Below are 138,797 nucleotides of genomic sequence, written 5' to 3'. Positions count from 1 at the left end.
CCCCTCCCAGGGCCCATTGGCCACCACTTCCTGCCCTTCTTCCTCATGAGTTCCTCCCTGGCTAAGCCCTGGCTCCCAGGGACCAGATCCAAACTCGCCTTCCCCTCCTCTAAGCCGTCCCGTAGCTCCCACTGCCAGCCTGGAAGGCTTGGCCTGAGGGTCCACGAAGTCTGTCCCACTGAGAGTCTAGCCACACCCCAACCAGCCTTCCCTGCTCTGCCTCACGCTAGCACAGCTACCACCCCACCTGGATTTGTCCTCCTGCCCGAGTTCTGTCTGTACCCAACCTGCCTGCTAAACCCCTCCTCATCCTCCAAGCCCCCATCCCCACCCGCTCCGGCAGCATCTCCCCAGCACCCCTAGCCCTGGGGCTCCTTGGGCTGTGTCTGGTCCTGTTCCCTCCAGCCCAGAACTGGGGGGCTTCCTGGGGGGCTTGATGTCACCCTCCTGGGCACTGGGCTTGCGGGGTGTCAGCTCTGAGTTGTGAAGGGTAAACCAGGAAAGGTAGAAGGATGAGGCCTTTATAGCAGAGACGGGGGGGTTGGGGGGGGGCGCTTTGCAGACACGGAACCTTCCTCCAACTGCTGGGGAGACTGAGGCCCAGCTGGGGGGTCCTGCCGCCCTCAGGTCCCCCTTGCCTTTGAGCCCAGCCCCCAACCCACACCCAGCATGACTCTCCCCCCCTCAGCAGTTCCCACGAGGAAGAGAGAAAAGGAAAAAAAGGAGAGAACAGGGAATGAGGCCAGTGGCTCCCCTCCCCCACCATCATTCTTTTCACCAGACCCCCCCCCCCCCATGCAGGCTCTTCTGAGGGAATCCTCCCCCTCGCAGGTCCAAACCCCACACCCCCACCTGACCTCTGCCAGCAGGGCTGCCCCTCCCACCCCCGTGTCCTTCTCCCCAAAGGTCAGGGAGCTAATTTCATTCCTGTGTATCTCTCACACCTCAATGATGAATAATTGAAGGAAAATGTATTTTTTCAGGGGCCCAGGGTAAGTCAGGAAGAACTGCAGCATCCACGTGCGGCCACAGGGCTGGGAACGCGGTGAGGAAGGAGGCCCAGGCGGGGAGTGTGGACCTGAGGGTCCAGCACCTCATACTAGTCAAACCCATTTCAAAGTCACTCTAATGGCAGCAACGGCAAGAACCTTTACTGGGCACCTGCTCGCTTCACGGGGACGCCGTACTTGTGAAGTAAAGGGTCTTGCTGCCCCCAACTTACCGATGAAGAAACTAAGGCCTAAATCAGGGTAAGTGACTTGCTCAAGTTCACACAGCTGGGATTCAGGCTCCGGGGTCCTAGCCCGCACGTGGGACTCTGTCCAGGACCCCTCTGACATCTTTTCTCTGGGATCTCGAAGCACAGTCCCACGTGGGGTAGGATGGGGGATGTTTGATCCCATGTAGGGTCTGCTCACTGCCCCAGACCTGCTTCATGGAAACTGATGAGGTCAGAGTCACTGAGGTACACCCATGTTCACAACAGCGTGATTCACAATGGCCAAGGGGCGGACACAACCCAAGTGTCCACGCGAGGATGAATGGATCAACACAATGTGGTCCATCCACACACTGGAATATGACTCAGCCACGAAAAGGAGTGCAGCACTGACAGTCACTACACTGTGGATGGACCCTGAACACACGGTGCTCAGTGAGAGAAGCCAGACACCAGAGGACAAATACTGTGTGAGTCCGCTCACATGAGGTCACTAGAGGAGTCAGGGTCACAGAGACAGAAGCAGATGGGAGGTGCCAGGGACCAGGGAGCTAGTGTTTAACAGGGACAGAATGTCAGTTGGAGAAGATGAGAAAGTTCTGGAGACGGGTGGTAGGAGTGAGTACACAACGGTGTGAATGTACTTAGTGCCACAGAACTGTACACTTAGAAATGGTTATGATGGTCAATATTATGTTATGTATATTTTACCACAATGTAAAAAAATATTTAAAAAAGGAGTGAAGCGCTGACACTCGCTACAACATGGATGAGGTTTAAAAACATGATGCTCAGTGAGAGAAGCCAGACACCAAAGACCACACAGTGTGCGACTCCATTTATGTGAAACTAGAGGCCCAGTGCATGACATTCGTGCACTGGGGGGAGGGGGGGGAGGTCCCTCAGCCCAGCCTGCACCCTTTAGCAGTCTGGGAGCCCTCGGGGGCTGTCCCACAGGGAGCAGGCCTAAGCCACAGTCAGACATCCTTAGCACTGCTGCGGAGGCGGGAGAGGCTCCACCACCGCCATTGCGCTTGCCAGCCATCAGCCAGGCTTGTGGCTGAGCAGCATGCCCGCTGTGGGAGCACACTGACCACCAGGGGCAGCTCCTACATTGAGCATCTGCCCCCTGATGGTCAGTGCATGTCATAGCGACCGGTTGTTCCGCTGTTTGGTCAATTCGCATATTAGCCTTTTATTGTATAGGATGCCCAGAACAGGCAGATCCACAGAGATACCAAATGGATTCGGGATTGCCAGGGACTGGAGGAGGGAGGTGGGGGTAACTGCTAATGGAGATGGGGCTTTGTTTTGGGGGTGATGAAAACGTTTAGAAACTAGATAATAGCAATGATTGTACAACATTGTGAATGGACTCAACACAACTGAATTGTACACTTTAAAGTGGTGAGTTTTATGTTATGTGAATTTTACCTCAATTAAAAAGAAAGATGTACAATGAGAGTGAAGCAGATCATCCCATCACTGTGTTTTGCTGATCTTGGCTCCCTGTGGGTGGGTAACACACTTTAATGCTTCTAACACAGTGCAGAGGTGCAGGGTGGGGTCCATGTCATCTGCGTTCTCATCCCCAGTGGATTTAGGGCCGGTTATGCTTACCCTACGCTATTTTGCCATTTGCCGGAACAAAGTAGGCTGGGACTACTAGCCTTGCTGCCCCAGCAAGGGGGATTAATAAATAGTCGATGTCTTTTCCGTGGTGGGGGATGCTGGGTGGCTATTAAAGGTGATGGAGGCAGAGAAATTGTAGTGACATGGAAGGATGCCTGTGTGATAAAATCAAAGACACAGGCCACATGACAGCCAGAGATTACATGAGCCCACTTGGGTAAAGCCCTGTGCTCTGTCAGCATTTCCCAGGGGTCCTAGCCAGAGCCAGTCACACCCAGAAATTCCTGGGACCCTGTAGAAGACCACCCTACATCCCCCCCTCCCTCTATGTCCACCTATAGCAAGTCAAATGGTGCCCTCCAAAACTCGGTCCACCCAGAACCTCAGAATGTGGCCATATTTGGAAATACAGTCTTTGCAGATGTCATTAGTTAAGGTTGTACTGAATCAGGGTGGCAGGTGTCCTTCTAAGAAGAAGAGAGACACACAGACACGGAGAGAAGAAGGCCATGGGTCCACAGAAGTAGAGGATGAAGGGATGCAGCCACAAGCCAAGGAACGCCACCAGAGGCTGGGCCGGGCAGGAAGGATGACCGCCCTGTCGACACCTTGATCTCAGACTCCTGGCCTCCAGAACTGTGCAAGAATAAATCCGTTGTTTAAGCCTCCCAATGTGTGGTACTTTGTTACAGCAACCCCAGGAAAATACTACGTACACCCCCAGTCTTGGAAAAATGAAGAGAAGCGAAGGAAAGTACAGGAGGAAGTGCTATAGAAAAACTCTGGGCTTTAAACCCGAACAAATGAAAGGAATGAGGAGGAAAGAGGGGAGATTGAGGGAGGAGGGGCAAAGTAGGAGAAAGTGTGGTGAGGAGAAGAAAACAAAGAAGAAGGTGGAGGAGGAGAAGGGGAGGTGCTGGGAAACGGCGGAGGTAACTTACCAATGCACTGAAGTTTTGAAGAACCAATGGGTTAAATATGTGCAACGCACCTAGCTCAGTGCCTGGCTCACTGTAAATGCTCCATGAATATTATGAAGGTAAGTGGAGGCCGAGCACAGCGAGGGGTAACAGGATGAGTGGGGACCAGCCTGGTTCTGTAACAGCTGCAGTCTTTGCGCCGGGTGACTGCCCCTCTGGGCCTCAGCGTCCCCACCTGAGAACAAAATATGGCCGATGGCCACTGAGAAACAAAGCACTTTACGGGACCCCTCACAGAGACCTTCGGAAGGTGCCGTCTTTCTCCCACTTTACAGGCAAGAATCCTGAGGCTCAGAGAGACTAGTCAGTTGCCCAAGACCACTAAGCTGGGGGCTGGGGGGGCCAGGATGCTAACCTGGGGAATCTGACCCCTGAGTCCACCTCTGGGATGAAGCCGGACCCTCACTGACTACCTTGGCTGGATGTTGGGAGATTTTAAGTGCAACTGTCCAGCAGGCAGGAAGCGCTGCGTGAAGGTGAGCTGCTGTCATTGTTATTATTCTTATGGAAGGGAGCAGCAGGGGAGGAGGTGGTGGGTGGCGGGGCGCCCCAGCCCCTCCCTTAAACCCTTCTCCGAGCTTATTAAGCGCCTCTGGCCGAGGCGATCGATGGCCACTGGGCGCCGGCTGCAGCATCCCTCCCGGCCTTGGACCACGCATGCGCACAGGAGCCGGATTGATCGCTGCAATCTCTGCTCCATCACCGCGCGGGCCCCGCCCCTCCTTCCCGGTCCGCGTTGCCCGGCAACCACGGCTCGGCGCACTCTCATTGGCCCGCGGCAAGCTAGGCTCCCGGGCAGCGCGTGGTCAGTTGGTCAGCGCGGCCGCAGCGTGGCCAGGGGCCTGGCTCCGGGCGCGGGTCGATGCCACCTCCCATCTGACCTTTCCCGGCGAGGGGAGGGAGCTGCAGGCGGGAAGGAGGCCCGGGAGAATGAAGCAACTCAGTAGGTCTTGGAAGAAAGTTTATTGACCCATTTCTTATCTCCGGGTCACAAGGCTTCCTGCGGTGGGGGCGCCTGAACGGCGGCGGGGTGGGGAGTGGGGAGGCGGCGAGGACCCCTTCCCCGCTTGCCCTGGTCCCCTGCACGCACGGGCTGCATCTGCGAGCTCTACCTGGCCGCTTCCTGGGCTTATGGAGTCACAGGATGTATAGGGCGGAGGGGGGCCTGCTAACCACAAGGTGTGGCCCAGGGCCTTCAGATTCTCTCTGCCACACCAGGCTGACACTAGGGACCCCCCCCCCCGCGAAAAAAAAGAGGACAAAACATGTATCCAGTGCTCACTGAGACCCACACTCTCGCTGCCTATGGCCCACAAGTCAGTAAGGAAGGACAATGATTGTGGTTGTCGTTAATCCCCATAGGATATTTTTTCCCCATTGATTTTTAGAGAGTGGAAGGGAGGGGGGAGGGAGAGAGAAACATTGATGTGTCTTCATGGATTGGTCACCTCCCGCACCTGCCCGGACCTGAGGCGTGGGATGGAACCTGCAACCCAGGTACCTGCCTTTCCCTGGGAATAGAACCCTGGACCCTTTGGTGCAGGGACGGATGCTCTAACCACTGATCACCACCGGCCAGAGCAGGAAAGACAATGATTGAAACTAAAATATCAGGTTGACATGAAAGGGCTTGGGAAGCTGTGGGATCTTCTTGCCTGCACAGCTCCTCCTCTCACAGACATCCAGGAAGGGGCAGGTCCGGGCCCAAAGTGTCAGACTTTCAAAAAAAGACAAGTTTATTTGGAAGGGATGGTTTGTGGTGCCCTAAACTTTCCAGCGTAGCAAAAACACAAAATTCCAAAGGCCCCAGCAACCACTTGACTGTATTAAAAGGAAAAAACTGGGTTTTGTCAAAGGAAGGTTTATTGTAACAATTAAAATGCTGTTGATAATAAAATGGTAGGGTTCCCTCTGTGGGGCCAAAAACATTTCCTCGTTCGGGGGTGAAAAACAGGATTGAATCATTTGATGCAAATGGATGAGTGTTGTAAAAACGTAGTGTCCATGACAGTTTTAATATGTGTTCTGTGCCAAGTCCAGTGCTAGGACATTTATTTAAATGATCTCAGTTAACCCCCTCCACACCCCCCGAAACATCAGCATGGTTTCACAGAGGAGGAAAGTCTCAATGCAATCCTATGACCTAATTCCAATGAAACAGAAAAGGACAATCCCTCCGCTGCAGCCTCCCCCGGCTAAAATCAGCTGTGGTCATTTTGTTCAGGGTCCCTGGCCTCTGTGTTACTCACAGACATGCTCTACAGAGCTGCAGCCTTCCTGTCACCCTCCCCAAATGTTTGCATTTATTTTATTTTCCACATAATGCTGCCCCCAATGAGACTCTAGTCTCTCCACCGATTTTGCATTTCCAATTCTTAACAGCTGAGGAAGGCAGCACTGACTGGTGGGTGGGGGGTGGAGTGAGAGTGGGGATATTTTTGAAAGCAGATGCTAGAATTCAATTTTCATTTTAACCTCATTATTGAGTGGGGAGGGGGAAGGAGGCGGAGGTGGGCCGATTTGTTTGCAAGATTAAAAAGCTGGATTTTATCAAAAGATAAGCTATTTTTAACATGGCTGGTTAGGTTTGTAATGTACAAATGGTCCTATGAGTGTGAGTGAGCATTCAACTGTGCATTTTAGTGTGTGAATAAATGTACGAGTGTGTGTGGATGTGTACATGTCTGTGAGTATGTGCTTGAGTGGGAGCATGTGAGTGACTGTATATTTGTGTGCACATGTGTGACATGTACATAGGTATGAGTATGTGTGAACGTGAGGAGAGGGAGGGAGGCTGAGGCTGGTCAGTGTATGTGACTGTGTATTTTTAGCATGCATGTGCATGTGTATGTAAGAGTGCATGTGCCATGTGTGTATGTGCATATATGTGCATGGAAATGTAGGGTAGATACGAGGGTGTTTGTCCATGAGTGTGTGAGTATATGTGAATACATATGGGTACATATTTGTGTGCATGTGTGTGTTTGTACACTTGTATGTTTGTACACATGCGTGAGCATGTGAAGTATGTCAGTGGTTACTGGTCACATGAGTATATGTGCATGTACCTGTGTTTGTGCACATGTATGGGGGTTTTGAGTGTGTTTTTGCACATGTGTGGGTGTATGAAGGTGTGCACAGTGTTTCTGCTTTTCCACCCCTACCGCCTTTCTTTCTCCTCCAAGCTCCCAATTTTCTGCAGCCACTCTGTCCCTGCCTGGCCTCCTGCTGTTCCTGCCACGGGAACATCTGTATCTCTCTCCCCTGCTGGCCCTGCTCATCTCAGGTCCCCTTCAAGTGCCACCTTCTCAGGAGCCACCCTGGGTCTGGCAGGCCCAGGTGCCCCACCTGGGAGAACACTGGCGATTCTAAGTAAGCATTCATTTCATAAAAGTTGGCCATCCTTGGGCACCCTCTGAGAGCAGGGGCCTGTGGTCTTGAGCATTGCTTGGTCCCCAGAGCCAGAACAGGATGGATGGATGAGAGAATGACAATCATGGGTGAGCCTCAAGACAGCTGGTCTGAATCGTGCCTGGCACAAGGTACCATTGCCAAGGTGGATGCCCCCTTAATAGATGGAGAGCTGAGTTCAAGACAACAGGTCCCTCCACCCCAGGATGTGTCCCCCTCCCAACCAAGTGCCTGCCCTGGTGGGTATCAGCTGCCCTGGACCGCTGCCCCAGGTGGATGGGTCAGTGCATGGATTTCCGAAGCCATCTCTCCATCTGGCAGCTTTATTAACCCAATTCGACTGATCAAGTGATTGACGTGTTTGTTTATCAGCCACTCCTGCCCCTCCAGGGACCTGTGTCAGGTGCCCCCCACCTCCATCTTCATCAGCCCAGGAGGAGAAGGGCACCAGAAGCCCCTCTCAGCCCCATCTCTCACCCACACAATTACACACTTTTGAGGACTGGGCCAATTTGAGTAAATCTTTCCAGAAGGCCATGTGCCAGAGTCTGACAAAATTTAAAAGCCAAATTTAAAATGAGAGGTTGGTGAGGACAAGAACTTTTATCTGTTATCTTCCCCACTCAGTCCTGAGCCGCTTAAAACCATGCTCAACACATGGTAGGTGCTCAGTAAGTGGTAAACGAATTCTCTAGGCTCCTATGTTCCCACTGTTGGGAATTTAACCCAGGGGTACACCTGCAGAAGTGTGGCAATACTTACATAGGAGCGTGTTCCCAGGAGCCTTAATTCTGGAAACAACCTAAACAGGCAACAATAGGACGCTGGTTAAATAAGTTACAGACCATCCACACCCCAGAGCACTGCACAGCTGCGCCAGGCAGCAGCGCTGAAGATTCCTACCATAGATTTGGTGACAGGCTCGCTGCCCCAAAGGAGTTAACAACCACATCCACACAGAAACCCACACAAAGGTGTTTACAACAGCTTTCAATGTAACTGCCCAAATCTGGGAGCCACCAAGATGCCCTTCAAAGGGTGAATGGATGAATCTACCCAGACAATGGAATATTATTCAGCACTAAAAAGAATGAACTATCGAACCACAGAGAGACATGGAGGAACCTTAAATGCATATTACTGAGTGGGGGGAAAAAGCCAGCTTGAAAGGCTACACACTGTATAATTCCAACTCTAGGACATTCTGGAACAGGCAACGCTGTGGAGACAAGAAAAAGATCCGCGGTGCTGGGACCTCAGAATGGGGGGCTGGAGCACGGAGGTGTGTGCTCCCCCAGCTCCGAAGGCCTGGACGTCTGAGATCAAGTGTCAGCAGAGGCCATGATGGAGGCCAACATGCTCCATGTTCTCTCTCCTGACTTTTGGTGGCTACAGCCAAGCTTGGTGTTCCTTAGCTTGTAGACCTATCACCCCACCTCCGCCTCTGTTGTCACATGGCCTTCTCCTCCCTGTGTGCGTATCCGTGCCCTAATGTCACCTTTTTTATGAGGACACCAGTCATATTGGATCAGAACCACCCTAATGGCTTCCTCTTAACTTGGTCATCTGCAAAGATCTTATTTACAAACCAGAGGCACGGAGCACGAAATTCGTGTACGGGTACAGTCCCTAGGCCTGGCCTGCAATCAGGGCCATCTTCCCTGCTGCCCGCAGCTGGCCCGCCACCCACTGCCACCCCTCCTCCCCCGTTCCCCATTCCCCATCCCAGCAGGCGATCGGAGCCTGACAGCTGGGGGATGGGCCGCCTACTCGCTGGCTCCTCCCGCCACAGGTTGCCCTCTGTGTGTGGGGCAACTGGTGGGGTGGGGGCCTTGGCCTGGCGCCGCCTGCATCCCCTGCTACCCACCCCCGGTTCCCCATTCACCATCAGGTGACTGGAATCTGCTGGCCAGGGAAAGGGACCGAGAGGTGGTCAGTGAGCCTCAGAGTGACTGGTCAAGAGGTGGTCTGGTCGTTCCACCTTTAGGGTCATTTTGCATGCTACCCTTTTATTATCTAGGATAAGATCCTATTCACAGGTACTGGAGTGAGGACTTCATCTTTTGGGGGAGGGACACAATTCAACTCCTAACACAATAACAATGTATTAACATTGGTTCATTAATTGTAACAAACGCACCACACTGATGTTACAATAGAGGAAACTGTGTGTGTTGTGGGAATGTATATACCAATTCCCCATACATTGCTCAGTTTTGTTTTTTGTTTTTTTTGTAAATCTAAAAATATCCTAAAAAGCAAAGTCTTTTATTTAAAAAAATGAAAAAGAAAAAGCTAGGTGCCAAACAGTGAGTAGAGAACGCTCACAGCTGCATAAAGAAATGGGCGTATATCTATATGTGATGCTCACATTCTTTACACATATGAGACCCAGGCACAGAGGCTGCTGTGCAGACGGGGCTGGTGAGCAGGGCAGGTGAAATGGAAAGGAGGCTTAAGGTTCCCTGTATGTTTCTTGTTGCTTTAAAAAAAAATTGTCTCCTACGCATATATTCCTTGCTCAGAAACACTTGGAAAATATAACAAAGACTACAGAACTTCCTATTTGTGCCTCAGCTTTTCTGAAAGTAACTGGGACAGGGGAACCCTGGCCCTCCCATTGTCCCCTATTCAGATGAGTCTGTCTGATGTTCTCTCTCCCCTGGGACCTGGGGTCTGTCTCCCGTGACCCCTGCCCACGGCCTCCAGTCTTCCCAGCTCATCAGCTCTGAGCAGGAAGGAGGTGTTGGGGACTCACATCTACATAACTCAGTCTCCCCTCGACACAGTGAAATTAACATCACCAGCTCATCTTAAAAACTGCTTGTTTTTAAATATATTTTTGTTTATTACAGAGAGGAAGTGTGAGGGGGAGAGAGATAGAAATATCAATGATGAGAGAGAATCAGTGATTGGCTGCCTCCTGCACGCCCCACACTGGGGATCAAGCCTACAACAACCTGGGCATGTGCCCTGACTGGGAATCGAACTGCAACCTCCTGGTTCATAAGTCGACACTCAACCCCTGAGCCATGCCAGCCGGGCACAGTGCTTGTTTTTATTAAAATAATAATAATAACTCAACCATATTCCCCCTACTTTAGCCCCTCCCCTATCCTTTGCATATGCTGTACCCACTGCCTGGAGTGCTGTTCCCACTTCTCGATTAACTCCTGCCCCACTTATGGTTATCAGGGCAAATGTCCCTTTCTCAGGGAAGCCACCAGTCCCCCTTTCAGCCCCTTTCATCTGGGTCATACTTTAGGGTTTGCAACAAGCCCCCTCCTGTGCCCAGCTCTAGGCTTGGCACACAGTAGGCGCGATAAAGATTCTATGGGCAACTGCAGAGATGAAAATACATGGAGAGTTCACAGCTGCATGAGCAGGAACTCAGCAAAGGGGATCAGCGATTGGAGAATTATTAACAGGCCTCTGGAGCCCCCTCACTGAGCCCCCCAAGATGGGTAGGGGTGGGGAGATGAGGCAGAGGCCCCTTTAAGGGTCCAGCATCACCTTCTTTTCTCAGCAGCCCGGCACCCACCCACCTGAGTGAGACTCAAGCTGCCCATTAAGCGATTTTTTCCCTCCACTTACAGCTAGCGGCATCGACAGGGATGCTCAATATCTGAAGGGCTGTTGGCCTTGGAAGAGAGATTGCAGCCGCCTGGATAAAATATTCCTTCTCGCCCACGCCTCCCCCAACCCCGGAGAAGCTGCGTGTCTGATCCCCTCCCCTAATGAGCTCGGTTCTCTGCCTCCAGGTGGATGAGGCACTGCCCGCCCCCCTTGGCCTTTTAAGCTCAGCTCAAGATTTGGGGGGAGGGGCTGGAAGGAGAACTATGACACCTTCCCCCTGTCTGGGTTCTGCTGTGGTCACCGCCCCCAGGAAGTCCCTTCAGACCTCTAGAGCCCAGGCTCCATATTCCTGCAGCCCTGATGATCTCGTGCTTTGAGGTGGTGGTGGTGGGGGGGGGGTTCATAGAGGGACTGGAGCCCCTGTGGAGCCACACCACAGTGTCTAGGTGCCAAGATTCTTGTTTGCTCATTTGTTCCGCACAAGGGGAGGCAGAGCTGGGCTCCTGTACTCCCATCCCTGTGGGGCCAATGTGAGAGGCTGGACAGGATGGGGTAGGAGCACAGGGGATGAAATGGGGGAAGGAGATAAGACAGGGTATACAGGGTTGGGGGAGGCCCCACTGAATGAAATAATGGCAACTTGGAGGAGAAACGGTCCCAAAGTGACTGGATCAGGCTTATCCAGCCTGCCTGAGAGTGGGGACACAGGGTCTGGCCTCTGGGGCAGGAGAGGGGATCCAGACGGCTGGGCTGGGAGGGAAGGCCCATGCCCAGAGCCATGACCTCCATTCCTGGCTTCAGGACCAAGGACAGCTCCCTGCTCCTCTGGAACTGGGGAGGGGTTCTGACCAGTCTGGGCATCCAGAGCCTGGAGCCTCCCTAGAGATTCCCCCACAAAGACCCAAGTGCTTCCTTGGATAATGCCTCACCCTGGGGGGTGGAGGGGGGGTGGGGGAGCGCCAGGCCTGAGAGCTGCAGACAGCAACGTTGTTTCCAAACTATGAGTCCTAATGCCGTCGGCTATTGTTCTGTGTCTAGAACATCACAAACTCTTCATACAGAAGGGGTTCAGAAAATGTTGGGGGGGGGGTGTGAGTAAATAGGTGATTCCAACATTTAACATCCAAACTCCTTGCTTTATAAAAAGGGGAACAGAAACCTGAGAAGAATATGGCTTCGCTTCCCCTCTTCAGGCAGAATCCAGATCTTCTCTCCAGGCCTAAGGGAGGTGTGTGTGTGAGCCCTGCTCATTGTCCAAATACCGGCCCATCCTTTGGGGGTGAAGCTGAGGTCCTGAAGGGATCAGCTCTGACCCAGTTCTCAGGAGCCCCCAGGCTGTGGATGAGACATGAGGACACTGGGTGGGCACAGAGAGAGGCACCTAGGGCTGGGGAGTCCCTGGGGGTAGTAAGGGTACTATATTTGGGGCTGGGGGAGGGCAGCAAGCGTTCTATCTGGGAAGGGAGAGGAAATCGTATAAAGGAGAGGGCATTTGAGCTGGGCTTTGCAGGTAGAGTAGGAGTTTCCTAGGGAGAGCTGAGGGACAAAGGAACAGCGGAAACACAGGCAGAAAGATTGGAGGACATGACCCATTTGGGGAGAGCTAGAAGGAGCTCGGCTGGGGAGGATGACTCCCTACAGGGGAGGATAGAGGTGGATTGGGGGGCAAGCTTGTGGCTGGAGGCCTGCAGGAGGCTCTATCAGTATGAGGAATGGGTGGGGGTGAATCAGAGGTAGGACAAGTGGGGAAGCTGCTCAGAGGGACCCAGGCACCCACTAGGGCAGAGCATAGCCTCCCCTCTCCTCGCTCACTAGACATCAAACCTGGACTTCGCCCCTTCCCAGGTTATTAATTTTTCAGAGAAGAAAATGCTTTTTGTATTTTTTTCCAGGCAAAATATTGATAATGGGCTTAATGTGCCTTCCCAGCTTTTGTGTGTTGAAAGGGCTTTTCCGTCCTGGTTGCTGCAGAGGCTGCACATTGCACACAGGCACACGTGCGCGTGCGTGCACACACACACCACAGTCCCCCACCGGCAGATCACACTTGTCTTCAGAGACATGACTGGGGAGGGGGTGGGGGTGTTTTGATTGTTGCCCAGCAGGTTGGCACAGCCTCCTCCCCGCCTGGAGCCCCCACCGCTGCTCACAAAGCCAGACACTCGTCAGCAAGGGAGCTGGTGTTTCTGGCAGCTCTGGCCGAGATACAGCTTTGAGCGGTTTAAAATGTGCCTTTCCTTCTCTTGGCAAAGTGGAAACAGAAAGGTAGGGACCTCTGTTCGTTCGTTCATTCATTCATTCATCCATCCATCCATCCATCCATCCATCCATCCATCCATCCATCCATTCATTCATCCATCCATCCATCCATCTGTCCATCCATCCATCCATTCCTTCATCCATCCATTCATCCATCCATCCATCCATCCATCCATTCATTCATCCATCCATCCATCCATCCATCCATCCATCTGTCCATCCATCCATCCATTCCTTCATCCATCCATTCATCCATCCATCCATCCATCCATCCATCCATCCATCCATTCATTCATCCATCCATCCATCCATCCATCTGTCCATCCATCCATCCATTCATTCATCCATCCATCCATCCATCCATCCATCCATCCATCCATCCATCCATCCATCAATCCATCCATCCATCCATTCCTTCATCCATCCATTCATCCATCCATTCATTCATCCATCCATCCATCCATCCATCCATCTGTCCATCCATCCATCCATCCATCCATCCATCCATCCATCCATTCCTTCATCCATCCATTCATCCATCCATTCATTCATTCATTCATTCATCCATCCATTCATTCACTCACTTGTCAGCCAGTTACTGTGCACCTGTTGTGCACAGGGCCCTGCCTCCTGGAAGTGCACAGTCTGGTGGGAGAGAAGGGGACTAAGCAAAGATTCCAGGGAGGAAAATATCACTATATCATGTCCGGTGTGGCTCAGTGGTTGAGCATCAAGCCATGCACCAAGAGATCACGGGTTCTATTCTCAGGCAGGGCACATGCCCCGGCTGTGGGCTCTCCTGAGCAGGGGACATGCAGGAGGCAGCCCATCGATCAATGTTGGTGTTTCTCTTTCATCGATGTTTTTATTTCTCTATTTATTTTTTTTTAATATTTTACTGATTTTTTACAGAGAAGAAGGGAGAGGGATAGAGAGTTAGAAACATTGATGAGAGAGACACATCAACCAGCTGCCTCCTGCACGCCCCCCACTGGGGGATGTGCCCGCAACCAGGGTACATGCCCTTGACTGGAATCGAACCCGGGATCCTTGAGTCCGCAGGCCGACGCTCTATCCACTGAGCCAAACCGGTTTGGCTTTATTTCTCCCTTTAAAAAAATTTTTTAAAAAAAAACACACAGCCCTGACTGGTGTGTTCAGTGGTTAGAGCATTGGCCTGTGCACCATAGGAACAAGGGTTCAAATCCCAGTCAAGGGCACCTACCTGGGTTGCAGGTTCGATCCCAACTCGGTCAGTCGAGGCTCCTGTGGAAGGCAACCAATCAATGTGTCTCTCTCACATTGATGTTTCTCTCTCTCTGCCCCTCCCTCCCTTCCACTCTCTAAAAATCAATGGGGAAAAAATATTCTCAGGTGAGGATTGACACACACACACACAAAAAGATGATAGATAGATAGATAGATAGATAGATAGGGAGCTGGAGCCTCAGTTGTTTACCCATAAAATGGGTGACTGCCCTGGCCTTACCCACCTGCCAGGATGTGGGGGAGTAGAACTGAGGTTGACACACTGACGATGCCTAAGGATGCCGAATCCAGGCCTCCCTGCTCTGCCCCCAGTGCCATCGTATCTGCCACCGTGAAAGGAACCAGAAAAAGGCCCAGGCCTGGGAAGGCCCAAGGAACAAAAAATCAGGGGGTTGGTATGCAGAGGCTAACCCAGGGCTACCTAAATCCCCGTCATGGGCCCATGCTGCCCCCTCCCAGAACCCCCTGTGTAGTGGGGTCCACACTGTCCAACTCGGAGGGTCCGGGAAGGCAGCAGCATGGACCTGCAGAGCCTGGGGCGGGGAGGAGGAGCCTCCCTCTGCCTCTGCCCACACCTCACCCTTCTCTCCTGCCTTCTCCCAGCCAGGGAGCTCCAGTTCTCCCAGGATCAATAGGAGAATCAATCCCGGCTCCGGCCCTCTCAGTCCCGCCTCAGGGGCCCTCTGCCCAGCCACCCCCACCTGTTGGCTCTCATGCAGTGCAGTGTGAGGATCAGGCTTGGTGGCTGAACTCATCACGAGCACTTGCTCAACATCTATTGGGTGCCCCGGAGGGTGCAGTGTATGGGTGCTTCTGCCCACTTCACAGAGGAACAAACAGGCTCTGAAAGAGGCAGGGAAGTGAATAAGGGGGCCCCGGGGCTCGAATCCAGAACCCACTCTTAATATTGTGGGGGCGAAGCTGGTGGCACCTAGGAGGCGCTCAGAGGATGGTCGCCTTCGACCCTGGGCGCCCCAGGGAGATGTCAGCCCAGAGGGTGGGTCAGCTACCCCCCTGAGCAGCCAGCACTGGCTCAGTCTCCCCACCTGTGAGATGAGCAAATGAATCTGCCACAGTGGCCCTGAGCCAGCCCTCCCCCCCCCCCCCCCCCCCCGCCACACACACACACACATCCACCTGAGCCTCACCTTTTATTCTGCTTCCATTGTCCCAGGCAGCTGAGAGGTGCCTGCTCTGGCAGGTGGAAGGGTTCCACCTCAGTTTTCTCCCCTGGACAAAAAGCAAGGAGTCATCGATGACCCTTAACTGCCCCCCAACCTCTCCCCAGCCCCTCCCCCCCCTGCTGGGGCTATGACCCCGGGGGGCCTGCCCAACCAGGCCTGGAGGCCCACCAGGGCCTGTGAGGGAAGGACTCCTCCCTGGTTTCTCACTCTGCCTGGGCCCCAGCCTCCTGGTTCTCTCTGAGTGGAGGGCTGAGAGGGTGCGGAGGGGCTGGAGGAGGTACTCCTCCCCCCACATTCCCAGGAGACACTGCCTATGGGGGCCTGTCTTCTTACCTCCAGACCATAGGAGTCAATAATAACAGAAACTGATGCTGTGCTTGTCTGTTTGTGTGTTTTTCTAAGGGGGAAGAGAGGGAACTGCAGCAGTTCCTACACAGCCAAAGTGTGGAGATTCATTATAGGACAATCACAGAGGGAAGCCAGGGGCACTGCTTGGAGGGTGGAGGCGTGTGGGTGCTCATTAAGTGGACTAACCAACATCATAGCTTTTAGCCCGGGAGGGGAGAGGAGGGGAGAAGAGAAGGGGGAAGGACTTCTGAACAGGGGAGCATCAAGAATCCCCTTTCTACCCTGGTCAGGTGGCTCAGTTGGTTGGAGCATCATCCTAACCAAAAGATTTCAGGGGGTCAATTCCCAGTCAGGGCACATAACTAGGTTTCGGGTTCGATCCCTGGTCACAGTGTGTAAGGAAGGCAACCAATTGATGTTTCTCTTTCTCTTCCCCCAAGTCTCTCTCTCTCTAAAAATCAATTAAAAAGAAAAACATTAAAATAAAGAACCCCCTTTTCTTACCAGCAGGAGAAACTGAGGCCACCCTCACCCGCAGCCCCTACAGACCTCACCAGGCTCTGCTTCCCCCACCCCACCCCTGGCCTGAGGGCTCCCCAAGGGGTCAAGTTCAGGAGAGTTGGGGTGCAGACAGCAGGGGTCTTTTTTAGGAGGAGCCCAGTTGGCGCTTCCCCTCTGGATTCCTTTAATGATTAGCTGGCTGGGCTGAGCCATGGCAGGCAGGCACTGCAGACTACAACTGTGTCCCCACCACCCGCCCGCTGGTCACAGGCCCCAGAATAGGGGACCCTCCCCGAGTGCAGACTGGACTGTCCCTCCTGGTCTCCTCACCATTGCCCCCCAGTGCCACAGTCTGGGAGGCCCTAGGCTCCCTGGAATTTTCTGAAGGGCTGGGAGTGGAGGGAAGGACCCTAGTTGGGGACACTCTGTAAGCCGGAACCCCTGCCCCACAAATTCAGCCGGGACGTCATTCAGTGTTGCCTCTGAGAAGAACTCAATTGCCAGCCGGACACTCCAGTGTGTCCACATAATTCACACAAACTGGATGCACGTTGGGGTTGGGGTCGGGATATTGTGGGGGTGAAGGAGGCACTCAGGGGCCCAGTCCTGTAGACTGGAGGTCAGCTCACCTGCTGGGGATGTGGGCAGATCCTGGGACCTCTTTGTGCTTCAGTTTCCTCGCCTGAAAAATGGGGATAATTAGCCGCTCTCTAAATCTCAGCTCAAAGCAGGCAGAGTGGGGGGACAAATAGAACGGGGTTCTGCTGTGAGCATCCTGTCCCCAGGTTACCAGGATCCCCACCCCCACTCTCTGGGGAGGGAGGAAGGGAGGAAGGAGAGCCTGATGATTGAAGGAAAGCCTGTTCTTTCTGCACATAGTGACTCACCTACTGGGCTCAGGAACAAACAGCTCTCCCTCCCCCCTCACACAGCACTATGTGTGTGGGGGGGTGTGTGTGTCAGTCATTCTACACCCACCATGTCTCTGATGACCCCCTGACGCAGGAGGGAGTGCTAGAGGCCACTGAGACCCTTTCCCGCTGGCCTCCCAAACAGCCGGAGAAAGCGTGACCTCCTGGCACCCAGGCCTGGCTTTGACCCACCCCCTCCCGTCCTCCCAGCTTTATCTCATTGACTCATTCAACAAATGTGTCCTTAATGAAGGCCTGCAAGGTGTGGAGCTAACGCCAGCCATCTGCCGGCTCCACTTCCTACCCGCCCCCCCAAATTATAAGGGTCTTTTCATCCCTTCACTCTCATCTACCTGAGGGAACACCTACACATCCTACAAAACCCAGTCTCATGGTCCTCTCCCCCCGGAAGACTTCTCTCCCTGCCTCCCCAAGCCTAGGCGCTAACGTGGAAAGCAGGGCTGCGGCCTCAGCGCTAAGGTGGGGGCTACGCAGACAGGTTTGTCAAACCAAGGGAATGGCCCAGCTCCCTTTCTCCATGCTCGACTTGTAGATTCCTGCACGCCTTTGCCGCAGCCTCACATCCTCAGGGTCCCTCACAGGGGGCCTTTGGCCTCTCACCCCCAGCGGCCCCGGCAGGAGACAGGCTGGAGGGCCGCAGGGGAAGGAGGAGGGCGGCCGTGCTGTCAAGTGGGGCAACAGCCTTCTCCACCTCCCTCCCCCGCCCCGGCTGAGCGGAAAGGGCGCGGGTGTATTCAGATAAATAGCGCGTTAATGGGGCGCCAGGCCGGGGCCAGGTTCCCAGCCGGAAGTCACCTGGGGCGGAGGCGCTGGACGCTCCGAGGGCGGGGTCCTCACTCCGGGCTGGAGCCTCGGTCTCCGCGTCTGCAAAGTGGGCGCTTGCCCAAGCCTACGCCGGACACCCGGGGTGTGGAAGCCGGCGCGCTCGGGCTCCATGGAGCCAGCGGCCGGGACCCCGGGCCGGGCGGTTCCTCCAGGGCCCCCCCTCCCGTGGCAGCGCCGCTGCAACCTGGCCGGATCCCCAGCTCGGGGCCTCCGCAAACCGGCCCCAGGCTCCAGGGTCCGCCCGCCGCCTCTCTACCGAGGAGAGCGTTGTGGATGAAATACACACATATTTACGTTTTTAATAGTCAGAGCCTCCTTCCCTGGACGGGCCAGAGGGCGCTCGGGCCGCGAGGGGGCGGGGGTCGCACTCAGCTGCCAGGGGCGGGAGCTTCGCGGTGTGGGTGGCGCGAGGGCCCCTCTGGAGCGCGGCGCCAGATGCGGGTTTCGTTGCGCCCGGGAAGTCCGCGGCCTGCGGTGCCCGAATGGCGCGGTCGGCGGAGTTGTTCCTGGGCGTCCCCGGGCCCCTCCGCGCGCGCCGCCCTCCTCCCCATCCTCAGGGAGGCGCAGCCGCTTCCAGCCCAGCCGAGCGTCGGTGTCCCCAAAGGCAAACTTCGGGACAGACTCCTAGTTTCCTCCTGACCTCAAGGGGGTGGGAGCGATCTTGGCCGGGAGGACGGGTCTGGGCCTGAGGCCGGGGGCTCATTCGTGTCTCCAGCTCTTCCTGGCTGCGCCTCCAGCTGGGTCTCGCCGCGTTTTCACCCTTGGGGACCCGCCCTGGACCCGCGGCGCGGCGCGCAGAGGAGGCGAACGCGGGCAGAGGGAGCGGGAGGAGAGCGAGCAGACTCGAGGACCCTGCGATGCCCCAGCATGAGTGTCCCCCTTCAGATGGGGAAACTGAGGCGTGGGTTGAGCAGTGCGGGCCAAAGCCCGCCGTCCAGGCCCCCAGCACCCGCTCGCCTGCGACCACCCACCCCGCGTAAAGGTGGGGCGCGAGGGGATGGATTTCCTCCGCTGACTGTGTCCCTCCAAGTCCGGCCCTGCGGAGGCCCAGCAGCTGGGGGAGACGACCAAGTACGAGGCCCCCAGACACACAAACCCCGCCCGCGCGGACGGCCAGCCCCGGTGCCCCAGCGCAAACAAACGCCGTGTTTGCCGAGAGCGCGGCGGGCGGCACGGCCCCGGAGCGATGAGGATTCGATGGAGCCGCGCACCGCGGCGGAGGCGACGGAGCCCGGGCGGGCGCGGGGATCGATCCCGCGCAGCTGTTGCCAACAATCCCGCTGGAGCGTCTAACCCGCGGGGCCGCCCGACCCGGCGCCCCCAGACCGCGGGCAGGAAGCTTGGGACGACTGGCCCGCCAGGGGCAAAACCCCAACGTCGCCGAGCCGCAGCTTCGGCGCTGGGAACGTCCCCGCGGCCCGACGTCCAGATGAGGAAACCTTGGGGCGTCAGGCGCGCAGCCTCGCCGGGACGCCCGTCAGGCCGGGAAACCCTAACACCCTCCCCCCGAAATCCCAATAAGTCCTCTGACCCCGCCCGAACGAAGGAGCCAGAGCTGCGCGGAAGAACGTGGCCCCGCCAGGTGTGTGCGGCGCGAGGCTGTGGGGCGTCGCAGGTTTGCGGGGCTGGAGCTGGGCCCGCGGGTCTCGGGCTCAGCCTGGGGGACGTGAGTCGGCACTAGCTATTAAAACCTCGCTCTAATAAAAGAAGGGGTGCGCAGCGGCCGGCGAGTTTCACTTCCATGGGAGACGAATCGAACCAGGTCTGCCAGCCGTGGAGGGGCTTTGGAGAGGCCCAGACAGGAAGGACTTCAGGTGCATTCGCCCGCACCCTGGATGCGGGAACCAGAACAAGGAACGCGGCCTGTCCAAGAAGAGGGGGGGTGGCGGGAACTGAGCAAAGATTCCAGCTGGGGGAGGGTGGGTTTTGACAATAGGAGCTGTGGGGATGACTGAGCCTCCAGGGCGAGGAGGAGGCCTGAACCCCAGTGGGTCCTCCTACTGCTCGCTGGGCGCTCAGAGCCTCGGGGTTCGCAGACTGAGACTGCGCTTTTCAGTTCTGCCAGGGCTGCCGAAACAGAGAGGGTGGGCATTGGCCAGGAGCAGCCCAGCCCTGCGAGGCACCCCTTCTCCCCGCCCTTCTCCCCCAGTGCAGACTCGGGCTCCAGGGGTCAAATTCCAATTTCCCTTGAGGGGATGCTGAGGTGGGAGAGCTTCCCCCCACGGTGACTAAGGTCCCCAGAGAGTCGAGAATGGGGGGGCACCCTGCCCCATCCAGCTCACCCCTCCCTGGCCGTCAATTTGCCTAATGATTCAAAATCGATCAGGCTCCAGCCACCAGTCCGCCCCCTGGCAGGCTCAATTCTATTTTACTAATTACTAAAAGGCCGATGGCGAGGAAGCTGGTCCTCCGGTTCTAGGGGGCCACCTCCCTCTCTCTTTCTGGAGGTTGGAAAATTTTGCTCAGTCTCCCAGTGCGAGCACAGCCTGTTCGGGGAGCCAGACCCCGTCTGCCTGGCGCTGATTCTCAGGGTCCAGACAGACTGTCAAGACTTGGGAGCTCAGGGGGTCCTGAGGCAGCTTGAGGGAGGGGACTCCTTACGGCCACTAGTCCACCTCTCTTCCTTCAAAATGGACGCTTCCTTATTGGACTAGGAAACCCACAATGCTCGTTATAAAAATGAAAATGATCATGGAGCTGGAAGGGCACAAAAAGGGCACAAAAGACTGCGTGACCGTGACCCCCCAGGGAGCACCCCTCTGTTGACATTTGGGGGTTCAGCTTTCACCTTTGCTTTTCCAGCCATGGAGACCCTGATCCCCAGTTTCTGGGCCTGGGATGTGATCATGTTATGAGACTGATGTTTAAGTCCCACGAATATTTTTGATTTCGTATCTGTATCTGTGATGGTTGGAGGGTCAGATGGGGGCGCCCAGGCTGGGGCTCTCAGCAAAACCAGAATCTGCCCCCACCCGCACCCCGACTTGAAATCTGCATGGGAGTCTTCAATTATCCAGACCCACCCATCTCTCCTACCTGTTTTCCCACCTGGAAGATGGGTGCAATGACAAATAACCTGAAGTTGTATCCAAATCATGAATTTAAAATGCCCATGACCTGGGGCCAGTGTCCCACTTGGACATAACATGGGAACCAAGGGGGAACCCTCCCATCCCCCTCCCACCACCAGTTCTGCCTTGGTCCTGAGGCAGGAGAGGATTTGACTCCCCCTCCAGGCTGGGGGAGGAGAGCGTGTGTGCCTGGGAAACAGGCAGCCACTATCTGCTGAGTCCTCAGCACTAAGCAGGAGCGTAGCCCTGCCCCACCCCAGGACTTGGATCTGACCACTCTACTGTCTGGTTTCTCGCCCCCCACCCCCAACACCTCCCCTTCCCCGCAGGGGCCCCTCACCTGGCCTCCTGACTCCCTGGACCACAGAGAAGGTCCTCATTTTGGTGCCCTGCTCTCGACTGGGGCAAGCAGGGAAAGGAAACAGACACAGAAAGGGCCCTGCACAGACGTGCAGTGCCAACCATCAAGTCCCCAAGGTGTAGCCACAACTACAGGGGTGGGGGATCCCATTGAAGGTGGGGGCGGGGAGCCTGGGGGATTCCAGCAGAGCCATTAATAGCTTTACCATCCCTCCCCTCTTCTCGAAAATGAGCAAAGGTCCCCCTGGGGGCAGATGGAATGGGGAAGTGGGGAGTGGGCTGGTTTGAGGGTTCCCTCCCCACCTAAGACTCTGGCCTTGAGATGGGAGCATCCTTTGGGGTCTGGTCTGGCCCTCCAGACCCCCCTTCTGACCTGCATCTGACCCCACTGGAGGGATCACCTGTGAGTGTCTTTGAGTGTGTGAGGCCCCTGGTTTCGCCCAGTCCCTGGGGGCCCTGGGTGAGGAATAGGAGGGTCTTCCCTCCCGCAACCCAAAAGAGAAACCCCGGGGAAGGGGGTGCTTGAAGCAGGGTGGGTGAGGAAGCAGGAAGGAGATGCATCCTCCACTGGCCTGTGCTGGAGGACAGGGGCTCTTAGGGGTGAGCCCCAAGCCACTCCCACCCTGAGGAAGCAAGTACAGTAGAAGGACCTGGAATCGGGAGGGGACTTTAGCACCCCGAGGCCAGGTTCTCCATTGTACAGCTGAGGAAACTGAGGACCAGGTGCCCACAATCAGGAGCAGATCCATGCATTCCAGCAAACAGGCCTGAACCGATCTGAGGACCCTCCTCTCCTCACCGCTGCTCCCCAGAGAGAGAGTGGGAGGCCGTGGCTCCCTGCGCGCAGGTGTGGATAGAGGGAGCTGAACTTGCGGGGGATCCGCCTCCTGGGGTCGGTGTGCGCGCTGTGGGGGAACAGGGGATCGTAGGCACCTAGTCAGCCACAGCCCCACCACACTCCCTTGCGATGGACTCAGGCGTGCTTGGCAGGAAAGTATTCTTCCGGACCCTCTGGGGAGGGACACGGCATCAGAGACCCGGGGAGGAGGCCCCAGCCCCAACTCGCTAGAGTCTGTCCCCAGCCACCCCCCCCCCGTTGTCCCCGGTAAGTCCGGCCCCCAGGAGGCCGCGCAGAAGCAGGGGACCCCAGAAGGCCCACTCTGGCCGGCCTGACGCTCGAGGGGACCCAGGAGGGCGGAGAGCAAGGTGGCGGGAGGCGGCGGCGAGGGGAGTGGGTGGGCGGGGGCGCTGACGTCAGACCCGGGCCCGGCTGCCGGCCGCCGATCCCCCGCCACATCCTGGTGGCCGCGCTCGCAGCCAGGCCGGGCCCTGCGCCGCGCAGCCAGGCAGCCTCGCGCGCAGCCACCGGGGAGCAGGCGGGGGCCATGCAGCGGTCTTGAGCGCGCCGGGCCGGCGCTGAGGAGAGCGCGCGGCGGGCGGGCGGGCGGCCCAGCATGGAGCTAAGCCTGGAGAGCCTCGGGGGCCTGCACGGCGTGGCCCACGCGCAGGCGGGCGAGCTGCTGAGCCCGGGCCACGCGCGCTCGGCGGCAACGCAGCACCGCGGTCTGGTGGCACCCGGGCGCCCGGGGCTGGTAGCGGGCATGGCGAGCCTGCTGGACGGCGGCGGCGGCGGCGGTGCCGGGGGCGCGGGCGGCGCGGGTAGCGCGAGCGGCGGCGCCGACTTCCGCGGGGAGCTGGCGGGCCCGCTGCACCCGGCCATGGGCATGGCCTGCGAGGCGCCCGGCCTGGGCGGCACCTACACGACGCTCACGCCCCTGCAGCACCTGCCGCCGCTCGCGGCTGTGGCGGACAAGTTCCACCAGCACGCGGCGGCCGCGGCCGTAGCCGGGGCTCACGGCGGCCACCCCCACGCGCATCCGCACCCGGCGGCCGCGCCGCCCCCGCCGCCCCCGCCTCAGCGCTTGGCGGCCAGCGTGAGCGGCAGCTTCACCCTCATGCGCGACGAGCGCGCTGCGCTCGCCTCCGTGGGCCACCTCTACGGGCCCTACGGCAAAGAGCTGCCCGCCATGGGGTCGCCGCTGTCGCCTCTGCCCAACCCGCTGCCGCCCGCTCTGCACGGGGCCCCGCAGCCCCAGCCGCCGCCGCCGCCCCCACCGCTGGCCGCTTACGGCGCTCCGAGTCACCTGGCCGGGGACAAGCTGCTGCCGCCCGCCGCCTTCGAACCGCACGCCGCGCTGCTGGGGCGCGCCGAGGACGCGCTGGCCCGCGGGCTGCCGGGAGGCGGCGGCGGCGGCGGCGCGGGCGGCGGGGGCTCCGCTGGGCTGCTGGCGCCGCTGGGCGGGCTGGCGGCGGCCGGGGCGCACGGTCCGCACGCGGGCGGCGGCGGCCCAGGCGGCGGCGGCGGCCCCGGGGCTGGCGCGGCGGCCGAGGAGATCAACACCAAGGAGGTGGCGCAGCGCATCACGGCGGAGCTGAAACGCTACAGCATCCCGCAAGCCATCTTCGCGCAGCGCATCCTGTGCCGCTCGCAGGGCACGCTCTCCGACCTGCTGCGCAACCCCAAGCCGTGGAGCAAGCTCAAGTCGGGCCGCGAGACCTTCCGCAGGATGTGGAAGTGGCTGCAGGAGCCCGAGTTCCAGCGCATGTCGGCGCTGCGCCTCGCAGGTAGGAGCACGGCGCACACCGCCCGGCCCCGGGACGCTGGCTCGGGGCTCCCCAGAACCAAGCAGCCGCAGCCGCCTCCCTCCCCCACGTCCCGGCCGTACACCCCTCAGGCCAGCTCGGGGCTCCCTGGCAAGAGGTTAGAGCGTGATCTGCGCCCCTGCCCGTCTGCACCGTCGCCAAAAGGGAGAAAGGGGTTGTGCCGCCTCCCCCCGCGCTCCCATAGCCATCCGCCCAGCCCGTCCGGGAAGCGAGGCTCCCTGAAGCATCCTGCAGGGTCGATTATTGTGTGTATGTGGGGATAAGGGTGTTGTGTCCCCGACACGCCGTGGCTGTCAGTTCGGGGTGCCACTCTCCTCTTCCCGAACAGGCCCTGCTGTGCCTCCAGCCCCGGGGCGGAGAGCTCTGGCTGCACGCTGGGTGAGGGCGCGCTGGCAGCCAGGGCCAGGCTGGTGCTCAGCCCCTGGCCCCAGCGCGCGCATCTTTGTGGTTCAGCCTCTGCGATCGATAGCCCCCTCCCCATCTCCGGCCGCTGGCAAAGGTCACAGGAGAACCGGCGGGGGAGGGGAGGCCCGGGGAACCCTCGTCCTGCGGTCCAGAGAGAGGCCTTCACACCCTGCCTGTCGCCCGCTGGAGCATTTGCTCTTGGCCTGGGTGCACACTCCCCTGCCCGCCTTGCTTTCTTGTTTTTGTTTTATGTTTCTCTCATTTCTATCTTCTCTGTCGGCACAACCCGGTATCTATTTATTTTTTGCTTGTTCGCCGTTTCTCTCCCGTCCCTCCTCGTTCTTTCTCCTCTCTGTCACTCTTTTTGTCTCTCAGCCTCTGTGTCTGTCTCACTCAGCCCCCAGCCCCCCTGGGGACCCCACTCCCTCCTCCCTCCCAGCTCACAACAGCTGGGTCCACACCTGTCCCCAGAGAGGTGGCCTGACCAAGCCTCCTTTTCTTGGGTGCATATGGGGGTGCAGGAAAGCACCCCCACTGTCATTTCCAGGGGCCTGGCCTGTGAGCGGTGGTCTTCCCCTGGCCACACTGGGGAGGGGGCTGCAGACGCTCCAGCTACTGGGACAATAGCAGCGAGGCTGCTGGATCGATGGCTTCTCTGAGCACAGGGGCGAGTGGGGCTGGATGGCAGGGGCTAGGGCTGACACTAGGCCCCCCTCAAGCAGGGAGGGAGGCCTTGGCTGTGCCCCTCCCAGACAGGGGGGCTGGGAAGAGGGGGCCCATGTTCATTCCTCCCCCCGCCCCCCCTCCCCCGCCCCAGGCATACTGGGCAACTGGGGAGTCTGCACCCACACCGGAGCCTTCGTTTCCCCCTCTGCAGCGTGAGGTGACTAGCTGAGCCGCCTGTGGGCTCCCTAGATGCTCCACTTTGGGGAGTGGGGAAATCAACCCTCCTATGTGGCTGATGACCGGGTGTGTGGAGAGGTTATTGTGACATGTTAGACGTGGTCTCAGGAACCTGGACAATTTTGTGTAAGGGCAGCACCAGCTCTGCCTTGCTCCCCATGACACATGCAATGAGGGGGGGGGTGTATTTGAAGGGGACGCTCAGTCATATCAGCCCAGCCACAGCCTGCTGTGTACAGAGTAGGTGACATCAGGCAGCAGAGCACACACACATGCACCCTCCACCCCCCCATGCTCTGGCCACAGGTATCTCCCAAATGCATTAGCTACTAAGGGGCACTTGTTAAATGGGCAACACGTGGGGCCTGACATTGCCATACTGGCCACCTTCCACCTCCTCCCCAGCGCTTATATTTTGGGGACATGGTGTTCAACATGGGTGCGTCCCAAGGGACACAGGCCGCTTTCCGTTCGTCTCACTGTCACCTTAGGTAACCACCATGGCCCATTAGCGGCATCTCAGTCTCATATTTCGGGCGGCCCAAAAGACAGCCCAGGGCCTCAGAAGGACAAAGCGCAGGTGGGAAAGTCCTGTAGAGGGTGCCGCTGCTGGGAGGAGTTGGGGAGGGGGGATAGTGGCCGGTGTCCTGACTGAAGTCTGGGCTACCTTCCCGCCGCCCGTGTAATTACAGATGCGGGAACCGAGGCCGCGGGCCGGCCTCCCAGACGAGGCAGCTCCAGCAGCCGCCTCGCTCCTCTGAGCCTGGGTTTCCGCTTTGGGGAAATAAGAGTCAGAATAGGGCGCCCGAGGGAAGCCGACAGGGTGAGCGCTGGGTGGTGGGGATAATGAACCGTCAGCCGGGAGTGCCCCTCACTCCTCCCGCCACGCCCGCGCGGGGACCCCCACCCACCTCCGGGTCCGCACGCCTGGGCCCTCGGGACCTGCCGCACCTCGGGCGCCCTTGGGGCCGCGTCTACACGGCGGCGCGGGCCGGGGTGTTCGCGGTGGCGGAGGGCTTGGGGTAATTAGCACCGGCCCGCACAGAGGCCTTTAGTTCCGGTCGCTGGGCAAATGGAAAGCGGTTAAGTGGCGGCAAACCTGGCACTTAGAGGGAGGGGACGGGGCGCGCGCCCCTCCTGGAGGTGCAGCCCCGCAGGGGGCAGCCCCAGCCGCCTCCAGGGGCCCCCACCCGCTCCTCCTCCGCACATTCAAACCCGGGCAGGGAGAACGCAACGCCCTTCCTCTTCCCGTCCCGGGCCAAGCGAAAGCTGCTCGCCCTCCCCGCGGCCTCCTCGCCCCGAGAATCAAGAGCTTTCCGCCCAGCCTGGCCCGCGCGCCTGCCCGGCTCAGGGCCGTCGCGTCCGGGTGTCCGATTTCGATACTGCGTCCAGGAGGCAAGGAGACCAGACACATGCAGAGACACACACACACACACACAGAGAAAGAGAGGTAGGAGAAGCCGAGTGACAAAAACAAAGAAAGAACATGAAGAGGCAGAACTGGAGAGACCAAAAGAGAAAGACCAAGAGCGGGAGTGGGGCGGAGAGAGAGAGAGGGAGACCCAGAAAAGGGAGATGAGAGTATGAGGGTCCGGGGTTGCGGTCCACAGGGCCTGGGGCTCTGCCCCCACCCTCCCTCCTCTCTCTCTCCCGCATCAGGAGCCGAGGGGGGAGGGTGGTTTCTTTGTTTCTGCAGGCACCCGAGGAATCTGACCAGGTAGACCTCAGGACCCCCACCCCCACCCCCACCCCCGCTACTCCACCCCCTGCCTGCCTTTTCTGCGTGCCTCAGTTTACCCATCTGTAAAGTGTGTGCATTAGGGGAGCCAGGTTCTGGTCTGACATTCTTAGATTCTAGGACCCCCTAGTCCCGGCAAGGCCAGTCCTACAGCACCCCCAAACCCACTGCCATGGGGGCCTCACCCCCCCTCCCATCCCAGGGTCCTACGATTTCCGGCAGTTTCTCAGCTGCCTCCTCTTCGAAGCCCTCCCTGCTCCGTCTCCAACAGTAATTATGGGAGAGGGGCTGGGGGAGGGGCAGCAGGCTCCTGGGCAGGGGCGGGGCGGTCGATGAATTCGAATTACCGTCTCTAATTCATCACCGTTGCCGGGTCGATCGCTTCGGCGGGCTTCAAATATTGTTTAAATTGCAACTCCGGAGAAAAAAATATATTTTTTGTAACCAGAAAAAAAATATGTATAAAATAAAATATCAGATGGAGGCAATTGAAAGAAGGGCTCTCGCTTTCCCCTCCTAGGCCCACTGGTGAATCCAGAGCCCAGAGCCGCTGAGAGATGACAGAGGCCAGCGTGGGAGGAACGGATGTAGGGAGGGAGCCATTTCAGGAACCAAGTTGCTGATGGGGGCCCTGCAGTGATGGTGGATCAGGGTTGGCAGTGGGTGGGCAGAGCAGTGGACGGGGTCTGGAGGTCTGGAGGTCTGGAGCGTCTGGAGCGGGTGGTAAAAATCTAACTTGAACTGCAAGGGGGCCTCCACACCTCTCAGAGCCTGTTCCTGCCCCACCCCACCCCCTGGAAAAGTCATCCCAGCAGAGAGCTTAGATTAGAGACCGGGGACTCACCTGGGCTGCAACACTGACGGATTCTGGGCAGGGTCTGAGCCTCAGTTTCCTCATCTGAGAAATGGACAGAATCAGATACCAGCTAGCAGGTGCTTGTTGAGTTTAATTTAGTCAAACCTTCTCCCATGGAGATCCTCAGGCCATGTTGCATAATCACCCCTCACACCCACTTCTCATCTTGGGGGCGTCCTGGTTTCCTTCAGCAGCCTGGGCTCTGTTGGATCCATGGAGACTAGTCAGGGGCTGCTGGAAAGGGCCTAGAGTCCGAGGGGACACTGTAGGCCCTCACGGGGATGCACTGAGTAGGCGGAATCTGGGTCTGAGGCTGTGTGTGCCAGAGCCATATTGGTTTCCCCCAAACCAGCCCCCTACTTCCAGACCACAGACCTAGGTGCAGAACCCTGCCCAGGGATCGCCCCCTCATACAGAGTGGGAGGGAAGAAGAGGAGCTTACTGGGGTGCTGAAGCCCTCCCCCTGTCTCTCAGTACACCCACCAAGAATGAGAGATGGAATCATCCAGAAGGACCTTTTAAGCCAAATGGGGTTATTGTGCCCACCGAGCAGCCAGGGCTGAGAGGAAGGAAGGGATTTGCCAAAGCCACATGCCCAGTGAGAAGTGGCACCAGTTCTGGCATGAGGGTGAGCAGACCCAGCTCCCAGCAGTAAGGAGGGGCCAGGGGTTGCAGCCCCCCCCCCCCCCCAGTCTGGTGGAGCTGCAAGCCCAGCTTGAGCTGCTCAGGCTCCCATCTCCTGCAGAGATGAGAACATTACAGGCAGGTAGGTAGCCCAGTGGAGACAAAGGCTGGGGGTGATGCTCAGTGAATTGAGGTGAGGACAGTAGCAAGGCTCTTACACTCACAACTCGGGTGACCCTTGGTCGAGTGGACAGTGGGAGCTGGGTGGCCTGTGCTCCTCAGAGCTCTCCTGAGGGTGGCAGGGTTGTGGGCCCTCCTGAGCCCATCCCCCAGGGGCCAACCAGAGGCCCTCAGGGAGTGTGTGGGGACCAGGTTCTATCCCTCCCCTGCCCTGTCCAGCTCCAAGCCACCAGGATCCCTCCCACCCCCATGCTTTTCCTGGTGAACCTCCCCCTCCTCCAGGCCACTCCCTCCCGGATGCCTGACCCTCAGGGTGATCCTGGGCCCAGAGTTGAAAGTGCAGCACTCTCCCAGCCCAGGACCAGTGTTAGTCCCTTCCTTCCTGAGAGAGAAATGGATGGCCACCCCCACTTCACAGATAAGCACACAGACGAGTCTGGGGGCGTCCTCTGTAGGGCAAGGGCCTGGAGCTGGCCTTTGGCTTCTTTATTCTGAAGGAATGAAGTCCTAGAACCAACCAAGGCCTGGTCACTCTCCTCCTTAATCTTTCCCACTCCTGTACTTCCTCCCTATCAGCCACCACCACTCTAGTCTGAATAACCATCTCCTGTCTCTGCCGCCTCCTTGCTGGTCTCCAGGCTCCGCTCTCAGCTCTCACCCCTGGCATCCTCTCCGCCTCCACTGGGCTGGCAGCCGACCTACAGGGGACCTTTTATGATCACGTTGAAGCTCTTTCCTCCTCTGCTTGGCATCCTGGCAGTGGCTCCCAGAGCCCGTAAGCTGTGAAGCAAGCTCCTGCCACAGCCTTCAAAACCCAAATTTCCTACCCCGTGCCATGTGGAAGGGCACTGCGGGCGAGTGGAACCTGGAAGGCAGGCTGGGCGGTGGGGAGCTCAGAGCAGCTGTAAGGATTGAGGCTGAGCCCCCCTGCAGCTGGAGCCTTTGTATGTAGCCATGAACCTGAGGAGCTCAGGCTGTTTGAATCAAGTTTTTAATTAAATATGGCCCATGATCAATAAGGAAGGCAGTGCTGGTGGGGGAGGGGAGAGGGTGGCCTGGGAGACCCACGTGACCTCCTCCAGTCCCAGAACACCTGCAGCCTCAGTTTCCCCTCTTCCTGGTAGGCACCGATGTGGGTGTGGCTAGGAAGCGGGATCCTCCTGCCCTGGAACTCTAGTCCTGTGAGCAGATGTAGGGGAGATGAGGGCGCCCCTCAGACCTACGGAGCCACGCGCAGAAGGCCACAGACTCACAGCAGACAGAAGTAAGGACAAAGAGAGGGGTCCAGGACCGGCGCGGATGGCCAAGGAGAGCGGTGCAGGGACGCAAATGGACACACTAGGACTAGCGTGTCCGGACTCCGCCCGAGGGCCCCCACCCGCCCTCCGGCCGGTCTGGCATATTCGAGGCCGCTCGGGTCTGGGGGCACCAGGAAGAACTCCCCCAAGACCCGCGCTGGTAACTGGGAGTCAGTCATCCCAAGGACCACCGCTACCTTGTGTCTGGGCAGATGCTGTCTGACCCTACTTCCTAGCGCTGAGGGCCTGGGAGGGAGTCGCATGAGCCCACAGGGACGGAAGTGGGTGGATAGGGGACCTGGTCCCAGGTCCTCCGTGCCACAGCGAGGTCCAGGACTCTCCGAGCGCCCTTGCGCACAAGCAGGCGTTGGGGCGATATCTGTGCCTGTATCCCTCACGAGGAGAAAGCTACCCCGAATTGCCTGGGGAAACACCCGCGGAGTCCAGCCAGGGAGGGTCCTAAGGCAAAGGCTGGGGGTGATGCTCGGGCGAATTGAGGTGAGGACACCAAACCCAAAAGAAGCAAGCGTGCACCCGCCCTCCGCAGTCTGGCAGGGCCCTGGGTGCACGCAGCCCGGCTAAGGAGACGGCCCCTTGCCCTGCACATCCGAGGCCTCGGACCTCAGGGTTACCGGTGCACGCGCCACCGGAGACCGCAATCCTCAGCGGGCGTCCGAATCCCGTCGGGGGCGCGGAGGTGCGGGGGAACCACGGCCTGCCCGGTGGGAACCTTGGGCTCGCCTCCTTCCCGGCTGAGCTCCCCAGGGCCCCGGGGCAGCGGTGGTCTGGGTGCGCTGGGCTCTGCACTCCAAGCGTCATCGTCGTCGGGTGAGCAGCGCAGGCGTCCAAGCGAGGGCTGCGGGACGGTGGGGTCCGGGTAGCACTCAGGGAGGGCGGGCGGCGCTGCACGCAGACGACCTTGGACACGTCGCTTCCCATCCCCCATCCCGTGCGCACCCCCTTCCCCCAGATGAAGACTGGACTCCCCAGCCCAGAGCGGGCGGGAAGTGGATAAAGAAAAAGGCTCCCCGCCCCCCAACCCACCCCCGCAGTAAAAGCAACGACAAAGCCTGCGCTCTCTCCCTCCGCCTTTCTTCTGTCCCCACTTCTTTAAAAACGCCTAGTACTTTTTAAAGTTCACACATTCTCCAGGCTCCAGGCTTTTTCTGCTCCTAGAAAGAGGTTACACTGAATCTTTTCCTTCTCCTTTTCTTGAAGAAATACACACACACGCGCACGCACGCACGCAGAGAGTCCACTCTGTTCCCTTCCAGACACCAGAACATCCCACATCAGGAAAGACAGCGCCTCCAGGTCGTTCTTGCCGCCGCCCGGTTCTCTTCTCTTTGTCCGTTTCCTTCTTTCTTCAGCCACCGACCTGCCCAGTGATTCTCTGTCGCCCTGGGGCTGTGGCGAACACCTGCGAGGGGGACCATTCCGCATGTGGGGTGATCCGAGCCTTTGTTTCTCAGTTATTGAAAGGCTGGGTGCCCCTCACCCCTGGTTTCTGTGGTGGCCTCTCTGCTCTTTTTCTTATCACTGGGTTCTTTCCTGTCATCTTTTTCAAATTCATTTCCAACTGTTGGCTGCTGTGACTTCTCAACATTTAAAAAAAAAAAAAAAGCTGTGTGTGGGGGGGCCCCTTTGTGACTGTGCCTGAATGGGGGGAGGAGTCTCCGAGCCCCCCCCCCCCACACCTGGTGGTGCAGCCTCCAGATGAGGCCCAGGAGGGGTGGCCCAGAGTCCAGTGGAAACACTTATTTTCCTGATAAGTCACTGAAAGGCTCAGGACTAATTTGAAAATGTGGCCATTAAAATCTCATCTAGGGGAGAGGAGGGAGGGAGGGAGGCAGGGCCTTTCTGAAGGCTGGGCTCCAGCCCTGCACAGGTACCTGCTGAGGCTGGGCAGGGAGGTGTAGGCCAAGCTAGCAGGGGAGAGGAGGAGACACAGAGTGGAGAGGCAGCAGGAACGCAGTGGGGACAGATGAGGGGCTGCCAAGGCCTCCAGGGGTCCTCATCTGAGGGCAGGGGCCTGGCTCAACGCTGACTTGCCCCCCCCACACACACACTCACGGGAACCCCTTTCCCTCAGGGGTGCAGGGTGTGGATTAAGAGGGTGGGCACATGTTCTCCAGGCCCCCCTCAGAGTGAGCTCTGTGTCACCTTGGGCTAGTCACCCACCTTCCCTGGCCTGGGGAGGCCAGCAGAGGATGCTCAGGGCAGCTCAGCCCAGTGGGACAAGCCACAAGGTGCAGGCATCAATGTTCCCCACATCTGGGGCTGGGCAGCTGGTGGCCCGGGGCGGGACTCGTTGCCAAGGAAACCAGTCATCATCCCAGCCGGAGACTGGGCTCCGTATTGAATTGTCTGCTCCGTGAAGCCAGAGCTGGGCACTGGAGGTGGCCAGAGGGGAGGGGACAGCCAGCTCCAGCTCTTGCTCCCACACCCCCACCCTTTATGCCCCATTTGACAGACACTGGGGCAGGAAGGCTGGGGGTGGGGCGGAGACAAGAATGCTCAGTCGCTGCTTTGAGTACTGCACAGAGCACCACGCAGACGGACAAGAACTGTCACTCAGGTGCTTCATCATCAGTTTCAGGGACACCATCCTGTTGTCCTTCCCTGTCAATCCCAGCCTTGTAGGCTGGGGGGGGGGGGGGGCGGGGGGGCAGCTCATCCTCCTGATGCCACTCTGGCTCATGTCTCTTCTCCTCCCCTTGACTTTACTGTCCCCCCCCACCCCCACCCCACTGTCCCAGACACCCAAGCTCTGTCTCCAGTTCCATCCTCCTTGCCCAGGTCTGTCCCCACATGGAGGTCTCTCAGAACCCAGGCCTGCTCACATCTTCCCCCCACAAATTCCCCACCCGGACCCACTTCCATTCCCCCACCCCCTGCTGCTCTGAGTGAGGCCTGTTCTGGAACCAAGATTGATAAATGTATGAGGAAGGAAGAAAGAGGTTACAGGGTCCCCTCATTCAGCACTTACTGCACAGATCTCATGACCCCTGCACAGTGAGACCGCTGTCACCCCACTTGTAGACAAGGATATCAGGGTCATGGGTCACGGTGTTCACTTGATAAGCCAGAAAACTGATGTCCATAGAGTGTGCGTCAAGGCCACTTTGCCTATGGAGCCCGGGCCTGCCATCCCTGCTGACCATGAATGGCCAGGGGGGGAGTGGGCAGCTGCCTGGAGCCCGGCAGACAGGGCCTGTCCTGGAGGAGGGGATCTAGATGGACACAGCCTGCATCCCATGGACTCAGACATGGAGGGCTTCCACCCACCCGATGTCACAATGTCACACCCCGTTGTATCACATCACACCATTAGCTCTTCACACGCGTCCTCCTGTCTAACATTCACACTGTGTGTCCCAAGGCCAGCTGCGATCACACGTCACACTGAGCACTGCAGCCCCGAGCGCTTTCCCTCTAGCTCTGGGCCTCTTCCCTCCATCATCCCTCACGTCCCCACGCTGCTGCCCTCTGTCCTGCCTAGATGACCCCTGTTACCATCACAGGCTGTCCCGGTCACTCAGAGGCTCACACACGTGTGGACACACAGCCCGTAGCAAAGAACACCACACAGCCATGCCCATACTGCCCTTCAGCCAGCCAGGCCCCCGTGCAGCCCCACATTGCCACGCTCAGAGGACAGGAACAGACAGGTGCTTGCACATTCAGTCCGCTCAGGGCCGGGGATAGAAAGGATGAGCAGGAGACGAAGAGGGAACAAGACCGACCACCAACCTAGGAGAGGGAGGCAGAGGGGGCAGGGGGAGGGGAGCGGGGACAGGACAGGGAAGGGGAAGAGGGAGAAGTAATGGAAGTGGAGCAGGCAGAAGGGGGGGGATGGAGAAGAAGACGGGTGTCTTTCAGGAGATGATGGGGGTGAACAGGGTGGGTCCCAGCTTCCTGAGGTGCAGACCTGATTCTGCTCAACCCACTGAGGAGTGACTGAATCTGGGCTCCCGTTCTCCCCCTGCCTGTGAGCAGGCCCAGCTGCTCCCTCACTGGCTGGGGATAGGGTGCTCCCTGCTGAGGGTGCTCCCAGGGGTCCCACTGGCCCTCCAAGGCAGTGGCCAGCTGGGTCCCCCCTAGCAGGGTCCTGAGTCTGGGCTGAATCCCCTTACCGTCACGCTACCCAAATTGGGGCGTCACCAGGAGCATCGTCATTGGACAAACGCCCAGCCAGCAGCCTCCTGGGACGACTCCATGCTGGGGGTCCCCGAGGCGAGGCGGGAGCAGGAGCTCTGATGGGGAGGCGGAGGGGAAGGTTTTCCTGGGGGAAAGGCCACTGCTGCAGGGCATTGAGGGATGTGTAGGAGTTCTCTGGCTGGGGCTCCTGACCTCAGTTTCTCCATCCCTTCTCCCTCCAGTAAGAGTCCAGAAGAGGTGCTGAGGCTTGAGGCCTGTCCTGAAAGGGGGAGAAACTTCATGTCCTCCCAGAAAGTGGGTCCCAGAGCCGGGATCCTCCCAGGGAATCTCAGATAGGAGCTTGGGGTCTCCTCCCAGCCCCACCAGGGTCTTCAGGACTTTTCTAGCTAAATCCCTTTCCACAGCCCAGCAAGACAGAGGCCATGGGTAAGACCATTTTTCAGCTGAGGAAGCTGCCGCTCAGAGAGCTGACATGGACAACAATCCACCAGCTGGTGGGGCCCGGCTCTTCCTGGGGCCCCTGGGGGGGTCCTGGAGGGTGGGGGTGGTCTGCTGAGCCCAGCAACTTCCTAGAAAGGCTGGAAGCAGGAAGAGAGAGCAGCTGTGGGGGCAAGTCCCAGGGGGTCTGAAACGAAAGGGCTTTCATCTGGAACTGGAGGGCCCCAGGATTCACCTCCTTGGCCCCGGCCTGGACGCGGGCTGCGGCCCGGGCCCCGCCCCTCCTGCCCGAGCTGCTGCAGGGCGGCTGCCCTCTGCCGGTGGCGTCGGGAACCTGGGGCAGGTGCTGCAGAAAGGCCCCAGGGAGCGCCCTGCCTGGGTGGCGGGGCTGGGTGATGGGGTCTCCTTTAATGTCCTCCCAGCAGCCTGCCCCAGACCCTCCGCATGTGCGGCTCTGAAAAGACTCGGAGCAGAGGGGGGCAGGTTGGGGTGGGGCACCGATGTCCTGGGATCTCAGATTCAGCGGTTCTTAGCACCAGGCTCTGAGTCCCTGGGGTCACCCAGGGCGGACGGGAGAGAAAGTTGGGACCCAAACCCTCACCAAGGGGCTCTGGATAGAGTGGGTGGAGCGTTGTAAGTGCTGTGGACAAGTTGCAGTATTAAATTGAGGGTCAGGGAAGAGATGTTTGAGCAAAGCCTAGAAGGAAGTGAGAAAGCCATAAAGAAATGTGGGGGTTGAGATTCAGGCAGGGGTGATGCCAGTGCAAAGGCTCTGAGGTGGGGCCATGCCAGGGATGAGACCGATGTGACATGGAGTGAGGGCAGCAGTCAGAGGTGAGGACAGAAAGGTGACTGAGTCGGGGGGGGGGCGGGGGGGGGAGCTCACTGAAGTGGGGAGAGCTTGGAGCAGCTACGTTCACTGAAAAATGTTTGAAGGAGGCAATGCCCCAATTTTGAAAATGGGGAGACTGAGGCCTGCAAGGGACTGACTTGCCTAGGGTCCCAGAGGGTGTCAGATGCCCCAACTCCCCCAACAAACCCTGCTGGCTCCTCCACCCACTGTCATGGCAACCGCAGTTAGTGGTGAAGTCTGTGTCTGGGGCCACTCCCTGTCCCCCAACCCCAGGCTGTCCCTTTGTGCTGGGCGCATTCCAGGTGGACCCTGTGCTGGTGTGTGGTGATGCAGATGAAGATCATGGAGGAGATGGTGGTGGAGGTGCTGGTGCAGGTGACAGGGACGGAGGTGAAGGAAACACAGCAGCTGGATGGTGGTAATGAAAAGGCGAGAGTGATGTAGGGGAGGGGAGGGCAGCGCAGGTGATGAAAATGGAGGTAATGCTATTGATAGAGGTGATGGTGGTGATGGTGGAGGTGGTGGAGGTGCAGGAGCTGACGGGGTGGAAGGGGTACTGATGGTGAAGGAAGTGATGGTGGTGGAAGGGATGGAGGTGGGAGAGGGATGAAGTACTGATACTGATGGAGGTGATGGTGGAGAGGTGATGGCAGCGATGATAGGAGGCATGATGAGGTAGAAGTGACATTGAAGGTGGAGGAGGTCATGATGGAGGATGCAATGGAGATAGAAGGGGTGCAGGTGGTGGAGGAGGTGATGGTGAAGGAGCTGAGGGTGGAGAAGATGATGGATGGAGGATGGATGCAGGTAGAGGAGGTGATGGTGAAGGAGCTGAGGGTGGAGAAGATGATGGATGGAGAAGGGGTGCAGGTAGAGGAGGTGATGGTGAAGGAGCTGAGGGTGGAGAAGATGATGGATGGAGAAGGGGTGCAGGTAGAGGAGGTGATTGTAGAGGATATGGTGTAGGTGGCGGTCCCCAGTGGAGGTCATTGTGGAAGGGGTGGCCATCACAGTGGCAGCACAGCCAGACTGGTGATTGGTGCCCCGGGTAAGTCCAACACTTCTCATGCTGGATCTCCGCCCCCTGGCCTGCTTCCTGGTCAGTCATTCTCTCCCAGCCTCAGTTTTTACTTCCGTAAAAGGGGTTCATACCCAGGGCCTCGTCCCCTCTTGGGGCTGCCCTGGGCAGCACAGGAACGGCCGTGGCCTTTAGGGCTGGGGAGGATCCTGAGTGCCAGGAAGGATGCCGATGGAGGGGCGTTCGGGGCCACTGGCAGGGGCCTGCAGGCTGGCGAGGGGCCTGTGGGGGATGGAAAGGATGACAAAGCTGCTCGGGTAAACAGCTCCAACTGGAGCCTGGATCGATTGGGGCTGTGAGGAGCTGTAATTAGATTGAACGCTGGGAAGGAAGGGGGCGGGTGAACGGAGCCTCTTTTTGCTGTGATGGACAAAACTCGAAGTTTTTTCTCAACTCTGTTTCCCCCAGGCCCCGCCCCCGGCCTCTGCACCCATTGGGCGCTTGGTTGGACAAAGGGGAGATGGGTGGGAAAGGAGCGACCCACATCTTCACTCCCCTCCTGTCTGGGCAAGTCAACCTGATTCCTGTTCTGTTCTACCCTGCCTGGCTTGCTGGGCAACCTTGGGCAAGTGGTGCGCCTTCTCTGAACACGGAAGGAGAGAAATCCCTGCCTGATGGAATTATTATAGGATTAAAAAATAAGCTACGTGTGTAGAGTTCCTGTGAGCTTTCTGAGGAGCTTTTGCATCTATGTCCCTACTGTGAATGTATGACGAATCTGTGAGTCAAATGCTAAGTGAATGAGTGGGTAAATGAATGGATGGAAGAGACAGGGATTAAAGACCTGGGGCTGTTTTGACTCTTCCCCCTCCCCGGCCTCGCTGTCGAGACCCAGCCTCCCCTTTGAAAGAATGGGAGACCCCCTCCCATGACCCAGGCTCCGAGGAGATGGGAGGTCAAGCCGTTCCTTACACTTCCTTCCAAAAAATGAACATTAAAAAAAAGGACCTAAGTTCTTTCTCCTTTGTTTTATATATAGAAGGCTACGTAGTACCCTGTTCATCCCCTGGGTTTGTCTCACCATCATTCCACATTCATAGCACACCCTCTCCCCCTGTCAGCTTTTCAATATAGTTACAAATGCATTATTTTGCCTAAATCAATATTCAGCATTAACATTATTATGATTTCAGTGAATATCATGACAACTGGAATACGGGGACTGCATTTCCTTTCCCGCACAACTGTTTGTTTTCCACAAGTTAATAATTGTCAGTCACAAATTCTTCCCACACTCTCCAACAAAATGCCAAAATAATTCAATGGGATTTCCCACACATATTGGGTCATCTCCCCTACACACCTCTGGTGGCGCTCCTGCTCTGATCTGGGTGTGGCTTCCCTCCTGCCCTCGGTGCCGTTGTCCTGCTGTCTTCTAGGCCTCCTCTCCTTGTTTGGGGGACCTCTTTTTCCTTTCTCCTAGTTTGAACCACACTTCCCGAATCCCTTCCTCCTTTTTATTTAACTCCTTATTTTGAGGGAACACATCCTGCAGCATCTTTCTCAGAAAGACGTTGGATGTCTGACTGTATCTTTATTCCCACCATCATGCTTGATGGTTGGCAGCCATACAATTTCAAATGAACATAACTGTCCCTCAGAATTCTAAAGGCATCACTCCACTGGCTCTTAGTATTTTAGATGTCCAAAGCCACTCTGAGTCTTAGTCCTTTGTAAGATACCTGCCTTTCCTCTCTCAGGGCTTTTACAATCTCCTCTTTTTTCTGGGTCATACAATGTCACAAGGATGGGCCTTAGGAGTGTCTTCTTTCATTCCTTGAGCTGAGCCCTTCCTGGGCTCTTTTAAACTGGACTCTCGTGTCCCTCAAACCTGCATTCTTTTTTTTCATTATTTATGTGACAATTTCCTCTACTTTTGGATTGCCTCTTGACCAAATGCCAAACCTGCTCAATTCATCACCTAACTTTACTATCTGTCCCTTATTTTCCATCTCTGCGCCTGCTTTGTTCTGTTTCCTGGGATATTTGCTTAACTGTATGTTCCAATCCTTACACTGATTTTATTCCAGGCATTATAGTATATATTGATATCCTAACACACTGTCTGACCCTCCCATGATCTTTTTTTTTTTTTTTTTTAGTATTTCTTTTTAGGGAGAGAGATCTTTTATTTTATTTTATTTTTAAAATTATTTTTATTGATTTCAGAGAGGGAGAGAGAAATAGAAACATCCATGATGAGAGAGAGTCATTGATTGGCCACTTCATGCACACCCCACACTGGGGGTCAGGCCTGCAACCCAGGCATGTGCCCTTGACTGGAATCGAACCTGGGACCCTCCAGTCCGCAGGTCAACGCTCCATCCACTGAGCCAAACCAGCCAGGGCTCCATGATCCTTTTTATGGAAAGCCACCCTGTTCCTGTTTCGTGGATACAGTGTTTTTCTCACACCGCTCCGAGAATATTAATTACAGCTTTCCCTGTTCTGTCTGTTTCTTTTGAGATCATCATCCCCCTCACCTCCTACCATTTCTCTCTCTCTCTCTCTCTCTCTCTCTCTCTCTCTCTCTCTTTCATGTTAGAAACTTTTCTAAAATGTCCAGTAAGCCCCAGCCGTCGCTCTTATTTAATCATACAGCCTGAAGCAGCCAATAAGAAGTGCCATGAGTCCCAGGTCCGACAGGGCGACAAGGCGTGCAGCGGTGTCAGTTCACATGAGGGGACCTGTTGTCCCTGAGAACTGAGCCACAGCACAAGGAACATTCGTCTCCTTTCATGGACGTGTGCGGACATTGACCTGGTTCACACTGTTCTGGAACCAAAACAGTGAGCGCAGTGGGTGGGCCCAGCGGGGCGGGGCAGCAGTGGAGGTCTGCTGGGACAGCCTGCACCACGGCCACTGCTGGGGAAGTGGCTGAGGGTGTGGCCTTCACGTGGAGGCGGAATAGGGCGGACTCTCCGCTGCCTGCTGTCCTGGACTGTGTGTGGCAGGGAAATCAGGGCTCTGATAGCGTTTGCGCTGAAGCTATAAGCCTGCCCAGCCCTGGGTGGAGGTAGCCCACTCAGGCTGACAGAGCCCGTTTTCTCCACCCACTGGCCCGGACGCTACTGCATTTGAGGAAGGAGTCCCCTCAGGAGCTGGAGGGGGGCGGGGCGGGGAGGACCACAGGTGCCAGCTCTGCTCCACACCCGTGAGCTGCTGCTGCTTCACCTTTGCAAGCATCTGCCAGCCAGAGGCAGCCTCCTGCAGCCTCTCCCTGCTCTGCACCAGGTGGCCCAGGAGAGGGAGGGGTGGTCCTGCACCCACCCTACCCCCATCCTCAGATCCTCCCAGCTCCCTTGGGCACTTGAGCAAGGCCAAGCCCGGGTCTCAGCCTGCCGGTGGGGGTGGGGGGGCAGAGGGGGGAGGCAGGACAGAGTGGCAGCTCAGACACTGGAATCAGACTGGACGCCAATGGTAGCCTGATAGCGGGTCCCTCCGGCAGGTCAGGCCTCCGATGACAGCCCAGGGAAGGAGGCATGGACCTTGACAGTGCTGAGAACTGGACTGCCCCTCATCCCAGGGGGAGGTTACTGGGATTTGTGACTCACCCCAAGGACCTATTAATTAACTGCTTCTTTTGCCCACCTACAGTGAGGCAAATAATTCAATTTCCAAGTCATTTTCCCCAACATCCTCCAGGTGTGGGCTGTGGCGGGGGAGGCGGGGGCGGCTGGAGAAGGGGGAGGGAAGCCACCACCACCAATTGTTATACTCTTTGGGGTGGGGAGCCTTTGGCAGGGGTGGGGCAAGAGGTTTGGGGCTATGAGCTGCGGACGGGGCTAGCCCGCAGAAGAGGCATTGGAGGGTGGTGGGCCATGCCTGTAGAGGTGCTCACACTGTGTCCCCTTCTTTGTCTCCCCGCCACCCTATCTACCTGCCCCGTGCCCTTGTCTCCTCACCCATGACTGTCTGCCCCCCTTCTTCTGCTCCTGTATGTCTGCCCCACCTTCTTGCTGCCTCTCGGTCTCTTCCATGTCACCCTACTGACATTTCTGTGTCTCCCATCTCTCTCGGTCCTGCCCCCTGCTGTGTCTCCATCTCTCCGTGCTTCCCACGTGTCCGCTTTCCTGATGTCTCTGCGCTGGGCGGTCTCTCTCCGGTGCTGCCTGTCTCCTCCCACCCGGCCGCGCGGTGGCGCTGTCTCCGCCCGCCCGCCCGCCGGCGCGCCGTGGACCGCAGCCTGCAAGCGCAAGGAGCAGGAGCAGCAGAAGGAGCGCGCTCTGCAGCCCAAGAAGCAGCGCCTGGTGTTCACCGACCTGCAGCGACGCACGCTGATCGCCATCTTTAAGGAGAACAAACGGCCGTCCAAGGAAATGCAGGTCACCATCTCGCAGCAGCTCGGCCTGGAGCTCAACACCGTCAGCAATTTCTTCATGAACGCGCGGCGCCGCTGCATGAACCGCTGGGCCGAGGAGCCCGGCGCGGCCCCCGGGGGTCCCGCCGGCGCCGCCACCTTCTCCAAGGCGTGAGGCGCCCCAGCTCCGCGCCCTCCCTGCGTCCATGGTCTGGGCGCTGCCCTCCCGCACCTCCCACCCCACCCAGACGGCCCGGAGACCCGCCCCTGGGGCCACCTGGAGGGGGTGCAGTCCGGGCCTCCCACACCCAGGGGGGGGACGCAGCACGTCCCTCAGCCCAAGTGCACAAAAGGGCCCCCCTCCTCCCTCCGTCCCACCCCTCCAGGCCAAAGGAAGCCCTCCCCCATCCCCAACCCGAGGGCGGGGGTGACGGAAAGGGGCTCCCCAGCTCCCTCTCCATTTAGGATGCACAGGGGCCTTGGGAAAACCAGGGCTCACCGCGTCCTCCCCGAAAGCGGGTCAAGAAGCACATACTAGAAATATAAACCGGGTATTTAAAAAAAGAAAAGGAATTTTCAGAATAATCCCTTCTTAGCCAGACCCCCCGACCGCCCCCCCCCCCAGATCGCCCCTTCTAAAGTCGCCATGTCCAGCGAGATCCCTACAGTGTCCCCACCCAACACTAAGACCAACCCCATCTGATCGCTGACCTGCCACCACAGCCAAGAACCCAGCTGCCCCTCCTAGCGGCAGCCAGGATTCCTTGTGCCAAGAATTGCTTGCCTTAATGTCTGGGAAGGGGGCCTGCAATGGCGACCGCCCAGCACCAAAAGGCGAGCACCCTCTCCCACCCCATCCCAGACTGGAGGGATGGCACATTCAAACCTGCCGGTCAACTCCAGACGCTTCCCCTCCCCCTGCACCCGTCTGTCAGTTCACTTTAGCTTTAGACACCGTGATGAATGACACCCAGGGAGAGACAGACCACAGGAAACAGAAGAAGACATCCAGATTCCACAGAGAATTCCACGGACACCGAGACAGCACCGGAGCTGGGGTCATGGTGTTCCTGTCTGCTTGGAACCCCTTGGAAATCACTCACCACCTTCCAGCACTTGGGGTGCTGCGCTGGGCCTGTAGGGGCAACAGGGGTGGACCTGTGCTTGCCATGTCTCTCTCCACAGAGAAGAAGGTGGAATCTGCTTGCTCCGTTTTTTGCCAAAAAAAAAAAAAAAAATTGACAAGGGGGTAGGAAGGGTCAGAAATGAAGATGAGCGCCACCCACCTCCCCTGCTCAGCTGGTCGGGGAGACCTCCAAGACTGGCCTGCAGCTAGCTGATCCCAAGAGCCCACCTCCTGGGGGTTCATGATCTAGAGGCTAGAAGGAACCTTCCCCAAACCTGGGCCTCTCTGCTGCCTCGCCTTGAGAATGCAAGAGACACTTCTAGTGAAATGCCCTTCCCCCTTCCCCAGGTAAAGGCTACCTCACTCAAACGTTCATGTCTGTGATTGGAAAAATCACACCTGATACCAAAGATTCCCCCCTCCCCCCAAGGACTTGTGCTGGTTGTTAGAATTCCCTCGAGTCGCCTCTGACTGTGTGCTCCAGGGCCTGCCCTGAGCCTACCCTCTAGGTACCCGCCCCCCCAACCAAAGAGAGTGAAAGAAAGAGAGGGAGAGAGGATAGTGAGGTCGATGAGTGCCTTTTTCTTGAACCAAAGATGTGTGTGAAATGTTCTCTTGTCCTTATCGACTCGCTATTGTCCGGGCCTTTTAAGCAACTGGATCTAAGTGATGCTTCTAAAGCCTTTGGGTGTTGGGCATTATCCTAAGGATGCCCATTCTGGCTCAGCAACCGACTCCTTCCCCCACACACAGGTGGACACAGCCCCTTTCCCCCGCATCCACCTCCATACCCCACACCCACTGACACCTGGGCCCCACTGGCCAGAGCGCCCGATGGCAGGGACACAGCTTCTTGGACACTCCGCTGGGCAAGTCACTTGCTCTTCCCAACATTTGAGGCCCAAGGATAAGGGGCCTGGAGCCTCCGGATTGGTCCCCTGCTGGGAATTTAGAAATTGTCTTAGGACCCTTCTGGTGGTAGAACATTCTAGTAACGGTGAACTGTAGTCAGATCAGGTCAAGCCCCATTGACACGGGTCACAGAAGCATCCTCCCGTTCGTTCCTGGTTCCCTTTCGAACACCTTCACATCACGCACGTGCACACATGCACACGCACACCAGCTCCTGCACCCCCTGCCCCGGTTGGCCAGTCCCCCTCCAGCAGGCCTGCACCCGGCCCCCTCCCTGAGCCCCCTCGGGTCCCAGCCCTCCTGTCGCCAACACCCAGCTGGTCATCACAAACCAAAGACCATCCTCCATGCAGGGAACACCACCTCCAGCACAGCTCCTTCGAGCCTTTGACAATTTTCTCTGAAATACCTCAAAATATTTAATGTATAGTTTATGTGATTTTAAAAAATCCTTAGCTAGTTTTTGGAATACGTGACTTGAAGCTTTATACCGTAAAATTATAATTTTTGCAGACGATGGTATGTCATTTCTTTGACGAGTTCCGTGGGAGACATAATGAATGTTGGGGCAGCGAAAGCTGGGTGGTCAGAAGAGAAAGACAGAGGGAGCGAGAGCGAGAGCCTGAGCTCGAAGGACCGAAGGACCAGGCGTTTACAGATTTCTTATTTAAACGAGTCCTTTAGGAAAGAGGAAGAGAGAGAGAGAGAGGGATACTTTTGTGTTCTCTGGTGTGTTCTGCTTCTTGTTTTTGGAGTCATGTCTTATAAGAGTATTTATTATTCTATGTGGTCTGTGTTCAAATGTAATTTAAGAAAAAAAAAGGAAGAAAATGGAAAAAAAGACAAATGGAACTTGATTTGATGCATGACTAATGTACTCTTTCTTGATAATGTACTAGTGGATGGGCGGGGGGTGGGGACGGGCGCGGGCTGGAGCCCGCAGTCATGTGCATCCGTGTGTTTTGTGCCGCGCCGTCGGGGCCCCTGTGCCCTGCTCTCTGTTGACTCCCCGCTTCCCAGCTGGCGGGAGGTGGGGAGGAAAGAGGAAGGCAGACAGCAGGGCTTCAGCACCCAGACCGGCTCCCACCTCCTGGCACCCACGTGCCGCCCGCCTGTGCTGCGGAGTCTCCCGCTCCAGGCGCGTGGGCGCGGGTGGCTGTCGCTGTCATCCTGGACCCCGTTGGTTTCACGTTCGCATGAGTTCCCAAGTGTCTTGTTCAGAGGAGAGAGACAATCAGTTCGAGTCTTGTCGCCCAGGGCGGTGTGAGGCTGGGGTGTACCCCAACTTCCCGAGGTCCTAACAGCCCTCCTGAGACACCCCCCAGGGACCCAGGACAGGCACCTGGCCAGGCTCCACCCAGACACCCCCAGCCTCCTCAGCTCTGGGCTGGGCTGAGTACACCTCTCTGACTGGCCTGGGAGGTCGGGGGTTGCATTTCCTCCTCCCAGCCTACACTGGGACCCTACACAACAGAGGGGACCCCAAAATCATACAAGAGGACTCCATGCCTGTGACTCCAGTTCTGGCACGAGGCCCCACACGTCCACCTGGATAGCCCACCTTCTAAGACAGGCCCCAGGAAGGGGGTCCCTCATGCCCTGAAGGACAAAAAGCCAGTTTGGAGGGTCAGCCCCCCCAAAATGGGGTGGGGGAGCACATGCCCCAGGGCACTGCCACCCAAAGCAGTTCTCTGCCCAAAGCAGCATAAGCCCATCAGATCTTGGGCTCCTCCTGGCGGCCCTGGCAGACCACCACCGCCCCCCCTACCCCCTCCCCGCCCCATCCCAGGGGCTGCTCTTTGGGTGGGTTTCCTCAGCCGGGGGTGAGGGAGAGCCCTGAGTGTTCAATCGAGACTGGACACTAGGGCTGTTTTCAGGGGAGACACTGCTGGGGTCATCCAGAGTCCCTCCCAATGCTAGAGGGGACAGAGCCCTCTTCACCCCACCCTCAGGCGACAGGCTTAAAAGTTAAAAAAAAAAAAAAAAAAGAATCAGCTTCATTGTTAACCATTGCTGTGCTGGATTTGTTGTTTTGTTTTTCTCCAATAAATTATTTTCTAGTCACTCACCTGGGCGTGTGTGTTGGCCGACAGTGTGGAGGGGGCGGGGTGCAGGAGGGGGAGGGAGGGGGCTCGCCCACCATGAAATGGGGAGGAACAGAGGGGCCCAGGGAGGAGGAAGTCTACCCCCCCAGCCCAGGCCTCTCCGGGGCAAACCCTGCTCCATGGCCACAGCCATCCCTGAGCCCTCAGCCCCACAGGGCGCCACCTTCTTGGGAACCTTAAGGAACCAGAGGCCTTTGAGCCAACCAGGCCTGACAACAAAGATCCTACTGGGACTGGCATCTGAGGCGTCACCGCCCACGGCTTTCTGGAGCCTGAACTGTAAGGTGGCCCATTCGAAGGGAGAAAGCGGGGCAGCCTGGTAAGGGAATGGGCTGGGTTGGTGCCAGGATTGGACCTCATCAACTGCCCTGGGAGGGGCCAGCAGGCAGCAGCAGGGGCCAGGACTGGTAAGCGGAATCTGCTCAGCACATTTCTCCATTTTGAGAGCAATAAAGTTTTATCCACATTACCTACCCCAGGGTGAAAGGGGAAAGTAAACCCATAAAGAAAGCAAGCTTCAGTGCCCTGGCTAGCAGGCTCAGTGGTTAGAACGCTGGCCTGCACACTGGACGGTCACAGGCCTATTCCAGGTCAAGGGCATGTACCCGGGTGGCAGGTTCAATCCCTGCCCAGCCCCCGGGCCAGGGGCAGGGGGCAACCAACCGATGTGTCTCTCTCACAAGGATGTTTCTCTCTCCCTCCCTCCCTCCCTCCACTCCTTCCACTCCTTCCACTCTTTCTAAAAATGAATGAAAAAAACATCCTCAGGTGAGGATTAACAACAGGATTTTCCTGCAAATCCTCCATCTGGCCGCTAGGGGTGAGCGTTTTGATTTTTAAAACCAGGAAAGACTTCCAGGTTGCATCCCAGAAAGAAGCGTAGGAAAAGAGTGACCTCGGGAGCCCTGGGGTCAGACAGACCCTGGTTTGTCAGAAGAAGAAAAGGCTGTGAAGCCCTTGTCATAGTGGGGCGCGGGGTGGAGGGGGAGCGGGGGCTCACGCTTGCCGGCTGACGTTTCCTGAGCCGGGAATTCCTGTCCTCCCGAAGCAGGCGTGGCTGCCCGCCCAGAACAGGTGGCACTTGGCTCCCAGAGGCACTGGCCGGCTCTCCATGGGTGACGGCTGCCTCTCGAGGCCCAGGGCGCCACCTCTGTAGGTCCTTTATTTGTGGATGATTCTCTCTCCTCCTCCACGGATGCTGGCTGGTTCCCTTTTTTAAATGACTGGCCGGGTCCTAGCTGGTTTGGCTCAGTGGGTCCGTGGACTGAAGAGTCCGGGGTGATTCCAGTCAAGGGCATGTACCTTGGTTGCAGCTCGATCCCCAGTCGGGGGGCGTGTGGGAGGCAGCTGATCAATGTTTCTCTCTCATTGATGTCTCCGACTCTATACCTCTCCCTTCCTCTCTGCAAAATCAATAAAAATATATATATTTTAAATGACTGGCCTGGAGGCCACGGCCGGCTCTTAGAAAGTGGCACCTGGCTTCCTCTGGGGGACGGTGGCCTCTCCTTGGTTGCTGGCAGAGTCTCAGGAGAATACGGCCCGGCCGGCTTCCCTGGCAGTTTCTCGGGGAAAGAACCAGACGGCCGTCTGTGGAGGGAGCCTCGTTTTTGGAGAAAGAGCACTGCTCCTCCCCAGTAAAGGGGGAGCTCATCGGGGAGGCGGGCTGCGTGTCCTGGGAGGACACCTTCCCGCAGTGCGGGTGCCTCTTCCTCCCCAAGAATGGCATCTTCTTCTGGTGCGAGGGCGACTCCTCCATGGGATGGTGTGACCGGCTGGAGTGTTGCTGCCGACCCCTGGCGACCTCCGCAAGCTTGTGCCCTGCGTGATGAGGTCTGCGTAGCCTTCCCGGTGGGAGAAGGCATAGCTAGAGCGCCGGGCACGTGACTGCCGGCAAAGGTAGGGCAGAGGCTCCACGGCGATCTCCTCCGCCTTCTCTTCCTCCTGCAGAGCACAGGGCAAGCAGGGTCACCAGGCTCCCATACTCTGTTGGATGCTCTCGGCTCACCTGCTCCCAGTGGGGGCCATTCATAACCCTTGGTCACCATTCACTGGCCAGGCTCTTCCCTACCCTAGTTGACCCAACTACAGTTCTCCCTGGGACAGCCGTGGGCAAACTATGGCCCGCTTGAAATGAATAAAACTAAAAAAAAAAAAAGACCGTACCCTTTTATGTAATGATGTTTACTTTGAATTTATATTAGTTCACACAAACACTCCATCCATGCTTTGGTTCCGGCCCTCCGGTCCAGTTTAAGAACCCATTGTGGCCCTCGAGTCAAAAAGTTTGCCCACCCCTGCCCTAGGACCTAACTTTGGACCAGCCCATCACAGTCCTCCCCCGGGACCGCACTCCAGATCAGCTACCAGGTGCCTGAAGGGCCCTGGTGTGGCAGAGCCGGGGAAGTTAGCCGCGGGGCAGCATGTCTGCAGCCTGTGTGGCAGAACATAGCGGGTTTGTGGCCAGATCTTGGCCCACTGTTTCCGTCAGTCCTCCAGCCCAGCCCAGCTGCAACTGGTCCTTCTAGTTTCTTGTTACCTAAGCCAGTAAGTCCCCCCTCCCCGCCACATACACATTTTTTTCATTTGTGGTAAAATAGACATAAAATGTACCATTTTAACCATTTTTAAGTGTACGTCTCAGTGGCATTAAGCACATTAACATTGTTATGCAACTATCGTTTCCATCTCCAGAACTTCATCTTCCCAAACTGACATTCTGTCCCCATTAAAAACGAGTTCCCCCAGCCCCTGGCTCCCTCCAGCTACTTTCTGTCCATGAATCTAACCCTCTAGGGACCTCTTATGAGTGAAATCACAGTATTTGTCCTTTTGTGACTGGCTTGTCTCACGGAGCATCATGTCCTCCGGGTTCATCTACATTGTAACAGGGTCAGAATTGCCTTGTTTTTAAAGGCTGAATAGTATTCCACTGTGTGGATGGATGAACCACACTGTGTTTATCCATTCATCTATCGATGGACACTTGGGGTGTTTCTAAGTTCCCCTTTTAGCCTAAACCTTTTCCAGGTCATTTCTGTCATCTCAACCCCCAAGTCCTGGACAATTCATGGTGGAAGTCTGACCACGTCACTGCCGGAACCAGGCTGGCCGCCTCCATCCCAGGAAGTATGGTTTCCTTCCTGAGTTCCTGGGGCCTATAATTTGTCCCTCCTGAGAGCACTGGGTGTGCATCTGGGTCTCGAACCCTCTACCCCCAGCTCCGTATCTCCTTGGAGTCCCTGCTCCCAGTACCAGCTCTGGCTGATGGGTCCCAGGAATGTGCAGGGGGGACCCCAGCCGCCCTCACCTTGGAGTGTGGCTTCCGGAGGGCCTGGTAAATGACGGGCAAGGCCAGTCTGGGCAGGGAGTTTAATGACACATTCAGCAGGACCACCAGCAGGGTGGAGGGGTGGGACAGCACGTGGCGGTCAGCATCTGGTGACAGAGCGGAGTCTCAGCCGGGCCCAGGGGGACGCCGCCCCAGAGCCTGCTCCGTGCCCCCTCTTCCAGACCCCCGCCTCCTTCCTCACCTTCACCCCGGAATGCCTCGGTGCAAATTCTCTAAAGACACAGGCCCCACCCATTTCCAGGGCTGCCACCCTAGTCCCTGCTGCGGTGGGGGTGGGGTGGGGCTCACACAGAAAGGGGAAGGTCTTGGGGGAGACGGTGAAGAGCCAGGAGCTCTGGCTTGCCCAGGTCGTCACCGTGTAGAAGCAGATGCTGAGGAAGACGGCCAGCGCAGCCAGGACCGTCCAGTACCTGATGATGAGGACGACCTGAGCGGGAGAGGAGGGTTCAGCCATGGGGGCGGGGCCCCAGCCCCCAGGTTCAAGGGGCACCTGCTAAGGCCTCTCAGGAAGGGTCACCAGGCGATGAGACCTGCATGGTCTGTGTCCAAGTTCCCACCAGGGGTGGGGTGGGCAGCAGCCCTGCCTACCTCCATGGTGATGGACAGCAGGCCCGACAGGGCCACGACCACGGCGAAAGACTGATAGTCACTGAGGGGCCCAGCCGTGTCCCGACCGATGCACAGGGTCATGAAGAAGTTGACCAGGGAGGTGGCCACGCCGTGGGCGATGGCTTGGAGGAAGACCCAGTAGTTGAAGAGCTCGCCCTTCTGGCCGGCAATGTACAGCTGGGGCAGCTCCAGGCTCCGCTCAGCGCTCACATCCTGGCGGGGGTGGGGGGGTTCTAGAGGCGATTCTAGGGGCCGGCTGCACAGCAACAAGCACGCGCCGGGCTGCTCTCGGCAGGCCTGAACCATGCGCGTGAGAACGGTGAGATGGCGAATTTCGTTACTGGTGTTTTACCACAGTTTTAGACTTTTTAAAAAAATGAAATGAAAGCCCTGACCAGTTTGGCTCAGTGGATAGAGCGTCGGCCTGCGGACTAAAGGGTCCCAGGTTCGATTCCGGTCAGGGGCATGTACCTTGGTTGTGGGCACATCCCCAGTGGGGCGTGTGCAGGAGGCAGCTGGTCGATGTTTCTAACTCTCTGTCCCTCTCCCTTCCTCTCTGTAAAAAAATCAATAAAATATATATATATTTTTAAAATGAAATGAAAGTCTCGTTCCTCAGGTCACACCAGGCCAGCCTCAAGTGCCCATCATTAGCCACCTGTGGCTGGTGGTCCCAGCTGGACAGCACAGGCACGAGACACTTCCATCATCCTAAGCATTCGACTGGACCACCTATTCTGGTTCTCTTGGCCAGACCCTCTCGGGAGGAGGGCAGGGCAAACAGGAGGACCATCTTCTCTGGTCCCCTCCCCACTGTGGCACAGATGGGCTGACAGTGGGACTGAGCTTTGGGAGTGTCCCAAAGGGTGAGGGTGGCTGGGCAAAAGGACTTCACCCACCATCAGGTTGAGCTCCAGTGGGAACGGTGACATGGTCGTGGGCTAGGAGCCCTGCCCCCATCCCGCCCCAGCTCCCCAGGGGAGAAGGTGTGGCAGAGACAGGAGTATCTACAGGGAAGGGGGAGGCACGTCCTCAGCCTGCTCACCTGCTCGAAGAGCCCAATGTACAGAACTGGGAGGCTGGTGTACAGCAGATTGAAAAGCACCAGGAACCAGCCTTCGTACAGAGGCTAGGGAGAGGGAGGGGGGAGAATGTAGTCAGTGGCCAGCCTTCAGGTGCCAAATGTCCAGAAGCAGATATGCTCTTCACCTGAGGAACCCACCCCCCAAAGGCAGCGCAGCACCTGTGGAGGGTTCCGGGTGAGTGAGAAAATTCGTTACAATCAAGGGTTGGGTTAAGTCAGTGGCTCTCAACCTTGGCTGCACGTTAGAATCACCTGGGAATCTTTTTAAAATCCTGATTTCTGGGCCTCATGCTCCAGAAATTCTGTTTCTGTGTTATGGGGTGGGGCCACAACATTAGTAACAAAGAAACAGAATTTCCGGAGGATGAGGCCCAGAAATCAGGATTTTAAAAAGATTCCCAGGTGATTCTAACATGCAGCCAAGGTTGAGAACCACTGCGTTAAGTGATGCTGGAAGGTAAAGGGCAAAGAGGAAAAGCCGGGTCGAATTCTTTTAAAACAGCACTTTGGAGTATTTGTTGTCATTGGAGGGCTTTCAAAAGAGCTACAGGAGGGAAAGTGGCTAAAGAATGTGGTTTTTGGTCATTTTAGATTTATGGAGTCACGGATGGATGGATGGTGAAAGACTTGGAAGAGACCCCACAGACAATGGGCCCAGCTCCTTTCCCAATGCAAGAATCTAGTTCAGTTAAAGGATATGGGTTTCAGCCCTTGCTGGTTTGGCTCAGTGGATAGCACATCCGCCTGTGGACTGAAGGGTCCTGGGTTCTATTCTGGTCAAGGGCACATGTCTGGGTTGTGGGTTCAACCCCCAGTAGGGGGTGTGCAGGACGCAGCTGATCAATGATTCTCTCATCATTGCTGTTTCTATCTCTCTCTACCTCTCTGAAATCAATAAAAAAAATATTTTTAAGAAAGGATATGGGTTTCCGTTCCAAAAACCATTTTATGTGCATTCTTCGAGTGAGCAAATAAGTAATGATCAATCATTTTACAAGACTCAAGTTTTTCGCAGCTGGACAAGAGTCATTAATGAGTACCTGGAAAAGGCCAAGCTGAGCCTTGTTCTGTGGGCCTGGAATCAGAGATATCAGTGGGAGCTCATAGTGGTTTTTAAAAAATATATTTTATTGATTTTTTTTACAGAGAGGAAGGGAGAGGGATAGAGAGTTAGAAACATCAATGAGAGAGAAACATCCATCAGCTGCCTCCTGCACACACACACACACCCCCCCCCCCAGGGGGGATGTGCCGGCAACCAAGGTACATGCCCTTGACCGGAATGGAACCTGGGACTCTTCAGTCCACAGGCTGACGCTCTAACCACTGAGCCAAACTGGTCAGGGCAACTCATAGGGTTTTAATACACACAGGATAGATGATAGATAGACAGACATAGCTCAAGCTGGTTTGGCTCAGTGAATGGAGCATCGGCCTGCGGACCAAAGGATCCCAGGTTAGATTCTGGTCAAGGACACATACCTCGGATGCAAGTTCCTCCCAGCCTAGGGCCCTGGTCAGGGTGCATGCAGGAGGCAACCAATCGATGTGTTTCTCTCACATCAATATTTCTCTCTGTCTTTCCCTCTCTCTTCTACTCTATAAAAATCAATGGAAAAATATCCTCTGGTGAGGATTTTTTTAAAAATAGACAGACATAGAAATAGAGAAAGACATAGAGATGTGCATCTATCCATGGGTTAGTATGTGTACATTTCCTAGCTCTGTCTGCTGAGAGAGGAATAGGACCCCAGCAGCAATGAGACACCAAGAACGAACTACCATTCTCTAATGAAAAGGACCAGGGCTCCTTATGGGAGTGCCTGATTCCAGGGTTGGGGCAAAGAAAAAACAGAATGAGCCTGGAACCTCTTATAGTGCCAGAAAGTGAAGATATGCTCAGAGAGAAGCAGGCCATGTCAAAAAGACACATCGGGGATAAATGGAGCAATAAAACATACAATCAAATAAATGTCCATGGGTCCATACTGATAAAAATGAATAATTTCAGCCCTGGCCAGTTTGGCTCAGTGGATAGAGCATCGGCCTGTGGACTGAAGGGTCCCAGGTTTGATTCTGGTCAAGGGTTGTGGGCTCAATCCCAATTGGGGGCCTGCAGAAGGCACCTGATCAATGATTCTCTGTTATCATTGATGTTTCTATCTCTCTCTCCCTCTCCCTTCCCCTCTGAAATCAATAAAAATATATCTAAAGCCCTAACCGGTTTGGCTCAGTGGATAGAGCGTCAGCCTGCAGACTGAAAGGTCCCAGGTTCGATTCCGGCCAAGGGCATGTACCTTGGTTGCGGGCACATCCCCAGTGGGAGGTGTGCAGGAGGCAGCTGATCGATGTTCCTTTCTCATCTATGTTTCTAACTCTATCTCTCTCCCTTCCTCTCTGTGAAAAATCAATAAAATATATTTAAGATATATATATCTAAAAAAATAATAAAAATAAATAATTTCATAAATAAATGAGGGAGAAGGAATGGTTGGTTCTTCCTACAGAAGAATTCTAGTTAACAAATGTAGGAAGACGGAACACTGTCCTCACTAAGCTCAGGAACAAGATAAGGATGCCAGCCCTCTCAATGTCACTGGGCGTTGCAGCCAGAGCAAGTAGTAAGGAAGGGAAATAAAAGGCGTCCACATGGAGAGGAAGAAGGAAAACGATCTCTATTTTCAGGTGACGTGCAGAAAACCCAAAGGACCCGCCAGAAATCTCCTGGAGCCAATAAAGAGATTCAGCAAATGCCCAGGGCACAGATCAACATACAAAAATCATCTGTGTTTCTCACACCAGCAATGAGCCACCCCCAGAGGGCATTAAGAAAGCAATTCCGTGTACAGCAGCAGCTAAAAGAATAAAATATCTAGAGACAAAACAGTAAAACAAACAGCATGTAGTTATCCAGGTGCCTCTGTAAAGCTCCCTCTCAAAGCCTTGGTATCAGTGACGGAGCTACTCCCTATCACGGCCATCTGTCTTCAGACGACGTCCTTACACACAGGAAATCATCTCTCTATGACCCTTCCGAGACTCCGGGCACATCCGCTCCTCACCGTGCTACTGCTGAGAGTCTTGAAGCCAGGGACCCAGCTCCCGCAGTCTTCTCTTCTCTGGGGCTCAAGCGTATCCTGTCTCCCCTAGAAAGATCTACCTTTAGAGTAGCTGCCCTGCCTGGCTTCCCAGCTCAGATCTGTCAAATGTCCCTGGGACTGCTGGGCACTCAGCTGGGCAGGAAGATCCCTCCCTCTATCTAGACTCTATACTTGGACGAATGCAGCCAGGGAGAAGGTCGCATTGCCCTGCGACCTCAGGCCAGCCCTGCCCCAGAGGACCCCAGAGGACCCCAGAGGACCCCAGAGGACCCCAGAGGACCCTGGAGAGTGTGTGTGAGCCTGCCGCCCTCCTGGAAGCCAGGAGAAGGGCCCAGCGTCCCAGAGAATCCCCAAAGGGCTGTTCCCCCCAGCGCACCTGGGCAGAGAAGCCGCTGTAGAAAGCGAACCAGATCTGGACCATCATGCTGGCCAGCGTCTTGTAGATGAAGTAGCGCAGGAACTTGCACACTCGCACGTAGGACCAGTGCCCGTGCACCAGCAGCAGCCGCCTCAGGAAGTGGAACTGGGCCAGCATGTAGTCGCTGTTCTGCACCACCTGCATGCCCTCCTGGCCCGCCAGCCCTACGCCGATGTCCGCAGCTGCGGGGACACGCGGCCTGTTGGCCCTGGCCCACCCCACCCCCCTCCCAGCCCGCCACAGGCCTCCCCCGGGGCCGGGTGCCCACCACCCACTCTTGATCATGTTGACATCGTTGGCACCATCCCCGATGGCCAGGGTCACCACGTTCTGGTACTTCTTGACCAGCGCCACCATCAAGGCCTTCTGCCTGGGAGTCACCCGGCAGCAGATGACGGCTTGGCATCGCGAGGCCAGTTCCACGAAGGCCCGCTCCCGCCGCACCTGGGGGCTCTCGCGGGTGTTGGAGTGCTTGTTCTTTGGCACCAACCCCGGGCGCCTCAGCTGGACCCCCAGGGTCTGCCACGTGAGAGAGGTGCGCCTGGCCTGCCGGACGTCTGTCCTCCGCTCACCGGGCTCCTGCCAGGGCTCCTGCCCGTCCACGTGCACATTTCCGACGAGCACCTGGGAATCCTTGCTCAGGGGCAGCAGCAGCTGGTCCTGGCCAGCAGGGAGGTGGGGGGGTGGGCATCACTCTGCCTGCACCCCTTCCCTTCGTGAACACCCTTCCTGCCCCCTGCCCCAACCCCAGGCTAGCCTTGATCTCATGGCTCCCGTCCCTCTGAGAATCATCTCTGGGTGTAGCATTCACTTGGGCTTTTCCAATAGTCCACCCCCACCCTGAGTCTGTGCTCCTCCCAGCCCCCTCCCACGTGCCAGAGGCCCCACGGTTAGCCCTGAGCCGACACTGACCAGGAACTCTCCGTTAATGACCATGGCCGTTTTGACCTGTGGCGGGAACCGGTTCTTCAGAGACCCCTGGCCACTCAGCAGGTTGTTGTTGCTCTCCCAGTAGGCCTCCAGGATCTGACTGCAGAGACCCACTGGGGCTCAGCCACGTCCGGGCACAAGCTTCCTTCCTTCCCCTCCCCCGATGTGCCTCAGTTTCCCCCTCTGGGAATCCAGCCAGGTGGAGGCTGAGGACGTTCTGCAGACCCCCAGGGCCACATCGGAGCCATGGATGTCCCCGCTCCCCCACCCTCACCCTGCTCCCACCAGCTCATCCTCCCCCACTCCCACTCCTTACACGATCTCCTTCTCCTCCAGAATGAGCATGTCCTCGGACAGCAGCTGGCAGGCAAAGCTGATATTCACCGCAGTCTCTGAAAACCAGCCTAGCTCAGCTCCTGGCAGCCCCCTGCCCAGGGCCATGCCCACCCTGCCCCACCCCCTGGCAATGGTGATTGGTTCAGAGGAGGGCATGTGACCCAGCCTGGCCAATGCGAGCCAACCCTGAGACTTTGGCTGCCGCTCTGATCAAAGGGGCCTGCACTCTGGCTGGCTGGGGCTGGGCTACTAGAGCGAAGTGAGTCTGGGCCAAGGATCATTATTAGATATATCATGCCTAGAGCCCACAGGCACTTTTAGGGACCCACAAAAATGACTTAATTTCTTTAAAATCAGAAGAAGAAGAAAAAGTGAATGTATTCCAGCCTGGACATTTGTCTTTATTCCAGCATAGCTGTAAACTGTCATTTTAAATCTTTTGTGTGTGTATGTGCCTCCCGCCACAGGAGTGAATGCTAGCTTTGTTTCTAAGTGGCTGGGCAACCTCCAGCAAGTGCCCTGAGGTCGCTGAACTCACTGTGCCCATCTCCCATGCATGGGTAACCAGTTTCCAACTCATGGTGTTGCCATGAGAGCCAAATACTCCAGAAGTTCTTGGCGCAGTGCCACCCATCTGAGGGAGGTGCCTGGGGGACCCCACCAGTTCTGATCACCCCATTTCTCCCTTTCCCAGGACAAGGTGGGCGGCAGGGCTGAACCCCTACAACTGGAACAGGCTGATGGTGACGCTTGGGACACACATGAGTTGCCTCCCACCCATCTCCCTTCTCTCCCTGCTGGGGCGGCTGCCCTGGGACCTACCTTGCTTGTCTCCTGTGAGCACCCACACTTTGATGTTTCCTTGCTTGAGACACTGGATGGTTTCAAGGATGCCGTCCTGGAGCCTGTCTTCAATGGCTGTGGCTCCCAGCAGCTGGGGGTGGAGGTGGGGGCACAGGGAACAGACTGAGCAGGGACTCAGCTATCCAGGCGGGGGAGGGAGATCTGGGGACCCAGGGCTGGAACCAGGATGTGGAGCCCCTCAGCTCCTGTGCCACGCCCACCTGGAGGTTCTGCTCCATCTCCTCGTACACTTGGTGCAGGGCCTGGGCCCGGTTCTGAAGAAGGATGCTGGCTTCCTGGTGCCGCTGGCACCACTCCTGGTAGGTGTCCTCATCTACCTGTTTGTAGGCCAGGCACAGCGTGCGCAGGGTCTGCTGGGCAAAGGACTGGGGGCCGCCGGGCGGGCAGGCACCGCCCTGTCACCACCCTGCCTCCCCGGGCACTTCTCCAGTCAGCTCCTCTCTCTTTGCCTGGGCTCCCTGAACCTTGATCCCCCCACAGTCTCTCCTCCCCAGAGGGGGCCAGGACCACATGCTGCCATGCTCCCTAGTTGCTGTTCAGCCCCCCAAGAGGCCCAGTTCCATTCTGTCTCCAGAGCTCCCTACGCTCTGTGTGGCCATTTCTAACTCTCCCTGAAGACCCTCAGTGCAGCCCTGCCAGACCCCTCCCCGGCCAGGGCTCCCACAGCCCTTGACCCTTGACCCCCTGCCTTCAGAATGTCTGTGCTCCGCACTCCGCCTCATTTCTCAAGGGGCTCTGGGGGTGGAGAGGGAACAGAAAGAATCCTGTGGGCCTCCAGCCCCGCCCCCCAGCTCCCACCAGAGGACCCAGAGATCCGGGGGTGCCCTGGGGACTGGGTGGCCCCAAGAAAGGTGTCTGTGGGCCCCTTACTTCCCTACTTCCCCATCCCCCAGGCTTTCTGCCCAGTGGGTGGCCCCAGGTCTTGCTTTGGTTCTTTTTTTTTTTTTTTTAATATATTTTATTGATTTTTTACAGAGAGGAATGGAGAGGGAGAGGGATAGAGAGTTAGAAACATAGATGAGAGAGAAACATCTATTCAGCTGCCTCCTGCACACTCCCCACCGGGGATGTGCCCACAACCAAGGTACATGCCCTTGACTGGAATTGAACCTGGGACCCTTCAGTCCGCAGGCCAATGCTCCATCCACTGAGCCAAACCGGTTAGGGCAGTGGTCGGCAAACTGCGGCTTGCGAGCCACACGCGGCTCTTTGGCCCCTTGAGTGTGGCTCTTCCACAAAATACCGACTTCTACGCATGGGCCACGAAGTTTCAATCGCACTGCACATGCGCGCCCCCACGTGGTATTTTGTGGAAGAGCCACACTCAAGGGGCCAAAGAGCCGCGTGTGGCTCACGAGCCGCGGTTTGCCGACCACTGGGTTAGGGCATTGCTTTTATTCTTGACGGGAGGAGGGCCTCAGAGGTTGGGCTTGGCTATGACAGGGGCTCCCTGGCCATCGGAAGCTCCACACAAGCCTTTGCTCCTCTCGGGCCTCGGTTTACCTCTCCGTTCCATGGGGCAGTTGAGCCAAGCCATCCTGCCGAGCTCCTGGGCTCATTGTTCTGACTGCGCTTCCTCAGTTCTTAGTCAGAGACCAGCCACCTGCCCCGGACTCCCCATCCTGGCAGAGCAGGGCACCCTGAGAAGTCCTGAGTGAGGAGCTCGGGGCATTCTTTGCATAAACACCCCCCCCCGGGCCCTATGCTGGGGACCCAGCAAAGCCCTTAGGGAACCCCAGAAGGTCAGGGCTGGGCCAGAGAGGGGTCACCTGGCATGACATGACATGACAGCCCCATGTTAGAGTCAGGTAGGAAAGCCTCCCTGGAGGTGGCAGAGCCCCGAGGACCAAAAGTTCCTGAGTGACAGAGCAGAGGAAGGCGTCCAAGCAGAGGGAACAGTGTGTGCAAAGGTCCCGGGGCATCACCTGAGCAGGAGGAAAACTGCAAGCCAGAGACTAGCATCCTGGGGAGCACCCTGGCGGGGCAGGAAGAGCCAGCCCAGAGCGGTCAGCAGGGAACACAGACACAGCTTCGAAAGCGTGGCTGAGTCTGGGCTGCATCCACAGAGACAGAATATTTGGGGCAGGAAGGCTGCCTGTGTCCCGGAACCCAGGCCTGGCTGGGGACGGGCGTCAGTACCCAGGGCCAAAGCCTAACCAGAGAGGATCCTCGTATGCCTTCCAAAGATGCCCCTCTGTGCAGGTGCAGCTTGCAGTTCAGCTCCTCCCTGCCCATGTGGACACGAGCACCTGGATACCTGAGGCAGTTTCTCTGCACACCCCCCCCCCCCCCGCCTCTGCTTCCCTCCCTCTCCCCCTCCCCCTCCCTCCCTTCCCACAGCGACTCACCGTCAAGGCCTCTTCCGTGGCCGCCTCTGCCAAGCCCTTCTTACACAAGCGGTCAAAGATGACGGTGTCTGCGCCCTTGGTGTAGAGGTAGATGGAGCCCTCGGGGTTCCGGACTGCGGAGGGAGAGGCTCGACTGTCCATGAGCATCCCCTCCCCCTCCTCCCCCCATCCCGGGCCGAGGGCGCTCACCCAGCACAGACATGCGCTTCCGGACGCTGTTGAAGTCCATCATGGCCAGGACCTGGTACACCCGCTCCTCCCCGAGCTCCGTCACCGTGATGCTGTCCTGCGTGCGCGCCGCGAACACGTAGCCGAAATTCCGGGCGGCCGTCACCAGGGCCTCCTCATCAGGGGAAGCCGCCTGGTACGACAGCTGGTCTGGTGCGGGAGGGGACCATGGGAGTGGGCTGGGGACCACGTTCACTGAGAGCCTGTTGTCTTCTGGGGACCCATCTGCGGCAGGTTCCCCTTCCCTCTCTGTAGCCCCGGGGACGGAGTGGGCCCAGTGGGTGCTCACCAGAGAGTGACAAGACAATGGGCCGGTACAACCTCTAAGCCAAATAAAAGAAGGCGGGCCCTAACCAGTTTGGCTCAGTGGATAGAGCGTCGGCCTGCGGACTGAAGGGTCCCAGGTTCGATTCTGGTCAAGGGCATGTACCTTGGTTGCGGGCACATCCCCCAGTAGGGAGTGTGCAGGAGGCAGCTGATCGATGTTTCTCTCTCATCGATGTTTCTAACTCTCTATCCCTCTCCCTTCTCTGTAAAAAATCAATAAAATATATATTAGAAAAAAAAAGAAGAAGAAGAAGAAGGCAGACAGTTGGGCCCCAGGCCAGATGACTTTCCTCTCCCAGTTCAGGAGCAGATCTCGAGCCCCAGGCTTGGACACCCGCTGGGTGCAGCAGAGGTGGAGCCTGGGACCCTCTAGGCTGGATGACAGGAGCCCTGGGGGGTGGGCTGAACAACCTCTCAGACCGGAAGACACCACAGGGGCCCCAGGGCCTGAGCACCCCCGCAGGCTGGGCAGCCCCAGCCCACTCACTGTCTTCCTCCTGCACCATCACCGTGTGGCAGAGGGCCAGCAGGCGCCAGAACTCCCGCACCATCGCGTCCTGGTTGCCACGCACCGCACTCAGGAGCCTCGCATTTTGGAAGAGCAGCTTCCCATCCGCAGATCTGCTCCAGAGGTAGGGGTTCTCCTGGGGGGGACAAGCCGGTTCTGGGTAGGTCACTGCCCGCCCCCCCCCGGCCCCCCACCATCCAGTGCTGCAGGGCCGGCACTCACCTTAGGTGGGGTCTCCTCCTCGTCCGGGCCTGAGGAAAGACCCTGCTTCAGGCCTCAGCACCCCAGACAGCTTAGGGTCCCACAGTCCCCGCCCCCAAGGCCAGTCTTCCTAGGGTCTGAACCCTAAACAACCACGGACCCCCAGCCGCAATTTTGCCTTCTGCACAAGGAGGGACAGACGGGGCCCCATCTCCTGGGGGAATCTTGTTGTTGTTAATCCTCACCCAAGGATATTTTTCCCATTTATTTTTAGAGCGAGTGGAAGGGAGGGGGAGACGTAGAGAGAGAGGAACATCCATGTGAGAGAGACACATCAATTGGTTGCCTCCCACATGCGCCCCTATGGGGGCTGGTTAACCTGCAAGCGAGGTATGTGCCCTTGACCGGAATCCAACCTGCCACCCTGCGGGCCAAAGGCTGATGCTCTAACCACTGAGCAACAAACGGCCAGGGCTCCTGGGGGGCCTTAGAAAGACTGTCCGGACAGGGATGCGGCCCCATGGAACACATCTTGTTTGAACTATTCACGGTGGCTGATAAAACTTGGCTGCTACTTTGAAAAAGTGGATGATTTCAAATAAAAGTCCGGCCCCAGAGTGCTGATAGAAACATGAGAGAGAGAAGAAAAACAGAGAGAGCAACATGAGAGAAACCAGCCACTTACCACAGACCCCCCCCCCGCCCCCCCCCCGCCCCCCGCCCCCCCCCCCCCCCGCTCTCTATCACCCACCTCCCGGGCCCTGGCTCAGGGTCAGGTGGAATGTTCATTTCTCATGCTGATGACTGCCTGCTGCCCCAAATAATTACCCAGCTGGGGCCTCTGCCAGCTCCTGCTCTAAACCGAGCTAAAAACTAGACCAGGGGCTGGCGAGCTTCGCCCTGCACCATTACCAGCTTTTCGGTGGCCTGCAAGCTAAAACGAGTTTTCACATTTCTAACTGGTTGGAGGGAAATTGAAAGAAGAATATTATCTCGGGAAACTTGAAAATGCTATGAAATTCAAAATTGGTGTCCTCGGCACAGTCTGTGACAATCAGAAGCAGAAACTCTATTTTGTGACATGTGAAGATGCTATGGATTTCAAACGTCAGAGGTTTGTGAAAACCAAAATAATACCTTTCCGTGACGCGTCAGCCGCTCTGGAATTCGAAGCTCAGCGTCCACACGCAGCGGAGGCTGCTTTCCGGGGACCAGGGCTGAGCTGAGTCTCCACAGAGACGGGGCCGCAGGGGAAGCTAAAAATATTGACCTGCTGACCCTGACTGGTGTGCTCGGTGGTTAGAGCGTCGGCCCGAACACTGAAGGGTCCTGGGTCCGATTCCTGGCCAAGGGCTCATAACTGGGTTGCAGGTTCGATCCCAGCCCGGTCGGGGTGCATGCAGGAGACAACCAGTCAATGTTTCTCTCTCACATCCATGTTTCTCTCTCTCTCTCTCCCTCCCATCCCCTCCCCTTCCACTCTCTCTAAAAGCAATGGGGAGAATTTCTCCAGGGGAGGATTAAGTATATGTGCACACTGACTTGCTGGCCTGTCACAGGAAGAGCTTGCTGACCCCCAGAGAGGAGGCCTTTGGCTGCAGCTCTGAGCTTCAGATCCCCATCGGCCTGCTGGGGGTGGGGCCCAGGTGGGCAGGCCAGCTGACCCTGAGACCCACTCAGGTCTCCTGGTGATTGCAGCTCCCCAGGGCCCTCCTGCCCCCCAGGGTCAGGCGTGCTGGGCGGCGCCGTGGGGGGAGGACAGGTCAGGGAGGCCCCACCGTAGACAAGGCCATGGATGCAGCACTTCTTGAAGGTCATGTTGTTCCGTGTGAGCGTGCCGGTCTTGTCCGAGAAGACGTACGCCACCTGACCCAACTGGTCACTGAGGCTGGTGTTCCGGGCCCTGGCCGGCACGTTCTGGGGCTGGTAGTACATCTGCCTGTCCCAGCTGATGAAGATGCTGTTCCCCAGGTAGATGAACTCGGTTCTGCAAACACACGCTGGGTCAGGCCTGGCCCATGGCCCGCCCAAGCCCCCCTCCTCTCTGGCTGAGGAGTGGGTGGGGAGGAGCCCCAGGGACTCACAGGATGAACATAGCCATGGGCACCATGACGCTGAGCAGAATGAGGAAGCCCCAGAAGGTGAAGAAAGACTCGGTGGGCACGCTGAACATGAGCTTCTCAGACACGTAGTGGTGCTTGGCCTTGAGTTCCTTCACCTTGTCCCAGAAGCCCAAGGTCAAAGCCACGGAGATCAGCACCAGGGACATGAAGATCTGCTCAGCAAACAGGAGATGGTGGAGCATGTGGAGGGGCCCAGGGCAGCACCGAGACGCCCCAGCGACTAGCCAACAGGGACACAGCCAGTGTAAAAGACAAACAGGAAATGAGAAGCCCCCCACCCCAAGTTCTGCCATCAGGATGGGGTTGTGGGGCTGGGGGGAGGTGGCTGGCAGTCCCAGGGGGGGGGGAACTTACAGGGGTTTTGCTGGTTTTTGTGGCTGCTATTTTAAAAATTATATTACAACTTTTAAAAAGATAAAGTTGAGCCCTGGCTGGCATGGTTCAGTGGTTAGAGGGTTGGCCCGGGCACCAAAGAGTCTCGGGTTTGATTCCGGGTCAAGAGCACATTCCTGGGTTGCAGGTTCAATCCCCACCATGGTCAGGCTGTGGGGCACTTGTTGGAGGCAACCAGTCAATGTGTAGCTCTCACATGATCTCTCTCTCCCTCCCTCTCTCTCCCTTCCTTCCACACTCCCTCCCTCCCTTCCACTCACTCGAAAAAGCAATGGAAGCCCTCAGTAGTTGAGCATTGACCTATGAACCAGGAGGTCATGGTTCAATTCCTGGTCAGGGCACATGCCCGGGTTGCAGGCTCAATCCCCAATAGGGGGCGTGCAGGAGGCAGCCGATCCATGATTCCCTCTCATCATTGATGTTTCCATCTCTCTCTCCCTCTCTGAAATTAATAAAAATATTCTTTTTTTAAATAAAAAATACAGATAAAGTTGATTAGGCAAAGAGTTAAGAATTATTAAATGAATGTCCATGGAGGGTAGCTGAGCATTTTATAATCTCCTGTGGATTTGGAAAAAATGTCAAGGTCAACCTTTATTTTATAAAGACATTTCTTACATGTCATGATTCTAAGAAGAGTCTTTGGCCCACAGACCTGTCTGTAGGGTCAGGCTGCACATTTTGCGGAGGCGGGAACTGAGGCCTGAAAGATGACAGCCAGGGCTTCTGTCTGTGGGACCTTTCCCTTCCCTCTTCTATGTCCTCCCAACCCCCAGGCTGGGGCTCAGGCAGCTCACCAGGATCACCAGCCTGTTCATCAGACGGTCTATCTTGGTTCTCTTCAGATGGATTTTGCCACAGTTCCTCATGATCTTCGTGTCTAAGCCTGCAGGGGGTGCATCCATCTGTCTGTCCATCCATACATCCATTCATTCATACATACACACGTACATCTATCCATCTGTCCATCTATTCACTCTTCCATCCATCCATCCGTCCATCCGTCCGTCCATCCATCCGTCCGTCCGTCCATCCATCCTCCATCCATCCATCCATCCATCCTCCATCCTCCATCCCTCTGTCACCCCCTACTCATCCATTCACCTGCCCAGCCACCCAGCCATCTTCATACAAGCACCCCACATTCTCCAGCCAGGTAACAAGGGCGTTGGCTCAATCTGCACATTTCCACAGTTTTAGAACCCAGGCCCCATAGGAACCATGTTGGGAGCCCCACACCTATGGCAGCAGACACACAGCAGCCAGGCCTGGCCTTGTGACTTCCTACCAACAGTTTCAGGGTCCCCACCCACCCCCACCAGGAAAGCTCATGCTGCAGGGCCCAGCGCGGCGGTACCGGCATAGATGACCAGTCCATAGCAGGTGTCTGTGTTCCGGATCTTGCAGCCACGTAGGAGCATATTGCCGATGCCCAGGGAATATTTCTTGCCCTCCCACTGCAGGCACCCCAGAAAGCGGTGCATCTGACCATTGGGTTCCTCACACACCACCGTGCCTACGGGCGACAGGGCCATCAGGGAGCCTAGGGCATGGCTGGGGCCAGGCCACCCCTCTCCAAAGCAGGGCGGGGCAGGCGTGGGGAACATTCTGTCACCTCTGGCTCTAGCAACGCCCAAGGGCCCTGCACTGCCCCAAACTTGCCCCACTGGCACCTCCACCCGCTTGCCACGCAGCTTCCCCTGGATGCTCCAAAGCTGGCTGTTAAGCCTCGGGGGTTTTGTGCATCCTCTTCCCTGTGCCAGGACGCACACCTCCCCAGGGAAGCCCTCTCTGATCCTCCAGCCAGATCAGGTCGCCGCCCCCTGAGTCCCCTTCCTCCTGGTTACAATCCTGCAGGGGTGTCCTGAACCCCTGTGAGTTCTGTGAGAGGAGGTGCCAGCCGCATCTGCTTCATGCTGGGGACCCTGGGGCCTAGCCCAGCACCTGGCCTCCACGTAAGCGAGGCCTTTTCTCAGATGCCATGAAAACAAATGCAACCAACGCTTGAATATCCAGAGCCAACGGGCTGTGTTTGAGAGGACGATTCCGCTCTAGACCCGATTTGATTAACTTGTCTTTGCACCAAGACAGGGAAAAAAATACTGTAGCCCCTTGCTGGGCTCTGGCAAGCAGTAGTTCTGCCCACAGGTATGAAATGTCTCACTTTTCTGGTGGGAAATAAGAAGCTGCGATGCCGAAACCGGTTTGGCTCAGTGGATAGAGCGTCGGCCTGCGGACTGAAGGGTCCCAGGTTCGATTCCGGTCAAGGGCATATACCTGGGTTGCGGGCACATCCCCAGTAGGAGATGTGCAGGAGGCAGCTGATCGATGTTTCTCTCTCATCGATGTTTCAAACTCTCTAATATCTCTCTCCCTTCCTCTCTGTAAAAAATCAATAAAATATATTAAAAAAAAAAAAAAAAAAGAAGCTGCGATGGATGGGCCGGTTCCCTGTCTCTGTGCACAGAGGCTGCCTTTTTGATTAAACAACCAAAAACATTTGCTTTTATGTGATCACGTTTTAAAAATAAAACGTAACGCCTGATACAATGGTGCAGCATGTTTTCTAACAATAACAGAAAACTGCTCCGACTGTTACATGGATGTAAAGGACATGAAACAGGCCTGGGGTAAGCTGGCCTATTAAAAGCTATCTTGCCCTGGCTGGTGTGCTCAGTGGTTAGAGTGTGGGCCTGCACATGGAAGGATTGCAGGTTGGATCCCCAGCCCGGTCCAGGTGTGTGCGGGAGAAAACCAATCGATGTGTCTCTCTCACATCAATGTTTCTCTCTCTCCCTCTCCCTCTCCCCCTCCCTCCCTCCTTTCCATTATCTCTAAAAATCAATGGAAAAAATATCCTCAGGTGAGGATTAACCAAAAAAAAACACCAAAACTATTTCGAGCCCCGACACCCCCCTCCAGTAGACCCCCATCACCGTCCCCCAAACCCAGTGAAATGGGGAAGTTCCATGCCTGCGGTACAGGGGGGCAGACGAAGGCCCAGATGGGGTGGGTGAACGCGCCACCTCTCACCTTGGAAGGAAGCCATCATTGTTTCACTGGTCAGCGCCTGGTGCGCGCCCATCGGGGCCTGCCTGAACTTCAAGTTGGTCTCCCTGGTGATGAGAAGAGGAGTGAGGTGAGAGGTGGGGACAGGCAGCGCCCAGGCAAGGCACCCCAGCCCCTTCCAGAGTCACTCAGACATTTCCACGGAGCCCCTACTGCGGCTCAGATGCCAACGAGGAGGCGGAGGGGCCTTGCCCGCATTGACGCAGGACGTTTGTGGAATGGCGCAGGCTTCTCGGTTTCGGACGGCCGCACCTGGAGCCCAGCAGGGCCTCCAGAAATGTTGGTGCAGAGAAGGTGGGTCCCTTTCTCTGCCTGAATGTTCTTGCCCCCTGCCGCTTGCAGGTCCCCCACAAATGCTCCCAGGATGAATGCCCACAATATCCCCGTGGGCTTGGGGACCCACGCTTTGTGGCCATTGGGGAAGGCCTCGCTGGCTCCCAGGCCCCCAAGCCCCTAGCGATGAGCTGTGCCTCACCCGTCGATGTCTGCTGTGTCCACGTAGCACAAACTGCTGGGCTCCGTGCTGGCCAGCAAGAGCACGTCAGCCTGGGGTGGGAGGGGGCGGGGGGAGGGAGAAGACAGCACTGGGGGAGGGGCGCGCACAGGAGAAAGACAAGCAGGGAGGCCGCCCTCCCCCAGGAGCGGGGAGTCTGAGCCAGGCGGGCCCAGCTCACCGGGACAATGCTGTCCTTGTGCAGACAGACCAGGTCCCCCACACGCAGGTCCTTCCATTTTCGACAGAGAAAGCTGCAGGGGGTGGGCAGCAGGTGTGAGAGGGGCCCAGCCAGGCTTGTCTTTGGAACCCTTAACCCGCCCTGTCAAACTGGAAGAACGGGAGGGGGGGGGGGCAGGGACTGCAGCCGCCCCTCTGAGCTTTGCTTCCCTGCTTGCCCACCGCAGGTCTTTGTGGGGGACTCTCAGCCCAGGGGAAGTCCAACCTTCCCTAACCTTGCCTCCTCCACCCCCTTCAGACCTGCAGCTGAACTCCAGCCCTGCAAGGTTCGTGCTCAGGGCCCAGCCTCTTTCCCCATCACAGGGCCCAGCCCTTAGCCTGGTAGACAGCAGGCTGGGTCCCTGTCAGACATCAGACTCCACCAGGGTGTCCGGGGGCATGGACGTTTCTGGGCACTCCACTGGGCACCCCTCCCTGACATGTCCTCCCCCCCCCCCGCCCCCGCCACCAGCTGTGAGGGAGTCCCCGTCCTCAGGGTGCACCCCCCACAGCGCCAGCGGCCTCACCTGCTCCCCACCAGCATCTGGCAGGGCCTGCTGTTGATGGTCCTGTCACTCCTGTGTCGGCCCTGAGTCCACAGAGGTGGGTCAGAAGGGTGGTCCCGCCCCTGCCCCCGCCCCCGCCCTGCCCCCGCCCAGGATGATCCCACCCCCAGCCACCCCCTATGCTACCCCCACACCAGCCACATCTGCCAGGGACCCTGATGGAGGAAGGGGGGCTGCTGGGACACTGCTACGAAGAGAAGGAAGGCACGGTCCACCTATCACCCAGTGTGGCACCGAGGGCCAGAGCTATGGGACACCTGTCCCTGTGGCAGCAAGACAAGGACCGCACCCCGCCCCCAACCCTTTCCCAACTGTCCCTGGGCCCCACTTACGATGTCATCTGCCAGGTCCCGGGTGGCCCGGATGATGAGGAGGCAGGTGAATGGGGCGAAGAGGGTGAACCAGGGCAGGGTGGAGATCTCGGGGATGCCCTGGCACAGAGGTTGGGTCATGCCGGGAAGGCAATACCGAACCACCATCCCGAACACTGCCCCAAACCGCGTCCCCCTGCCCTCCCAGCCGGCCCCTCAACCTGGCATCCTGTGTCCCACCTGCCGACCCCCGGGGCTCCAGGCCAGCCACCTCCCCCTACAACTCTGGGAACAACTGCCCCTCTGCTTCCCATTCTCCCCACAAGCTCCTCTCCATGCCCAGCTCCCAGTCACATCCTCCAGGAAGCCCTGCCAGCCCCAAGTTTGCTCCCTCTTCAGAGCCTCGGCTTTACTCCCTGTAACCCGGCTCCTCCCAGTCACCCTTCAGGCCTGAGCGCCAAGCGAACCCCAGGCCAGCGTGGGTTGGGGTGTGGGTCCCCTTTCCATCACTGGTCCCCTCCATGTGGTTCAACGGCAGCGGGTGTCAGGGCCACCGGCAGGTCCTCAGTGTCTAGCATAGGCCCCGCCCACAGTGTGTTTATTGTGTCGATGGATCAAAGCAGAGGGGGTCAGCACGATGAGCTATTGAGGGGGGTCGGGGCGCTCTGTGAGCTGCCCACTCACCGAGAGAGGGAGCTGCCCAGGTAGGACATCTGCCCATCTGGCAGGGCCACCCAGGTGCTGGGAACCTGCTCTCAACCTTCTTTCCTCCTCACCCTTTGGGGTCAGCTCAGTGGGCGGAGGCCCAGAGGGTCACGTGGCCAAGGCTGTGCATCCTGGGGAGGGGCTGTGCCCGCCCTGGGCCCAGAGGAGCCACTCATGCACCTTCATCGTTGGACATCTATCGAGAGCATCTTCTGTGAACCCGGCCCTGGACTGAGCAGTGGAGACTCAGCCATGAGGGTGCTCCCAGTGTGTGAGCAGCCAGACACTGGCCCCTCCTCCCAACCACACAAACACACACTCGAACCTCCATGTGTCTACAGAGCCATGTGGCAAAGCTGGTCAAGGAGGGCTTCCTGGAGGAGGCAGTGTGAGCACATGGAAGGAATGGTCTGTGCTAGGTGCTTGTACTGACCCCTGGAGCCACCCCTGTCCTGCCCCACCTGGAGAATGATGACAAAAAGGAAGTAGAGGTTGGACATTCGGTGGAACTGCTCGTACAGGTTCAAGGGCAGGAAGGAGAAGAAGTTGTACTTGGCTGTGTGGATGATGTTGCCCTGGAATGAGAGCCAGCATGGAGGTGCTGCCCAGGCCAGGGCCCCACCTTAGCCTCACCCTGCCCTTTGAGCACAATCAGCAATAATTAAGTACCCGGTGCATGTAAAGCCTCGAGCCAGTACTACCTATCTACCATGAGCCAGCTCTACTGAGCACCTGCTGAATGCAGAGCCTTCAGGCCAGCATTACTGAGCGCCAATTGAATGCAGCCTGGAGCCAGCAGTGATTGAGCCCCTACTGAATGCAAAGACACATCAAGTGGGTGGAACTGTGACCCCAGTATTTCTCAAAGTGAGACACCCAAGGGGGTTTTAGGCAGAGTCTGATGGACACATTGTAATTTGAAGATTTAGTATTTTCTTTTTTCTTTTTTAATATGTTTTTATTGATTTCAGAAAGGAAGCGAGAGGGAGATAGAAACATCAATGATGATAAAGAATCATTGACTGGCTGCCTCCTGCACACCCCCTACTGGAGGCCAAGCCCACAACCAGGGCATGTGCCCTGACCCGGAAACTGAACCATGACCTCCTGGTTCACAGTTGGATATCCAACCACTGAGCCACGCTGGCTGGGCAGTATTTTCACATTTTAAGGCGAGCTGGGGTAGGGCTAAGGGCACAGTGGGCGCTCCAGCACCAAACTGGTGATTCATTCGCGATTAAAATTCAGTGTGTGCGGGGGGTGGGCCGGTTGGGAGGAGGCAGCAGGGGCGGGGGGCTGGGGCCGCCCACCTTGTGCGTCTCCCTCTGCCCGCACGGGAAGACCTTCTCCCTGAGTTGGTTGTTGTAGGTCCGGTTGTTGGCCTCCACCTCCCAGGTGAACGCTGGAGCCGGGGAGAGCAGGGTGTTGCCTGGGGTGCAGCGAACACGGCCACAGGATCCCCCAGAGGAGGTCTAACGGGTCCCCCGGGGAACCGCCATGGATGTGGGAGCTGGTAAACAAACACCAGTCCCCAGGCTCAGAGGACGGGCCTGGCAGACGCACTCATGCCCTCCCTCTACAGACGGGGAAGCAGGCCTGGTGCCGGCCCGAGCGGAGGCTCCTCGCCCAGCCTGGGCGGCCCAGCTGTCTCAGGCCTGCAGCCCCCGGTTCCTGAGTCTAGCATTCAGTTATGGGATTTGGGACTATTTGTAACCCAGTGAGAACATGCTGGGCCTGTTGAATGGACTGGGCCGGGGCGGTGGGGGGGGGTCTCCTCATCCCCATATTTCAGCCACTATACTCTGCAATGCCCCTTGGCTTACTCTACAGATCCCACACCCCACACTTGGCCCCAAAACATGCACCTGAGTTCTTCTCCTCCTCAAGGTCCTCGCCGTAGGCCAGACTGTCCGCACTGGTGGTGCTGTCGGGGAGAGGGGCCAGGGTCACACCAGCTGCCCAGCCCTTGCCACACGCTGTCCATTACCCTGCCCTCCAAAATGTCGCCTCCCACTTCCATCGGTTGCCACCTTCCCAGCGCTGAAGGTCCAGCCGATGGCTGGGTGTCCTTCCCTGAATATCTGGGGCCCCCACCGATCCCCATCCTGCAACAGCCCCCTGTCCACCAGTCCCTCCAGCTACCAAGCTGAAGTTGCTTGACTTCCTTTACAGCAGGTCTCCAGAATGGGTTCTACCTCTGGCTGCTGCTGCCCACCCCAGGTCCATCCTCTGGCCAGGCCACCGTTGCCTCTCCTGGGATGACCACACCCACCTCCCCCTCGGTCTCCCTGCTGTCCCCTCTTAACCCATTTCCACAAGGGACGCAATGCCCAGCCCAGTGAGGGGCTCCATGCGTCTTTGTTGGCTGATGGCATGGGCCCTAGAGTTATTCATTAATTGCTAAGCTTGTATAAAGGGCCAAGCTGCTCTGAGAGGTCTCAACGTGGTCTCAGGGCAGTTAACTGTGGTGGAGGCAGACACCAGGCTTCCCACAGAGCCCAGAGCCTTCCCACAGCCTCTCTAGTTCACGGCCATTCCATCAACGCCAAGAATTCGTCTCACCAGAGGGTCCTCCGCAGGCAGGCAGCTCTCTGAGCCCTGGCCAGCGCTGCCCCCTCTGCCCCGCCCTCGGGGGAGCACCTTCCCGCATGCTCGGTCACTGCCTCCTCACCCTTCTGGTCTCCGTTCACAGTTCTCAGACAGGCCGGGCTTCTTCAGGCAACTTCTCTGGGCTCCCCCTCTACCCGGGGTGTCCCCCATCCCAGATCTCATCACCTTCTGTCCTCTGCTTCTTTCCCTTTCAGGTCAGGATGGCTGGTGTCTGAGTCACAGGTTTCCCTGGAGCCGTCGGGGAGGACCTGGCCCAGGGCCAGCTCAGAAGCTCCTGGGAGCCTGGGCTGTGCCATGTCTATTCCCCAAATGAGAAGTGAGGTTCAGCCAGTGGGACCCGGAGCCCAGGAAGACTCTGTGCAGGATGGGGGGTGGGGGTGCTGGGATGGCCAGAATTTACCCAAAATGTATCTGGGGTAGGAAGACGTCCTAGCGCTTGCCCCCTCATTTCCACCCAGCTCACCCGAGCACCCATTAGTCTACCCCCCTACCCACCTCCCCCCCACACACACATAAGGAAGCCTCAAGGCAAAGGATTCCAGGATTCCAGGCCCAACCTCCCCCTCCCCCAGGGCCTCCCTGGGCCAGAGATCCCTTTATACAGACAAGAGTCCGCATCCCCTCCCAAGAGAAGTGAGGGCAGGGCGTTGCAGGGAGGGCCTGGGTAGGGGTGAGGTAGGGCGGGTCCCGTGGGTGGGGCCAGGGCAGAGGCAGAGCCTGGGATCATCTCTGGAGTGGTGCCAGCCTAGGGGTCTTGCAGTGGGTGAGGGGCTGCAGTGGGTGGGGTCTTGCACTAATGGAGAGAGGGGGTGTCTTTATTGACATTTTTAGAGAGAGAAGAAGGGAGAGAGAAATATCAGTTTGTTGTTCCACTTATTTATGCATTCATGGATTGTTTCTTATTGTTTCTGACCAGGGATTGAACCCACCACCTTAGCATATCCAGATGACGCTCTAACCAACTGAACTACCCAGCTAGAGCGAGGAGTTCTTAATAGCACTAGAGTATTAAGGGGCCTAGCATTTAGGGGCGGGACCTTGTAAAGGGGCTAAGTAAAGTGGATTGGAGATGGCGGAGGTTCCCCGGGCTGTCTGTCTGGGACTAGAGGCGGAGGAAGGACGCGCAGATAGGCGGATAGGCGGTAACTGCAGGTTTTCACACCTCCTATGCGAGGGGAGGGCACAAACCTGGGCCCTGGGCTGGGTGAGGCTATTAGACACCGTGACCATCCTAACGCCAGGAGGAAACCGTAGGGCTCTGTGCTGGTGTGCGCCCACTCAGCGGGCGGCCAGGGCTCTGGTGGGGGAGGGATTCCTAAAGGAGGTGACGCTGGGGGAACCCCGGTCGGAGATGGAGAACTACAGCCAAGTGGGAGGGTGTGTGGAAGGGGCTACTGAAGTTAGGGTCCCCTTGAGAGTTGGGACTTGGGGGAGGGACAAACTTAGGGGCACAAAGGAGATGATTAAGCTCCCCGTCTCATCACATTTCACTTTAGGAGCCCCCTCCAATGCAGAAGTTAGGACGGCAGTGGGCTCTGGCACTTTACCCCATCCCTGGGCCCCTCGCTTTGCCCCGTCCTGACCCAATGGGGGTGCGTGTCTGATGCCCTAGTGTCTTCTCCCCACCTGGGGCTCGGGCCCCCCTGAGGCACCAGCATCACCTATGAGCAGATGTTGGGTAAGTGAGTGAACAAATGAAGATCCCCCTTCCCCATTAGAAGCGGGGTCTGCATGTCCTGCTTGGCCTCTGGGGTGCCAAGTAAACCTCCCCTTCCTTTCACTCACTCACTCACTCACTCACTCACCAAATGTCCATCCTGCCCTCCCCAGTGGTTCAGGAGAAAGACCTTGGAGAGGAGCTTAGGAGAGAGCTTGCTGGGTGCGGCTGTGAGGAGTCAGGGGACCTGCTCCCCTCCCTGGGGTAGTAACGGCAGGGAGGAGCTCCCTGAGCAGTGACCAGCCAGCTGGAAGCTTGCACACCTCCTGAGCTGGGGAGCTCCTCCCCCAGCGTCCCCTTTCGTGCTGAGGGGCACAGACACCACACAAACGGGTTTCTGTAAAGCCACTGGCACCACCTCGTTAGAAGACGTGTTCACAGAAGAGGAGGGTAAAGTCACTGGTCACCAAAAGGGCCCCGGAGGGATGCAGTGGCCGCGCCTGACTGGGCCCAGCCGCCACCTCCAGGGCACCGGGACCGAGAGGAAACCCGGCCAGGAAGCCCTAGGAGAGGGGCTGCTCCGTCCTCAGCACAGGGGCTGCCCTCTTGGCCTCGGCAAAAGCCAGAGGCAGGGTGGCAGGGCCTCCGCCTGGCAGCCTTCTCCCCAGCACCTTTCTGCGCCCACAGCGGGACCGGGCATTCCCAGCATCTCTGTATCACAGGCTTTTTCTGGCTTCACTTTGGATAAATTAAAAGCAGAATCATGAACAGTCTGGCTGGCCCTCCCACCCCCAAGAGCCACGAGACACAAACGGGGTGGATTCGGGGCCCTGCGCACACATTTCTGGGGATTGGCAAACGGTGCGCCTCCCCATGGTAGCTTCTCCGACATTCAGCCCCTCCCAGGACCTGCCTGGAAGCATGACAGGCCCCACCATCAAGACTGCTCCTCCCCAGGGCAGGGGCAGCCGGGGAACCAGAGCTGGCTTTCCTGCTCCCGCATTGGGCAGGTCCTGGCCACGGGGACAATGACCTCCAGTGTGTGGAGTCACACCTGGCGCCAAGAACACCACTGGACCCCACGGCATCTAAAATCCATACAAACATTTATTCCGTCCCTGCCCGGGGGTTGGGGCATTGGGGAGGGGGCTGTGGGCCTTGACAAACAGCTCCCAATGAGGCGGGACTCGGATGGGAAGTGTTCAGATGCCAGGGCCCTGGGGACTGGCTCAGTTCCTGGAGCTCAAGGAGTCCCGGTGGGTTGAGGGGGACCAATTCCCACCCAACCAGGCCCAGGCCAGGCTGGACCCTGGGGTCCTGGTGGCTGTAGCAGCACCAGCTGATTGCTCCCCCCACCCAACTCCCATCCCCCAGGAAGGAAGGCAGCACCAGGGTCTTGCTCCTCCAGGTGGGGGGGAAGACAACTTTGCGGGTCATCAGATTTAAATTAAAAATAATAAAAATAACATACAAAATAAAAAAAGACAACCCCTGTCCAAACAAACCCATGACAAGACTGCGTGGCCCACTGGACACTCTGGCAGGTGAGGGGGGAGGAACAGGTGGTCAGCCTACAAGGGTCACTGCTAGGGACCCAAGCAGGGCCCGGATGGGTGGTCCAGCCTCCACTGTCAGCAGCAGCAGTCTCCAGAGAACAGCAATCGGGGGCAGACGGGGAGGCCGCGAGGGGCTACCCAGGGCCTGGGTCTAGATGGGTCTCAGCTGGGTCTGGGTGCCTCGTGGCTCCTCCTGTGCTCTCCGCTCCGTATCTTGGTGATGTGGACAGGGTTAGCTCTCGAGATTTATTGCACTGTTTTGGAAGAGGCCTGGGGCTAGAGGATGTGCCAGGGGCAGTGGGAGGCAGGAGCAGGAGGGTGGGGGGCGGGCGGCAGTCACCGCTTGGTCTTGGCATCTTCTCGAATCTTCCAGATCACCAGGTGCATGCAGGCGCTGGCGTCCTCGCTGGAGCTGTGCCCATCCACTGTGGAGTGGGCAGGCAGGTCAGAATGAGCCAGCCCTGGGGACCCACCGAGCTCCCACCAACTCCCCTCCGGCCGCCCCCCGCCCCACTATTCACCATTGTCCTGAATGATCTGTCTGAGGTAGTCGGCCATGAGATTCCGAAGGGAGCGCTTGTAGGGAAGGCCCAGGCGGTGTGGGAAGAGCACAGACGTGTCCACCACGGTGCTGTGGATGACCTGTGGGACGGCAAGCCTGTCAGGGACTTCAGGGTCTAGGGCCCTGGAGGGCTGGGCGCAAAGGCATCCAGGGCTTGTGAGGATTCCAGAGCGTCTGTCTGGCTACTGACCCACAGCCCCACCCGCCCTCTGAGGACACAGCCTGGGGGGCCAGGATACCTTCAAGGCCAGCAGGTCGCTCTCCAGGCTGTGGCCAATGAGGATGGTATCAGCATTGAACATACTCAGCAAGACGGCCTGGACGTCCCGGAGCGAGATACTTGTGTCGGCAAGGTCAGCCTCAGTCACTCCTGAAAACCTGGGGCAGGAGGGGCAGGGACCTTAGGGTGGCTGGGAGGGCACCAGGGTTCCCCAACCTAGGAGCTGGGTGGATCCTAGTGGGGTGCAGGGTTACCACCCTGGGATCCCAAGCCCTGGAAGGTCAGACCATACCTTGTGTTGTAGTCCACAATCTCATTGTCAGGCTTGACGAAGGTGTCGTAAACAACCTGCATGTCGGTGTCCACCACTGTGACCCGCGTCAGCTCCAGGCCATATGTGGTATAGGACTGTAGGCCAGAGGACACTGTTCAGATGTGCCCATGGCCCACCTCCCTCCCTGGGCACCCGGCCAGACAACCCAGCCCAGTGCTCACAACCCAGGCTGCCCCTGGTTCCTGAGCCCTGCAGCAGAGGTGCTGACCCCAGGCCAGAGGGCCTTCTGGGGCCTATCTAGGGGTCAGAGCAGGTGTGAACCAGGCGCCTGTCTCAAAACCTGCATTTGTGCACAAAATCTGCACAGCACCTGAGTGCAGAGGGAACCGAGTAAGGCTGTGTCCAGAGCGTGTGCTATGTGCTGGGGTCAGATAAGAGATCTACTTGGAAACGGGAGAAAAGCCCTTTCTGAACAGATGCTGGTAAGGCTGTGAGTGAGCCTTACGGTTATAGACACAGTGTGACCCACAGGGAGGACCTAATTCTTGTTCACGCTCTTCATCTGCTCTTTATCCTAAAATCTGCACAGGCCCAAAGCTTCAGGAAGAGAAGCTGGGACAGCCCCACGGAGCAGCAAGACCCCTGCACCCTGTAAGGGCCAGGAGTCCTTAGCAAGGGCCTGTGGTCAGCCAGACGACTCACCATTTCACAGTCAAGGGCGTAGATTCCAGGGTGAGCATCTTCTGGAAGCTCTTTATCAAAGGTCTTCATGAACCCCTCAAGGTTTTCCTTGCGGCCGTCCTGCACGTGTTGCTGAGAGGAGGAATGTGAGGGTGGCAGGCTCAGGGGATGGGAAAAAAGCCAACGAGGCTGAGTTCTTGGGGCCAGGCTTGTGCGTGGACTGAACCCCCTTTCCAAGGCAGATAAACCAAAGGACAGGAAGAGAGCAGCTGAGGGTAACCTGCTCCCACCAGGATAGGGTGGAGGTTTCTGGGAAAGGAAGTATCAAGCAGGGCCCAGGACACCTACCTTGGCAACCTGGCAGCCAGTGGAGCCGATGGCGGCCGAGCAGCACATGTACTGAGTCTCCCAGCCTCCAGCCACTGAGAGAGACAGAGGTCAGTGGCAGTGCCCCCTGCCCCCTGCAGGTAGTTGCTGATACCCATTGTGCCTGAGCTGGCAGGGCTTCCCAGGAGAGGGGACCCCAGCCCTGTGAGGCCAAGGATTCCAGCCCTACTCCTGGGGGCCACGGGCTCTACGGGGTTGGATTTGGGATAGGCCAGTCCTTCACCCCGCAAGGGCCCTCTCTCAGATTGGCAATGAGTGCAATGCAGTGTGGGCCCCCTTGGGGCATGACTAAGGGAATGCTGTGCCCCAGGGAACCCTCCATGTGCCCCCAGAGGTGGGTCTGCAGGCAGCCACAGACACTCCAGACCTGTGCATCCCCGCGGGTGAGAACCCGGTAACATTGGCCATTAAGTGAAACCAGCAGCTGCAGGAGAGGACAAACCCTTTGTTCCCAAACGCCCACGTGTTTCTACAAGCGCCTATGTATCGAGAAAGGGCAAGGGGGGTGACGAGGTTGTGGGGAGGCCTTTGATCTGTGTCTAAATGTTGTGACAGAAAGGTCTTTACATTACTTTTGTCATAAAGTATGACAAAGGAAAACTGAAAAGGGTTGAGGAGGTCAGAGGGGAGGGGGCCAAGTTGGGATCTCACCTCGATTCCGGCGGAGGCGCCCCCAGTGGTAGTAACATTCTTCATCACGCACACAGCGGCCCGAAGGGGACACGAGGTACTCGGTGCCGCAGCGACAGCAGACCCTGCAGGAGGCTGTGGGGTGCAGAGAGGTAGACGGGGGAGGGCGAGGAGTCAGGCCTGAACCTCTCTGTGTCTGCACCCACCCGACCATGCTGCTCCCTCTCCCCAGATGGACTTCCCCGTGTGCCCTCAGAGCAGCACAGTGGCAAGAGACAACTCACAGTCTTTGGGCAGCTTCTCCTCAGCAGTGAAGATGACAGCGCCCCCCGGCCGCTTGGGGTGTGGGAAGGGGTAGCCGTTCTCCTTAAGCTGGTCCTCGGTGAGCAGGTACTCTTTGAGGCGGTCGTACAGGGCGGCCCCTGCAGATGACCCAGGATAGGCATCAGCCCACAATAAGGTCAGGGATAGCCAAGGGTCAGGCAGGCAGCAGGTGGGAGGGAGGGGTGGCGGTGGGGGCAGACACTGCACCCCAGGCTCTGGAGGAGCCAGGTTCACCTTTCAGATCCTCCACGCGGGGGCTGCTCGGACGGTTGAGTGAGAAGCTGGTCTTGGCAGCCAACTTGCCCCCCAGCACTGCCTCATGGGACACCACCCTCCGGCCACTGGTTTCTGGAAAGGGGGAGAGGAAGGGTAAACTAGGCTCGACTCCCTCGTCCTTCCCAAGTGCTCCCCTACTTCCTCTTCTGTTTCCAGGACAGCCCCTACCACCTAGAGACAGGGGAGGCCCAACTGCATGTGGCCCTGGGCCAATTACCCCCCCACCATTAACTCAGGACCAGCAGGCTTTGTGCTGCCTGGAAGCGCCCCCCTGCCTTCCTTCCCCAGGGGGTTTTCACCCTCCTAGGGAAAGCATTTAACAGGAGATATAATGGCCATTTCGAACAGGAGGTGTGGATGGCGGGTTGGGAGGACAGCGGAGAATAGAGCAGGGAAGCACCCATTGATGGCTTAATGTGCCTGGAGAGGCACCGCGACTGTCTTCCCAGGTTAATGCACAGAGCAGGCAGGCGAGCTTTGAAGAGGCAGCCCCATTAGCAGGCGGGAGGCCCCTCGCTGGAGAGATCCCGCTTTCCGAGGAGGAGGGTGGTTAAGAGCGAGAAGAGGCCATTCTGAGGGCACGGGGCCAATGCCAGCTTAGACGAAGCCTGACAGCCGGGGACCTTTTGTCTGAAAATCTTAGCGCTCAGAGCAGCAGAAAGGCCGCCAGGAGGGTCCCTACCACCCTCTGCAGGAGCCACAGGGCCTGAATCTTCTGGATGCAGCACCTCAGCTGCCCGACTTACTGCTCAGACCAGGCACAGTGCTGGGGACCAGGCCCCGCAGCTTCTTGAGCGTGTTCACAGCCACATTCAGGTAAATGTTCTTGCTGGGGCTTCGGTCGTAGGCCACCTTCTCCTCATTCAGCGCCTAGACATGACACCACTCAGTCCTGGGCACCCCCCCAGAGGGTCCCCGCCCCTCTGCCCGGACCTGGCCCTGCACCCCAGGGTCACCCACCTTCTCTATGGCCTCCTGGTTGGAGGGGCAGAACTTGAGACACTCCTCAATGAACAGGTTGAGGTATCGTTGGCGGATGACGGTGGGGACTTTGCCCCCAAACTCTTTTGGGATAATAGGCTTCTTTAAACTCTGGAGGGAACATGGAAACAGTGAGGGTGGCACGCCCCTGCTTGGTCCTCTGACACACTTCTTGGAACCCCTTCCACACATAGTAGAGCCTGCTGGAATCTGGGCCTTAGTGACCACAGGGGTCATCATGGTCTGGCTGGTGCTAAGCGATGACCACACCAGTGTTGACAAGAGGGGGAGGGCTCATGGCAACTCTGTCTTCTCTCTCTTCTCAATGTTTCTGTGAACCAAAACTACTCTAAAAAGTGAAAGACTGGGAGAAAACCAAGATGGCGGCATAGGTAAACACCGGAGATTGCTGCCTCACACAACCACTTCAAAAATACAACTAAAAGACGGAACAGACATCATCCAGAACCACAGGAAGGCTGGCTGAGTGGAAATTCTACAACTAGAAGGAAAGAGAAAAGCATACCGAGACTCAGAGGAGGTGCGGTGCAGAAGTAAAATACAGAGGTACAGAGGCACATGCGAAGCAGGTTGGCGGCTGAGGACACGGTTGTCTTTTTCAATTGGGAGGGAGTCTCAAGCTCTGAGCTCCAGTTTCAGGCGAGTCTCTGGGGACCCAGACCCATATGGGAGAAACTGGACTGTCTGGCATCGGTCGGAACTTGAGGGCAGCTCTCTCTTGGAGGTGCTTGCAGAGATTGCTGGGACACTGAGAAGCAGGGCCTCTGAGGGCAGGACTAAGAGCAGCCATAACTGCTCACTCCGCCCTGTTGATCCCCTGGGACCCCGCCCTGCCCAAGCCTTGAACTGAGGCTTTTGCATATGAAAGGCCTAGCCCTTTGCAATCTGATAATTACCTAAGGAACTGCAGCTGGCCCAAGGCCCCAAGGCAACTTGCATTGTGTCACAGCTGACTCCTGCTGGGTAGACTCAGGCAAAGGCTAGATTAGCACCTCCTTAGAGATTCAGGAGCTAGTGTGCCCGGTGGTCAGAGTGGGACCATCCAGATTGCAGCTCCTCGAATCCATAAAGGACACACTCAGGGGGTAAACTGAGTGAGCACCAAAGCCCCATTGAAGCAAGTCTTGCCCCGGAGGGGTGTCTCCAGCACAGAAGTTCTCCCACTGCAGACACAGCTGATTCTCACAGACAATTGGCCTGGAGGTCAATCCCTCCCAATGTTACCTACAACAATCAAGGCTTAACTACAAGACTGTGCACAAAGCCCACAGGTGGGTGCACCAAGAGTGTCCACCTCAGGTAATTGGGGAGGCTGAGCCACTAGGCCCTATAGGACACCTAGCACAGAGAGCCACTCTATCAACACAGCGAAGCATAAAAAAATGCAGAGACAAAGAAACAGGACACAAATGACAAAAATGGAGGAAAGCAAACTACTGGATATAGAGTTCAAAACCACACTTTTAAGGTTTTTCAAGAATTTTCTAGAAACCGCTGATAAACTTAATGAGACCCTCAAGAAATCTAATGAGACCCTCGAGGTTGTGATAAAGGACCAACTAGAAATTAAGCATACACTGACTGAAATAAAGAATATTATACAGACTCCCAACAGCAGACTAGAGGATCACAAGAATAAAGTCAAAGATTTGAAATACAAAGAAGCAAAAAACACCCAACCGGAAAAGCAAAATGAAAAAAGAATCCAAAAATACGAAGATAGTGTAAGGAGCCTCTGGGACAGCTTCAAGCGCACCAACATCCGAATTATGGCGGTGCCAGAAGAAGAGAGAGAGCAAGATATTGAAAACCTATTTGAAGAAATAGTGACAGAAAACTTCCCCTACCTGGTCAAAGAAATAGACTTACAAGTTCAGGAAGCGCAGAGAACCCCAAACAAAAGGAATCCAAAGAGGACCACACCAAGACACATCATCATTAAAATGCCAAGAGCAAAAGACAAAGAGAGAATCCTAAAAGCAGCAAGAGAAAGAAACTCAGTTACCCACAAGGGAATACCCATACGACTGTCAGCTGATTTCTCAACAGAAACTTTGCAGGCCAGAAGGGAGTGGCAAGAAATATTCAAAGTGATGAATACCAAGAACCTACAACCAAGATTACTTTATCCAGCAAAGCTATCATTCAGAATTGAAGGTCAGATAAAGAGCTTCACAGATAAGGAAAAGCTAAAGGAGTTCATCACCACCAAACCAGGATTATATGAAATGCTGAAAGGTATCCTTTGAGAAGAGGAAGAAGAAAAAAAAAGGTAAAGATACAAACTATGAACAACAAATACACATCTATCAACAAGTGAATCTAAGAATCAAGTGAATAAATAATCTGATGAACAGAATGAACTGGTGATTATAATAGAATCAGGGACATAGAAAGGGAATGGACTGACTATTCTTGGGGGGGGAAAGGGGTGTGGGAGATGCGGGAAGAGACTGGACAAAAATCGTGCACCTATGGATGAGGACAGTGCAGGGGGGTGAGGATGGGGGGGTGGGAACCAGGTGGAGGGGAGCTATGGGGGGAAAAAGAGGAACTGTAATAATCTGAACAATAAAGATTTAATTTAAAAAAAAAAGTGAAAGACTGAATTAAAGAGAAAACAAGGAAACAGGAATACTGTGGTGCTGGGTGCATCATGAGTGGGGTGTCCTGGCTCCTGCAGGGAAAGGCAGTTACCTGTAAAGATGGGCTGTGTGCCACACGCTTGGGGGTAACGGTGCTGGTGGTCTTGGACGCCATGCCTGACAGCGTGCGCGTCTTTAGGAGCTGGCTGCCCGGCTCGAGGCCATTGGGAGGCTGGCTGCTGCTGGCCGGGAGGGTCCTCTTGGTACCTGTGGAGGTTGGCGTGGGACAGGGGATGTGAGTGCAGGAAGACAGCGCACCCATCACCGAGCTGCAGAGCACTAGGCAGCTGCGATCATTCAGCATCAGCAGGATGTGCATCTCAGAGCACAGGGGGAAGAGCAAGGGATGGGAACAGGGGCTATGGAAGGACATTAGGTTCTATCTGCTTTTGGGCAAGTCCATCAAGAAGGGGGACACAAAAAAGGGGCTGTGAAGACCGGCAGGGTAGTCCGGTGAATGGCTAGGGGCATGGGGAGCCTCTGCCACATGTTCCGGCCCCTGACTCCAAAGCATTGACGTCTGAGAGAGGAAAGGCCCTGGTTCCTGGACTGAGGACCAGAGGGTCTGAGACACCCCAGCCTGGTCATTGTGACCCAGCCGGCCTGTCTGCTGCTGCCTCTGTGTTCTCCTCTCCCTTTGATGAGGTCACAAACCAGACAGTCTCCCGCCCCCAGGTAGGGCAGTGAGGCAGGGAAGGTGCATCCCTGACTGTGTGGGTAGGGGACCTCTGACCAGCTCTGAGAGTGGGCTCAGCCCTGATAAAGGAACAGGAGCAGATGAGGAGACCAAGGCACTGAATGGAGGGCCCAGGTCCCTGGCTCCTGGGAATCCTGTGCCAAGGTTGGCCTTGCAAGCCATGTGCGAAGAAAGGGAAGAACACGCACTTTTCAGCTTTTAGGCTCATGCAGACGCAGAATTTCCTGCAGTGCGAGTGCGCAGCACTGGGTGGGTCTCCCAAAACTCTAGAACCATAGGCTCAGCAGAGCCAGGTGGTGGCTAGGAATGCTGGCTGCCACCGTGGCGACTATGGATGGCTGAGTACAAGTTTATGGAATTGTCCCCGTCTCAGAGTGCGATCTCCATTCCCCGGGCCTAAGCCACGGCTGAAACCCACAGTCATGCCCGTCACTGTCAAGTCCTAACTCAGGTGCTCTGGGGAGGGAGGGATCAGAATCTGGGCACACCAGGGAGAAACAGGGGAGGGCTGTGGATGCTTGTACCTGCAGGACCACCATGTGGAACCTGACTGCCCATTCGGCTGGCTACCCAAGGGGGTCTTTAAACCAGCAGCAAGGACACCGCGGAGGGGGGCAGACCCTTGGGCTGGGAGGCCGAGCCTGCATCTGAAGAGGCTTCCAGGTGGCTCCACAGCCTGACCTGCCACATCTCCTCAGCTCCAGGTACCACCACATAGAGACACTCCCACTGAGTGTGCAGGCCCACTTTCAGGCAGAAGTCTGCCAGGCCCAGTGGAGAAAAGTGCCCCTCAGAGAAGAACGAGGAACAAATACAGCAGCCAGCCCCTCTCCCAGATCAGCTGGCTCCGTTCAATTAGAGCCTGGGACCTTGGGCTCCATCCCCCCAGGCCGGCTCCCTCTTCCTAGCACCACTGCCTGCAGCCCAGTGCCCACACTCAGACCAGCCCCCGCCAGGCCACAGGCCTCCAATACCCCAGGAACACGGGGGAGGCAGGGACACAAAGACCAGGCAAGGACAGAGCGGGAGGGCCACAGGGTGACCTCTGGGTCAGGGCCTTGGAGGGAGGCGGGAGGACAGTGCTGAGCAGGCTTGGGTCTGGCAGAGAGACACCCCTCAGACTCTCCACAGCCAGCCCCCCAAAGCCGGGAGAGGCCCAGAGCCACTGGGCACTGGGCCAGGCTGCCCTAGCCTCCCGCTAACAGTCAGGAGACTTCCCCCATTTTATAGATAAGCACAGTAGGGCCAGGCAGACCCTACTCAAGGCCACCACTGCAGGGACACTGGGCGCCTCGCCTCCCGAGTCCCCTGCCCTGGGACTCACCTGCAGCCAGGCAGGGGTTGGGGACGTGGGCAATCCTCCTCTTCTCTCCGGGAACTGAGATGTGGATGGAGGTCGGCTTCTCGGCCGGCTGCTGGGCAGCCTGGAGCCAGCTGGCTGACTCCCTCTGAGCCTGCTGAGCTCGCCGGTAACATACTTCCTGGGCGGTGGGGAACCGGGTGGGGGGGCCCAGGCCTCTCCTCACGGGCTCTGACTGGGTGATGAGAAATCCCAGAGCCCAGCTGTATTTGAGGGGCACCCAGAGAAGTCTGCCAGGGGCAACAGGCTGGTAGTAGGGCCACTGGCAGGGAGGCAGGGGCTCCAGGGCAGGGGCTAGGCAGGATGCACCCAGCTTCGCCTTCAGAGCTTGCAGATGCCCTGAAGGAAGCCAGCTCCACACTGTGGCCCCTTGGGGGGCTGGAACACACGCTGCTCCACTTCCGGGGGCCAGCATGGTCCTGTTCTCCTGCCTCTGCTCAGACTGACACACTGATCCAACCCTACTCAACCTGATCTTCTCTGGACTGACTTCTAGAATCCCAGGGCTCCTGGGATCGGACTGACACACTGATCCAACCCTACTCAACCTGATCTTCTCTGGACTGACTTCTAGAATCCCAGGGCTCCTGGGATCGGACTGACACACTGATCCAACCCTACTCAACCTGATCTTCTCTGGACTGACTTCTAGAATCCCAGGGCTCCTGGGATCGGACTGACACACTGATCCAACCCTACTCAATCTGATCTTCTCTGGACTGACTTCTAGAATCCCAGGGCTCCTGGGATCGGACTGACACACTGATCCAACCCTACTCAATCTGATCTTCTCTGGACTGACTTCTGGAATCCCAGGGCTCCTGGGATCGGATTGACACACTGATCCAACCCTACTCAATCTGATCTTCTCTGGACTGACTTCTGGAATCCCAGGGCTCCCTCAGGGCTGAATCAACAGGAGGGAGCTCTGAGTCCAGAGCGTGGGCGCATCCTCTTCTCAGCCCTCCCTGTGTCAGGTCACGGAGTGCCCCACAGTGATCTGGCAACCACTCCTGTCTCTGAGCCAAGGGGAGGAAGCTCGGGCTCAGAGAGGTTTGGCCACTTGCCCAAAATCACACAGTGCAACTCAGAGCAAGACAGGGACCAGGCACTGTGACCCTGTGGGAGGGCTCACCGGCATCTCTCTCCCCCTGCTCTGGACCCTGCCCCACCCCAGCATGGAGCACAACTCAGACTGGATGTAGGTTCCAGGCACTTCTCTGCCAGGAAGCAGGGAGTGTTGCACTGCGTCTGCCAAAGAAAGCCATTGACCTTGTTCTGCAGACCGGAGATCCTTTCGCTGGGGTCCTGCCAGCCTCCACCCAGGACCCCAGTGCAGACCCTTACCTCCTTGCCTTGCTTGGTGAGATGAGAGATCCTCCTCTTCTGCCCAGGGAACAGAGTGGTCAGACCCAATTGTTCCTTGTCCTCCACCTTCTCTTCTTTGGGGGGCTGGAACACATATTCATCGCCCAATGAGGTTCTCTCCCTGGCCTCACTACCCACACCTACACAGTCAGCCTAGGAGTCAAGGGTGTGCCTCTGAGGCTAACATAGGGAGTAGGGTGGGAAGGGTGGGTCCTAGCCCAGCCCCACCTTACAGGTGAGAAAACAGACTCAATGCCCCCCAGCCAAGGACCCCGGGTGCAGCCCAGTCCTGAGCAAACCTCCTATGCCTTACTAGGGATGAATTCTGCAGATATGCCCAGCCACTAACTGCTTCCTGCTCCCTGCCCTCCTCCGCCCATCTGCCTGCCGACCCTGCCCAGGACAGGGTTCAGAAACAGGAAGCAAGGGGATGAAATCAGATGGCAATGCCTCAAACGGCTGTGAACAGGACGGTACTAAGGGAACAAGGAGCCAGGGGTCAGACCCTGAGGCCCCACACAGAAGCTGAGGGCTTCTGTGCAGGGACTGATCTATCCTGCTGTTTTGCCCGGCCGAGTGGCTCAGAGGTTGAGTGTTGATCTATGAACCAGGAGGTCACAGTTCCATTCCCAGTCAGAGCATTTGCTCGGATTGTGGGCTCAATCCCCAGTGTGGGGTGTGCAGAAGGCAGCCGATCGATGATCGATCGATGATTCTCTCTTATCACTGATGTTTCTCTCTCCCCTCCTCTCTGAAATCAATGAAAAATATATTTAAAGTAAATAAATAAAATAATGCAAGCTCCCTCTGGTGGCTGATATGGGAACATGGGATAAGGAGACGCAAACAGATTGGGGCTGGCAAAGGTTTGGGAGGGAGGGAGGGGAGAGTAGGGAGGGAGAGAGAAGAGAGAAGAGATGAGAGCGGATGAGAAGGGGTCAGGGAAGAGGGGGACAGGGTAGAGGGGAGGAGAAAGTAGTGAAAGAAGGGGGAGGGACTGCAGGAAGAGGGGCTGGAAGGAGGAGGAAAGGGGCTAGGGAAAGGAGAAAGACACTGGGAAGGAGAGGGGGTTGGCAGTGCCCGCTACCCCACTGCTGGATGCTCTTAGACGCTGTCACAGAAGCCCCACCGGGTAAGCCAGAACGCTGCCAATGGCCGTAAGTCAGTGTCCTCCTTCTGGACAGGGCTCAGGGGGGCAGCAAGCAGCCACCGAGGGTTCCTGAATTTTGGATAAGTTAAGAAGCCGTCTCCACCTCTGCACTGAGACTCCAGTCACAGGCAGACTCTGAGGACAGAGTGTCAGCAGCCTTCCCGAGCCCAGCCCAGACCCTCACCTGCCGGGCCTTCCGGCCCCTGTCCTCCACCTTGACACAGGTGGATTCGTTGAAAATGCGCAGGCACTCCTCCATGGGGTCAGAGTCGAAGTCGACCTCCTTCTCCAGGGCAGAGTAATCCACGTCTGTGCCTGCCCCCGAGGAGGAGGAGGACGTGGAGGAGGATGTGGAAGATGAGAGCGAGGCTGGGCAAGGCGATGGGTGAGGGGAGGCCTTGAGGCGCTTGTGCGGCCCCCGCGTGGCTGAGAGGCCCAGGCTAGAGTCCGAGTCCGAGTCCGAGTCCGAGCTGGAGCTGAAGTCGGGGAGGGCAGGAGGACACAGTCCAGGTGCCGTGGGCGCTGGGTCCTCATCCTCACTCTCATCCCCAAAGAGGTCTGCATGGCTCAGGGTCCGCCTCTGCAGCTTGGGGGCCTGGGAGGTGCCCTCGTCCAGCGAGTGGGCCTTCCGCTCCACCAGCTTCCCAGATGGGGTTTTCCCACCCGTCCTGTCTGGCAGCTGGGAGGCATCCCCGCCAGTGGGGCTGGGGCTTGGCTGCAGCCGAAGCTGGTCAGTCCGGCCTTTCCCTGAGCTGACCACTGAGGTGGCCAGAGATGGCTTTTTCTTGGTCCCATGGGGCCTCTCTGCCCTGCGCTTGGGGGTGCTGGCCTGTGAGACCCTCTTGTCTACACTGGGCTTCACAGCTGACCTCCTGTGCTCTCCATCCTTACTCCTGTCTGTTTTCCGGACACCATCCCTGGGGCCAGGGGTCGGTGGCACCCCACTTTTCCTCTTCTTGAGTCTTCCCTTCTTGGGGCTGCTGCACTCTTTCAAGGCCCTGGCTGGCGGGGAGCCGGGCTTGGCCGGGCATGCCCCACTAGGGTCCTTGGGAGGCTGCCCAAGGTCCTCCACATCATACTGCACAGCTATCTCCTTGGTCTCCCGAAGGCTGCCCTCCTCAGGCTCCTGGCCCTCCCTGGAGCCTGACTTGCCAGGCCCCTTGCTCTCAGCTCCTGCCTGAGCCCTCAGGGGGCTGGCAGTGGCTGCACTGGTGTCATCATCTGAGTCGGAGAATCTGGCATCGCAGCCACCGAAGGGGTCGCAGGGCTTCTTGAGTGCCGGTGTGTAGGGCTCACTGTTGCCACGGGAGCCCCGGGGCCGTTTAGGGGCCCGGTTATCCTTGGAGCTGGCCCTGCTGAGTAGCCGAGCGGAGAAGTTGGACAGTGGGTCATACTCCAGGTCAGTGGACGGCTTGGAGTCATCCACCACGTACTTGCTGCTGGAGACGGGGCGGCTGTACCGTCTGGGCTGGCTCACGGCCTTGGGGACGTACTCCAGAGCACCACTGCCCCCTCCGCCACGGCCCTGAGCAGGGTCCAGAGAAGCCAGCAAGTACTTGCTGCCCAGCTCAGCAGGAGCGGCCAGTGGGGTGGGCTGGTAGCTAGCATTGGGGCTTAACAGGCTTTGGCCACCAGGGCTGTAATCAAAGGACAGTGGGAAGGCATCCTCATCCAAGCTGGTGGCAGAGCCATGGGGTGCCAGGGTGGGGACCTCAGCAGAGACGTGCTCGCGGGCTGTCTCCAGGAGCTCCTGGTACCGCCGCTGCTCTATCTCCACCTCAGAGCGCACGGCCTCGATGGCCTGGTTGACCAGCTCCAGCTCCAGGATGTCTGAGTGGGGCTCGTCCCCTCTGCCCAGGACGCCATTCTCCCTCTGTGCCGGGAGCTTGGGCAGCTCAGGGTTGTACGGGTCATAACCAAGCCCTGAAACAGTAAGAGGTAGGAAACAGTGGTGAGCAGGCCTGTTGTGAAGTGGCGGCCACATGAGGCAGCAACCAGCCACTGCCCTGACCCAGATAACTGGCCTTCCAGAACCTAGCGAGGGCTGGGCTTCCAGCGGACCCCCACTGAGGCTCAGCCTGCACAAGGATTCCAGAGCACCCCTCCATCCAGGCCCTACCGTGCAGAGGCTGGTAAGAGGGGTGAGAGGTACAGAACCCTGGCCCCAGAGACAGCCACAAGGTTAAGAGACTGGCATGGCCTCTGGGACAACAACTGGAAGGGGTGGAGACGTGACAGATAAGAAGGTCCAGAAGCCGGGTGAGATGGCGATCGATTTCCCACGCGGTAGCTCCCCCCACACTGCTCCTGCATCTGGGAGCTAGAAGAATGCTAAAGGGGGCCTGACATCCAGGCAGGTCGCAAGACACAAAGATGCTTGACAGGGTGGGATGGGAGTGTGTTCAGAGCTCCCTGATTCAGGGCTGAGGGTGGGAGGGGAGCAAAAACCAGCAGGGTCTGAGGCATGCAAGACTGTCCCACACGTCCCCCTGCAGGGCTGCGTCTGTACAAGTGAGAAAATGGAAACCACCACTAAGCAGCACGATGGACAAAGGACACGCACACACTTTTAATGGAAAACAAGAGGCAGAAGGCAATCAAGGGGGTGATCCCATGAGGGTAAAAAGGAAAAAGGACATGCTAGGGATCAGCACAACCCAGTGCCAACAGTGCTGGCAGAAACCTCAGGACTCACTTATCGACAGGGGTACAGACATCTTCAATGAAATGTGAGCAAATACAGCACATTTCAAGAAAGGAGTAATGTACATATTCAAATATCCCAACCTACCATAAACATTCCAGAGTTTAGAGTGTTCATCGCTAGACATTCTATCCGATATAATTGTGAAGCATCTCTAAAGCAAAGCCAATGGAGTTGATGTCCTGTGGTTGGAGACTGACAACTGATTCTCCCAGAGTCAGCCCTGCCCGTACCTGGACTTAGACTGTGGGGCCGAGAGTGGACCTCTGGCGTCCAGGACGGTCAGAGAACCAATCTGTGCTGTTGGGAGGTACTCAGGGTGTGGTGACTTCCACAGCAGCCCCAGGAAACTCATGCCACCTCATTTAGGGCGAAGTCCATGCGGCTGGCCGCCCACAGGTGACCAGCTTTGCAGGGGACAGTGGCTGGGCCTGGGCTGCCTTTGGGGAGGGGCTGAGGGAGGGAGGAAGGAATTCATTGTAGATGCGTAGTCTGGCTTTTAACTTGCATCCCGTTTTTGAAATTATATTCAGAAAGGAGAAAGGAAGCATGTATCCAAGCTTCAGATGACGGAAGACATGCCGGGTCTGGGTGGGAGACGGGAGGTAGAAGGACACAGGATTAGATGCCAGTGACAGAACGAGTTCCACAGTCCCAGGCGCTCTCCTGGGGGGTGTTCTCCAGCCCAGGTCACCTCACTCCCTAACCTCGCTCCTTCAGTTAAGACGGCTCCTGCCCTCCTTGTGGGGAAGGGAAGCAAGGGCCCACCGAACGGGAAGTCCTTCCTCTCCCAGGACAGGCTGGTAGGACCAATGGATGGGGGTCAGGACCCAAGCAAAACCATTTCTCCAAGGTCAGGTCAGAGTGCAGAGCTTGGGGATTTCCAGCCACTTTGGATCTGAACCAAAAGGCTTTTTCCTGAGGGGTCTATGCTTTGGGAGCCGGTGGAGGAGGCACTGTGCCTGGAAGGAGGGGAGAGGGGTGGGGACCCTGCGAAGTTCCCGAGACCATCTGGTCCCACTGGCTCAGCTGGACCAGAGGCAGAGCTCTGCTTTCTCAACGGGAGCCTGGACCAGCATGTTTCCTAAGGGTCATTACACCTGCTCCACCCCCTCTGTTTCCAGGAAGCCCATGAACTTGCTTGCAAGGTAGGAAGGGTAGTGCACTGGGGGGTCTGAGCCACTCACTCTGAAGGGATGCAGCTCCTAGCCCAACCCAACCTTGATCTGAGCGCCCAGCTCTGCCAAGGTGGGGCATTCTCAGACCCTCCCTGCTCCACCCGCTGCTCCCAAGAGCAAAAGAAACCGCCCAAGGCAGGCGTGGGTCAAGCTCCTGACCCTGCCCTTCTGGAGCCTCAGTTTCCCCACTGGTACCAGAAGGCTAGTGTAACCAGCCTGAAGAACTCTAGACAGGTCTGGGAGCTTCCAGCACTCAGGCCAAGGGCTTTGCTGTAGCCCTGAGGCCAGAGCTCAGCCCCCAAAGCAGGCGCCTCCCCAAGCCGCCCCAAGGTTATCTGAGGTTGGTGGGGGACATAATACAGAAGGTACTTGTTCATGCCATCTAGCCCCCTGCCCCACCTCCTTGGAAGGCCAGGTCCCTCAAGGCACCTGTCAGAACTGGAGAAGCTCCCAAGAAAATGTTTGCCAGCTGCCTGATGCTCTGGGGGCCCTGTCAGCCCGCTGGTGGGGGCAGTCAGAAGGCAACTCAACAGGTGGCCCTTGAGGTTGGGAAGGGCCATAGGCGCCTTGTAAGGGGTCCTCCAATTACTGGGGGTTAATTTGGGTGGAAGACAAAAGCTCTCCTTTGAGCATTCACACCAGTAAGCATGCCTCCAGCAAACAAGATTAACGGGGCTGCTTTTCAGAAAAGGGAGCAATCTGGGAATGACTAGAAAGAACCCAAAAGCCTGGCTGAAGGAGCTACACTCTATGAGGAGTCAGACCCCCAGGCCTGGTTCCTGCCCCCTACACCAGAGCTCGGGAGGGGCTGGCTACTCCCTAGCTCCTGGAATAGCCGTGAGGTGCAGAGCCTGCCTGCTGGTCACCTGAGAGGTGTCCCTTGGGAAGACCCCTCACTGGGTCAGGGAGAAAGGTGGGGAGAGGCCTCTTCCAGCCCCACAGCTCACCTTCCCTGCTCATTCGTGTTTGGCTCTGTGCACCCAGCACCACACACCCATTAGGACCTGGCCCAGCGGAAGGGGAGAGCGATGAGCGATGCGGCTCCTCCCCTGGTTCCAGCACCAGGGGTGGCTTCCTTAGTGACCCTGTCCTCTCTCCGACTCTCTGATCCTGTTTCTGGGACAGGCGTCTAGCACGGCAGAGACCAGGCCTCTTCCCCAGCTTCTGGGCCGTGGGACATTGGACGGGAAAATATTCAGGCCGGGGCATGAGTGAGGAAGGGGGAAGGCGGGGGCGGGGGCGGGGGGTGGAACACTGCTGACCACTGAACCCTGACAGGTTGACCCACAAACAAGACAGGCACAGGCCTTTCCCAGTCCTGGCGGACACCTCCAACCCCTCCAGATCTTTCCTCTGCACAAAAACCCTTCCCCGCTCTGGCCCTATCCCAGCCTCTGCTCCTCCCTGCTCCCACCACACCCTCCATTCCAGAAAACACAGGCACTGTCCCTAACTGCTGCACACGGGGTCAATGACAAGACACTGAGGGTAAGGACCTGCTCGGGGAGGAGGTGACCCCGCGGTCTCTGGCTTCTGAAAGCCCAGCCATCGCCCACCCCTCTTCTCCCCCTAAGTCTGCCCAAGGACTGAAGGTAAGTGCGGGACTGCACAGCGGATCCCCCAGCTTCAAACCTTTAAGACGTCAGCGGGGACTCCTCCAACCCAGGTGCCAGTCACAGCCTGTTGGTCTGCCCTCCCACCGCCAGCAGAAGTACTGGGGACACCAGGAGGAGACACAGTCCCTGCCGCACAGGAGATAAGCGGGGACTCAGGACTAGTCATGGTGGAACTAGACCCACCTGGAATGGCAGAGGCCTTGAGATGGAGCCAGAAGACCCAGGACATTCAAGGCTGCAGGGGTAGAATAGGTGCGGGGGGGGGGGGGGGGGGGCGCAAGGGCTCAGGGTCAGAGTGCTCCACACTTGGGGCTTTTCTGGAAGGTGGGATCTGGCAGACAGTACCCCCGAAGGCTATCCCCATTGGAGGGCCCCCCACTTCCTTAGAGGGCTGGCCGCCACTCCTTCCCCACAAACCCAGCCTCTCTGCTCCTGGACCCCCTACTCCTGGACAATGGGGCACTCCAAAGGACAGGCCAGGAGCCGGAAGCCTAGGGGTGAAGGGACCTGGCGACTCACCCAATCTGAACGGGAGGAGAGGGCCCCACATTGCCCAGGGTACTCCGGGGAGGGAACAGGTAGGCCACCAGGAATGTGCTCCCAGGTACACATGGGGGACATTGAAGACATGCCCCTGCTAAGGCTGGCTGCATCTAGAGCAGCAGGTCTGGGTCCTTCTCCCCACTTGGCAGGGACCCCACGGAAGAGCTGGGACACTGGTTTGAGGCCCAGACCCTGGACAGCCTCAACTAGCACCCCTCAGCGCTAGGGAAATAGGGCAAGGCCAGGGCCTCAGTGCAGGTGGCACCACACAGCCAGCTCCAGGGGAAGGAAAAGAGGGCCCCGGCCAGACCTGGGACCACCACAAAACCCACTGCATCATTACATTGGCTGCCGGACCACCCTGGCATCATTACACTGGCGGCCGGACCACCCTGCTCCCCAAATCTGGATCCCGGGTCCAGGCTGCCCTTGAAACACCCACTGCCTGGGGCTTCGCAGCCTGGATCCTAACGACAGGCTATGCTTCAAAATATGCAAAATACCTAAGAGCATAAAAACTCAAGGAAAGAACCAGAGGGGTGGGCCACAAGGGCAGACAGGCACCCTGGGGTGGGTGAAAGGTATCCTTTTCTCCTTCCAACCTGTTCGTCCTCACAGTCCGTGACAGCACGAACCACTTCAGTGAGCCCAATAAAGAAAGCTTCAAAATAGAGTGGCCCCACTCTTTCTGGTCCCGGTGCATCTCCGATTGCCCAAACCCATGGGACACATGAGTTTTCTTTCCAATGGGTGATTCTGGGGTCACCTCCTCCCCTGTGCAGGCTCCCAGGAGCGCCTGCCCCAACAGTGACCTAGCAACTCCAAGCACCTTCTGATGTTCCGAGTGAAGACAGGGGAAAGCACATCCTAGTTAGGGGACGGAGGCTGCACTCCTACAGGCAGGCAGGACATGGGGCCAAGACGAGCGGGGTGCCAGCTGCATCCCCTAAGAAAGAGTCCACACACAGGGGTTACACATGAGCACAGTGGCTTTTATTACTTGACTCTGCAGGCAGGTGCAGGGGAGGGGGTGACAGGGCTGGCTCCTGAAACAGAGCCCACACCCCTGCTTGGGGAAGGCCTCGGGCTGCGCTCCCACAGGAGGGGACACCAGTCTCTCCAGACAAGCAACTGTGATATGTGACTGCCAAGTAGGCGGGGATAGAAATGGCCTCTAGGACACAGAGGGACAAGTATCACCAGGATGTGCCTGGAGTGAATGTGGCCCAGTGCCCTCTGGACACACCCTCCCATCACCTCCAGGCCTGCCTCCTCTATCCAGCAGCTCAACACATTGACCCCCTGACCAGTACAAATGTCTGCAAAGGTCTGTGGGATGGATGACTGAATGAAATGCCAACCAAGAGCCACAGGCCCCTCAATGCCTGTAGCAAGTCCATTCCTGAGGACACAGGCCTCTGTCGTGATCAGAAGACAGTCCCTTCAGGACAGACAGTTACCAGCAGCCACACAGCACAATTAACTGGCTCTGAGTCCCCCCATCTCCCTGTCCTTGGGGCGGAGTAGCTGGACTGCGGTGGCACTCCCAGGGCCTGTGCTAGAAAAGGACAAGTTACAAGTCACTGTGTCAATGGAGACCTCTGACAGGACTGTTCGGGATGGTAGTGGGCTGGGGGACAGCCTCTCCCTCCCCCTTTTACGCTCCTCCAAACCACAGAGCATACGAACAGCCCAGGTCTTTCAGCATACTGACTCCCTGTCTAGAATCCTGGACTGCAGCCTGCCTCCCAACCTGCTTCCAATACCAGGTAATACTCCTACTCATCCTTCAAGGCCCAGCTCAGTAACCACATGCACAGGGACACATGCCCCACTTCCCTGCAATCCCAGTGCCAAGTGCTCTCTCTGGATCCCAGCCCACATCTGTTAGGCTGGACACGCCTCCTTTGCTTCCAAAGCCTGGTCATAGATTCTACTGAACTCACACAGACCTGGAGGAGCCCTTCTGGAGGTCCCCAGGGCCAGCTCCTGATCTTACAGAAGACCTGCACGTGTGGGTCCAGGCCAAGGCCACAGCTTGCGAAATGACCAAGTCCCACCCCTCAGCTTCCCATCCTATTCTCCTTCAGCAACCAAAGCAGCAAGCAGGAAAGCAGTTCCCCACGAATGCTGCTCGGCCTTCAATCCTGCCTGCTACCTGAGGCTCTGCTGCCAGGCACTCCACAGAGCTGTCCCCGGAAAACCTAGTGTCCAGAAGCCACAGGACCAATCTCCCCAAAACTGCCTGCATACGTGCCTGCTTCCTCCAATGATGCAGGCTGACCACTGCAGGGACTCCCGAGGACCTGGCCATCACAAAGGACAGTGGCCAGGAACCACCTCCATGATCAGAGTCTGACCAGACTGGCCCTCCCTTCCCACTTTTCATTTCTTTCTGTGTTCCAGTGTCTGCTGTAAGTCAGATCACACCAGCCAGACTCCACCTGCTGCACCCGTGCAGCTCAAAGAATAACAACCCAACTCCGGAGCACCCACCACTCAGGTTAAAGAACATCTGATGGGCATTATTTCGGAAGGGGGATTTGGAGGTGGGGTGGAGGTGGAGGAAGACCAGAAAGCAGGAAAAAGGTTTCCGCAGCAGCTCAGGAGTGTCAGACAGAGAGGATGCGGCGCTGCTGTTTGTTGAGAGCTAGTTTGCAGAAAAGGTAACTGAGACAAATAACACTAACCAGTGGGAAGCCAGGCTGCCCCCTCCCTGTCTGGCTTTTTGCACAATAGAAAGTGAAGCCAAAATGCCTTCACCTGGGTGCCACACCCAAGCGCCCCCCACCACCACCACAGTGGTCCCCCAACCCCATCCAGGGTTCTTGGGCTCCTGTGCATCTAGCCTCTGGGCCTAGGGAGCTAAGGGAGGTGGTGCTTTTCAGGGTCTGTCATCCCTATAGGCCTTGGCTAGCTCCCCCATCACATTCCCAAAATATACAACAGGTCAGTGCTGGGACACTGATCACGTTGGTACCACAGACACTTGGGGCTGGTAAACCTGTGTGTAGGGAAAGGGGCCACCCTGGGCGCTGTGGGGGGCTGGGCAGCATCCTTGGCCCCACCCACTCAATGCTAGCAGCACCCAGTCATGACAATCACAGATGTGCCCAGACACTGCACAGCGTCCCGTCAGCAGAGGCAGAGGGCACTGACTCGTTCAGGTACTGCACAGGTAACATGCACGCTCTGCATGACACATCCGTGTCCCTCCTAGGACAGCCACCTTCCCCGGCTCCTCCACAAATCCCACCTACTCACCACCCACTTCTGGCAAGCCTGGGCCCAGAGTCTCACTGCTCCCCTGGGCCACACAAAGCAGAGCATCCCAAAACACACACGCCTGGATGGGGCGAGAGGCCGGCTGTTACAGATCCTAGGCCATCTGGAGGGGCCACCTCGGGAGACAGAGCCCAAAAATCAGTGTGGCAGGACCACCACTATGGTAAAAAGACACAATGCCTTTTGCTTTTAAGGCTGGGAGGAAGAAGGGCAAGCTGGCCGAGGGGGCACTTGGGGCAACGTACAAAACACTTGTCTTTTGACTTTCTGGTGCGCTCCACTGTTTTTTTAAATGAACATTACTCTGAGTCCTGAAAAAAACCCGGATTTGAAGGGAAGGGCCTGTGTGAGGCTGAACCACCGACAGACACTGGGGTTCATTTCACCGGTGACCCCGCTAGTGTGAGCTGTGAACTCAGCGCTGGTGACAACTCCAAAAGGACTGCTTTGCCGACGGCACCTTTGCTTCTGATCCCTTCGTTACAGAAACAGCAAGAACAATAGAACCACCCACCCTGTGCAGCAGGAAGGCTCCTCCCGTGGGAGGCCTCCGGCTTCCATCCCCGGAACCTGGAGGCCCGCTCCCTGGGGAGAGCTAGGGCCACACGTGGACGCACAGCTTCCGGGGAGGGACAGAGAGCGACAAGGGGCCTCAGCGAGGAAAGAAATAACCTCTGACCGGGGGTTGCTGATGTCTCAGCTCAGACCTCACGCCTCCTAACAGAGGCCCTGCCAGATCCCTCGCCGCTCTCACCAAACTCTGCCACGGCACTGACCGTCGCCGCGATGACATCTAAAGAGAAGCAAGTCCATTAACCATCTCGGCTGGACCCGAAGCAGGACATTCCTTGGAAGCCTGTCCCCGCTCCCGTTCTCGGCACGGGGTTTTGACTTATTCGCTGGACAGTCTCGTCTGACAACGCGGCTTTACACGGAGGAGGCGCAACCGGGGGCCTGGTGCGGAAACAAGCAGGGGCGGCCACGGCGCTCGGGGTCCGGAGGCGGTGGGGAAGGGACCCCCGCCAGGAGCTCAGGCGCCAATCAGGGCCGAGGTCCCGGGCCCGCCGACCGGGGTCAGCTCGCTCGCTTCCCGAGCCCCGCGTTCTCTCACTCCACCCTCGCGACACCCCTACGAGGGCATGTTCTCCCACTGCTTACATTTTATACTTCGTGAAAACGGAGGCCTACAGAGGTCCCGCTACTTGAACCGGGCCCCGAGGTGGGTGGTCCCCGTCCCGCAAGAGTGCGGGGAGGGGGCTGGGCTGGAACCGGGGGACCGGGGAAGCACCCGCGGTGGAGTTCAGGCCCGGGCCGGGAAGCCTAGCCCGCGGCGGGCGAGCGGGCGGGCATTACCTGCTGCGGGGGGCGCCGCTCCGCCGCCGCCGGGCGCGCCCGGGCCCCGGGCCCCGCGGTGCCGGAAGTGGCAGTAGGGCCGCCGGCAAGGACCCCCGGGCGCCCCAGACCAATAGGGGCAGTCGATGGCCCGGAAGAAGCCGGTGGAGCGTAGCATGGTCCGTCCCGTGGGGAGGCCCCAGCCCGGAGCCGCCCACGTCCCCGGGCCCCTCACTGGCGCCGCGATCGCCTCCGCCCGCGCTTCACAGACCCCGACGCCGCCATCTTGCTCAGAGGCCCCCAGAGGCCCCCGGACGCTGCCGTAAAGCTCCGGGGGAGCGGCTGTCCACAGCGCGCCCGATCAGAAACTCCTGATCTCGCGGGATCGAGGCGGGTCGTGAGCCCCTGGGCCGAGACAAGCAGGCGTGAGAGATAGGGTGGAGGATGCAGACTGTTCTGCCTGAGGCCTCCGGGAGCCTCGCCGGCGCCGCAGCCCGGTCTTCAGCGGCGGCAGTAACGCCATCTTGAGCCCAAGGTCCCTTCGGCGTCTGAGCTGTCCACGGCGCGCCTGACGAGAAAAGCCCCCCCCTCCCCCAGGGCCCGCCTATGGCTCATTTGCGTTTAATTTGCGTCATTAGCATGTTCTAAAGCGCCCTCTGCTGGAAAAGATGAGTCTTGCACCTAGCAACCCCAGTGCTTCATTACTCCACGCTCTAACACTCACCTCCGCCCTGGTATACAGTTGGTTCGCAGTAGTGCTTAATTTCTTCCACCTGTATTCATGTCAGCAGTCTAATCCCCAGGCCCACAGGAGTCCTGTTTTCATTCATTCATTTGTCCACCAAAATACTGAGCACCTGCTCTATGCCAGCTGTTCTAGATGCTATGCTGAACCGTATTTTGTGTAGCCATTAATCCGATGATGGACATTCAGGTTGTTTCCACCTTTGTCGATTGTGAATTGTGCTGCTGTGAACACAGGGGTAGGTATATTTGATTATCATTTTGTTTCAGGACTAGTGTTTTAAATGATGTAAACGTGTTGCCCATGTTTAGAACTTGGAGAGATGTCACATAAAAACTGCAATCCCCACCCTCTATGAACCGTTGGCTAACCTGGGCCCACCAGATGGCAAATGCCAAGCAGCCCCCTGTGAACAGGGTGGGGAGGTCTGTGCAGGTCCCCTCTCCCCCAGCCCACCTTTCCCCTTACTTCAGCTGACTGGCCCTGTGGGCATTTGAGCTTGAGACTCCTCACCCAGGGGTCTCTCACACCTCTCCACCAAGCACAGAAGTGTTGAGTGTAGTCCTGACAATGCTAGTGAGGTGAAATAAGGTCATCCCTGAGCTCACACTCTTAAGTGCTCCATTCATACTCAAGGGCCTTGGCCATTCATTCCCCAAATGTTTACTGAGTATCTACTCCATGCCAGACACAGTGCTAGAAAATCAGTGAGCAAAGCAGAGACCCCCTACCCTGATGGAGGAAGGCAGACATAGGAAATAAGTAAATGCGATAGCGTGATACAGGCAGAAAGTGCTGGACTGGGGGGAGTAGAACAGGGTAGGGCTGGGAAAAGAAGTGATCCACATAGTCCTATGGGGAAAGTGGGATTTGAGCAGTTCTGAAGAAGGCAAAGAGGAGCCAAGCAGACATCTAGGGGAAGAGCATTCCAAGCGGAGAGCACAGCACATGCAAAGGCCTGTGCCTGGCACGTTGGAGGAAGCCTGTATGGCTGAAGCACAGTGAGCAAGGGGGAGAGAAGAGGTGAGAGCAGAGAGGAAAGGGGGGTGGGATGGAGCAGGACCTTTTGGGCCTCGGGGAGAACTTGGGCTTTTATCCTGAGGAAAGAGAGAACCCTGGAGAGCTGTGGGCAGAGGAGGGGTGGGGCCTGTCTCAGATGTTCACAGGCGCCTTATGCTGGCTGCTGAGGGAGAACTGCCAGGATGGGCAAGGGCAGGATCTGACTCAAGCGCTCACGGGCGCCCTCTGGTGGACACCAAGAGGACAGACTGTAAGGGTGAGGGTAGGAGCCAGGGACCAGGGCTGGGGGAGCTAAGCTGCTCCAGGTGGACCATGATGGAGGCTGGAGCCGGATGGAGGCAGAGGAAGAGGGCAAAGTGGGCAAATTCTGGGTATGTTTTGAAGGTACAGCTTCAGGGAGGTTCCCGGACGGACTGGATGTGGTTGGTGAGAGTCAAGGTCAAGGGTAATCCCAAGGATTCTGGCCTGCACCCTTGGAAAGATAGGGCTGCCAACTGAAGGGGTGATGCAGAAGGGCAGCCTGGGGATGGGCTGGGAACATCGGGTCTGGGGTGAAAGGCAAGGTCTGGCTAGTGATGGGTCAGGGGGTGTCGTTTGCACACAGGGGAGCCTGAGGGGGGGGGCGGGGGGGCAGTGGTTGGAGACCAATGGAGGGTCCAGAAGGCAGGAGGGGACGTCTAGCTGTTCCCAGGGCACGTGGGAGTGTGTACAGGAGAGACTGAGGGAGGGGTTGGGCCCAAGGACCCTGCTTTCTAGGAACTGCCTCAAAGCGACAAGGAAGCCTGCCAGAGGGGGACAGGGGTCCGGGGAGTGAATGTCTGAGGTCTTTCAGTGCAGAATCCGCTAGAAAGAGAACATGGGTGGAACAAGATCGAGGGGGTGCAAGAGGGAGGCTGTCCTTGAATAAAGGTGAGAGCCCATGCTCAGAATAGGGGTGACTCTGACGGCCACAAGGGCAAGACCCTGAGGAATGCTGGGTGGGAGCCCACCCCCCGCCGAGAGTCTGCACTCCAACCACAGCCCCACTTCAGGGCTTTGGAGGCTGCCTGAATCTGGGATGCCTTTTACCTAGGAGGGTAAAGTTCACACCAGCTTCTCAATGCTCCAGGGGATGCTAATCTCCCTCCTATGCCCCCCACTCCCCGCCTTCCTCCCAATGGGGAGCATACAGCACAGGAGCCTGTTGGCACACGGGAGCCCTGAGAGCGGGACTCCCCCAGCCCGCCCCTGCGCTGTCACTGCGCCTTGGTAGCCGGGTAACAGGGCGGGAAGGTGGGCGATGGTGGCAGCTGCATGAGGCGTGGGTGACACTAGGCGGCAAGCATGTCCTGCTGCGGGCAGCCTCCTCCCTTCCCGGGAGTCTAAGGCTGCGGGGTATTATTTTGTGTCCCAGCCACTGTGGACTTGCCAAGACCCCTCCACTAAGTCTCGGAATTCACTAGCCCTTTGTTTCCTCAAAAGGTTGGTGACCTTGAGGCCACATTGGTGAGTGGGGCAGAGCCCACCTGCTGGGGACCAGCAGTGGGAAAAACCACACTGGCTCTGAGCTGGGTTTAAAAAAGGGCTTATTTAATTAAATACAAGGATAAGGGCAGGCAGGGCAAGGGAGAGGGGTGCCACCAGAGAAAGCACGAGTCCCTAGGGATGCGACCCCCTACCCCCCATCCCCCCGTGAAAGGCCACAGCTACCTCTGGCCCATTGGAGGAGGGGGGCCTGGGTCTCTTCAGGCCCCTGAACAGGGCCAGACATGAGAGCTCTCAGCTTCCTGGGCCCCGAAGCCCACTGTGGACAGGCACGGCCAGGCCTGGGACATCTAGGGGACATCCACACAGACACAAAGGTGAATGGGACACACACCCCTCTGCCCTCAAGGACAAGGGCATTCCCCTCTGGGAGAGAAGGACTGCGGGCAGATGGGCCAACTCTGCAAGGATCTGCCCCTGGGCTGAACCTGCAGGCAGACCCTCCCCAGCCCAGCTCCAACAGGACCTGAGGCACCCAGCCCTGGATCCTGCCAGGCTGAGGGTCCAGGTCCACAACAGTGCCATCCAACCCCCCAGCCCCCAGTCGGGCCACGAGGAAGGCTCTGGAACAAATGCAGATGCCACAAACCTCCTGCAGCCAATGGGGGATGGGAGGGGGGGCAGACAAGCCCTTTTAGGGTCTGGGGGCAGGGAGCCTGGGTCCCTTCCCACGCCAGAGCAGGGGGGCTGGATCCTCAGTCCCTTGGTCCAAAAGGAAATCTCACCGGCTCTGCCAGAGGACATGGCATCCACCCCTCTCCACCCTAAGTTTAGGTCACAACGACACTCCCCTCACCTCCTTCTCCTGAGGACGATAGACCACCCACAGTGGCCCTGATCAAAAAAGAGATTGGTGCCTGAAAAAATATTCTACCCGGTCCAAACACACACACACAAACCCAGCTCTTCCCAGGGGGTTCTGGGCCAGTCCTCCTGCCTCCTATCCTTGTGGGCGGCAACTCAACCACTGGTCCAGGCCTGGCAGCCCGGGGGGACATGCAGCAAGGGGCAGGATGGAGCCAGGGCTCCCACCTCCACCTGCAGGGTGGGGAGGGGTGCATTTAGCCCAGTGGCTGTCTGGTCCCTAAAAGGGAGGGAATGATTGTCACGTGATGCTGTGGAAGGCCAACGTTGGGAGCAGGGAGTAGCTGCGGCACCAGCTTCTCACTTACACTAACACACCACACCCACCCAGGGGGGCAGGCAGCACCCCAGCCAGCAGAGACAAGAAAATAAATAAGCCAGCACTCACTCCATCCCCATATCCACATCCCCCCAAAGTGAGGCAAATGCTCTTTGGAAGAACCCTGCTCCTCTCCCACCCTCCCCCATCTCAGAAGCAAAACCTGGACCCTATGGTTACCCTCCCCCTCCCCCTGCCCACCTGCCTCCCGTGGGCAGTGGGGCAGAACCTGTTAACACCTGAGATCGAATACCCGAGTGGGGGACGGCTGGGCCGCACCCCATTTCCCTGAACATCTCCAATGGCTTTCCACGGGGTGAGGAGCCCCAGGCGGGTGGGCCCTCGGTCACCCCTGGATCCTCTATGGCTCTTTGCTCACTTCTTCCCAATCTAGAGAGGGGCCTGGGGCTGATTCCAAGCACTGGGCAGGGGGTACCTTTCCTGACCCCCTCCACACACATATCCCCCGCCCCAAAGCAGGGAAGTGGCAAAGGGGAGAGAGGAGCACCTGCCAGCCACCCACCTGGGGTCCCAGTTTAGCAGATGGGAAGAATTATAGGTCGTGGCTATTTACAAACACGGGCCCCAGCCACCCACGGGGGGGCATATCCAAAAGGTCCAGCTGAGCCCAGTCTAGTCTCAGGCCCCCTCCTTGCTTTCTTGAGGGGATCAGAGGCCTCAGGGCCCTCAGGGGAACGCTGGAAGGGTGCCTGGACAACAGGCATGTTGCTGGTGCTCTGGGTGGGGTGAGATCCGGGTGGGCTGGATGGGCCCTACAGGCCGGCAGGGGCTGGGCTGGGTGCTGGGCTGGGTGCGGGGCTGCCAGCCAGGCTGCAGGGCAGGGAGTCGCTGGGTGAGGTACTGCGGGCGCCTGGGCGTCGGAGCAGTTCTGGGCGGAAGCCAGGGTGGCGGCGTGCGTGCTTGGTAAGGTGGTCGCTGCGGGTGAAGCGTTTGGAGCAGAGCGGGCAGGGGAAGCGCTTCTCCCCTGTGTGCGTCCGGTGGTGGCGGGCCAGCTCGTCGGAGCGCGCAAACTTCTTGTCACAGCCCGGCCAGTCGCAGGCAAAGGGGCGCTCACCTGGGTGGAGAAGGCAGAGGGTAGAGAGACAGTTGTCAGTGGGTTGAGGCTGGGGGGACAAAGAGAGGGGACGTCCCATCAGTTCCCAAAGCATCCCGGTCATCTGTCTCTTCCCCACCCCCTAGTTCTAGAGGCTGAATTCTGGGTGTGAATTTAAACCGTGTAAATGACCCCCCCTCAGTTCACAAACCCCTAACGAATATCCTCGTCCTTGATTTCCCGGGAACTTGTAGTCGTTACAGGGCTATGCGCACGCTCCATCGGTTAAAAGCAAAGCCTACAGAGACGGGCTTCTGCCGGCCTCCCGCACCACCCCACCAGCACCACCGTGGGGCGAGGGTCTCTGTGTGTTTGCCACACAAGCGCAGGCTCAGATGCATGCTGGGTTTCTGGAGGGGCTTCTCTTCATGCAAACTGGTCTCCCCATCCCCACCCTCACACTCCCCCTCTCCACTCCTCCTCTAGGGGATTCAAGGTGTGAGTGACCACAGTTAAATTCCCTCCTTTTGGAAATGACCACCCAGGGTGCAAAGTGGGTAACATCATCTGGGCAGTTTCTAGTGCCCAACCTCTTGGCTGGCCTTCGTGGCCCCTCTATGTGTGGACGGACATGTGACGGGCCGTCCCGGGTCACCTGCATCCCTGCATCTTCAGGTACAGCGGCCCCACTGGCAGCCCCATGGCAGCGCCTCCAGGAAGGGGCGGGTGGCAGGGGCATGGGCGGGTCCTCACCCTGCAACTTCCTCTGAAGACCACACCCACTGCCCAAGCAGACTTCGCCCATCCTGCCCACCCCCCACCCAAGCCCCACCCCCCCAACCCCGTCTGGGGTCTCTGCTGCCCCACAACCATGCTGTACCCCACCCCAGAGTCTCAAAGTCTCAACTGCCAACTTCTCCACAGCTGAAGGCGGGGGAGGAGGGCAAGGGCCAGCCTGGACCTCCACCATACCCAAGGCCAAAGGGCCAGGCATCTGGGACCCTGAGGTGCCCCTGGGCATTGCTCCGCCTGATCCCCAGAAGTGTGTGTGGGCGTGTGTACATAGAATGTGATATGGGGGGGGGGGGGGTAGGGACACAGCCTGGTCAGGGTGTTACCTCCTGACTTACACACTAAAAGGCTTACTCTGGAACACTTCGGTGACTAGGGCTGACCCTTTTTCTGGGAACACGTCCACCAGTGGAGGGCAGGTGGGGGGGAGACAGACAGAAGAGGGTCCTCGCCAGGGGTCAGATAAGACTCCCAAAGCAGGACCCCATGGTGAGGGATACAGACAGAGATGAGCAGGAGACAGCAGGAGGGACCACAGGACAGACCTGCAACCCTGGGGAGAGCAGGACTGGCATTCTCAGGGTGAGCTGGAGACATGAAGCTTTCAAGGCCTGCCCTGGGGGAAAGGGCTGTGGTGGGGGACACCAGTGGACTCCACAGGGACTCAGCCATCACCCTGGCCCAGGAAAGAGCTGTACTAAAGCCTTCCCTCCCCCATCCCTTCCTCCAGGCCACACATGGACACCCCCAGCATGACAGAAGAGGGGGTCAGAAGCCTAACAGGCCCTCCAGGAGGTTTCTTGTGGGGCACCTGTCAGTCTTGCTCACAGCTAGAGGAGGGCAGCCCCTAGGACAGTGGTGGCGAACCTATGACACGCGTGTCAGAGGTGACACGCAAACTCATTTTTTGGGTTGATTTTTCTTTGTTAAATGGCATTTAAATATATAAAATAAATATCAAAAATATGAGTCTTTGTTTTACTATGGTTGCAAATATCAAAAAATTTCTATATGTGACACGGCACCAGAGTTAAGTTAGGGTTTTTCAAAATGCTGCCACGCCGAGCTCAAAAGGTTCGCCATCACTGCCCTAGGAGGATGTGAGCCCAGGTGTCTGGGAAAGGGCACTAGTGCCACCTTCCCCGGGGAGGTGCTGAGGGGAGAGCACTGTCCCCAAGACCGCAGGCAGCTGAAAATCCCTGGGGCTGTCCCCTCCACACCCCAGGCCTCCCCAAACAATCCACAGGCAGGGCCAGCAGCAGCCGGGGGAGGAGTCGCAGCAGGGACGTCCTCTACAGAATCAGGGGGCTCAAGAGAGTCTGGAAAAGGATCCCAACCTCACCGCAGTGGTGGCGACCACTCAGAGGATGGATCTGGGAAAGGGGAATCAGGACAGGGGTAGGGCTGCTGGCTGTGGACTAGACCTGGATGCCCCTCTGAGGGACACGCAGTCGTGTAGCCATCTTGCAGGACACAGGCGGGAGAGCAGAGGGAGGAGTCATCCCGTTGCTTTTGTAGCCCGCAGTAGGCTCACTTCCCCATTTGGGGCACTGGGGCTGGTCCCCACCTTCATCCCTCCGCCCAGCAGTTCCACCTTCAAAGAGCAGGTTGCAGGGGTGGCGACAGTGCCAGCCAGGGCAGGTCGAACGCAGCTGAAGCCGCTCAGAGCACAGCTGCCGCACACAGCTAGCTGGCGTGGGGACATCCACAGCCCCAGCCCTCGCTGCTCACGTGGTCCCGCTCCCACAATGTTGGGCAAATGCCTGCAAAGATGCCAGGCCCTGCCACCCTCTCACAGTCCGGGAAAGGGGGAACATTTAGAGACTCAGGGCCAGTGAGGGCCCCAGATATGGCCAGCTGGCTGCCCCGGGCACCCTGGCTTGGACGGGTGCTAGGGAGCATGCCATGCCGTGGGTAAGGCCATGGTGGACTTAACCCTGTGACCGGCTGGGCCGCGGTGAACTAGGGACAGCCAGGAACCAACACGAAGGATCAAGTCACTCCTCAGAATGCTCTCTCCTTCCCCTGCAGGTGCCCTAGCCCACCCCACCCCCGCCCCCTTTCCTGGCTTTTAAATCTTTGTTCTCAGCATCTCCTGGGTGTGATACTGCTCCCCACCCCCATCCTGGTATGCCCAATACATCTCTGGAAAGAGTCTACAGACCCAGAAACTCAAGCTCAGACTTCCGGCTCGAGTTGGGCCCCAGCTAACATGTTTTCCCATCATCTCGTTTACCCACCACCCCAGTTTGAAGCTATGACTACTCCCACTTATTTAAAATGATGGTCATAAAAAAATAAATAAATACAAATAAAATAATATAAAAATGGTCATTTGCAGTCCCTCCCTTGTCCCTCTCCTCCCTCCTGGAGGACCCAGGCTGCCCCAGCTCGCTCCCTAACCAGACTGACACCTTTGGCATAAAGGGGGGCTCTTGGTGCCGGAGGTACGGAGGCACAGCTCCCACAGTCACCCTCCCCCAGTGTGTGTGTCAGAGACCTGATGTTCCGGAAGCATCAATGGGCGAGGCGACCCACCCAGCCCCCCTCCCTCCTGGGAGGCCAGCTCCTCACTCCCATATCATTTGCCCAATGCCTGGCCATCTGGGCCACCTTTATCAGGGAGCCTGGGTGGTGGGTGGTTATCACCCCCTGCAATGTTGGGGGGCCCTCCCCCACCCCCCAGCTGGGGCACAGGCACCTGAAGCCAGTGCTAGCTGCTCTCTGCACCCCTGCCTAGTGGAGAAGGGGACTAGGCGGGGAGGGCAGCTCCTGGGCAACCATGCCCTGCTCAGGCCCAGCAGTGTCCCCCTGCCTGACCCCAGATAAGCCACCAGTCTCCTGAGCCCCGCCTGGCCTTAAGAGAGCTCCAGCTCTGCCTGGGGGGCATGGCTACTACCCCCTCCAGGCCTCAGTTTCCCCATCTGCCTCTCCTCCTGGGGGCCTCTTCGGTAAACTATAATTATCACCACCACCCCGCCGCTTTGGGCTGCTGGATCGGAAAAATGGGTGTCACCCTAGCCCCTGTCCCCCACATCCTGAGGCTTCCCCCTCCTACCCAATTCATAAATCAGCCCCCCCCACCTCCATATAGTGGCCCCGCTCCTCAACCCCTAATCCCTTCTCCATAAACGGATTTTCCTCTGCAAAGCCCAGCTGCCCCCGCTGTCCCCCACCCCGCCCTTCGGATTAAATGAAGCCCTTAGGCTGCTCTCCCCCCTCCATACCTCACACCACCACCTCCTCAAAATCCACTCCCGCGTGCCCCTTCCCCCACTCCTGCAATCCGGGTGCTGTCTCCTCTCCTGGGACACACCCCTCCCTGCCCCACCTGATCCCAGGGCTTCAGGTTCCTACCGAGAAGCCTCTTCTTCCAGGGAAGCCTTTTCCTCCATCAACCCCCACGGTTCCAGGTCCCTGGGGACAGGACTGCGCTCCCCAGAACCTTGCTCAGAGTAGGTGCTCAGCTACCATTTCTCAGACTAAGGTAGACAGGGTTTTAGAGTCAAGCAAGGGGGTCTGAACCGCCCCCCCACCCCCATGGGACACGGGGCAATGTCTGGGAACATCTACGACTGTCATAACTGGGGAGAGCTCCTGGCACCGGCGGGTGGAGGCTCAGATGAACTAAGCCCCCTCGAGGCACACATGGCTGCCTGCCTGCTGGGCACTGGGGGCGCAGGCAGGGGAGCCCTCGGAGATGAGGGAGGCTGGGAGAGCATAGACAGCCAGCCTCTCCTCCCGCCCCCGCCCCATCTCCCTGCTCTCACTCTTGTATCCACAGCAACCGCAGTCAACATTTCCCGCAGCTTCCAAAGTCCTTGCCCGCCCCACGCAGACGAGCTCTGTGCTGGGCCAGGGGCTGCAGGCAGGGCACAGGGGACCACAGGACAGCCCTCTCCGCTCCCTGTGCAGTTGGGTAGCCCTGTGAAAAGATCCCAGCGCCCCTCCTGGCCTCTTCACCGCCCCCATGCACCAAATGAAACAGGGATGATGGGGGCACCACACTCACCCCAGTGCCCGTCTGCTCATCTGTACTGTAAGGCTAGATCAGGATTGGCATTGCCTTTACAGAGAGAACAGACCTCAGTCTAGCTAGCTGGGCAGGGGCAGGACTCTCTCCCCAGGGCCCTTGGGAGGGCCCAGCAGACAGCTAGCTCTAATTATTCCCTGTTCCTAGCCTCGGGACACCCAGGATGAGCATGGATTCCCCACCCCCCAAGCAGGCTTAACAGCTGCCCGGGCCACTGGGGGCCAGAAAAACCAAAAGGCCTTCACACAGACTCCAGCAGGGCTTGGTGGTCCTCGGAGTCAAGGAGACACTGAACGTGCAATCATTAAGCACACGAGTGCCCAAAATCCTTGCGAAATGGAACCAAGGGGTACCTGCCAAACGGGTCCAGGAGCTGCGCCCCACTAGGTCCTTGCACTGCTGTTATAAATACAGCTTCAAGACAGGGCATCCAGAACCACAGCTCCCACAGGGCGCAGGACCCAGCACGGAGGGCACTCTGTCCTCCCCACCACCTGCACTCACCCTTGCAACACCCCAACTCAGCCTCTTTGGCCTCAGTTTCTCATTAAAAACAAGGATGGCAATACTGAAGTACTGGCCCCAGCAAGGAGTCCCTCCTCCCCCCTGGACTCAGGGAGGTGGTCACCATTGCCTGGGGACCTACAGAAGCTCTAAAGGGTCCAGAGACACCCTGGAGGAGTGTCCCTTGGGAGCCCAGCCACCCGCTTCCCTCCATCCGGAAAGTCTGACAGAATCCAGGGGGCAAAATCAAACCACGTCAGGGCACTGGGGGTCCCCAAAAGGTTCTCAGAGAACAAATACCTCAGGCCAGAGGTGGGACAGGTGGAAGGGCACAGTGATAAGTGAGAGATGGGGTCCCTCTGTCCCCTCTGTCACATCTCCCGCCCCCACCGCACGCTGTTGAGCCACTGAACTCTTAGGTACCAACCCACTGCCCAGAGAGGCACTTCCCCATCTTCACAGACCCCCTAAATGCCCCTCCCACAAACATGAGGATACCACTGTCTTTAAAAGCAAATAATATCCAGCGACTACACAGAGAAAGATGGTCGCTCCTTTTAAGAGAATGTAGACCCCACCCAAGTCCTGTCCTGGCTGTGCTCACAGGTGGGCAGAGCCTCCATCCCCTGAGAACAAGGGACAGGACCTGAAGGAGCGGTGGGAAGAGTGGGGAATGGGGAGGGGGGCTGCCAGCACGCATGTGGCATTTGAGAGCTGGCCACTGGCCTGGGGCTGCCTGCTGTGCGTGTCTGCCACACGACTGCGAACCTGCTTTCCTGCACCCTGTCCACGTGTTGCAACAATGGGAACCTGTCCACTGAGCCAAGGCCCGCCACCCCTGATCCCCAGCCCAAACTCACAGCTTGGTGGGCATTCTCATGGTGGAGGGTGGAAATCTATGGGGAGGAGAGGGGACCACGGCAGGATAAGGGGAGAGGGTGACAAAATAAAAGGGTGGCCAGCGCCCCTGGCCTCCAGGCTCCCCTAGTTGCCCCACCACCCATGGGCTGAGAGGTGTGATAGTGTCCCAGGAACCTACTGCACAACCCTGTGCACCTTCCGGGTTCTGCAGCAAGTGGGGGCAACAACACGCTAGAAACACGATGAGGACCTGATTCCTCCAGGGAGTCCTCCTCTCCTATCTCTCTCCTCCCCAGACTAAGGTCCCAACCCTCACTCTCAACCCCTCTCTCCGCCTAATTAAAACACCGCCGCCGCCCCCCCCCCATCCTGGCCCCGTGCCAGGAGCGGCGCCTTCCTCGGAGGAGAATCCACAACGCTACCGCGCAGACCGCGACGCGACTCCTCCTCCCTCTCTACATTTAAGGAAACTGAGGCAGGGGAAGGGGAAGAACGAGAACTCAGAGCTGGGTGCTCCAGCCACAGTGCACACCACCCAGACCCAAACGCCACAGAAAATAAAAAGAAAGCAGCCCCTGGAAGAGGGGGCTGCCTGGGAGCCCCGATCCCACTCCACGACTGCGCGGCGCCGCGCTCCCAGAGAGCCCCTGCCGCTGCCGCCGCGCCCGCCATCCGCGCGCCACCCGACCGCGTGGCCGCCACGCCCCCTGCGCGCGCCCCACCCACCGAGGCCCCGCCCTCCCGGCAGGCGCGGCGGCAACCCGGGCGCGCCCCCCACCCCGCCCCCGACGCGCCACGCAGTTTCGGGGTCCCGGCGGGGGAGGGGGCCCGAGAGGCTGCCCTGGCGGGCCGGACTCACCTGTGTGCGTTCGCAGGTGCGATTTGAGGTGCGAGGACTTGTAGTACGCTTTGGCGCAGCCCGGGAAGGGACAGCGGTGGCTCTTGGCGGCGGCGGGCGCGGCGCCGGGGGCGCGGCCGGAGGACGGGGACGAAGCGGCCGAGGAGGAGGAGGCGGGCGAGGCGCCCCCCGGGGCCGCCGTGGACCCGCCTCGCAGGTCGGCCAGGATACTGGCAGCCAGCAGGTGGGGCGCGGCGGCAGCTCCAGGGCCCGAGCCGGGGGCAGCCCGGGAGGGCGGCGTTGGCGGCCCCGGGGGCCCGGGCGGGGCGGCCTCGCGGCGCGGCGCGCGCACATCCAGGCCGGCGGCGGGGCCCGCGCCCTCGGGGCCCGGCCGCCCGCGGTGCACCACGGCGCCCGAGGAGATGGCCATGAGCACGTCGGCTGCGAAGTAATCTACGCAAGCTACCGCCGCCGACATGCCGGAAAAGGGCGCGCGGCGCGGACCGAGCAGAGGTGGCGGGAGCGGTGCCCGTCCGGCCGGCGGCGGCTGCTCGAGTGCGGGAGGAGGAGGAGGAGGCCGGTGCGCGCCGCCGCCGCCGCCGCCCGCGCTCAACCCGCCCCGCCCCGCCTGACGCGCCCTGACGCACCGGAGCCCGCGGGGGCGGCCACGTCCCGCCCCGCCCGGAGGACGCCCCCTCGGGGCGCCGCGGCCACGCCCCCAGCCCGGCGCGCCCTCCAGCGAGCCGCACGCTGCCGCCTGGGGCGGGGTCCGGGCGGATGGAGCCGCCTCCCTGGCGCGCCCCCTCCGGCCCGGGAGCGCGCCCTGGCCTTCGACCCTATGCTCTCCTTCCCACGCGTGGTTCCAGGCCTGGAGCTCGACTCCTGGTGCGCCCCTTCTGCTGCTGCAAGGCCCCCAGTCACCTCCGCAGAGCGCCCCCTCAACCAGAGTGCCACGCCCCTCCTTCCCGGACTGTTCCGCCCCCTTTCGGCGCACCCCTCCCTTCGCGCGCTCCCCGCCCCCTCGCGGGCGCGCCCATCCCACGGCGCGGCGCGCGGCGAGCAGAAGACCGCCCCTTCCCCAGACGCTTCCACCCGGGCCCAGCGCGCCCCCGTTCGCGATGGGGGAGGGCTCCACACCCCACGTGGCTGGGTGGGGGTACGGAGGCGGTCAGCCCCGCCTCCCGGCCACGTGCGCGACCCTTCCCCCCCCTCCTACCGGGCCTAGTGCCCCGCTTGACTGTACGCGTCTGTGTCCCCTCACCGCCTTTGGTGGTAGTCCCCAAGCTGCACCCTGAGGCCCCCCGCGCCTCCCTGGCCTAGGTACCGGAGGACAGGGCCGCCCCACCCCCCCCCGGGTCGAACGAACCTGTGTTCGTTCCTCTTTTTGCGCCCCATTCGGGAGTCACTTTGCTCGCTTCATTAGGCCTGAGGATTGGTGTGCGTTCGGGAGGGCGAGAGGAAAGGGGTTGGGAAAAGGAACCTACTAGAATCGCAAAAGCTGGGCTCGGGGCGCCTTGGCGAGGCAGAGCGTCCGGCCCTGCCGAGACACGCGGGTCGCGGACACCGCTCCCCGGCGCTGGGCAGGGATCCTTGTAGCTTGAACGATCAAAGTGTGGTCTCTCTAAGCTCCCGAGGATGTACAGACCAAGTTTAATAGCTGGGGACGCAAATGGCCGGCCCGCAGCCCCAAAGTCGTGGGTGCCGGCCAGTGGGCGACCACGCCCCCGCCCCTTCCTATGCCAGCGGTAGCGGCGTTGCAGTGGCCTTTGCGGCCTCCAGGGGGCCTGCACGGCCTCCCTGCCAGGTTACAGTCCCCAATGCTAGCTTGGCGACCTACGTGTGGACAGGGGCCGTGACCCTGGCCCCATCCCGGAACTCTGTCCTTACCCTCTCCACCCGCAACTCCTAACTGACTTGATACCGCTGAGCTCCTCTGCCCCCAGGCTAGCCACTGTCCCCTGGGCTCCCGCCCCTTGGTACTAACTTGTGGCGGCCGGGAGGGAAAAGAGGGGAATGGAGAGTTGACTTCAGGATGCAGAGGCGAAATGCAGCCCAGTGGGCTCCCTTTGACAGACAAGCCCACTCTCCCAGGCCTGGGGCTCCGAGGCCCACTCTGGACAGCCATTATCCAGGTGGCATTCATTGGGCGCTGGTGGTCAGCATTCCTGCCGACCTGGGCCCCTTGTACCTTTGAAGATCTAGGTGGGTCACCTGGGCAGGCCCCCAAGCCCCCCATCTCAGCAGTCCCACCCACAGGTGCTGCTCAGTCCCCACAACTCAATTTCTCCAAGTCCAGAAGAGGCAGGCAGCCCCTTGCAGGATCTCCCCACCAGGCAAATAGCAGGGTGAGAAAGAGGCTGGGACCTTTTGTTCCTTCTGCCCATGTTTATTGGACCAGAAGCCCCACAAAGGCTGACCTCCAGGGGTTCAGTCTAGGGCACGGCAACTGGCAGTCTGACAATGGCATGGGTGAGCAGGCATAGGCCTGACAAGTGGAGGAAGTAGGGGTAGTGTCCCAGAGGCAGATCCACCCAGGGCCTGAAGTGTGAGAACCTCAGGCTGGTGTGGCAGGAAGACAGGCAGTGGCTGAAGAGGTGCCCTCTTCCTACAGGGGGAAGGGGGTAAGCTGTGGCAAGGCAGGAGACTGAGTGGTCCGGACAAGTCATTCTCTCAGGGCCTCAGATGTGCACCTCTCCCAGGGATAATGAAGGGTTGGGGCCTCCATCTATGGGCACGACAGCTGCTCTGCAGGCAGGAGACCCCTGCTCCACTTGTGGAATTTCTCTTTATACCCGGGCCACCAGCACATATATAACCCTCAAACCCCCATAACCCCACCCCCTCCCCCTCTCTGACCCCATGCTCAGCTCAGCCTTGTACCTGGTCACTCTGTTCTTACTACAACCCTTCAGTTGTCATGCAGAAATCAAGGTTGCAAGAGGGCTGAGCAGCAGCCTTCCAGTGCACAGAGCTAAGAGGTAGTGAGAGTTTGGGGAATACACAAAGGGAGATGGCCTGAGCTTAGTCCAGATGAGCACCCCCCTGGTGTTAGTCCCTCCTTTCTCCAGACCTGTTTCCTCAACTAAACCAGAGACCATCTTTGCCCTTCACTGAAAGCACCAAGGGGCTCAGGGATGGGGGCAGATGCAGCCAGATGTGGAGGTGGAGGGCACGCAGGTGCAGGTGAGGGGAAGGCTACATAAAGTGGGGTGCACGCTGGAGCACATGTGCCCGTAGGAAAGGTACACAGGTCAGGTCAAAATCAAGGCTCCAGGGTATGTATGTGTGTGTGTACGTATAGGCATACTGGAATGACCAATATCTTCTTTTAAGATAGTGAAGCCTTAATTTTTTGTTTTAATAGTACTTTCTGTACAACTTTACCCATGTGTATTTTTTATTTTTACTTTCTTTAAATGTCAAACAGGTATCTAGGCAGTGCAATTATGGGCCACCTGTCTTTTGTTTTTTATACTTTTCTATATGAAAAACGATTTTTTAAATAAATCCCCCCTTTAGTGTGGACTGGACTCAGGGACTCACTTCCTAAGAACAGGGGAGGAAAGGGGGAGGACAACAACCTGCAGTGGTGACACCCTGCTGGACCCCACCTCAGCCAGGTGGTCAAGGTCCACCTCAGGTTGATGTCCTGTGTGTGTTGGGAACTCCTGATGGGATGTGACCAGAGGGCACCTCACATTGGTATGCTCTTCCCAAAAAACCCACCGCCCGAGTCTATTCGTGAGAAAACAGAAGGCCAAATTAGGGGACATTTCATAAAATGCCCCCAAACTGTCAAGGTCATGAAAAAAAAAGAAAGGCTTGAAGTGCCCTGGATTGTAAGAGACTGAGGAGATGTGATGTGGGGATCTGGGTTGGATCTTGGGACAGATAGGACGTCAGTGGAAAATATGAGACTGGCATGTAGTTGATGGGAATGCACACAAGCCCATTTATTGGCTTTAACACAATGTTAACATGAGGGGCATTGGGTGAAATGTAGATGGGAACTCTCTAAACTGTCTTTGCAACTTTTCTGTAAACCCACATGATTCCAAGATGAAAATATTAAAACAAACGTGGAGAGGGAAGATGGGAATAATTTAATAACAATGACCACATGGATAGTAGCAGCTTACATCAGAGGAACTACACGTGGTTTCATTGCTCTGTATACAGCTTACCAAAACTGCCAATTTTGTGCCCTTTGACCCAGCAATTCCACTCCAAAAAAGGTACCAAAAAATATTCATAAAGAAGCAAGTATGGCCTGGCCAGTGTTGCTCAATGGTTGAGTGTCAACCTATGAACCAGGAGGTCATGGTTTGATTCCCAGTCAGGGGATTTGTCCAGGTTGCAGGCCCAGTGTGGGGCATGCAAGAAGCAGCCGATCAATGATTCTCTCTCATCATTGATGTTTCTCTCTCTCCCTCTCTGAAATCAATAAAAAAATATTTTTTTTTACAAAGAAGCAAGTATGTATAGCTGCACTATTTATAATTGGAAAAAAGAGACACCACCTCAACACTGGTTATTAAATTATGGAGAAAGTGCCTTGGGAGAACCAAGACACAGGACACAGGGTCAGGAAGGAGGAGCCAGCGCCAGCTCCCGAGGAGGCCCGTTCATGCTGTGATCTGTGTTTTCACCGGTAGCCTGCCCACAGTGATTACCTGTAGAGGGGCCTGCAGGGACACGGGAGGAGCAAGATGGGATACGGAGGTTTAGGGGGCAGTGGACCAGCTCCTCAGAGGAGCACGTCAGATAGCACACGCCCTATTCAGCCACCTGCCTGGCGTTGGGTGTTGTCAGATATGACCCTACCCACTCAGCGTTTGTCCTGTTCACTACTCTGGTCAAAATACTGCCCTAGGCTTGGCCCGTAAGGCCCAGTTGGTTGAGCACCGTCCTGTGCACTGAAAGGTCACCAGTTCCATTCCTGGTTAGGGCACATACCCAGGCTGTGTGTTCGATCCCCAGTCAGGGTGCTGCAGGAGGCAGCTGATCATTGTTTCTCTCTCTCCCTCCCTCTCTAAAAGTCAATAAAAATATATTAAGCCCTAGCTGGTTTGGCTCAGTGGATAGAGCGTTGGCCTGCGGACTAACGGGTCCCAGGTTCAAGTCCCGTCAAGGGCACATGCCTGCGTTGTGGGCTCAATCCCCAGTAAAGGGTGTGCAGGAAGCAGCCAATCAATGATTCTCTCTCATCATTGATGTTTCTCTCTCTTCTTGTCCCTTTCTTTCTGAAATCAATAAAAATATATTTGAAAAAATAAAAATATGTCAAAAAGGCCTGGCCAGTGTGTTAAGTGGTTAGAGCATCGATCCGCACACAGAAGGGTCACAGGTTCGATTCCCAGTCCAGGGCATGCACCAGGGTTGCAGGCTAGATCCCTGTACCTGTCAGGGTGCATGCAGAGACAAACAATCAATGTTTCTCTCTCTTTCCCCATTCTTCCCTTCCACTCTAAAAAAATCAATGGAAAAAATATCCTCAGGTGAGGATTAACAAAACAAAACAAAAAAAAATGGTTTCTTTAGATGCTACCCAGCTGGTCTTCTCCTTAATCCAATTCTGATTTCAGAGTCACCAGAGTTTATATCTATCTGCCACCGCTCCTAGTCAAGCCAATGTTCCAGCAGTATGTCAGCCTTTTGTGAGAGAGCATTTTAGAGATTAATGCACGCTTTCCACTCTCTTAAGGCATCCGTGTTTATTTCCAACATGTGTCAGACTACTTACCATGGTCCAGGGAGCCCTCACAGCCAAGCGCTCAGGGTAGGACAATGGACGTGGCCAGGATGAAGCAAGCCCCAGCCAGGCCTAGCCAGATAGTGGGCATATGACTGACCTACTACTGGCATGCCGCACAGAGTGCACGAGCCCTGCTCAGGGCCACTGGGGACAGACCCGGGGGCCCCATTCTCTCTTCAGGAAGTTGGAGGGACAGAATCTGGCTCTAACCTGGTGTTCACTTACTTCCTTTCACACGGGGATTCCCTCCCCAGAGCTCTCGCTCATCCTCACTCCTTGGCTGGCCCAGGACCCCTGAAAGTAGAGGCTCACAGAGGCACAACGCAGGTTTCCATCTGTCTGGCTCTCAAGGCTACCCATGGCCCTGGCCTCCGGGCCACCTCTCACAGGCCCATGAGCCTCTAGTCCCTACCTGATCTGCTGAAGGAGAAAAGTCATCTTCAGGATGCCTCCTCCTCCAACATGAGTCAGGGGAACTCTGTTAGGCATGCTCGGCTTCAAAAAAATGGCCTCGGCCAGGCCCAGCCCCCTCCGAGTGTCACCTGCACGTGCTACAAACACACACACACACACACACACACACACACGACTGTGGTCTGTGCCCTGCCAGCGCCAGGCACTGAGTCTGATGGCTCAGAGTTCACTGTCCAGCAGAGGCATGAAGGGGCCCAAAACTATAAGCATCACAGGAATCGAGGCTAGTGCCACCCAGGCAGGTTCCCAGGGGTTGGCCCTGGGGGCAGCTTTGCCTGAGCTGTCTCCCCCTGTGAGTGGAAGCAGTAGGGATGGTGAACCCAGAAGCTCAGGGTTTTCATAAAGATCAACTTGGCACATGGCAGCAGCTGTGAAATGTAAGGAAGAGGGGCTCTGATGCTGGGCCAGCATTCTGGTCGGATGAACCCCACAGCCAATAGTTGGTCCTGCACCCTAACCATGAACCCTAAGCACTGCCCCAGCGGGGAGGGAGCTGCCCATGCCTTTAGACTAGGTGCGTGGGGCCCCCACTAGAGGCCTCATCTCAGATCTGGGCCCCACAGTCTGATGCACTGCCTTCCTGGAGAGGGGGGTTTGCGCTCAGGGTCCCACTGAGCAACAGGACGCCACTGCCAGGTGTGAGCACATGTCCGGAAAACTTACAAAATGGAGAACAGAAAAGTTGGCCCTTCTTCTGGGCAGCCAGGCCCATGGGCGATAGCAAATGAGAGGAAAGGGGGCGCATTCTGGAATGTGCCACAGGCTTCCCCTTATCACTGCCACTACATGGTAACCCTGAGTCTGGAGAAAGGCCCAGGGTGAGCCCCACACAGGCATCTGGTGTGGAGAGAGCAGTCTCAGCAGACTGCCTCGTCAAGGTCAACATCGTGTGCTGTGGGGGGTAGCGGGGAGGACACACAGTTAAATTTTCAGAATCCTTTCTATATGGAGTGTGTCTTGTGGAACTAGCATTGCATGATTTACGTGCAAGGGATCACCTGTTTATTATAAGATGACAGTTTTCTCTCAACTAAATCTGTAAATCTAAGCAATGCCACTTCCTGCAAAAATAAAAACTCAGGGTGAGGGAAGTGGATAAGCCCATCTAAGGGTGACAAGAAAAAAGAACCTGCAGAGGAGACGGGCTTCCAGACCTCTGTGATCAAGACAGTGGGGCTCAGGCTAACTGGGATGACAGCCTAGAACTACCCACACGCAGGCCAGGGCTCAGCACACCATAAAGATGGCACTTCAGTGGGGAAAGACAGCTTTTCCAGGACAGGTAGTTGGGGCAAATGATTTAGAAAAAGCAGTTTGTGTTCCTACCTCACTCTTTCTGAAGAGTAGTTTCTAGAATTAGACCAAAATTTAAGTTATTTTAAAAAGAAACCATTACATTTCCAGAAGAAAATATCAAATATTATCTTGGACTAGAGAAAATGTTTCTGAGTGTGACACAAAATGCAGAAGCCACATATGAAAACCACTAATAATAACTAATAACTTTAAGTGCCTGGCATAAATAAATAAATAAGAAACACAAACAAAAAGACACAATCCAAGTCAAAGACAATGATAGAATGGGAAAAACACTTTAACAGACAATGGGCTAATTGCTTTAATATTGAAAGTGCCTAGAAAAGAGTAACACCAACAACCCAATAAAAAAATGGGCAAAGAATATGTAATACAAACAGCTTTTAAATATAAGCACATTTATAATAAATATAGGTCTTTCCAGTTTCAAAATGGTAGAAATTATCAACATGAAAAATAAACCTGACAAAAGCATTGAGATCCATTGTACTTCCTAGGAAACAAGCAAAGCTACAATGAAACTATTTTATGTCTACCAGTTCTTCAAGATCAAGCAATGGGGGACACCAGCCCCTTCCTTTGTTGGGAGGGGGACAATTTGGCATGACTGGTTAAGGGATTATGTACCCAGTCAGAGATCTGCACAAAGCCTTTTGACCTAGCACTTCTGCACCGAGGAATTCAGCCGACAGAAATATTCCTACTTGGCTATAAGTATAGTCAACCTAGCATTGCTTGTTATAAGACTGGAAATAACCTAAATTTCAACCAACAGGAAATGGGATAAATACACAGTACTAATAAAATATGATACAGCCATTAAGACGAATGAGTTCATAAAAGCACTCTCCAAGTGGGATCACATGGTGATGTTTTGTACAAACAAATTAGATGTATGTGCATAGACTTTCTCTGTTGATGCATAAGAAACTGGTTTATCTTTGCCCCAGGGGACGGGAAACCAGGCCTTGGAGGTCAGGGGTAGGAATGACATAGTTTTCCCCTGGGACCCTTACATGCTCTGCATTTTTTACTCTGTGTATCTGAAAACATTTTTGTTCAGTTGTAAGCAGTTGCTTACTGTATTATGGGGCCCCGTCTCTCAGTAAACTTATATTCATATCCGATAGGGTGAAAAGACAACATACTCTGTGACAAGTGCAGCACCAGGGGTCTGTGGGAGGGCGTACAGGGCTGAGTCAGGAGGAGGGTTGCTTTGGGGAAGAAAATGAAGCAAGAGACTGCGAGGAGGTCAGACTGGTTAAGAAGAGTTAACTATGCTGGGGGCCTTGGGCTTAGTGAGGGTATGTCAGACTCAAAGGCCAGTCTGTGCAAATGTCCTGGGGTAAGAGCAGCCAAGAGCTAGAGCCATAGAAGCTCTCTACTCTAATGCATACATATCTCATGTGTAGTTTGGCTTCTAAACGTCCCGTATTATCAAAAATGACCCCAGACTCCCAGCTGGAGGGGCCCATGGGGCTCGGGAGGGGCGAAGGCACCAGCAGCTTCCCCACCCACTCCCAGGCCGGGGCACTTTCCACTGAGAGGGACGGGTGGGCCAGGACTCCGGACTCAAGGCTGCACTGCCCCGAGGCCGGGACCCGGAGCAGCCCGGAGGGACGGCAGAGGAAAGGTTTGGTAGAAAAGGCGTCTTCCGCGTGACTCCCGGTGAGTCACCTTCGGTCGGACAGCGACACTCTCTATGGCCCCGGCGGCCCATGCTAAGCTCTCTGAGCACCCAAGTCTCTCCTTCCCCATTACAAGCAACCAAGAGTTCTGCGGAGCAAAGCACTACGAGGCCAAACCGGCCGGCCTGACGGGAGCGTCTGCCGCCGCCTGACCCCACCAGTGTCCACACTGGGACCAGCGGAGGCGCCTGGGCACGGTGGGCCTGCGTGCGGCCCGACCCCGCGGCAGCCCGTTCTGCACGTGGAGAGGCTGAGACGCAGGGGAACGGAGGGGCACCGTCGGGAATGGCGGAAAGGGCAGGGACCGGCCGGGCAGGGTACGAGCCTCCGCCACTTACCGGCGAGGCCGCGGCCTCCTCGACCATCCGCCGCCGGTTCCGGGCGAGCATTACGCCACTTCCGCTCCCGCGGACCCCGCAGGTGACGCAGCTCTCGACGGCCGCGCCCCCTCAGCGTCGTCCCCACCCCCGGGCTGAAGCACCGCCCCCTCTTAAAGGGCCGCGCAGCGCCACAGGATTCGGACTAGGCTAGGGCCGGTGGAAACAAGCAGATCTGGGCGGCGGCCGCCACCCTGGATTCTGCAGCACAAGCCAAGCCTCCGCCAGACCCTGGGGTGGACGATAGGTCACTCGTCTCCGAGGCTTTCCCGGCTCTAGGGCTTTGTCCTTGGAGGTCGCAGGAGGCACTCTAGGCCTGGTGGTGAGCCTGGCCTCCAGCCGGGGTACAGAGAAACCCGGGATCTCAAGGGCACCTCAGGCAAAGACAGCTCAAAGCCCCCAAGGAGTGTAGCGGAAACCCAGCCGGAGTGGCCCCTTTCCTTGGGAAGACCCCATAAGGCCCTCAGACCTGACTGTCTCTGTCCCTGGGCTTCAGCCTCATTTACAAAGTGACCTGGCCCGGCCCCTCAGAACCTTGGTGAGCTGTCTTGGCACTCTGTGCAGCCCGCCCCCAGGACAGGAAGTGGAGCCTTGTGATTGCAGTATCCTTATCTACCAGGGGAGCGATTGTGCAGTGTCCTTACCCATTATGGGGGCGGAAGGGTGCCTCACTGGGGCCCCAGAGCAGGCCCAGCACACTCACCCTACCCCTCAAGGGTTTTGAAAAGACAGGGCGCCCACCACCCTCCCAGGTAATATCACCACCCAGACAACAGCAAACTCAAGGGGTGCTCAGTTGGGACCTAAACCCTACTCCTTCTTCCGTAGGGAGTGATGGTGGCATCTGTATTTGTGAATTTTCCTGGGGGGTTGGGGGCAAGCTTAGCACCTTCTGAGAACTCGCTGAGGGCTGGGGAGAGCACACATGAGCCATGAAAGTAAGGGAAGGAACGTTAAAATTTTTAATCTTTAATTTTTCACCTTTTTCCTTTGTTTTGCTTCCAAAAGAAAAGGAGAGCGTGGCTCTGCCCCTTGCACATCGTCCACAGCCCCTACGCAGGGGCAGGCAGTTTGGACCTCATTGCCGGCCAGCTGCCTGGGGGAACTGGGGCTCACGAGGGGTACACATGCAGCCCCTGGGGCCGGGGTGCCGCCTTATTGCTGAGGTCTGTTCCTGGCTTGGCTCTGGGCGCAGCAGCTCCGCTAGGCGCGCTGGCTGGGCAGCTCCTGGGAGATGAAGCGGCGCAGGCGCTCCAGGTACTGACTGTAGAGCTCAATGTCGTTGTGCCCGGCGCCCTCCACCCACAGTGGCTCCACGGCCTTGGGGCAGCGCTCATAGAGCGCCAGCCCGTGCGAGAAGTCGATCACCTCGTCCTCCGTGCCATGGATGATAAGCACCGGCGATGTGATCTTGGACACCTTCTCGATGCTGCAGGGTGGGGCGTGTCAGGCCTCCAAGCCCCGCCCCCCACCAAGACCCGCCCCACCAAGGCCCTGCCCCGCCCAGGTTCCCAGGGCAGCCCAGTGCTCACTTGGGGAAAGCATCAAAGCAGTAGGTCTTCCTGGTGTCTGGGAAGGCAACACGCATGCCCGAGGTGAGCGGGGAGTGCAGCACCACCGCGGCGCACTCGTAGCGGGAGGCCAGGTCGACGGTGGGCACTGTGCCGATGCTCTGACCATACAGGACGATGCTATCTGGGCTGATGCCGTACCTGGCAGTGGGACAGGGTCAGCTGCAACTGGAACACTCCCCTCCCACAGCCCTCCCTCCTTGGGCAGTCTGTCCCCCCTTCTCCTAGGACAGTTCTGGGCAACTAGACTGGTCCCAGGGACCCTACCCTGGCCCCCAACAGAGGCGGTGCACTTAGTAGGGAGGCAGGGCTCCTGCAGGTGTGAAGACAGCTGCTCCCACTCCACCCCAACCAGGCCACAGTCCCAGGTCACCTGGATCTACTCTCAGTTTCTCCAACAGGATCTACTTCCTCATGTGCAAGGAGCGCACCTGGTGAGGGCCCCACAAAGGCTGCTGGGAGCAGGGTAGCTCTGGGGCCTCTCCTACTTCTCCAGGTCACTCTGTCAAGCCCCAACCCTACACACACTTGACCAGGGCCACATCCAGATTCCGCTTAGAGTTTTCCTGTCCCTGCTATTCTGGATTAGTTAGTTCTTTGAGGAAGGGGGGGCTGTCTTTCTGCCTGCACCCCTTCCCCACCCCCTTTGCTGTGGGGAATTGAGGCAGCTGTCCCCATGTGTCACCCCTTGTTATCCTCCGTGCCCAATTAGGTGCTCAGTACAACACTGGTGAGCAGAATATCCACTGCTGTGGGGAGGTGGATGGGTGCTAACTCCTTCTGGCACCTTCTCTATATAGTGGCCAAGTCCTGGGCCACCCTCCTCAGCACCAACTCCCACCTTCAAGCCCCAACCCCAGCCCTGTCACCTCCCACATGCCTCCCTAGGGTCCCCCAGCACAGCTGATCCAGCTCCAAGCCATTTCCACGGCCCCTACATGCCTATTCCCAGCCACATGGGGACCCACCTGCCACCCTCCCCATGCAGGTGGCCTCCAAGGTTCTCCTCCAACACATCAGACCCCAAACCCAAAGGGACATCCCTCTTCCTGGTGGCCAGGGGCCAGGACAGTTCTGCATCTCACTTGAGGAACACACCTGAAAAGCCAGATTCCACCTCCCCGTCTACAGCGTTATCCCCACCTGTCTCTGTCCTGGTAACACTACAGGTTAACCCCAGCCTACCCCCAGGCCTCAAGGATGCTACCTGGTCACTCCTCCCCAGTCTGCTCCCAGGTTGCCATGGCCACCACTTTGCTGAGCACCAGCACAGCCCTATCACCCAGCACCAAGCAGGGACCCCTGGCCGTCTCCACCTGAATAAACTCAACAGGTGACAAGTGGAGTGGCTCTTCTCCCTTAGGCCTCCCCAGCCCCAGGCACAGCTTGGGCACAAGCCTCCTGCTGCCTCTAAGCCGTTGGAGCTTAGGGACCAAGTCTCTGAAGTCAATGCTGGTGAGAGGATAGAGGGACGATGGACAGAGCTCCTAGCCCTCACCCCACAGCGGGGTCTGATTCTGCCAGTAACCCCCAGCGCAAGCAAGGACAGAAGGAAGGGTTGAGGCAGTTGAGGGCAGGCATGTACCTGTACCACACCACCTAAGACAGGTCCCTGGTGCCAGGGGACCCTGCTCCCAGGGCCTGCCAAAGGGACTGCCTGGTCCATCACTATGAGCCCCATCTCCCCAGGGCAGACTGACTTTGGCCCTCGAAGGTCAGGCAGGTCAGCCAGGCAGGGCTGAAGCAGGGTATCCCCCAGCAGACAGTGGATAGGGCTCCACATCCAGGAAGGCCAGGGTTAACCTTCTGGAGCAGTTCTGGGCACAGGGCGGCACGCTGCAAACGCCGGCTCAGAGACCAATAAATGTGCTTCAGTGAGTATTAGGGTGGGAGGGGTCTGCCCAGGATCTGGATGACCAGGATGGTGGAGGTCCAGAGAGGGAATGGCCAGGAGTCAAGCATGTGGGTATGTCCTCTGCTCACTGACCTCCCACCAGCCATCAGAGCTGTGCTAGGCACCAAGCTGCCCAACAGAACCCTCTAAGCCTAGAGGAGCCCCACCCCTACCCATTGTCCCAGGATGAGGCCAAGTTCCATGACTACAAGTACCTCATAGGCCTGCCCCCAGAATCCTAATGCAGTAGCCCAGCCTAGCCCTGAACCCCATGTGCTTCCTTGGCTTGGGACTCCCACAATTCATTCGCACAGCCCTCACATGGTACCACTGTGCCCAAGGTCCTCTGCCTAACATTTCTTTCTGAGGGAACCTCCACTCCACTGGAGATAGCCCCAGCCCATCCCTGCCCCTGCCCAGGGAGTTTTGAAGACTGTCGACATGCCTGCCTGCACACCAAGCACATCTGTTACCATGCTGAAGGGACACGGGTCAGGACTCGTCTTCTGGACCACGGTGGCCACTGACAGTTCCCCTCTCCAGCAAGGCCACCCACAAAACTTGGCCCAGGCTTCCTTCCTCCCCAGGGAGGTAGGCCTATGTTTCTAGTGGGCCTACCTTCCAACCCCCCGTCTCACAGCTTCTGGTCCCCCCCAAGGGGACACTTTAGGTTGACCAAGTCCCCGGCACACAGCTCACCTGGTGCGCAAGGCCTGCCAGGCAGCATCGATGTCGGCATAGAGGTTCTTCTCAGAGGGCCTGCCCGAGCTAACGCCATAGCCCGAGTAGTCATAGGAGAAGATATTACAGTTGATGCGTGTGCCCAGGCCAATGTAGAAGCTGCTCATCTGGCCCAGGTCCACTGCATTGCCATGTGAGAAAAGGACTGTGTACCTAGCAGGGTGGGAGAAGACAGGGTCAGAGGGCAAGAGAAAGAGGGGTCTACTCACACCTCAACCAGGAAGGGACAGGAGCGCTGTGGGGGAGCGGGAAGGGGAGGAGGATAGGCGGCCTGTGCCACAAAACAGCCTAGCTCCTCCTGCCTGCGTGATCTCTGTCATGGTGAGCACAGGATGGGCCCAGCCGCCTCTCGAGTCCATTCCTTTTGGAGGGACTCCAACAGCCCGAGGATAGCAGGCATGTGGGCCTGCTGCTCAGAGACTTCACTGACAGGGCTGCCCCCTCTCTTCCTGACAGTTGGCCCGACCCCTGCCCCACAAGTGAATAAAGCCAACCCCTGATCACAGTGGTTTGGGTCTCCTTCTCCTGCAGAAAATGACCATGGCACTCATTTCAGCTCTTGTGTCCCATGACAGGCCTGCCAAGCTGCTGCTAACAGGGCCTGCCCAGGGCCTGCCAAGAGAAGGCAACCAGGTGACTCCACGCCAACAGACTCAAGGTCCTCTTCCTCCAGCACAACTGGGTCCCAGCTCCCACTCCCGCCAGCCCTGCCTGGCCCAGAGGAAAAGTAAGACCTCTCCCTCTGAACTTAGACCTGAAGTCACAACCTGCCTGGTGTGAGGCAGAAGCACCTGGAAAACCTGCCTCTGCCCCACCCTCAGGCTCAGGAGAGAGCTCTGCTTGCAGGTCCTGAGGTGCCCTGTTAATGGGAAGGCAGATGGAGCCTGAGCCACCAGCACCTCAGGTGCCAACACTTCACTGGGCACCGAGCGCCTGAGACTCTGCTCCTTGTAGAGTGGTGTGTGGCACAGCCACGTGAAGCCACTTCCCTCAGCCTCAGGGTCCTCATCTGCAAGATGGGGTACTGAGAGGAGCTGCCAATGGAAGGGCACCTGGCAGTAAGAGCTGGGTAGCGGCCGTGAGCAGAGTGAGGCACACCCTTGGTAGCTCTGGTCGGCCAGACCTTGGCAAGAAGCACCCCAGGCACCCACAACCCCCGGTGGTCTGTAATCCCATTGTGGCATTCCAGGGACCATGAGGATGAGCATGGATCCCGCCCTCCACCCTTCCTGGCTCTGGGTCTGTCTGGTCCAGTCCTAAAGGCTCACCTGGCTCCGGGCACACAGCGCACATACATGCAGGCAACGCGGTTGCCCCGGCTGCTCTTGGTCAGGAAGACCTCAATAGTGTCCAGCTCACGCTGGCTGTACTGGAAATCAGAGCGCTCCATCAGGTGGAGCTTCCAACGTCTGGGGGTGGCCGTGGAGGCCCGCAGGGTCCCCAAGGCCGTGGTCCCAGCCCCACCAGGCCTGGGCTCAGGCTCAGGCACCAGGGAGTAGGTGGGCTCCGGCGGCAGGAAGGCGAGCTTGGCAGCAATGCGGCCAGGGCAGGGCGGGCAACAGAAGAGGCAGCAGAGCTCAGTCACCGACAGGCCGTTCATGGCGGGCACCGGGCCCCAGGACGGGCCTCGCTCAGCAGCAGAGGGGAAGGGTTGCTCCGAGATGCGGGTGGGAGGGGGGAGGGCAACCCCCAGCCACTGCCCCAGACAAGAGCCCTGTTAGGAGGCAGCAGCCCAGCCCCATCTCGGTCCAAGCCGAGCCCTCGGGAGCCTTGCAGCCTCACGTCTCCATGTCCTGCACAGGGAAGCCCTGCAAAGAACAGCAACATGTGAGTTTCCCCAGGGCACAACCAGTCAGGGACCCAATCTCACATGGCCTGAGCCTCCTGGCCTTCCCCAAAGCCCAGCCCACTCTCTCCTGATCAGACTGCTCCACCCTCTGCCCCACAGACCTGCAAGCCCAGCTTACCCCTCTCAGGGGACCATGCACCCCCCAAGTGGCCTCTGTGCGATCCAAAACTGACTTGTCCCCGCCTGCTACCACCCTTCCTCAGCTTGCAGTCACCGACTCTTGCCATGTAAGCCCATTCGTCAACCCAGCCACAACCTGATGGCTGTGCTGGGCAAGCAAACCCACTGGCCCATCCAGCTCTCCTCCTCCTGCTCTGGGCCCAGGGAAACCCTGTCACCCACCCCCCCAAGCTTCTGTCCACAGGGCTGGGCCAGACACTCCCCCCACCCCACTCCCCAACGGGTACACACACAGAGCAGCTGAGGCAAGGACAGACTTCAGTCAGGGCCCTAAAAGCTCCCTGATAGGGGGGCTGGTAGGGGTTGTGCCCGCCTGAGGACATGAGACAGAGGAGCCCAGGCAGAGGAAACATAACAAAGGCTCTGAGAACAAAAGCAGGATACATCTCAGGCTCAGAGCTGAACAATGGCTCTCCCCTGTGCTGGGGGCCAAGCCGAGGGGCCAGGCTGTAGAGGGGGTGGGGAGTCATGTGAGCTGAGGCTCCTTCTCCAGCTCTGCCATCTTCAGGGTCTGGGACCTTGGGCAAGTCACTTACCCTCCCAGAGCCTGTTTCCTAATCCATCAACTAAGACAGCACTCACACCACAGGAATAGTAAATGATAGTGGCGGGCAGGGGGCCTGGCTCAGAGTAGAAGCTCAAATGTCCTTCCTTTTGACAGAGCGTGGTGAAACTACATAGACCACAGCTAAACTGCTAAAGCTACTACAATCATACACAGAGAGCTGTGAAAGGAGCGACTTGGGAAGAAAACAGGTTTGCGAAAACCTGACCACTTATTACACTTTCCCTACAGACTAGACCGAGGGAGACACACACCACTCAGCTTTAGCATCAGAGGACCTTGGCACGTTCGGTTTTGAGGCCACAGCATTTGAAAACCATTGGGGCCAGGGACACTTGAATTCAGAGTAGGTCAGAGAAGTCTGAGGTCCAGAACACACCTAATCCCTCCAGATCTGTGACCTGCGACTAAGGGCTGGAAAGAGCCAAATTCTGCTGTCACCCAGATCTGGGGCACAGAGGGGAGTGGGAGAACTGAAAAATCCAAGGTGAGGGCAGGGACAGTTTCCAGGAGTCCCTAAACTTCCAGGCAGGATGCAGACCTTATGTGCAAGTATTTTTCAGAGGAGAGGGTCTATCATACTGGTTTCAGATGGGAACACTCGCCAATGTCTGAAGACACTTTTGGTTATGAGGATTAGGGAAGGGAGCTCCTGGCATTAACAGGGTGGAGGCCAGGGATGCTGCTTAACACCCCACAGTGTACCCCCCAAGAAAGAATTATGTGTCCCCAAATTTCCACCAACATATTCTCAAAGAGGTCCAGGCCCCAACAGGTGATGGTCCATTGCTGCAAGCAGGGAATGAAAGGTCTGAAGTTCAGGTGGCTCTGTGAAAGCTGTTTTTTTTTAAAACAACAACAACATGTTTTTATTGATTTCCAAAAGAGGGAGAGATAGAAATACTGATTGGAGAGAAATATTGATCAGCTGCCTTCTGCACACCCTCTACTGGGGATCAAGCCGCAACCCAGGCCTATGCCCTAAACGGAAATTGAACCAGTGACCTCCTCATACATGGATCGACACTCAGCCACTGAGCCACACTGGCTGGGCATGAAAGCTGGTTTTGAGAGGAAGACCTGGTTGAGAGCCAGGGGGCAGGTAGGAGGTCCCCCACAACCCTGAGGAGAAAGGACACCAAGGTGGCCAAGCCACACTGACCAAACCAGGAACCTGGATGTGGTCCTTGACTCCTCCCTGTTGGCTCTTTCTCTCTTTAACCGCCACTGGTCCCTTCGCTGTCATCACCTGGACTTCAGTGGTCTCCTTCCTTGCTGGTCCCCCCCTGGCTACCACCACAGCACTCCAGGCCATTCTCCCCACCCCCCAGCAGCTGAAAGACCTTTCACAACACAAATCTGACCATACCACCTCCCAATTTTCAGAGTAGAGATAAAATCCCTCATCGCAGCCTGCCAGGTTGGCAGTTGAGAGGTCTCTCCAGCCTCACTCACCTGGTGTCCCTCACTCTCCTCAGATAAGCCACATTGCCCACTCATGCCTCAGAGCCAGAACCCAGGCAGCTTCCCTCCTGGGGACCCCTCCCCAGTCTCATTTGATGGTCCTTGCTCTTGTCCTTTCCACCATTCAGATCTCACTTCAGATCTCTCAAAGAGGCCTTAACCTGGTCAGGTACCCCCACCCCACATCTACCATGCTCTCATGGTTCCCAGTTCCAACCAAAGAAAAACCCCATGAGGGCAGGACCACTATCCGTTTTTGCTCAATAAACAATGGCTGAACGAGTGGGCAAATGACAAGGGGAAAAGAGGAAATGGGAAAGCTACGGAGTCTGCCAGATTTGACAGGGAGCAGGGGCAGCTGGGACCTCCTGCACATCATTTGTGAGTATCACTGAGTAGTGGCCCAAGAGCCAGGCCTCAGACTGGGCAGTGCCCCTTCAGGTGCCTCCATCACTGGGCACACACCCCTGGCACCCAAAGCTCCGGGGATTCCACTCACAAGCAGATGCTGCCAGGTGCCATGCAGGCTGGGGTGTTAAGAGGACCAAGGAGGAACCAAGGCAATTGCAATACTCTAAGACGACCTAAATACTAACGGCGGCGACGGCAGCTCACCCAGCCAGTCAGGGTAGGAAAGCTGCCTGGAAGGTGCAGTCTGATCGGTGGAGACAGCGGACAGGGGACAGGGCAGAGGGAAGAGCATGGGCAAACCCCAGTGGTGACGGCGCCTTCCAGGAACCGCGGGTCCTGGCTAGGGGAGGCACTGGGACGAAGAGGCGAGCAGAGGGGCCCCGGAGAAGGCCAGGGCCAGGCCGCGCCCGTGAGCTCGGCTGCAGATACTGGACTTCATTGTGCGGGGAACAGGGAGCCCCGGAGGAATCCGGGACCGGGGTTAGAGACTGTGGATGTTCCTTGAAATGGAGCGGAGGCCGGGCAGCCTGCGACGGGCAGAGGCGTCTGGGAGACGTTTAGGAAGCAGGGCTTGGCGACGGGCCCGCAGCCCCGGGTGTTGGGCTGGAGGGCCGGTTCCGGGGCAGGGGCAGAGTCCGCGGCGCCGGCCGCTCCCTCCCGGAAGGCGGAGGCCGCATCCCGGGGGGTTTGGGGGGGCCTTCTCCTCCACGCCGGAGGGCAGCATGGAGAGGGGGGAAGCGGGGACCGCGTCATAGGAGGGTGGGCGTCCACCCCACGTCGCAAGGCTGAGCAGAGGGGGGACAGGGCTCTGCCAACGTGGGAACCCGCGGTCCTCGCCCCCGGCGTGGGATCCCTTCGGGAACACCGCGGCTACCCCGGGAGTGCGGGGTTTCGGGGGAGTCCGACCAGGCTGCCCCAGCCTCGCGGCCCGGCCCGGCTCCGCAAACGGCCAGGGCGGCACCGAGGCCGCCCCACGCCGCCATGCCCGCCCCTGGTAGGCACTCACCGCCGCGGCCCGCGCACCCCAGTCCCGGGGCCACACTCCATGGCTCCTGGCCGCCCGCCTGCGCGCCCGTGGGTCCCTCGGCGCCGCGGCTCGGCCTCCTACTCCTGCACCGCCGCCGCCGCCGCCGCCGCCGCTCCCCCGCGGCGGAAGTCGGCCTCGCTCCCGCTGCCTCCCCGGAAGTGACGCGCAGGCCAGCCCGGAGGCCCGAGGGGCCGGAGCCTGGACCTGGCGCCTGGGCCTGGGCACCCGGCGCCGGCGCGACCGGACTTGGGGGCGGAGCTAAGCGCAGGGTGGGCGGGGCCGAGTTGTGCTTGACGGGTAGGTCTTGATTGGGGGCGGGCTGTGGTGGGCGGAACCGACACGGCGGGGGGCGAGGCCCCGGTTGCAGGTTCCAGCATTAGTGTTCAGGAGCCGAGCCTCCTCATAGTTCCCACGTTCTTTCACTCATTCCAGGGTAAGGACTAAGGTGAGAGGAGTGAGGCAAGGTGCAAGTGCAGGGTCGAGTCCTGCCTTTATTTAAAATCATGATATTTTCACCCTGGCCAGGGTGGACCAATGGTTAGGGCGTCGGCCCGTGCACCGAAAAGACGCGGGTTCTATTCCCGGTCACGGCACGTACCTAGGTTGCAAGTTCAATTCTGGCCCCAGTTGGGTGCGTGCGGGAGGCAACCAATCAATGTGTCTATCTCTCTCCTAAAAAATCCTCAGGTGAGGATTAACAAATAAAATTTTTAAAAAATAATATCATGATATTTTGTTTCTCCTGGGTTTTTTTGCACCTGTTTCACCTTTTAAAATACTGCATGAACATATTATGAATTTTGGTAGCTGAGTTTTTTGACATTCCTTAAATTTTGTGCCTGTGGCAAGTGCCCCTAACACCTTACCGTAGTGCCTCCCGGCTCTGCTCGTGCTGCTTGGGAGAAGATAAGGGTTGTGAACAAAATGGGGGATATGGCTAAAGGTGACCAGCGTGACCAAGGCAGGCCTTGCTGAGGTGGTGGCTGTGACAGAGGCAGAAAGGCTGCTGAGGCCAACAAGGCCCAGCATGAGGCAGGACGGTGAATTCGTTGGACAGTCTTATCCTTCCAGGCCTCCAGTCTTTGCAGATGCCTTTCCCCCAGCCTGCATGCCTTCTCCAGCTCAAATGCCCACCCCCAGCAGGCAGTCCCCGCCCCACCCTACCCACCCCAGCTTCTCCCCAAAGATTCTAATCTTTAGCTTCCTTTACAGAGATAAGCCTGAGTCTCTGGGCTCCCCCGCCAGCCCTCCCCCAGGGCTCCATTCCTCCAGTCACCTACCAGGCTCAGGAGTGGACACTGCCCAGGGCTGGTTTCCAGCTGGTTTCTCTGGCCTCCAGCTCTGACCTCTAACCTGTGCTCAGCCACCACTTTCCCCACTGTGTGCTAGAGGGCTATCCGGAGTCCCACTGCCTCTGCTGCCCCACCCCCCCAAACACACACCCCCACACACACACCATTCCCCCCCACCCCCCGCCCCCACGGTTCCCAGCATCAGCGGAGGTTCACCTGGGCCCCAAAGGTCACAACCTGGCAGGTTCTTTCTGATTTCCTTGTGACTTCTTCAGACACTGGAGAAGAAAGAGGCCTGCCTACAGCCTCCTTCCCCAGCCCCACCTCCCCATCCAGCCCTTCTTCCCCTGGGCTGGAAAGGTCCAGAGCTGCAGCTGCACCAGAAATCCCAGCTCCACCCGCACCAAAGGGAACACGGGCTGACACTGTGAAGGGGGTGGCCCAGGAGGTGGGGAGGGGGCTCAATTCCCATCCAAATGTGGCCTGCCCCTGCCCTCACCAAGTTCCCCCACCGGCCAAAGGGGACTCTGCAAAGACAAAGGCGCTGCTGTAAACTTCCCAACACCTCAGAAGTCACCCTTTCTCCTCCCTTCCAAAGGCCCTGCAAGGTCCAGCCACGGGCATGTATATATGTTATTTCAGAGAGGAAGGGAGAGGGGGAGAGAGATAAAACATCAATGATGAGAGAGAATCATTGATCAGCTGCCTCCTGCACGCCCCTACTGGGGATCGAACCCGCAACCCAGGCATGTGCCCTTGACTGGAATCGAACCCAGAACCCTTCAGTCCGCAGGCCGTTGCTCTATCCACTGAACCAAACCAGCTAGGGTGCCACTGGCCTATTTTTACCCCCTCACTTCCCACCACTTTTCCCCTTGCTTTCTCTGTCCCAGCCACCCTGGCCATGCCAGATTCATTCCTACCTCACGGCTTTTGCATGAGCTATGCCTCCTGCCTGGAGTGCCCTGTCCCCAAATAGCCACATGGCTGGCTCCTCATCTTTAAGCATCCTCTCACATGTCACCCCTTCAGAGAGCCCTCCCTGACCACCCGCCAGCCAAAGTCCCTACTACATTCACTCCAGACCCTACACCCTATTTATTTCCGTCAGAACTTGCCACCTTATAGCATTTTATTGAGCTGTTTCCTTGTTAATCATCTGTCTTCCCCATATTTCACCCAGTTCCCAGGGCGGGGACCCAGACTCTCATCCACCATGTTCCCAGCTGTCTCCCATGCTGTCTGATGAATTGATGCATGCATAACAAATAGGATAAAGATAATTCCTGACTCAGGAGACGGCTTCTGTGAGGGTGGAGGGAGGCTCGCTGAGCCTTTGAGTGACACCCAGCACAGACTTCTGGCCTTCCCTCACTCTCTCCTGACTTGAGAAGCTCAACCTGTCTGGAAAATAAGTTGACCACAGGAATTAATGTGTCTTACAGATGCTCCCACTAGGGAGCCATTATTCCAGCCCCTAGCTGTCCAATATGGAACCATTACCCCAAATGGCTACTTATTAAGTATAAATGAATTGATTAAAAGTCAATAAAATTTGTCCTGGCCGCCCAGCCGGTGTTGCTCAGTGGTTGAGCGTCAACCCATGAACCAAGAAGTCATGGGTTTGATTCCCAGACAGGGCACATGCCCAGGTTGTGGGCTCAATCCTCAGTAGGGGGTGTGCAGGAGGCAGCCAATTTATGTTTCTCTCTCATCAATGTTTCTATCTGTCCCTCTCCCTTCCTCTCTTTCTAAAATCAATGAAAACATTTTTTTAAAAATAGGATTTAGAAAACAATTTTTGCCCTGGCTGGGTGACTCAGTTAGTTGGAGAGTCATCCTATTAACCAGAAAGGTTATAGATTCAATTCCCAATCAAAGCATATACCTAGGTTGAGGGTTCAATCCCCAGTCCAGGAAGCAACCAATCCATGTTTCCCTCTCTCCCTAAAATTAATAAAAACATATCCTCTGGTGAGGATTTTAAATAAAGCCAATAAAATTATTTAAAATTTAGTTCTTCAGTCGCAATAGCCTCATTTCCAAGTGCTCAAGAGCCAAGTGGGACTGATGGCTCCCATATCGGATGGCACAGATGGAGAACACGGAAAGAGCCATAGTCTGGAAAGTTCTAGAAACACCAGTCTAGATGGTGAGTTCCATCAAAAAAGGCATCTGTGTCTATTATTCCCCCTTGTGTCCCCAGTCCCCAGCTCAGGGTTTGGTATTCAATAGGTGCTCAATAAATGTTTATGGAAGAAGGGAAGGAGGGAAGGAGGAATTATCTTCTAAAGATCCAAGTAAACAACATGAAAAACAGCCTCTTAGCTGGCTCCTCATAGATGTCCATCCCTGCATTAATTATAATAGTGAAAACCAGAAAAAATGTCCTTAAAGTTTGACCAGAGGAGGCTGGATATAAAGATTACAGTCAAGCGCTGACTGGTTTAGCTCAGTGGATAGAGCGTTGGCCTGCGGACTGAAGGGTCCCAGGTTCAATTCTGGTCAAGGACATGTACCTTGGTTGCGGGCACATCCCCAGTAGGGGGTGTGCAGGAGGCAACTGATGGATGTTTCTCTCTCATTGATGTTTCTAACTCTCTATCCCTCTCCCTTCCTCTCTGTAAAAAATGAATAAAATATATTTTTTTAAAAAAAAGATTACGGTTAAGCTGTAGCGGATGTGGCTCAGTTTGCTGCCGTCATCCCGTGCACTAAAAGATTGTTGGTTCAATTCCTGGTCAGGGCACATGTCTGGGTTTCAGGCTTGACCCCTGGTAGAGAGATCCATGTCACACTGATCCATGACATGCTCTCACATCCATATTTTTTTCTCTCTTTCCCTCGCCCTTCCCCTCTCTCTAAAAATCAAACTGTTTAAAATAAAAGATTATGGTCAACCTGATGCACAACCTCGCTTTTCCCATTCTCCTCTTCTCCCCCTCAGGCATATGACCTTTGCCTTTCTCTCTCCTCTATACTTTCTAAATACAGCGGAACCTCATTTCGTGAAGCGATTTGTTTGAAAACCAAATCATTTTTTTTCCATTAGAAATAATATAAATTGCCCTAACCGGTTTGGCTCAATGGACAGAGCATCAGCCTGCGGACTCAAGGATCCCAGGTTCTATTCCGATCAAGGGCATGTACCTTGGTTGCAGGCACATATCCAGTAGGGAGTGTGCAGGAGGCAGCTGATCTATGTTTCTCTGTCATCAATGTTTCTAACTATTCCTCTCCCTTCCTCTCTGTAAGAAATCAATAAAATATATTTTAAAAAAATAAATAATATAAATGGAATTAATCCATTCTAGACCCCCAAATGATTCCCTTTTAACCTTTCTTATATACTAGAGGTCCGGTGCATGAATTCATGCATGGGTGTGGTCCCTCAGCCTGGCCAGCAATCAGGACAATTTGGGCCAACCCCGGGGAGGGACCATGGGAGGTTGGCTGTGGGAGCACACTGACCACCAGGGGGCAGCTCCTGCATTGAGTGTCTCCCCCTGGTGGTCAGTGCGCATCATAGCTAACAGCTGGTGGTCTGGTCGTCTGGTCATTCGGTTGTAATGGTCGCTTGGGCTTTTATATAGAGAGAGAGTACATGTCTAATGTACTGTTTAATTTATAAATAAATGGTTCTTTTCTTAAAATTTATCAAACCACCTCCTACTACATATATCACTGCCTCAGAAATGTTCTGCTTTTCTGCTTTTCATTTATCCAGTCAACATTTTTTCTACATATTCAATTGTCTGTGATTGTTTTGTGAGCACTTTCACACTCTTAGCAACTTATCACTCTTAATGGCCTCTTTATGTTTTAAAATTGTGCTAATCATCAATTTTTCCAGCAATCAAGGCATTCTCTTTTTTGTTTGTTGCCCAAGAGACGCTTTTTGTCATGCAGAAGTATCAGCAAGAAAGTGTTTTGTCATGTCGAAAACTGAAGTTTTGGTCGACAACCGAGACATTTTTCTGTGAATCACTTGGTTGAGAACCGAATTGTTCAAGATGGGAGATTTGACTGTAAATGTTCTCTCTCTCTCTCTCTCTCTCTCTCTCTCTCTCTCTCTCTCTCAATATAGTTTTATTGATTTCAGAGAGGAAGGGAGAGGGAGAGAGAGATAGAAACATCAATGATGAGAGAGAATCATTGATCTGCTACCTCCTGCACCCCTCTACTGGGGATCAAGCCAGCAACCCAGGCATGTGCCCTTGATCAGAATCAAACCCAAAACCCTTCAGTCCGCAGGCCGACACTCTATCCACTGAGCCAAGCCGGCTAGGACTCTCTTTTAAAAAACGAACAAACTATATGTATATAAATACATATACATATTTATACATATATATATATATATATATATATATATATATATATATATATATATTTCAGAGAGGAAGGAAGAGAGAGGTAGAAACATCAATAATGAGGGAGAATCATTGCTTGACTGCCTCCTGCACGCCCCTTACTGGGGGCTGAGCCCACAACCCGGGCATGTGCCCTTGACCAAAATCGAACCCAGGACCCTTCAGTCCACAGGCTCTATTCACTGAGACAAACTGGCCAGGGCTAAACTTTCTCTTTTTAAAATTAAATTTTTTTCTAGAAGTGTTACTATTTTTAAAAATATATTTTTATTGATTTCAGAGAGGAAGGGAGAGGGGGAGGGAGATAGAAACATCAATGATGAGAATCATCGATGTGCTACCTCCTGCGCGCCCCCTACTGGGATTGAGCCTACAACACAGGCATGTGCCCTTGGCCAGAATTGAACCTGGAACCCTTCAGTCTGCAGGCCGATGCTCTATCCACTGAGCCAAACCAGCTAGGGCTAGAAGTGTTTACTATTGATTTTAGAGAGAGGAAAGGAGAGAAATAAAGAAAGATCTTTCTGCCGAAACCGGTTTGGCTCAGTGGATAGAGCGTCGGCCTGCGGACTGAAAGGTCCCAGGTTCGATTCCGGTCAAGGGCATGTACCTGGGTTGCGGGCACATCCCCAGTGGGAGGTGTGCAGGAGGCAGCTGATCGATGTTTCTCTCTCATCGATGTTTCTAACTCTCTATCTCTCTCCCTTCCTCTCTGTAAAAAATCAATAAAATGTATTTAAAAAAAAAAAAAGAAAGATCTTTCTAAGAGAAAGATCAGTTGATTTGGTTGCCTCCCGTACACTCCCGACTGGGATTAAACCCACCATCTTTTCGTGCACTGGAGGATAGTCCAACCAAGTGAGCCCACTGGCTGGGGCTAAATAAACTTTCTCTTATAATTTGAAGGAAAAAAAAAGATGATGGTCAAACCTTGTTAGAAAACAGTGTGGCCCTGGGGTATTGGAGACCAATACAAGGTTGTTGGTTCATGTTTTTTTAGAAATATATTTTATTGATTTTTTTACGGAGAGGAAGGGAGAGGGATAGAGAGTTAGAAACATCGTTGAGAGAGAAACATCAATCAGCTGCTTTCTGTACACCCCCTATTGGGGATGTGCCCGCAACCAAGGTACATGCTCTTGGCTGGAATCGAACCTGGGACCCTTCAGTCCACAGGCTGATGCTCTATCCACTGACCCAAACCGCTCAGGGCTCGTGTTTTTTTTTTTTTTAATTGTTTTACTTTTATTCATGTGTTTATAGAAAATACATTTACACGGTTCAAATTTCAAAGCATCTAAAAGGCGGTTCCCCAGGAAGCAGACGACTCCATCACAAGGCTGCCAATATTCCCAGTAACTCCTGACTCAGTGCTGAGAAACCCAGCATCTGTGTGCAATTGCACCAATATCTGACCAGAAAAATAAAACTTTTTTTTTTAACCCACATAATAGCTTATAACAAACACCATGCTGATAGTCACTTCTTCTGCCGTGGTCTAGCTGCAATGCTCTCATGAAACCCCCAGGGCTGACCCACCATTTGCATACTCAGTCCCCTCTTTTTTTTTTTTTATATTTTTAAAATATATTTTTATTGATTTTTTACAGAGAGGAAGGGAGAGGGATAGAGAGTTAGAAACATCGATGAGAGAGGAAACATCAACCAGCTGCCTCCTGCACCACCCCCACCCTCCTGGGGATGTGCCCGCAACCAAGGTACATGCCCTTGACTGGAATCGAACCCGGGACCCTTCAGCCCGCAGGCCGACGCTCTATCCACTGAGCCAAACCGGTCAGGGTTCAGTCCCCTCTTGTTGGACATGGAGGTTGGTTTCCCACTGTGGCCAGAACAGAAATGGCAAGTGAAGCGTTTCACCCTGAGGGCGGAGACCTTCGGGGAAGATTCCTGGAAGCAGAGGCTACTAATGAGGTCTACTCAGCTGCATCCAGGAAACAAAGCAGTCATAGATCCCCTCCCCACTCAGAAAAATAATACCACAATGGGAACAGTGGTGATGTGGGGAGATGAGAACACTGGTGTGTTTTTCCTCTCCTTCACACCTTAATACCTGGGTTTGTTCTGCTTTTATCTTATTATTTTATTTTATTTTTTATTGATTTTAAAGAGAGAGGAAGGGAGAGGGAGAGCGACACAAACATTGATGAGAGAGAAACACCTATAGGCTGCTTCCTGCATGCCTCCCACTGGGGATCAAGCCTGCAACCCAGGCATGTGCCCTGACCAGAATTGAATCCTGACTTCCCGGTTCATAGATGGACTCTCAACCACTGAGCCACACTGGCCAGGCCCTAATGAGGAGTCCTGCATTTTTATTTCAAACAGGGATCTGCAAATTACATGGCCAGTTCTGGTTTGGGGAAAGGACAGGGAGGCCCAAGGTTGGGGTCTGGGCCCCTGAGGCTGGTGGAAAAGCACCCCAATGTGCAAGTTGTCTGCCCCACCCTGAGGGGACAGAGTGAGACCTAGTCAGGAAGTGGGTTCCTGAAACAGCCAGGAAGGAAGTTGGGGGGTGGGAGCTCCTAAAATAGCAGCAGTTGCTAGCTGATTGGGTGGGAGGTTGGAGAGGGGAGGTTGGACAGCAGTGAGCCAATCCTCCAGGAGTCATGGGGTCTTTCCTGAGGAATCCCCTTCCCCAACTCAGGTCTTCTTCTTCCATCTACACAGATGAAATAATGTTTTGTTTTTTGTTAATCCTCACCAAAGGATATTTTTTTACCCACTGATTTTAGAGAGAGTAAAAGACAGGGAGGGAAGGGGAGAGAGAGAAAAAAAACATCAATGTGAGAGAAACACATCGATTGGTTGCCTCCTGCACTTGCACAGGGGATGAAGCCTGCAACCGAGGTATGTGCCCTAGACCACAATAGCACCTGCAGCCCTTCAGTGCTCAGGCTGACGCTATAACCACCGAGCCAAACCAGCTAAGGCTAGAAATAATGTTTTAAAAATTAAGCTATAGCCCTAGCCGGTTTGACTCAGTGAGTAGAGCATCAGCCTGTGGAATGGGGGGTCCCAGGTTTGATTCTGGCCAAGGACACATGCCTGGGTTGTGGGCTCAATCCCGTGTGGGCATGCAGGAGGCAGCCAATCAATGATTCTCTCTCATCATTGATGTTTCTATCTCTCCGTCCCTCTCACTTCCTCTCTGAAATCAATAAAAATATATTTTTAAAAAAGAACAAAGCCATTTTCTTAAAAAAAAAATTAAGATATAACTTATAGCCTTGGCCTGTGTGTACAGTGGTTAGAGCATCGGCCTGAGCACTGAAGGGTTTGCAGGTTTGATTCCGGACCTGTATGGATGTATACAGGAGGCAACCAATCAATATCTCTCTCATGTTAATGTTTTTCTCTCTCTCTCTCTCCCCCTTCCATCCCTCTTTTTACTCTCCCTAAAATCAATGTGGGGAGCGGTGAGGGAGGAGAGAACATATGTAACTAGAGGCCTGGTGCACAAAATTCGTGCATGGGTAGGGTCCCTAGGCCTGGCCAGCGATCAGAGCCGATCAGGGCCTTCAAGGGGCTGCCAGTCGGGGCCATCCTTCATCCTGTGCTGACCCCTGGTGGTCAGTGCACGTCATAGCGAGTGATCAGACTCCCAGTTGAACTCCTGTGGGGACAATTTGCATATTAGGCTTTTATATTATAGAGATACTTTCAACAATAAAGATTAAAAATTAATAAAATCAATGGAAAAAAATACCCTTGAGTGAAGATTAACAAAGCAACAAAAAAGATATAATGTACAGACTGTAATGTGCACAAATCCCATTTGCGCAGCGTAATTAAACTGCACACATATTGGTAAAACCAAGGCTACAGTAAAAAGACCAGTGGATGCTGGGGTTTGGGGGAGGAGTGAATGAGCAGAGCATAGAGGGTTTTTAGGGAAAATGCTCTGTATGACATTATAATGATGGATACATTTGTTCAAAACCAAAGAGTGTACAACACCAAGAGTGAACCCCAGTGTAAACTAGGATGTTAGATGTTAGCTGATAATGACGTGTTAGTGTAGGTGCATCCTTGTCATAAATGTCCCACTCTGGTGGGGGAATGTTGATAATGGGGGTTTGTGCATTGTTGGGTCAAGGGGTATATGGGAAATCTCTGTACCTCCCTCTCACATTTTTTTAAATCCTTTCCTGAGGGTAATGTTTATTGATTTTAGAGAGAGGAAGGGAAAAAGAGAGAGGGAGAGAGAAACATTGATGTGAGAGGAAAACATCAATCAGTTGCTTCCTGTACTCCACCTGACCCAGGGACTGAACTCAAAACCTAGGTATATGCCCCAACCGGGAATTGAACCCACAACCTTTTGGTGTACTTTCTGTAAATAACGTCACATAGTATGTTCTCGTTTGTTTTGGCTGCTTTCACTTTACATTGGGTCTGTGAGATCCAGCCATGGGGTTGTGTGTGGTACATTTTTGGTTACTGCACAGTATTCCACAAACGTACACTTTTCTTTATATATGTTTTTAAGTTGATTTTAGAAAGAGAGGAAGCGAGAGAGATAGAGAGATAGAAACATCGATCAGCTGTTTCCTGCACACCCCCTCCTGGGAATCGAGCTGGCCACCTGGGCATGTGCTCTGACCAGGAATTGAACCGGTGACCTCTTTGTTCATGGGTCAACGCTCAACCATTGAGCCACACCAGCTGGGCCCAGGTTTTTGTGTCTTTTAAAAAATCCTCATCAGAGGATATTTTTCCATTGATTTTTTATTTATTTATTTTTAATATATTTTTATTGATTTCAGAGAAGAAGGGAGAGATGGAAACATCAATGATGAGAGAGAATCATTGATCGGCTGCCTCCTGCACACCCCCTACTGGGGATTGAGCCAGCAACCTGGGCATGTGCCCTTGTTGGAATCGAACCCAGGATCCTTCAGTTTGTAGGCTGATGCTCTATCCACTGAGCCAAACCGGCTAGGGCTCCATTGATCTTTTAGAGAGAGTGGAAGAGAGAGGGAAAGACAGAGAGAAACATCGATGTGAGAGAAACACATCAACTGGTGCCTCCTGCACGTGCTCCGACCAGGGCCTGAGCGGGGGAGGAGCCTGCAACCAAGGTACGTGCCCTTGACCGGAATCGAACCCAGGACCCTTTGGTCCACTGAGCTAAACCAGCTAGAGCTGGGCCACTTTTCTTGGATGCATTCTCCTGCAGATGAACAGTTGGGTTGTTTACTCTTTGGGGCTATTATGAACAAAGTTGCTGTGAATATTCGTAAGTCTTTGACTTGACAGAAGCACTCATTTTATTGGGTGCTGTATTAGTTTGCTGGGGCTGCCGTAATGCTGTAGGACAGATGGGACAGCTTAAACAACTGTCACTGGTTTTCTCCCAGTGCTGGAGGCTGAAAGTTCAAGATCAAGGTTTCAGCAGGGCTGGTTTCTCCTGAGTTCTTCCTCCTTGGCATGGCGATGGCCGTCTTCTTCCTGTGTCTTCATGTGGTCTTTCTTCCGTACAAGTCTGCGTTCTAATGTCCTCTTCTTATAAGGACACCAATCATGTTGGATTAGGGCCCACAGCAATAACTTCATTTGCTCTAAATCAGCACTTTACGTACCCTATCTCCCAATACAGTCACATCCTGAGGTCCTAACAGTTAGGGCTTCCATGTATTGTGGGGGACACCATCCAGTCTGTAACAGGTGCCTATCCGTTCAGGATCTGATTTGCTGGGTCATAGAATATACATGAGTTTAGCTGTCGTAGAAACTGCGAGAAGGTTTCCCAAGTGGCTGAGCTCTCTGGTTTCATCTCCTCCACGAGCCACGG

General features: G+C 56.9%; 5 protein-coding genes across 7 annotated transcripts; 1 reads left to right on the top strand and 4 right to left on the bottom strand.

Annotated features, from left to right (window-relative positions):
- Window positions 1-22,883: 22,883 nt before the first annotated feature.
- On the top strand, window positions 22,884-41,972 carry ONECUT3 (one cut homeobox 3). The gene is made up of 2 exons (XM_059697304.1): window positions 22,884-24,192; window positions 40,951-41,972. The coding sequence occupies exons 1-2, from the start codon at window positions 23,022-23,024 to the stop codon at window positions 41,238-41,240; spliced, it is 1,461 nt and encodes a 486-aa protein (XP_059553287.1). The 5' UTR covers window positions 22,884-23,021; the 3' UTR covers window positions 41,241-41,972.
- Window positions 41,973-46,238: 4,266 nt separating this feature from the next.
- Window positions 46,239-70,273, bottom strand: ATP8B3 (ATPase phospholipid transporting 8B3). Its single transcript, XM_059697344.1, is given in 29 exon segments — window positions 46,239-47,149; window positions 48,519-48,646; window positions 48,849-48,987; window positions 49,149-49,382; window positions 50,215-50,298; window positions 53,731-53,954; window positions 54,048-54,432; window positions 54,685-54,802; window positions 55,019-55,094; window positions 55,861-55,972; window positions 56,103-56,267; window positions 58,251-58,363; window positions 58,440-58,635; window positions 59,288-59,449; window positions 59,536-59,564; window positions 61,293-61,501; window positions 61,599-61,789; window positions 62,828-62,916; window positions 62,974-62,991; window positions 63,388-63,546; window positions 65,064-65,146; window positions 65,575-65,645; window positions 65,774-65,846; window positions 66,339-66,400; window positions 66,710-66,808; window positions 67,855-67,968; window positions 68,704-68,795; window positions 69,259-69,317; window positions 70,065-70,273. Coding segments are annotated over 29 exon segments (3,876 nt in total). The 5' UTR covers window positions 70,166-70,273; the 3' UTR covers window positions 46,239-46,858.
- A 2,476-nt stretch (window positions 70,274-72,749) lies between these two features.
- Window positions 72,750-98,320, bottom strand: REXO1 (RNA exonuclease 1 homolog). Of its 2 annotated transcripts, none has more exons than XM_059697342.1 (16): window positions 95,472-98,320; window positions 84,977-86,715; window positions 83,622-83,726; window positions 82,239-82,449; window positions 80,270-80,424; window positions 77,531-77,662; window positions 77,317-77,440; window positions 76,529-76,642; window positions 76,255-76,392; window positions 75,992-76,105; window positions 75,302-75,375; window positions 74,975-75,085; window positions 74,291-74,406; window positions 74,018-74,156; window positions 73,738-73,858; window positions 72,750-73,641 (listed from the first exon to the last, which is right to left on the bottom strand). In XM_059697342.1, exons 1-16 carry the CDS (start codon window positions 95,626-95,628, stop codon window positions 73,553-73,555), a joined length of 3,639 nt encoding a protein of 1,212 aa, XP_059553325.1. In that variant the 5' UTR covers window positions 95,629-98,320; the 3' UTR covers window positions 72,750-73,552. The 2 variants fall into 2 exon arrangements, with proteins under 2 accessions (XP_059553325.1, XP_059553326.1); XM_059697343.1 differs by lacking the exon at window positions 95,472-98,320 and adding an exon at window positions 87,584-87,692.
- Window positions 98,321-98,763: 443 nt separating this feature from the next.
- On the bottom strand, window positions 98,764-108,897 carry KLF16 (KLF transcription factor 16). The gene is made up of 2 exons (XM_059697348.1): window positions 108,026-108,897; window positions 98,764-100,997 (listed from the first exon to the last, which is right to left on the bottom strand). The coding sequence occupies exons 1-2, from the start codon at window positions 108,480-108,482 to the stop codon at window positions 100,696-100,698; spliced, it is 759 nt and encodes a 252-aa protein (XP_059553331.1). The 5' UTR covers window positions 108,483-108,897; the 3' UTR covers window positions 98,764-100,695.
- Window positions 108,898-118,554: 9,657 nt separating this feature from the next.
- ABHD17A (abhydrolase domain containing 17A, depalmitoylase) lies at window positions 118,555-127,513 on the bottom strand. Of its 2 annotated transcripts, none has more exons than XM_059697346.1 (5): window positions 127,297-127,513; window positions 123,090-123,629; window positions 121,780-121,974; window positions 119,148-119,327; window positions 118,555-119,044 (listed from the first exon to the last, which is right to left on the bottom strand). In XM_059697346.1, the coding sequence occupies exons 2-5, from the start codon at window positions 123,419-123,421 to the stop codon at window positions 118,819-118,821; spliced, it is 933 nt and encodes a 310-aa protein (XP_059553329.1). In that variant the 5' UTR covers window positions 123,422-123,629; window positions 127,297-127,513; the 3' UTR covers window positions 118,555-118,818. The 2 variants fall into 2 exon arrangements, with proteins under 2 accessions (XP_059553329.1, XP_059553330.1); XM_059697347.1 differs by lacking the exon at window positions 127,297-127,513 and adding an exon at window positions 126,495-126,782.
- Between the last annotated feature and the right edge of the window lie 11,284 nt (window positions 127,514-138,797).

The sequence above is a fragment of the Myotis daubentonii genome, chromosome 5, assembly GCF_963259705.1.
Source record: "Myotis daubentonii chromosome 5, mMyoDau2.1, whole genome shotgun sequence".
In the NCBI taxonomy this organism is placed as follows: Eukaryota; Metazoa; Chordata; class Mammalia; order Chiroptera; family Vespertilionidae; genus Myotis; species Myotis daubentonii.
Note: the sequence above shows the minus strand (reverse complement) of the source record. Positions and strands in the feature narration are given on the sequence as shown.

What these genes read in the sequence shown, in the direction of transcription:
- ONECUT3 (XM_059697304.1), top strand. Translation starts at nt 23,022, where the DNA reads ATGGAGCTAAGCCTGGAGAGCCTCGGGGGCCTGCACGGCGTGGCCCAC. An exon ending in GTCGGCGCTGCGCCTCGCAG is followed by an intron (nt 24,193 to 40,950) that starts GTAGGAGCACGG and finishes CGTGGACCGCAG; the next exon opens with CCTGCAAGCGCAAGGAGCAG.
- REXO1 (XM_059697342.1), bottom strand. Translation starts at nt 95,628, where the DNA reads ATGCTACGCTCCACCGGCTTCTTCCGGGCCATCGACTGCCCCTATTGG. An exon ending in ACGCCCTTGACTGTGAAATG is followed by an intron (nt 74,407 to 74,974) that starts GTGAGTCGTCTG and finishes TCTGGCCTACAG; the next exon opens with TCCTATACCACATATGGCCT. An exon ending in ATTGTGGACTACAACACAAG is followed by an intron (nt 74,157 to 74,290) that starts GTATGGTCTGAC and finishes CTCCTGCCCCAG; the next exon opens with GTTTTCAGGAGTGACTGAGG.
- ABHD17A (XM_059697346.1), bottom strand. Translation starts at nt 123,421, where the DNA reads ATGAACGGCCTGTCGGTGACTGAGCTCTGCTGCCTCTTCTGTTGCCCG. An exon ending in CGCTGTGTGCCCGGAGCCAG is followed by an intron (nt 121,975 to 123,089) that starts GTGAGCCTTTAG and finishes CCACCCTGCTAG; the next exon opens with GTACACAGTCCTTTTCTCAC. An exon ending in TGGCAGGCCTTGCGCACCAG is followed by an intron (nt 119,328 to 121,779) that starts GTGAGCTGTGTG and finishes TCCCACTGCCAG; the next exon opens with GTACGGCATCAGCCCAGATA.
- KLF16 (XM_059697348.1), bottom strand. Translation starts at nt 108,482, where the DNA reads ATGTCGGCGGCGGTAGCTTGCGTAGATTACTTCGCAGCCGACGTGCTC. An exon ending in GCACCTGCGAACGCACACAG is followed by an intron (nt 100,998 to 108,025) that starts GTGAGTCCGGCC and finishes TTCTCCACCCAG; the next exon opens with GTGAGCGCCCCTTTGCCTGC.